This window comes from Zonotrichia leucophrys, chromosome 2 (genome assembly GCF_028769735.1).
Source record: "Zonotrichia leucophrys gambelii isolate GWCS_2022_RI chromosome 2, RI_Zleu_2.0, whole genome shotgun sequence".
NCBI lineage: Eukaryota > Metazoa > Chordata > Aves > Passeriformes > Passerellidae > Zonotrichia > Zonotrichia leucophrys.
The window spans coordinates 48,896,677-49,032,448 of record NC_088171.1 but is presented as its reverse complement, the minus strand read 5'-3'; the positions used below and the strand labels follow the sequence as shown (position 1 = coordinate 49,032,448).

The window sequence follows — 135,772 nt, the reverse complement described above, 5'->3', positions numbered from 1 at the left end:
CTGCTTACTTGCAGCATCACTTTTGCATTTCCTACCCAGGACAGAACTTGTTTCTTGCCCATGCCTTTGCAGCGTCAGCCACAACGGCATTCCTGATGGCCTTCTCCATCTCACCATAAAAAGCACACATGACATGGAGGGAATCCTGGGACACAGGGATTCAGCATTTTGAAACTTCTCCGCAAGGAGAATTCATGAGGAAATCCTACACAGGTGATAATCTCATGGACAGAGACCTCAGTGGGACTCCTAAGCAATCACATCAGGCAGGTCAAACCATCTGGAAAGACAGGACCAGACTGAAGAGAGCCAGATCTCTCTAAGGAAATATAAAGTCCTTGCAAAAGGGCCTTGTACTCAACAGAGAGGAGAATTTAGAGCATGTAGCTTACCTTCCCTCTTACTACACTAACACCCAAAAGACTGCCTTGCGGTCCCAGTTACTCAATCCATTATTGTCATAGCACAGTGATATTCAGAGGTGACAGTGTAAAGTCGCCCCTGGAATTAAATTAATGCATTGCAAGACACAGTTCTGACACTCTGATGAGCTGGGTCCAAATTTACACTTCAATAAATTGATGATTGTCACTTACAATAGGAAAAAAGTACAAGGTTAAGCCACATGGAATAAGAATGTTTCTAATGGATTACAGCACGCAAAAGAAGTTAACATATTTTTGTTTGTATGATTCATAGCCACTTTCACATCCACAGGAACCTGCTATTTAGTCCAGAAGAATAGGGAAACTAAGACCATTTGTCATCCAAGTCAGTAAGAAAGAAACAAGATAGAAAAGTATATTAAAGAACAGAATGTGTTGGGGATAAAAGCTTGTCACTTTGACAAGGCCAAGAGACAAGCCAAGCCTGTGCACGGTAAATGCATGGAGTGTTCACACATTTATGCTAATGACAATGTAAACACAAATGTGTTTATTAGGAATGTAATTTTCATGAGAAGTCACAGCTGAATGACAAATCATGAGTGTCTGAAAAGCATGCAATGAAGCAGAATCCTTGAAAACAAATTACTTCCCTAACCTCCTTGTCTCAATAAAGACCTTAACAACCTTGCATTAAAGTGAATGAATACTGCTCAGCTGTTCCCAGAGTATTTCAAGTGTTTTGAAGAGTTGTCTGTATTCCTGAAGTTTTTATCATTTTTCCTTAAAACTTTTGAGTTCTGTAACACCGTATTAGAAATGCAACGCATTAGCTGGGACCTTGAGATGCAGCCAGGGAATCCAGGGAAGAGATTCCCATTGGGCAGCAGGAGGCTGAGCTCTGTTCTCAGCACACACAACACTGATCTGCTCTGGAGCCTGGCACAAGGCACCTCATTTCATGGCGCCTGCCTTTCCTCTTCCTAATTAGCTGTGATATTTTGGAGGAAAAGGATAGAGGGAAACTGAGGGCAGGACTGTCTCCTACAGCATTGTAGATCCAAAAAATTGTGCCTTCTGGCTCCACTTTCAGCCAGGACATCTTGATATTACTGTGGTATAAATAAAAATATCACATTGCAAAGCACCCTCTAATATTTAGAGGAAGATTGTGTGTAAAAACAGTCACCAGCTGTTCCTTCTCTGCATGCTTAGGACAACTGGTGCCACTGGTGCCATGATTTTGGGAGCCCCAGTTAGAATTAGCTATTTGTTCTGACCTTTGATGAACGAGATATGAAATCAGCTGGAGAACCAAAACAGGAGAAGTTGTTCTGTTTACTTTTTATATTTCATTAATCTCACAATCTAACAACTTTTTTTTTTTTGAAGCCTCATCTGCAGTTATATGAGAATTTGCATTACCATAAAAAATTCTTGGCCCTCCTGATTGAGAAAGAGTATCTTGAAAATACCAGCATTACCAGTTAAAGAAGCAGCAGACAAATATGCAATACGGGCATTAACTGTTTCAGGCCTGAATTCCCAAGAAAGAAAGAATTTTGAGGCTGTGATTTTCTCTTCAGTTTCTCATTTGTCTCTTTCCCTCTCTTTGCCCAATAATTTTGACAGCACTGACTGATTTCTACCAAAATTGACAAGAGAGTAGACATTTGAAATATAACTGCCTTGTATACATTTTGTGAAAATTTTAAGCTGGCTAGCACACAGGGAGCCAATTCTTTTCCCTCACAAAAGCAAAGCAACCAGGATGTAGCTGCTCTTCACATATGCAACTGCTGACAACCAACTGGCAGTAGAACATGTGTAGCCATCCATGGGCAGCCTCACATTAGCCCTGGCCCTGATTTTCTGGGATACCACTGACAGCTCCTGCATCAACAGCACACAGAGGAGGGCTGACATTATTCAAATTTAGGGAAAGCATAAAGGAAGAGATAACAGAGTGGAGGCAAAGGACAATTCATAGGAAACCAGGATTGGTTACTCCCCCTAATCACAGAAAAAGTCACTTAAATCTCACTGGCTTTTGCACAGGGACCATAGGCACACTGTCAATCTTAGGACAGCACAGTAAAATGAACACACAGCATTAATTTTGACTCATCAGAAAAGCATCTTAAAAGCCTTGTCACCCTTTTTTGATAGCACTTTCTTTGCTTCCTAGGCCAATATGATGCAATACATTATTTATAAGCTTTTGAGATCTTTATGCAATAATTTCACCACTTTCCTGACTTAGCCTTCAAAACAAGAGTGCAAGAGATACGCATAACTGGACATGGTGAAAATTCATGAGAAAGTGTGTGGTTTTCCATTGGCTTTAATGAACCCCAGAGAAAGCAGACGTACTAAAATTGCTTCTAAGTAGCTTCCCGTAACTCATACCCAAGTAAAGGAGAAAGATGTAAAAGGCAAGAATAGGCAGTTAAAGGGGTTATTAGGATTTTTGATGGATATGGTGCTTTAGCACATTGCCACATGGCAGAAAGATAATTTTTTCTGGTTTTGTCCCTCTCCTTATGATGTGGTTAAAGTGGAGAAAAATTTGAGGGGCATCCCAAACCATGCTTACTCAGATAAGAGAACTCTGCCTAGTGTAGCCTTTCCTCTGCCACGCGTCCTTCAGACACATCATGAGCTCACTCATCAAATGGTGTGGGCACAGTCCTTCATTCCACCTCCCAGATCAGGCAGATCAGAGCTGCCCCTATCTTAGAGACATTTCTTGGAACAGAACTTGGCATAAGATGTTCTGTTAAAATCTTCTGTCCCTCCTTCCCTGCACAGATTTGTGGTTCCAGCCCATTCTCTACTGCTCTACCTAATACTATTTTTGATGTCCTGCTTTGACCGGAGATTCAAACTGAAACAGTTCATGTAGGTGCACCATTGCACAAATGACCTGTTACGGTGTTAAATTAGCCATTTTGCAAGAAATGAAAACCATCTTTCTACCAGACCTCCGCACAAATTTCATTCCTAAACAGCTATGCCAAGATTTTAAACTGCTTTGAACTCAAAGACCTGAGACTAGACAATTTTCCTCCTGCTAAAAGGGATGAAATTCTTCTGTACATGCAGAATAATGAGGAATAGGGCATTGACATGAATGCTTTTTCAGTCTTCTCAGGCAGCAGACATGGATGAAGCGCTAACTGTACAAAGATATTTATTGTTATGGTTACAGATGGTTACAACCTTTAATTTATACTTTTCTAATTTTCCAGTGTTCTTGACACTCTGTGTCTAAACCAAGGAAAAAGAGACTTGACATTTTAATGCTGAAAAGGTGAGAAAAGAAAAACAGGTTGCAATTTCCATCTGAGAAAATTCAGTCTCTCTAAAGCCATCTTAGATCCACTGCAGATCACTTCCCAAAAGCCCATGTGGCACCTCGCTTCAAGCAAAGGCACAGCAATGCAGTGAGCACCTGTTGTCTGCATCACTTCATCTAGTTAAACAGTAGTTTGTCTGAAACAACATGCAAAGTCCCCAAAATTTGAAGTTCTAAATTTTCCCTTCTAAATTTTCCCCTGCAAATATGTTTTCCTTCCTTTAAATGATCCATAAATCTCCCTCAAGCAAGGGAGCAGAAGTGAAGCAGTTCAAAGTAAGCAATCACTTTCTAATCCCTCTATGTTTATTAGAAAAAGGCCTGCAATACTGTACTTGCTCTCAGCCTGGGAGGCTGGGGACAATATTCTGCTACTCAGGCAACTTCTTCACATCACCAGTAAAGCCCTGTGGATAGTATGTGCCAGCTGATCTGAATGAGAAATCCTACATCTCACCAGCTATGTCTTTTATTTACTTAACAAGATACAAATACAGCATCTGTCTTACGGGTTTTGTAGAGAAAGGAGTGAAGTTTACAATGAAAACTTGATCAGAGTTGTTAGCCAGGCTTTATCCTCCCATGCCTGTGCTGAAGGACTGTGAAACACATTCCAAGGATGCATTTCCCTTACTGGTGCTGAAATGTGGCATGCATGAGACACTTGTGTGAAACTGCAGATGTAGATCAATATTCCATCTTCGTATCTGAGTAATTAGAATTATCTACTGAATTTTCCATCAAATATGAACAAAAGAGAGAGTCAGCCTTAACTAAAGATGTAAAAACTCCCAGTCTGTCTGCTTAAACCATGCAGAAGAGAATCTTTCATGGATCATTTTCCTCATTTGAGGGACAAATGCAGAACCTCTACTCTTTAAAGAGAAAATGGGTATTCCATGTATAAATTTCACCTACTTCTAGTAACTGGTTGAGAATATCTGGAGTTTCAGGTGTTTTTAAGTACAGATCTACACATATAGATCATACATGTGCCAATGTGTATATAGTGGTTATATCAATACTGTCCAATGTGTGACAAACTCCGGAGAAGTGAAGATGAGGAAATGAAATCAGTCTGTGCAGAACCATTTTTAATATTATGTTTTCAAAAGAGTGCAGAATGGCTGTTCTTCCCCTGCCCTTTCCACTGGAAGATTTAAGGAATCTACACCCATTATTTGTTTTCACTCAGTGCTTCATGTCCTGTGGTGAGTGTGAACTGCACTTGAAATTCAAGATTATAGCAAAAATTACCTCCCCTGTGAGCTGATAAGGGAAAGAGCAGCACAATGTCAACAAATTCTTGCTTTATATTTTAAATCTGGGGGGTTTTAATGCAGTTTTGTGAATTAATTTAATTTAGACAGAACAAAAATTAAGGTTTCAATCCCATATCTGTGTTACAGTTATGCAAGCAACTGTATTGCAAGGGCATAGAAAATTTCTGCAGGCAATTTTATCAGTTTATTAGTTTTGAATGTTCAGCAAGCACTCCAAAGGAGGACAATTTAGAGAGAATCATGCTGTGGTAAATACTCAAAGTTTTCAATAAGAATTCTTTCAGAATAGAGTCTGATGAGCCTAGGATGTTTTATGGCCACTTTTCCAAGAGAGAATTTAAAGGAAAGCTGAATCTCTGTTAAGAAGTCCATGAGTGGGTGCTGTTAATAACTCCAGTAGGTTGGGGATGATTGCACATGACTTGCAGCTTTGTTTATTCACTGAATATTAGATGACATGGCATAAATCCAGAGGGAAACAATTACTATTCATGTGCTGAGAAACAAAGCGGAGCTAGTTCTTTTACTTCTAAACTCTCAGAGGAGTGACCAAGGAGCAGATTTATGAAAGAGATGAAAGTCACAGAAATGAGGCTTCAGTTCACCAAACCAAATTCACACTCTTTGGCATCTCCTCCCACATCAGCCATGTCTAAGTTCTGTCAGCACCTTTGTTTTATCCAGAAGGTGTTTAGTGCAGAATTCATAACCACAGAGAGGCGATCAGGCTTTACCACCCCAGCATTAGACAACAAGATCTTGTTCCCTGGACCCCCTGACTTTCTCAACCAGGAAGTCTCTTAATGGCTGCTTACATGGAAGGACCAGGATTAAGAGGGAACCTTGCCTCCAGTTTGGCTTTGTTTTATGATCTCAGAGTGGCAGATAGTGATGGTCTGAGTATTCTGGGTGAGAAAAGGCTCTCTGTGCTACCATTTTGTGTACAAATGCTCCCACCATTTTGCTGTTGTCTTCAAGATGGACTTCTAGGAAGTGTCTCAGGGAGATAGATCCCATGTAGACAGCAGAGCACCTTCAGGCAGAGATTCATTTTCCTCTGCATTATTTCCACATGCCTAGCTTGAGGCAGGTGTACATTTTAGCTGATCTCATAAAATAAGTGTAATGGCTGCACTGGATTGCATCCTGAGGAGTTTTATTCTCTACTTGAATTGTATACATTTCTGAACAGAAGATTTTGGATTTCATTGTGGAGCCAAGCACCAGGCATTTGAGTGCCTAACACATTTACTGAACACATTTGCCTTAATGTGCTTTCACTAAAAAGAAAGGAAACATGTACATTTAAGATCTGCACATCATTTGAGGTCATCTATTAATTGTTCATTACTCAATTGATACCAAAAGAAAACCTAAAATTAAAAAAAAAAAAACCCTCACAAATGCAGCTATCATCAAATGCACAGAAATCCTACAAGAGCTCAAAGAGAAAGGTAACATATGGGTAAGGCTGGAAAAGCTAATTTTAACATGATTTAGTTCAGCGAAGAACACATCCTGATTTAAAATGTGGTTTTATTCTTATCTCACATTGGTTATACTTAGTTATTTTTCTGGAGATTGATTCTCACTTTTAGCCATTATTAAGGCATGCTATTTTGCAAGTAAGTGAGGCATTTTTACTAAATTTGATGCCTTTTCTTTGTTAACTAAAAGAAAGTATATTAGTGTTCTGATTTAGGGCAAATTAAGGGGGGAAATTTCTGAGGGGGTCCCTCTAGAAAGCGAATTCAAGCGGCCTCTCCCCCACCCGGTTTGGGAGACAAAAATCTCCTTTGAGAAAAGTGGGAAAAAACCTGTTTATTTAACAAGCAAAGTATTCTCAAGCATAAAAAAAAATTAAACAATAAAACCTCTTGCTGTTCTGAAGAGATGGCAAATTCAGGAAGTTCTTGCTGTGGGGTGTAGCTCGCTCACTCAGTCTCTTACCCACACTGGAAAATGCCACATCCTGGGCCCTCTGGGCCACAGGTGGGAGCTCCTGGTCGTTAAATGGGTTTTCAGTCTATAGCAGGGCTGATCAGTTCCAGGAAAAAGAAAAGCCACAGTCCAGGGAACTTCACTGCCTCAGCTAGCTAAAAAAACCTAACTAAAAAGCAAAGGAGAGCTCCATCCCGCTGTCCATGCTGCAGACAGCACAGTCCAGGAGCAGGATGTGGGGGAGCAAGTGCAGTTTCTGATAACAAACTCCACACTTCTTTCCCCCACTTTGCTCTCAGAACCTCTTTAAAACTGGTGCAGAAATTAATATCCAGTATAAACAGAACAGATGATTGGGGACTTGTGCATCATAAAGTCACCCGAGGGCAATGAGGTAACATAAGTGTTAGACTGTATTCTATTAGAAAAAGGCAGATAATTCTTTTTCTTTCTAAGGGGATTCCTTTCTATTCATGATTTGGGTAAAGCTAATTTGGATGGAAATATCAATCATATATAATATGCAAAAACTTGATTACTTTAAGCAAATAAATACAATTACATGGAATACTTTGAATAATGACAACACATTTATTGAATTATATTTTGAAGTTAAGACTCTTTGCATAAGGACTTCTTTGCAATCATATGTCCTTCAAGACATCTAGAATCAGAGGAGGTCAACTCCTCCCCTTCAAGGTTTGTCATTAGGTTGTAAATTCTCTTCAACCCAGGTTTCAATGCCCAATCAACTTGTCAAGTTCTTATGGTCCTTGTATTGTATTAAGCTTTTCAGGCAGAAAAAAGCATATAATTTATTCCTTCAGCAAATCCCAGGCACCAAATCATGGGAGGTGGTTTCACCTATTACACTGACTGGACTTCTGTGACTGACAGCAAATACAGACATTGTCCTCAGTGTGATTTACATGGATTTTGTAAATAACTCTAATCTGCAATATACATTTTCATGGCAATATTCAGAACATAAGCAATAAACACCTTTTAGTAGAAAATATTCCTGACAGTGGGCCCAGTTGCATGCCTTTTTATGAAGCCACTGTTGTTTTATTCTGTCTTTTTATACCAAGACAGAAAAAGAAACCAGCAAACATACATTTTAGTTTCTTGTTAACCTACTCATAACTTGGTCTGGAAATGGGTCAGTTAATGCTCTTTCATTCTGCTTAAGATATTTTTCTGATACATGAAGCAAAATAATTCTCTATCAGTGTTTATAAGGCTGGTTATGCTTAAGGCTCTTTATCTTGTCATATCAATCAGCCAAGGCTAATATGTGTGACAGAAAGTAGGACAGAGATCCCTAAAGAGGGATGAAGAAATGAAATGACAAATAAGCTGGAAAAGATGCAGGGTCATTTCCCTTTCAGCCTCAGTGAAATACCTTGCTTTATGAGTCAGCATTGAAGATATAAATAGTTTGCAATGATATAAATAGTTTGCAATAACAGTCAGATGATGAATATCAGACATTGGCAGAATGTATTTTGTTACCTCAGTTTAGCAAGGCAGGAACAAACAGGAGTGATTGATCTGAGATACCACAGTCGAAAACCATAAACCCAGGGGATGATCCATGTTTTGGTTACCTAATCAATCAGCAAGAACACCAGGCCATTGTGCAACACAGGCAGAATCACCTCACAAAGGCTGAAAAACAGTTTGAGAACATCAGCTTAGGAAACCCTCCTATTTACAGACACACCTTTCCCAGCCACTGCAATAAACACTTTTTAGAACCTGAGAAAGCAAACAAGAGGCTCATTGTCCTGCAGCCTTCTATTCAATAGTATTGATGGCCAGTCCAATTGGCAAGAGAACATCCCTGTTTTGATTTCTGACTAGATGAACAGGTCAGAGAGTCAGAGTAGTTCAGAAAGTACACTTCAGCTTGTACTTTGAGACCTGACTGTCCTTGCACCTGAAGAATCTCACTCTGATTTTGCGTGTTTTCTCTTTATGTCAATGAAAGTAATCTGATTTTTACCAGGTTTACTCCATTTTTCCCTAAGCATAAATAAGATTAAGATGTGTTTGGAAGCATTTATGCTGGGTACAAATAAAGTTCCTTCCAGTGCAGGGGCAGCAGAACCTACAGCTCTCTCTGAGCTCATGTTTAAACATTTCACCCAAATACATATATCTTCATGTAACCGCAGTTTTAACCTTGTTTTATAACAGCAACCCTTTTTTAAGGAAACGTGGAAAGCTAATTAATTTATATTGCAACAAATTATCAGAGATGATTTTTCTCTACCCCTCCCCCCTACTTAAAACAAATGTTGAGGGAGGAATAAGTAAAATTTTGCAGGTGGAAACAGTACAGATTCTCTCGCTTCGTGATTCTCTCCCTGCCATTTTCAGATGAGTACATTTGCTTTCCAGGAGAGTTTTAAAGTCATCAGTTCTAATGAAAATGACAGGTAAATTGAGCCTGATCATGGGAAGCAAATGGCAGTGTATTCCAGGGGGAGGCTGGGTCAGGCAGAATTGTTCATGCTAATCCAGGCAGCTAGTCAAAATCTGAACAACATACAGGGTGTGAGGTCCTGCACTGTAAGCCTGCTGAAGATGACAGTAGCATGAAGCCCAGCCCTACAAACCAATATCCTTTTGCACCTAAATCTTGTCAGCACTCTCCATTCCTGAATTTCTTCATCTCTAGATAGGAATGATCAATTCCTGTCCACTGGGGTATCACAAAGCTCAGCTGTCCAGTGTTTGTAAAGCATTTTGACAGTCCCAGATGGAAGCTGCTCCATGGAGAGTCGCCTCTACCGCCTTGATGCTGCTACAGTTTTAATCCAGCCTTTTATCAACTGGTATTTCATGCACTCTCCCTTGCAGACGAAGCAGTGAGCGAACAGAAATGACAAAGTGCGCTTCCAAACTTCCCTCCCACTCACCTCTCCTCCATCTGTTGGAGAGAGAGATTTTATTTGCTGCAGAACTGCTGTCTGGCTAAAAATGTGAGCACTTTTTACAGCATGATCCCACTCTCTCCTCCACACACACCCACTGCCCAAGTGCTTCATTTTGAAATATGACATTGCTTCTTAGCTAATCCCCTGTGTAAGAAGAGGCTTCTACAGCCCATTTTATTAAGGGATGACTAAAAAGCTGCTGTAGAATCCCACATGGTGTTCACTGCTGATCACCTCCACCCTACCTATTAGGAACAGAAAGAAACAGAGGATATCCGGCAATAAAGACTATTTTTCTTCCTCTTTTCCCTGTCACAAACAGTCAATTCAGTCTTATGCCTCATTATTTCCAAATTTTGAGATTTAATCCTGAGTCTTATGGTAAATTGGCATTTATCTTTAATACCTAGCTCCTGGAAGGAAGTGCTCACTTCAGGTTTTCTGTGTTTTTTAAAGAAAGTAACAAGTCAAGTATTCCTGGATAGGGAGGAAAACTAGGTTTGGCTGAAGACAGCCAAAAAGACTCAGGAAATAAAGGAATATAAGAAAACACCAAATTTCAATAAACACACAATGCAATCCTATGGCTTTAAGCCTACAACTGTGCAACAATTCTAAACTGTGGCAATATGAGGGGTGGGGGGGATGTTTGTGGTCATGGAATACAAAATTGTCCACCATGTAATTAAGCAGAATATCAAAATCTGTTTTCAGACAGTATTTTAGTCCAGATTCCAAGGTCTGGACTTGAGATGCTGCTGAAAGAGAAAACACAAAATAAATTAGACAAAAAAGAGAGACATTGTCTAATTTATCACTGAGGTGAAACCTCTAAACTTCAAAAACCTCCCAACTCCATTCTTACTCTGGATATTGTGGCTTTCATAAAGAGAAAAGTTTTGGACTTTTTCCAGTTTTCATGGTTAAAGGAACTATTTTTCCCCCAAGTACCTATAGTGGTCTATCTATCAATCAAACTAGGTAGACAAATAATTTTATTTCACATTTTCAGATATTTTTTTAGAAATATTTGCAGAATGAGTTATAAAATGGGGGTGGCTGTGATGTCCAGGCATTAGAAAGGCAAGTTACTTTTTGATGGGATTGCCTTCTTAAGATTTAGGATTTGAACATTTCAATGACCTCAGACTTAGGGAAGAATGATGCATTACTGTAACAGACAAAAAGAATTCAGAATTTACAGGCTACAAGGACATTTAGAAAAACTCCCACAATAATGAAAAAACTGTCAGGCCAACTCAATCAACTTTGCTGAAATCAGTTCTGAGTGGGAAAAGGTAATTCTGGCAGGGGGAGTTCATGACCACTGACTCAAGAAACCCACTGACTGAAGAGAAAAATTGAGCATGTGGACTAATCAGCATAAGAAGTGAGGGACTCAACCAATAGAAGACAGAATACTAATTAGAAAGAGAGCTGTGTAACTTGAAGCTAGTGAACATTAATGCCTTTGTTTGCTAAAATGTACATATAGTGAAAAGTTTTGATAGTCACTGTGATGGCTTTGTGGATTTGCCACCCAGCACCCGTTTTTGTGCAGAACTGTAAATGAACACCTCAGGTCTGCATGTGGAATGACGTCGTGTGTGCTGGGTTAAAGAACCATATTTTGGGACAACATTTGGAAGATAAGCATCAGAAAAGACATGGCATTTTCTCTTCTTTCTCACCCCAATTTGTTTAGAAGGAATATGGGGATGGAGGTCCATACTACAACTTTGAACCTGTAAAGATTGTGACCCTTTTTCCATAAGGACACAACTTCAGATTGTCCTCTAGCAATTTCAATCAATAGGCTTCAGTCAGACAAGCAGATGCACCACTGTTTCCAATTAGAGGCCCAGGCTAAATTACTAGGGGATGAGTTCCTATTAAAAACTCATAACACCTAGAAGAAAATGTTTTTCATTTGGGGAATGGTGACTAGTCCCAAGTGATGACCCCAGCCTTGGACAAGATTCAATCAATCGTGACAGCTGCTCAAGAGAGTTATAGCTCCTGCCAGACAAAGGGGATTGTCTAACATAGGTCCTCAAAAGGGGGAAGTTCAGCATGATTTTCTTGCCTATTCACAAGCCACAAGATCTTCAGAAAGATCCTCCAGCAAAAAACAGATGGAGTTAGCAATTTATGAACTAGGCAACACAAAGTGGGCAAGGTGAGGCCATAAAGAAGGGCTCGTGTCTTTAGGCACGTAATGGAAATAGAAAAAAAATCCCCACTCCATATCAATATCTACTGATCAGTAAGAAACAGTAACCTAATTTTAATTCACAATGCAAAACATACTCCACACAACAACCAAAACCTTTTCTTCGCCCCTGCAACCAGACTGCTGCACAGAGCTATAAATACCGCAGCTCACAGGTACAGTTCATTGTAATACAAGTTTATTCCTTTTTTAAACCTCAGACTCCTCCAGCAAAAGTAAAGAATGGTGACAAAACGTGAATGTAACATCAGGAAATTCCTTCCTATTAGCTGGTGTTTAATCTTGTCTGAGTAACACTGGCTTGAACAGCAGAGACATCCAAAGTGATAGGGTCAAGAAAAAGTGAGAGTTATCCAGGCATGTTATTTGCAGAGACAAGCAGAGCAACTTGGAAACTGGTTTTTCGCACACACTTATTTATTTCAGCTTGATCTTTCTGTTCTTTATACAGGTCTCTAGCCAAGAGTTCCTTGTTAACTGCGCAAAGTGCATCTTTCAGGGAAACGTGACCATGTTCTATCTAGCAACTATAGAAAACATGACTCTGCATTATTGGTTAAAACTAAGTATTTAAGTGCTTTATATCTGCCCAATAATCATGGTTCAAATACATTCAATAGCACTGCTAACTTACTCCAGTGAAAGGCTATCATACAAGATTGCAAAGCACCAGCTGCCCTAAGATCTCCCAATTCCAAAACTGATGGAGTTATGTGAGCAATGTCAGTATCTGCATTTAAGGGACATAAAGGATTTAAATTTAAGGGATGAGGAGTAGCCTCATCAGTATGGGAATGAGGCAGCATTCCTCACCTGGAAGGTAATGTCAGTTTGACCTTGACCTTACACAGCAGCAACTGACTGGGGGAAGGAAAGGAATCTTCAGAAGAAGATGTGTGGGACTAGCAAGTGGCCAGTATCAAACCCAAGATACTGGTCTGCACCACGCCTGGTTTGACCCTGTATCTCTACTATATGCCCAGAACTGCCATATTTTGACAAACACAGAAGCTCAGCACGTCACCTACCCTGCAAGTCCAACCAGGATCCAGAAAATAGGCAGCTCTTTCTCATCATCTTCATCTGTTCAGTAAAGCACTCCCTGAGGTTCTTCCACCATGGACATCTTCACAAAACAGTTACTGTCGACTAGCTTCTGAATCAGTGTTGTCCCAGGGAACAGGAGGTCCAGGCTTAACTCCACATCCACCCATCAGTTAACAGTGTTGAGCCTGGCTGGGGGGCTGCTGGTAATCCCACCTCTCCTACTGAAACTGTTTCACTGCACAATGAATTCTGGAGTTATTTATCAAAGAAAGGGTACTCAAACCTGCCCTACTCAAACCTGGAAATCAAGCACCACCAGCACTGCAGGTGCAGGTCCCTTTCCAAGATCTGGTGGATTTCTTTCATGTGTAGGACTGCTGTGTTGACACCTGAAACTCAAATGCATGTATTCCCTTCCTGAATGGGTTCCACTTCCACCCTCTCTCTGGCTCCAAAATATCCTGAATTAGGCACCTTCAGCAGCAGCTGCAGTGAATGTTTTCTAGGCAATTTGGCATCCGATGGCTCAGAGCACCCTCCTGGGAGGGCTGAGTTTGAAACCTGGCCGTCTCAGCAGCCTAGAGAAGTATTCCAGCCACTCAGCTGTTACATAAGTATCCATCATCACCTATTCCTCCAAGCAAAATTTTCTGTCTGTCTACTGATGAAAGTTAAGAACTCTGATCTATTCTTTTGACAGGGAGATGCCTGAAGGTTTCCACGCTCCACACTTCAGACATTGCTTCATCCAGACTTCCCCAGTGAAAGCTCCAGTGATACCGAGGCTCTGTAACTCACCTGTACTCAGCAGTTTCCTTTCTGCATGTCCTCTGGCATCTGAAACACCATTTTAGATCACAGCACCTTTCAGCTCAGTGTTCTTTCGCTCTGTAAACCATGAGGTAACCAACGTTCTCCATAGAAATTAGGCACCTGAATTATTCTGCTTCAGCATCTTGCCAAGCTACTCTGTGTTCAAGGTCTCTTCTAGATTTGCAGAGCCTGCCCATAACTACTATTAATGCAGTGCAAGACCAGCTAATCCTACAATTAATAGTACAGAGAGATATATAGCACTGAACTCTTGTAATGTAGCTACAGTGAAGATCTACTCACCCCTTCACAAGAGAGAATTGCAAGGATTTACTTCCACAAGACCTAATGAATACTACTTTAGGGTAATATAATAATCACTATTATTTATTTGAGAATTTTGACATTTGCAGAATGTTGAAGAGGCAAGCCAATTCTGTTAATTGTTTGCCAAAGTTTCAGTGCTGGTTTACACAGGGCAATTTAAAAACCAGTTGATCAGAAGACCATTGAAAGTAACTTCTAAATGTCTAGATATGACCATTATTTAAATCACTAGCAACTTTAACACCTTTAAACCATGAAACTCCGTGTGTGGCCTAAGTAGAAGACGGGCTGTAGGAACGTAAGAATCTCCCACCAATCTCTTTCCAAAGAAATTGCAACTGTTTCCATAGACCAAGCAGCACAGAATGACCATCGTCTTGCAGCAAGGCAGGATGAACACAGCAAAGAGCATGAACACACACTACCTGAGCACATGCACCCACCATGCTCAGATGACAGGCTGAAAACAGTTACAGAAGTCCATGTCAGAAAACTGAAATAAATGTTTTAATTCTCAGAATATTTATTTGTAATGGTTATTAACCCAACAATTCAACTACTTCGGTATTTAGGTACCTGGCTCTTTAAGTATTTCACACTGATGCTGAGGATGTGTACAGTCAGAAACCCTGGTGTACAAATGTAGTTATGAAAATTATAAAATAAAGTATGCAAACTCTTCCATTCCCCACCACACTAGCTCTTAGAGCTTTAGGAAAGATATTCAAAATTTCTGCCATCTGCCACATCAAGATAAAGAGCAGGGGTGTTGCCTGGTACTTTGCTAATACACTTCTGAGTTATAAGCTAACAGAAAGATATGCCATAAATCTAACACCAAGGTGTCTCTGGGTCTTGCTGTGGAAGTGTAGATGCAAAGGTTTTAATGAAAACTGAATTATAGAATAGTTTGGATTGGAAAGGACCTCAAAGATCATGTTGTTCCAACCCCCCTGCCATAGACAGGGACACCTTACACTAGACCAGCTTGCTCACAGTCCCATGCAACCTGGCCTTGAACACTGCCAGGGATGGGGCATCTACAGCTTCTCTGGGCAACCTGTTCCAGTGTCTTACCACCCTCACAGCAAGGAATTTCTTCTTAATTTCTAATCTAAACCTACTCTCTCTCAGTTAAAAGCTGAGAGTCTCCTTTGTCCTATACATGTCCCTGTAAAAAGTCCTTCTCCAGCTCTCTTGTAGGACACCTTTAGGTAGTAGAAGATACTCCAGGGGGTCTCTGGAGCCTTCTCTTCTCCTTGCTGAACAACCCAAATCTCTCAGGCTTGTTCTCACATGGGGGATGCTCCAGGCCTCCCACCATCTTCATGTCACTTCTCTGGACTCATTCTAGCAGGTCTAGATCCTTCCTGTGTTGATCAACAATAACCATTTCAGAGACAGTCAAAGTGATAGGGTCAGATACAGATACAGTAGTGTGTCTCTGTCCATCATATTTTTGTTACCACTTTTTTATTGCTGGTTCTAATTTTTTTAGCTCTTCTTTTCTGTATTTAACTTTCTAAATGCTCCAACAAAAAAGGTTGAAGCTCGGTAGCAACAGCTGTGGTTCCTTTCATGCAAGGAAGGGTGCTTCCTAATTGGTTTTCAGCAAATTCTGCCACAGGGGTTTCTGACAGGAAAACCTTTCAATTCATTTACAGAGATATGACATTTTCTTTCTTCCTATGTTTTCTGTAAGTACAGAGGAGAAGGCTTCCCTTTAGGAATGACAGCAAATGCTTAAAAAATGGCAAGTGTTTAAATTATTTGCTGAGTCAGAGTTTGTAACAGCTGACTTTTAGGCAAGTGTTTTGGAATAAAACTGTGGGCAGTGTAATGAAAAATGTTTTTAAGAGAAATAAAGGGAAAAGGTGAAAAGTACATATCATTTACCACACAGTTCTTTGTATTAATATGAGGTTCAAGGAAGCAAGAAATTTTTTCTCTCGAGGAGTCTAAAATGTGGAGACTTGTCATGTTTAGGACCACACACCCCATCTTCCAACTGCAGCAAATAGTTTTTTCTTCTTTTTCATTTAGGTGTAATTTTTGTATCACCAGGGAGAGAGATTTTAAGTCACCAGTTTCTGAGCTTTTGAAGCCTTTTCAAAATTCTTTTCAACATGGCTTAGACAGGCAGAAGTGGGTGGATTAGCTCGACAGCCTGCATCCACTGCTTAGTTCCAAGGTTTCAGTGCAATATGCATCTCACACATACCAAGGCACCTGTCGTGGGTCTTAAGCCCTTTGAGTCATAGGTGTTAGCTGGTGCCAGAACACTGGGGCTTCCACCAGAGGTGAGAAACATTTTTTAAAAAAATAAGGGAAAAAACAGAACAAAAAAATCACACAACCCAAGGGTATATTATATATGAGCAAACTCATTTTGCTAATGTAATATGTAAACAGCATTAATGCACTGAGATAGCTATTAGCTGAAGAGACTGCCATGGAAAAGGAAGATTCATATTTCTTTATGGAGACCAGCATAGGGGGAAAAGCCCTTTAAGCAGTGACACTGGCCTGGAGATCCAAGTAGATTTCCCATCTCTGCTTGAACTTTACTGAAATCTTGACCTAATCCATCCCTGAAACTGTAAGCCCTGAAATTTGAATTGCCATTATTTTTCTCTAGCAGTCAGCATTTCATATGTTATTGAAATAAGTTCCAGCTGGGAGTGCTGATTCAAAGTCAGAGAAAAACCACTGGGTTGCATGGAACCACATCAAGAATCACAGGTCCCTGAGATTAAGTTTTTGGTAACTTCTGTTATTATTTCTTTTTCTTTGTTTCCCCATTGCTTGGTATTTTACGATAATGTTTCAGCTGGTTTTTTTTTTCATAAAGAAAAAGAAAAGGTATAGTAATTCAATCTTTAAAATGTGGCCAGCAAGAATTTTGAAATTGTAACTGTCCTTAAAAAGTTTAGGTAGTGTTTACTGCCACAAATGTAAACAGTGAAGCTGGGAAACTAATCAGGAAAGTTTCTGCAAAATACCCAGCAATACAGAAAACAAAGCCAAATAATTTCCATTAATGATCGAGCTTTCCTAAATCTTGACTTCTATACAGTGCAAGTGACTTGCATTACACTTCATCAGTGTATGTTTCCAAACTATTTTCTAAATCCTTGCTTAATGAATAAGACTTCTTTAAGAAGAAATACCTGGAAAGAGACCTTTACAATGCAATGAAAATTATTACTGCTACCCACATAGTTCCATTATACAGCAGCATTTCATTTTTTACCCATTTAAAATGTCCCATTTCCACAACACTGAGCATAACAATAAGTGATTAAGTTGTTTTTTTTTTAAGGTAATTATTGAAGCAATTTGTTATGTATACAAAGACGAACCTTTTTAAGGGCAAAATATTTCAACAACTAAATAATACTCTAATTATGTTTAACACACAAGTGTTTTAATTGAAAAGGTTACTAAAGGAGACTACATTGTTGTGGTTTAACCCCAGCCAGCAACTAATTACCACACAGCTGCTCACTCACCCTCCAACCTTCCCTGTGGGACAGGGACGAGAATTAGAAGAAAAGGTAAAACCTGTGGGCTGAGATAAGAACAGTTTAATAACTGAAATTAAGTCAAATGCAGTAATAATGACAATAATAATAATAATAATGATAATAATTTCAATGAAAAAGGAGGTAAAAAAGAGAGGGTGGAATAAAACCCAAGAAAAACAGCAATGCACAACACAACTGCTCACTCCCCCGTCTGATGCTCAGCCCCTTCCCAGCAGTGATCAGCCTCTCCTGTCCACCTCCTCCCAGTTTGTGTGCTGGGAAGGTGTTTTAGGCTGTGGAATGTCCCTTTGGCCAGCTGGGGTCAGCTGTCCTGCCCATGCTCGCTCCCAGCTTCTTGTGCACCTGCTCTCTAGCAGAGCCTGGGAAACCAAAAAGTCCCTGACCTACGGTGAGCACGGCTCAGCAACAGCCAAAAAAACATCAGCGTGCTGTCAACATTATTCTCATCCCAAACTCAAATACACAGCACTGTACCACCTATTGAGAGGAAAATTAACTCTATCCCAGCCAAAACCAGGACACTACAGTATCCTGGACACACTGAGGTTCCATCAGAATCAAGAGACACTCTGGACCCAATTTACAGATCTCACTCATGCAGGCACATACGGCTTTCAGAAAGCATTCAAAAAATCACACAAGATCAAGTGATTTTAAAAATTTTACAAGCTTTATAAAAACATTTTACATTACAAAAATGTATCAAAACCCCTCATAATTAAAACTTACAAAGCACTTAAAATGAGTAACATTCTTTAAAATAAGGATTATCCATTTTTTCAATAGGTACAGGTAGAAGTTTATATCAAAACTTTATCAAATAAAAGACAACCTCTAGCTTTCATACCTATTTAATCAGAAGAATATACACTGTCAGAAATATGAATGAGAGATTTCTTGTCTATAAAAATAGAAAAGAGGGATACTGTGAATATCTCACCTGAAGACTCAAAAAGTTCAAAACATACCAAGACTCTTAAAATCAGAGAAATTATCGATCTATTTTTCTGAGGATTCCAGCTCAGAACAATGATGATGCAAGGAAGAAGAAAAAAACGACTGAGTGGAAAAACACCCCTGAGATAAATCAGAACATTAACTTTTTTTCTACTTGCTTGTTTCTTTGGCTTTTGTTACTTTTAAGCTATCACATAGGTTTGAAAGGAAATTGGTCCAGTCACAGGTTTTAACAATTACATTATCATAACACAGGTAATTATTCTGACACAATACAAGCAATAAAAAAAGCCCAAAATAAAACACAGCTTTTTTTTTTTTGCTAAGTTGCTCTTTTTCTTCAGACTCTTCTGATTTCTGATCCCACCCCTCTATTTTTAATTTTTTTTTCATTCTATACATAGATTATTGAGAGGATAAAATAGTCATCTGGAATAATTTTTCAAATTATAGTTTCCCACGTCTTCCTTTTTTCCTTGGGAGTTTTTTATGGGCAAGTTCTTCAAAAGCCATTATTTCATCTTCCACTTCATTTTCCAAGTCTTTATCATGCACCAAGCCTATATTAAAAACAATAAATTAATGCAGAATGGAAAACCCCAACACCTTTTTCTCTTAACAGTATGACAAGATATGTCACTGCTATTTTATATGTCAGCAATATACCTTCATATGTGCATAATCATGTTTGAGAAGCATTTAGCTTAATATGACAATGTGCTTAAGAGCTCTGCAATGAAGCAGAGACTACTAAGCCACTTGCTGCTCTAGTAATTAATTTTCACACTGAAAATCTGTTTCTATTGTTATTTCCTTTGAGTTTTCTAGGAAGTCTGTCTCAAGATTCAGTTTCAGCAGACACTATATTTCCTTGCTGACTTCCAAGACATACTATAAGGGTCTTTTTGAGACCACAAGAGCACACCTTCTCCTATTAACTGTATCTGCTGGAAATAGGGAGAGGCAACCCACGGCTTTATCACAACCAATTTTTTCTAAAATTGAGTTACTTTAATGCTTCACATACAGTCCATTTTGTAAGTCTAACCACTTCATTGCTGCCAACTGTTGCAATCCCACCACCCAAATATATGTTTAAACATGAACATTAAGGGAGGCACAATGAAGTCTTAAACTTGCCCTCAGAGATCTGTGATGCAACAGACTGCATCAATGTATGCTACTTTTTTGTATGAAACCAAAGTGAAATAAAAGAAACAAGTAGAGGCATCCTTTATCAGGCTGGGATCCACTGAATGCCAGGGAGAAGTCTTGCTCCACTCTGGCCACCCTGAATCCAGCTGCTCTGTTTTGAAGAGCCACTGAGGGAAAGCCTGGTTATCTCCTGTTTTCCAGAGTGCCCCCGTGGGAGTGCCTCTCAAAGGTCAGTGAATATCCACAATGCTGCTGAGTGGGAGACTTAGACAATCCACAATGCTTAGAGGCCACTACTGAGCAGCAGCGGGCACAGAAAGCTGTGCAAATTTAAAACATACCTTCTTCTGCCAACCTGTGAGAGTCCATTTGCTTCAGCCACTTATGAGCGTCGTCAAGGGTGTCAACCAATTTTTTGGCATGTCTGGTTATTACTTCTTCAGCTGAAATGGAGCACAGTTAGCATTCTGTGAGAACACTTAGCTGAGAAATGGACAGCAGCTAAAAGTCAAGCACGAAATGAGTTACACAGAGCCATGTGGGATGATGATGCTGCAAACCCAGAAGTCATGGTCACCAGGATAATTCACTAATGTGGATGACGATGATGTATGTATTACTCCCCATTCTAATCAACATTACTAGCACTATCAGAACAGAAGTTCTACACCCTTGTGCTGCCCCTTTTGAGTTACATCTGAATCCTGAAAACATCCTACTTTATTTTTGGGTTATAAAGTTCCTGACTCTCATTATCTCTCTGAAATTATACGAATCAAAGTCAAACATGGACCTAAAATGGTTTTTGTTTGCTGCACAACTAAGAACCTAAAAAATGCCTGTTATAAAGGGAGGGAAAAGTAGTCTCAGAAAAAAATATTTTCTTTCTATATGTTTTCACTGAGTAGAATAAAAAGGTAACATTCATCAAGCAATTGTCATCATGAAATCCACTATTACCTCATTAAGCCTACTATGTCCATCTTATTCATCACTACCATGGTTCACTGAGCAGGAGGTCAAGTAAACAATAAGCTAAACTTCATGGACTTCATCCATATGTGAAGCTTTCCACTAGGAGTAAAGATAAAGCTTACACGTGAAGAGCACAACCTAACATTTAGTTACAAATTTAACATATTTCACTGATCAGAGCTGATGAGCATATCAAGTGCTACAGTTTTCACTACTGTCAGACATCAAAGGCAAAATGACAGCTTGACAGGATTGGTGGATTTCTACGAATGAAGCCAGTAACAATGTTAAGATTTAAGCTGTCACTTTCCCAAAGCAAGTATACTAAACAATTTTGCTTCTAGGCCACTCATTCACCAATTCAATTTTGCTTGCAAAAATCAGCATAGAATAATGCTTTAAGCATATAAGGGAGTGGAGGGGAATCTAATATCAAAATGTGTATCTCAAGCACCATAAATTACTAAACTTTTTAATACCAATCTTGCCTTTGAGTGACAGACCACAGATTTGTGGTTAAGTACCTACTTTTGCTCAGCCCTAGCAAAATTATCAGTTCAAGGGCAGAATAATCAGAGATATCCTTAGTCAAAAACTCCAATTACTCCTGCCAGGCTACCCCTGCATATCCAAATTACTATGGCTAGAAGTAAATAGGAAACAGTAGAAACAATAAAAGTAGTATAGTAATAAAAGAAACAATAGTAAAGATGACCTGACAGTAAAACTGCAAAGTTGCTGTAAAACTGTGCAAGTTCAGAGAACATAGTACATCATGACCATGTAGAATTCACTTTACCATCTATAAAATTTCACTACTATTCACTTTTCTTCTACAATGTAATTCATTAAGTTGGAAGAGTTTAGAATGTATTTTGAATATTTCCAGCTCTCTCAGTTCCTCTTTTCATCAGCTACCTGAAATACCAGGAAAAACCTTTCTCTTGACCACATTAAGATTTTCAAATGGAGCTTTGCCAGGTCTAGCAGTTTGGTCAGAAAATGACATAATAAACTGTATAAAGAAAACTGGAAAGGTCCTACCTCTAGCCCAGGCTTTTTTCTCGTAGATTTCCTCTACTGCATCTGAAATTTTTTTAATATTCTCTTTGATTTTCCTCTGGCGTAAGTTGGAACCTTCTTTATATGCTAAATATTCTCGGGTGTAATCCCTTCCTCTAATGGCCTCCACTACTTGCAGTCCATCATGTATTATTGGATCTATGTTTGTTCTGAAAAACTCAGCATAGTGTCTGTAGGCAGCATGTTTATTTATGTGTTCTTCTGTGTTTCTGTGCTCCATACAGGCCTCACTGGCCACAGAAAGTGCATTTCCTTCTGCGTGCAACTTTTCTTCCCCACTGCTCTCAGTTGGTGTCAGAGGCTCAGAAGTGTCTGACTCCATGCTCTCTGACCGGCCGAAATAGTTCTCAGAGCTTTGCATGAATCTGATCCCACAGAGGTCACACTGGGTTTGGTCAATATCTGCCCTTTTGAATATCGCTGATAGAAATTCCTCTTCCTTCGTCGCAACAGGATGAACTCTGGAGCGGGCCTTCCTTTTCCACTTCACACACAGGGAAATTAAATGGAACACACGGTACAGCTGGCGTCGAGCTGATGCTTTCTGCTCTTGCTTCTGTTGCTTGCTGAGTGCAATGACTTCCAGGGGATCCTTTTGGTCCTCTAAGCAGTGAACCTCTTCAAATTCCTCTTCCAGCTCATCAGCATATTCCATTTCATACAAAGATGTTACAAACCTGTCAAGGTTTACGCGTTCATACTGGATGCCCCGTATGGGTGGATGCCCCTGAGTGTAGGGGGAAGTGTCCCACTTCCAGCGGCAGTCAACCAAGTGCTCTTCATCTCGCTCTGTCAGCAGCTCTTGCAGGCTTGCAGCAACTTCTCTCACCTGTGTAGCATCACCCACTTGCTCCACGACCCTCACGAGTCTTTCAGGTACTTCAGAGGGAGTGTCTTTTCTCATCGATTCCAGCATGGCCTTGATTTCAGGGAGGAGGTTCCCTAAGAGGGATCTGTCTTTAGAGCTCTGCACCTGGTCAGCATTCAGTAACATCACCAAGCACAGCACTACTGTCCGCTCAGCCTCCCCTGAAGTTATGCAGTTGGGATTCCTGAAGGCATTCAGGAGGACACTGAACCTCCCATGAACACCACACAAGACTTCTGCTAGATAACAGAGATGAGATCTGAAATAGTACACAGCTGCATTTGTGTCCTGTGGTCTGTACTCCTGTATAATAGAAAATGTGTCTTTAAGTTCTTTGTAATGGTCCTTGTGTCTGAACAAAAACTCCCAGTAATGAAGGAGAGAGATGTAACTCTTTGGAAGGCAGAGAGTAATGCTCTTGGCGAGGCGCATCAGGACAGCACAACACAGAATATACTGGAATTCCAGCAACATCACTGTGTTTCCTATGCTTGGAATCAGGTATCTCGTGCATTTCTTGATCAGGACATTCATGAAACGGAAAAAAAATCTTTTACAGTTTTCCGGGTTCTTATGAACATAGAATTGCTCAAATGAATTTTCAAGAAGCCGAATGAAGCACAAGTGTGTTCTTCCTGCATTTTCGGCATTCTTGTCAGGCAGCAACATACCATGTCTGCCCTCTATTCCTCTGGTCTTTTCTTCCTGGCCTTTATTCCTTGGGGAACTTTTTGCCTTTCCCAAAGCAAACATTAGCTCTTTGTTATAATTATCCTCTTCTCTAAAAAGAAGTTTCTCAAATTCTTCAGGATATCCTGAAGATAAGATAAGGACCTTCATGACACTTAGCCACAAGTCAGTTGATTCTCTTCTGGCTGCAATCTTTTCATTATTAAACTTCGATGTGATATATTTCCTCAACATCTCTCTACAAGGTTTGGAAATAACACTACTGAATTGCAGTATTTCTTTGCATGCTCTTGGGTTCTCAGACAGTATTCTCAAATGAAAATGATTAGGAAAAAACATTCCTAGGAGGGCTTTACATGATGCATTTTCATCAGGAGTCAAAATGTCCTCAAAGCTTTTGCACTGATTCAGTAACTCTTTAGGGAAAGTGCACGTGGCTTCCAACAACAGTCCATTTATTGCCACCAGATGCATTTTACACTGAAATATTGTCCTTGCTTCATGACGCAACAAGGGTCTGTGGTAACCCTCACAGGTTTCATCTTCACAGTTCAATCCTGCACTGAACTTCATACAAATATCAGGGTACTTCTTGCTCAGTATCTCATTGGTGATAAAGCACAACCTGCTTAACAAGTGCTGCTTCAAAGCTGATTTTATTTTCTCTGTGCTTACTGAGAGATCACCTTTTCCCTTCCTCTCTTTTAGACTTTGCTTGTCTAACAAAAACTTGATAATGGGTTCAGCTTCATTTTGGGACACCTGGCAACTGTCACCTGCTGGGACAATCCCAAAATAGGCAAAGCATAACTTCACCATATCTTTCTCTGCATTGGTGGCTGCTTTCTTCAGACCACTAACAAGACTCAGAAGAGCCATTAAGCCACGTGTTGCCATGAAGAGGATTTCCAGGATGTCCTGGCTACAAGTGCTGCAGCGACATAACGCAAAGAGAGCTTCGACTGCACCAGCAGAATGATTCAGAGACAGGAACCGACGGTACGCGTCCCTCAGCTTCGAGAAGTCTCCTTTCAGAGCTCCCTGCAAAAACACAGCCTCAGCAATGCCAGACTTCTGCCCAGTTTGCTCACAAAGCTCAAGGGCTTCTCTGAGGATGCTCTCCACGCTGCCCAGGTGCGGTTCTGAACCGCGGCTCAGCCTGGCGCGAGCCTCAGCAAGCAAGCACGACGCGCGGAACTCTTTTACAGCCGTGAGGTTGGCTGCTTCCAGGGCAAAGCCATGCTGCTTCATCAGCTTCGCAGCCTCCTCCTGGCGATCCTTCCTTTTCAGTAAGTCTGCTGTTTGGTGCAAACACCCACGAGACTTCAGAAACTCAAGCTGATCCTCTATATCCAGTTTTGAGAGGACTTGCATCATTTCCTCAGTCCTGTTCATACTCAGGTACTTTGCAGCTGCTTCCAAATACAGCTGATTTGCTGTACAGGAGAGTTTGGAAGACATTTGTCCTTTTGCATTCAACATATCTTCATATCTGAAATAACAGATACATCAATTTACTGCCACATATTAGAAATCCAGACAAAAAAAGCACTGCAATTAAAAAAAAAAACCCAATAAAACCATTAAACAAAGAGCTTACCCTACAAACCCTTCCTACAAAAAGGTATACTGTTTCATGTGATATGCCTGCCAGGTGAAAGAGGATCACATCATCTTAAAAGATCTACAGAAAGAAATTAACTACAACATGAGGCTGTCACAATCAAGAGTATTAAAGCTTTTGGTACAAACAGCATCACAAGGTTTACAGCATTAGTGAAGCATTCTCCACACTGTCAAATCAATGTACAAATAATTTTAACACGTTATAAGCATTAATCTTCTATTTATAAAAAAATATTAATTTCAGTGAATCCGCCAAGGGTCAATATATACAACATTCTGTAAAATTTACATAAACTTGTCAGTTTGGAGATAATTTTCAAGCCTGCTGCATGTATCTGTATATACTTTGTAGCTTATTGAGTGTCTGAGCAAAACACCCGGTTGCATCTTTCATAACATACACTTAAGAATATTTAATGGCTGTTGTAAAATTATTGATGTATCCCCTAAGCCAGTTTTATGAAATATTCTCTCCTGAATGCTGAGAATGAGTAACTTTTTCCTGCTGGATGAGTAAATTATCATCAGGTATTTGTTACCATCTTTTTCATGATAAATGTGGTAGTGCAGACTTTTTTGTCTATGCTGATAAATTTCCATTAATGTTTTGGGGGGGATGATTTAAAAACTTTTTTGTTGGTGAAGTGACTTTAATTCTTGAATGTTTTGATTGAACAGTTAAAGAAGCTTTAATCATTAAAAAAAGCAGTTACCATTACTACAGGTAATGTAAACAAAGTCAGTAGACAAAACCCTTCTGAAAATTTTTCAGTGAACCATCTGTATTATATGGAATTTGGAAATGCAAAAGAGAGTTATATTCCAATATCATCTTGCAAGACATACCTTTCAACTGCCTTTGCTGCTTCTTCATAGAGTTCTTCCTGACAATACATTTTAATGGCCAGATCAAACTCCTCAATTAGTTCATAACATTCAGATGCTTCTCTGTAGCACTGGCTTTTCTGATAATAAACTGCAGCATCTTTCACCTGCAATGCAGAAGTCAGTAATGAAACTGAAGTGCTGCAAACAGTCAAAACTATATGCATGGAATAAATCTTGTAATTCCACCATGTGTGTCATAAAGAAGTACACTTTAATAAAATGTAATTAAAGTATCTGAATAAAATCAAATTGATATTAAAGTAACCATCACTAAAACTGAAGAGATTGTGTAAAAAAACTTCAAAATATTTGTGTCTGAAAAACTAGAGTATAAAATGAAAGGTATTATATAATGTTTTCAAAATAATTTATCCACCCAGCTCTGCCTCTTGTTAGAAAACACTACACATGCTTCTGCTGATTTACAGATTTTTCATAATGAATAGTATTAAATTAAAACAGTTATGGATGCAGAAAGAGAACACTAACATTATATCACAAATTTCAAATATTTGGGAACAACCACTTTATATTCTTTCAGTGGAAATACACTGAAAATAAAAAGATTATGTATTGTTAGCACACTTACTTTAACCCTTCCAAGTTTTAATGGCTGTTAGCATCATCAGACTACTGAATGAAGCAGCAGCTTAAGTTTTATTATATCAGTCATTCACTAATTTTTGACTGCAAATGACTGATAATGACATTTGAGAAAAGCCAAAGAAATAAAGCCAGCCTGCATAATTGCATCATGCTCCACTTCATTTCTCTTCTGCCTGTTCTCTGACAAATTACCCCGTTTGAACAGCCCAGCTTAAAGAGCTTGTTAAGTTTTGCTATTACCATGACACAAAAATATACTATTACTTTATGAGTAATATGAGAGGAAAAAATTCTGTAGGAAAAGGAAAGTGATATGGTGAGGATTTAATACCTTTCCTAATTTTTTACACAATTCTGCACAAAGACGGAACTCCTTTGATTGAATCAGACATTTTAGTGATAGCTTTGGTTCTCCACATTCCAAGTAAGTTTTAGCCAAAGTCATATATTCCATCTGTTTTTCCCTGTAGGAAGTAAGAGAAAATTACCACTAACATCCAAATTAAGTTTAGGGTCATGTAAGCTGTCACTGAATCCAACCAACACTGACATGACACAATATTCTTAATACATTACCTGATGAGTTATGATCTTACAATTAATTATATTTTGTGCTGACACTGCTCTGTCCAGAAGTCTGTTCCAAAATATGATAGCTCTGACAGTCAAAAGATTGAGGTTTTTTTTAACTAATATATTACTATACTGTAATATACTGTACTGTATTATTGTGATTCTGTACTTCTTCTCTTTCCTTAACTTGCCGTCTCCTTTCTGCTCTTTAGCACCAATGTCATTGGAGACACAAGCAAATGTGTTCTCAGCCTTTGTTCTGTCTGACCAAACAATCCCAGCCTTCCAGGTATCACTGCATATAATCTAGATTGAATACAAAATTCTCAAGCCTGGAGAATCAAAACTATACAGACCATTTCATAAAGAACACATGAAAATCTTACTTAAGCTTTTTACACCAGCATTAATACCTCTATTAAAAAAAAAGAATACAACTTTGGCAGCCTCATTGTTACATATGTTCTGTCAACATATTCTAATACACCAAATTCCTTCTCAAATTTTATGCCAGTTTTTGACAAGCACAGTGAACTGAGAAAAAGTTTTTTCAGTCCCATCAACAATTTCTCTATAATCATGAAATTTTGTGAGCATCCTTATGCTTCTAACCAGGGCCACTAATATAAAGCAGGTAATTAACAAATATTAAATCTCAACTAACTTCAGTAATAGCTTTTCTTCAGACCTTCTCTCTTCTCCCTTGTGTGCCAGCTTCCTCTGATCTAGTTCACTCCTTTCCCCTGCTGCTATCATTGCTAGTTTCTGGTCTCCCAGAACATGAACAGGAACTGATTCACTTAGGTTTAGATCTTTCTCCATTAAGTTTTTTCCTGTCTTATTTGAGATGAGTCCCAAAGAGTTTCCAAGCCTCTTTGGGAAACTGCAAACTCTCTCCCCTGTCAAACTCTTGAGCTATTTTATGCAGCCGAAATCATGAACTATATGATTCATCTCAAAATCTGTTCCTTCAAAACTGTCCTCCTCTGGTTCAGATCTGGTCCTGCTTGTTTAGTTTAAGATGACTGTAACAATTATTTTACTCCAAAACTCACTTTTTCCTAGCAGCTTTTTTTCCCCAATGCACACCACCACTCCCTCTCCTTTGCTGAGTGAACACGCAATGGGGATTACTCAACAAAGTGAGTTGCCATCAGCAGTGCTGATGGCATATGTTCTCCTATCTACATCTATGGTTGTAAAGCCTCTTGATGTAATGCAAATCCTGCTGCTTTTCTCTCACAGAACCAGTAAGCCCTTGCAAGGGCCTATTTCATTTGGGCAGCCCTTCCACGGCTCCCTAGAGGGAGCAGTGCCCTGGATCTTGTAGTGCTAGACCTTCCAACTCCTTAAATCTCTTTTGCCAACCAGAAGCACATAAAGTTTGCACTGTTCTCCTCCTACACTGTTCTCCAGCGTCTCTGGTCAGGTCCCACAGCTGTGGTGTGAATCTCACCCTCTGCCCCACAAAGTGACACTCACTCAGCTGCACTGATATCCTACCTTGGGCTGCTTTTCTTTGCATGCACTTTGAGAACAGCGTCATGTGTCAGGGCCAGCTTTGACTTCTCAGCTGCTCCTCCCTTTTGGTAACATTTGGCAGCCACCTGGGGTGAAATCACACACAGCATTCACAGATGTGCATCCAGCCCATGGCTTATCACATAAAAGCAATACTTAATTTTACAGTCACTGGAATGGAAAGCAGAAAGATTGGCAGGGTGCCTGGAAAAAGGAAAAGGTATTATACTGTAGTATAATTTTAGGACAAAAGAAAAGCTTTATGTGCAACTACCAAAATTAGAATAATAATTACAATATTACATGGAAAGCAGAATTCCTGGTAAGCTGATAGAACAAATAGCATATGCAATCTGAATGACAGCCTTAACCATTAACTGGTAAGTCACCAGGCATCTACAACATATTACAAAAAGTGAGGAAGACCAATGCGTGCAAAGTGAAATCGAAAAGCAAGGAACATTTACTCAATGCTTTTATCATACCAGGCTCTTTCTGTGAAAACTAAACAGAAACACTGAGAGTTACCATGCTCCTAGCAAGGTTTTCTTCATTATCACCCTGCTTATTCTGCAACACCATGATTTCTTTACTCTAGCCATTAATTTAGTGTTGCTTCTGTTTGGAATTGGCACACTGCAAGCCACCCTTGCAACTGCCAAAGTCACCAGATAATGCCATCTTAAAGCAGCATAGATTAGCAAAGATCAGTGTTATAAAGAAAACAGATTTGCAGATAATATAGCTAGTACATTTCAGATTTCAAGATTTATTTTTAGCTGTATGGGGTTTTTTTCTCAACGCTTTTCTGTCTATTTAGAAAACTGCCTTTTATTTTCAAGGGGAGATAAAGACTATCTGTATAGTGGAAACTGATTACTTTGGGTTTTTGCCTTGTTATAAATACTAATTTTCTCTTCAAAGAATTTTATGTTGTTACCTGCAAAACACAGAAGCTTTCCCTCTGCTGTGATCTCAAAAAAGTATCTGAAGTTTTATTTCACAGAATCACAGAACATCTCAAATTGAAAGGGACTTATAAGAATAATAGAGGCAAACTTACTGCTCCCTGCAGGACTACCTAAAACAACCCCACACGACTGAGAATGTCATGCAGATGCTTCTTGAACTCTGAACTCATGGCTTGATGCCATGGCTACTTTCCTGGGATGCCCGTGGCAGACCACTTTCTCAGTCAAGAGCCTTTTCTAAGTCTAATCTGATCTTCTTCTGATCCAACTTCATTCCATTTCCCCATGTCCTATCACTGGTAACCAGGGAGAGGAGATCAGGACCTCCCTTTGAGGAAGTTGTAGACTGTGATGAGGTTTCCCCTCAGCCATCTCTTCTCCAAGCTGAACAAGACAAGAGACTTCAGCTGCTCTTCTTAAGACACATCCTCTAGAGCTGCCCATGGCAATGTCAGGAGGGTTGGGACTGGATGAGCCTTGAGATCTCTTCATAACTATTTTGAAGAGACCATTCTATGAGTCTATGACTTTTCATCATCTTGGTCACCTTCCTCTGGACACACTCTAATAGTCTGTTGCCCTTCTTATATTTTGGTGCTCAAAACTGCACAGAGGTGAGTAGTACAAAACTACTCCAGGTGAGTCTGCACCAGCACAGAGCAGAGCAGGACAATCACCTCCTTTGACTGGCTCACAATGCTGTATTTGATGCACCCAGGACACCATCTGCCTTTTTGGTTGTCGAGGCACACTGCTGGCTCATCTTCAACTTGCCATCCACCCAAACTCCCACATCTCCTTTCATGGGGCTGCTCTCCAACCTCTCATTCCCTAATTTAAATGTATAACCAGGAGTACTCCAACCTAGGTGCAGAATCTGCCATGTGTCCTTGTTAAATTTCATATAGCTGGTGACAGCCCACTCGGTTATCAAGGTCTCTCTGCAGGACCTCTCGACCCTTGAGGGAATCAACAGCTCCTCCCAATTTAGTGTCCTCCAGGTTTCTATTGCTGCAAACATGTTTAATGTATGCTCCTTTCCAGTGTCCAAATTATATATAAAAACACTGAAGAGCACTTGCCCGTAAATTGAGCACTGGGGAATCCAATTAGGCTGGCCCCAATGGGCCATCAGCCTGATATAACCCCATTTACTGTAACTCTTTGAAACCTGGCTTGACAACCAGTTTCTCACCTAATGTATTACGGACTTGTCTAGCTGTGTCCTGCATTCTATCCTGAATAAAGAGACTGTGAGAGAAACTATTAAAATCTTTGCTAAAACCCAAATACACCACATCTACTGGCTTCTCTTGGTCAACTAGATGAGTGACCTTGTCATAAAAGGAAATTAAGTTGGTTAAATAGGACTTTCCCATAGTGAACCTATGCTGCCTATGACTAATGACTGCATTGTCACTCAAATGTTATTTTCAGTAACTCCCAGAATAACCTTCCCCATAATTTTACCAGGCACCAAAGAGAGACTGAAAGGCCTATAATTACCAGGGTCTTCTTTTCTACCCTTCTTGAAAACTGGGACATTTGCCAGCTTCCAATTGACTGGGACCTCTCCAGACTCCCAACACCTCTGAAAAGTAATGGAAAGGGACCCCACAATAAAATGGGCCAGCTCATTCGGTACCTGGAATGAATCCCATCAAGCCCAATAGATTTATGTGCATCCAGCTGCAGCAGCAGTGCAGAGTCAGCTGGGAGTTTATCATTCTCCAAGTCTTCCAGCCCATCATCAGTGTTAAAGACAGAGGTGAAGAAGACATTAAATGTCTCTGCTTTGCCTATGTCCCTATATTTGTAAGGTAAATGACCTTATCAAGTAATGGACTGATGTTATGTCCAATCCTTCTTTTGCTGTTAATGCGTTTTAAAATGACCTTTTTTTTATCCTTCACAGTGCTGGATAGCTTGAACTCTACTCGAGCTTTGGCCACAAGAATTTCCTCCCTGCAGTGACAAACAGCATCTCTGCTGTCCTCCTGTGTCACCTCCCGTTATTCCAATGACCACACACTTTCCCTTTTCCCCTAAGTTCAAGAAGAAGATGCCTGTTCAGCCAAGCCAGACTCTGCCCCACTTGCTTGACTTCTGACCCTTTGGAATTTCCTGCTTCTGCATGCTTCAGAGATAGCCCTTAAAAAGTGCCTGTCATTCATGAATTCCCAAGGGAGCTTATTAATTAGCTGCTCTCCCCATATCCAGGGTCAAATGTATGCAGGACTTTTTCTTCTACAGTCAACAACTTGAAACTCCATTACTTTGTGGTCCCTGTGACCAAGACATGAATCCCCACTTCACTCACAAATGCCTCTCTGTTTATTAGGAGGTCATCTTTCCCTAGTCAGCTCCCCTAGTACCTGCACCCAGATGCTATCTTCAACATGCTCCAGAAATTTCCTGGATCTGTTTGTGTCCACTCTATGATTTTCTCAGTTAATATCTGGGAAATTAAAATCACCCAGAAGGACAAAAGCATTTGATCTAGATACATCCCTTATTTCCCAGTAGAACATTTCACTGATGTTGTCATCCTGGCTGAGTTTTGCTTTGATGCCATTAACTGTCATCCCATATCTGGACTGCATTAACTAGGAAGCTAGGAAACAAAAGACTGTAAAATCTCTGTTTTTTAAACACCAAGGGAATGAAACGTTTTCCTACCCAAATTAATACACTTCCAAGAAATGCTTTCATTTTTCTACAGTATGTGTAATGATACTGTCAAGAACATGGTTTAGATTCACGCACATCAGTCAATTCTGATGGATGCTAATAATTGTTTTTCCAACTGTCTCTCATTTGTGTGCGTTAAAATGCATTTCCCTCATGAGACTGCAAATTTCTGGGCAGTGAATTGAAGATTACAAAAAAAGGCTTGCTCTCCCTGCTCACTTCTTGTAAGTCATTTACAAGCAGACACATAGCTACAAACCACAAACTAAGGCAGACTGCTACACAGCAACTGAAGGTTTACAGATGGTTTTATGGATACAGAGAAAAGGTTTCAGAATAAGCAAGAATCCTTATTTCAGATAAACATATGTTCCTACCTCCCAGAACTGGTGTTTGGCATAGTAGTCTCCCTGTGCAATCCATTCTTCTGGAGTTGAAGTTTTAGCAAACATGCTGTCATCTAAGTCTACAAGGGCAGGGGTGACCATTTTATGTTAGAATGGATAAACCACAGAAACCACTTATCATGTACCAAAACTAAGCATTATCTCACAATGTTCCAAGCTCTATGTTTGTGCTTACACCAGTAATGGTAACAATGAGTCAAGTGTGGTAATACTGTTGTGTGAAGCTACCAGTGAGAATACAAAATCCCCCAGAGCTTGGCTGGAGACTGGCCTGCTAAGTGGCTGAAAATGCATTAACACAGCAGAAAATCTGACTACAAATTGACCACTTTAAGCTATAAATATCTGCAGCCAGCAGGGTCCATTGAGCTCTCTCCACAGTAACTGGCTTAGCAGTGACCTGATCTCTCTTTATGTAGGAACACCTCTTGAGGTCACCCCTCAAGGCTGAGGGATCCCTTACCCAACACCAGACATCAATGGGCTGGTAAGTGACATTTTTGTATGTGTGTAATACTTAAGGTAAGTATAGAAAGCTTATGTAAAAAGTATTGACCACCAATCCGTCCATACTTACTGAATATTTTACATATCTGAATGTACTGGTTAGAACTCAATAAATTAATTACAAGATCATATCTGTCTAAGGGATCACTGACTCTCCTGTGACAGCAAGAAAACCTAAAACTAGTGAATTAGCAATAAAGTTATACTTTAGCATATTCAACTGATCTTTGGAGACAAAAGAATTAAGACCCACTGAAATAAGTGGAAATTTGCAAGAGCAGTTATCAATGCATATTATTAAAAGGACCAAGGCATTTACGCTTCTTTATTACACAGCCTAAAAGCAGAAAACAGGAGTTTTGAACTGTTTGACAATCTTTTAAGAAAGTTGCATGACAACTTTACCTTTTTTTTCATCTGTTTTGACAACCTTAACAAATTTTCTTTTGATGAAATACTTAAAAGCTGGAGCCCGTTTATCACAATCTTCATCAAAGATCCAAAGATTGACTCTGGCTCTTGTAATTGCAGTATACAATTGCTTGAGCTCTCCATTCAGCATCTGAAGCAGAACAAAAAAATTGAATTAAATAAACGAAATGCCAGATGAGCTAAATTGTTAGAAAGAAACATACTTTGCAGTTATAAGAAAATAGAAAATTTATACAGAATGAATAACAAGTAAGAAAGTGCTTTTAAGCAAGCAAGTCTAAATATTGAATATGGGACTCCAATTACACAAGCCATTATCCATCTAACTTATAAGCAACTAGTACTACAAATCAGCTGCAGGAATGACAGGCTATTTTCCTTCTAATCACTTGCACATATAACTATTAATTTACCATACAATCCTGAAAATATCTGACTCACCAGATTCTAAGCAACTTCCTTAATTTCAAGGTAGTGACACCAAGCAGAAACCAGACTATAGGAAAAATGAATATTTTCAAGCTGAATTGCTATTTGCTTTAACCACAGTTGTTCTGTAAATATACCCAGAAGCCTATGACACAAGTTTTGTTCTCCAATCAAATTACATTTGCAAACAATCTCTTATCTTTTAAAATCAGTATTATATGTATTATATTACATTATATCTTTATTATGTTATACAAATGTGAACAAGTATAGAAGGTAAAGCAACCTTGATAAACATGGAACTAACAGGATGAAAGGATTTAAGAAATTTCCCTACTTTAAAGACTTAAAAATTTAATTTGTCCTTCCTATTCCTAATGTTACAAAAAACTCACCTTGTACATTTCTACATTAAATGGAGTCCTTTCCTGCATACCAGTGGCATCCTCTAATGGCACCTCAATTAGCAAGTTGCTTCCCACTTGCACATCCGGATCAGGACTATAAGAAGAAATTATCTTCCATTCTTTGCTAGCCTGAAATATCAAGAGAATAAGGTTTATTTGTATGTACTAACTACTACTGCCTACATACGCACAAGATAACGTTGTATGGTGTGACCTATTCATCCCAACAAGGGAAAAAGGCTCAGAGGAGAAGACTGGGGGAGAAAATTATCTCAGGGAAGAATGTAAAGAATAATCAGCAATTTTCAATGAGAAAGTTGAACTTCATCTCAACACAGCCTTTGCTTGAGATACTTGTCTGTACCAGATGGTCATCAAGGCATATAAACAACCTTCCCTAAAACAGCTAGTACAGAGTTACACCTTCCTGAGCTGCCCAGGCAAAAGCAAAAGCAAACATGTGCCTCAGCCCAACAGACTGCAGAAAATCTGTGGAGCAAAAAAAATAAACCTTCAGAGTGCAACTGGCTTGAGCTGTTTACAAGCTTCATATTACTTTTCAGGGACTGGGGATGGCCACCATCATAATGGAGAAGCCAATGGGAATACATACATACAAATATACATATATACATATATGCATATATACATATATACATATATATTTATATATGCATATATACTTATATACATATATACATATATACATATATATATGTACATAAGTATATATGCATATATATGTGTGTGTATATATATATATATGTATATATGTATGTGTATACACAGCAAGCACTAATGGGAGTCACATCTGTATTGCGATTCCAAAGTATATTGCCACTGTTATATTATGCTTGCCTTGGAATTTCAGGACACCGCTATATCACTCTTCTGGATCCAAATCATATGCAATGCTCAATATATCAAATAATTACTTTGATATTAAACATGAAAACCTCCTTGGGTGGACTATACATTTTCAGCTAAACACCCTTTCAATGATCCCTCTGTGGAGGAAGTCAGGTTACCTTCACCTTGAAGGAGGGTCAAGTTTTAGTCATAGGGACAAGGATCCTCCCACAAACCCCCAATACCACAACAGGCAAACTCACTGAGGAGGAGGTGTGCTGATTGCTGGGGCAGGCAGCTCCCTGCCAGCTTGGGGCAGAATAAAAGGTAAATGGTGGTGGGATAACACTCACAAGCTGCTATTTGTCATACTAAAATCTACTGTCTAAAACACATTGGAGAGATCTTGGCCTGCAGGTTAGGAAGGGCAGCCACTCAGTCTCCTTGACTCTACAAAACTGACAAGCTCAGTGAGCTGGACCCACACATATCCCATGCTGGCAAATATTCTCATCCTCAGGGTTCCCAGAAAAGATCTGGCTGGTCATTCATGTGATGAATGTATTAAGCCTCGTGTTGAACACCAGTAACTGCTAGTGCTGGTCTCAGCCAGGGGGTGGAATGGCACCTGCCAACACCTCCTCTTGTAAGAACACTCAGAGGTGAGCAAAAAAAGCCCACTCATGGGGAAAGTCTAAAAAAGCGTGGTCAGAAAATATTGGACTCCAACACAGAGACATGTGAAAGTTGTCTATAAATATGCACAGGCACTCCTAACTATAAATTAAGTGTGGCAGCAGATCAGTGCTGTGCACTCTCATGCCATGCAGGAAACGCCAGCTCCTGATCACACCGCTCTGCAGGCTCCTGATCCCCTGCAAAACTAATAACCTTAAAATCATGACTATATTCTAAGTGATGTTCATTTTTCCCTTTTGGTATTGAAAATTCCATTTAATTGAAATGTGATTAAATACTGCCAAGTTTCTGGCACAACATGAAAAATACTCATAATAAGGCTCAAATAACATTTTTACCGTTTATATATTTCTGAGCTTTCAGCAACACAAAACAAGTTAACTGTCCTCTCATGGGGAAAAAAAGCAGGAAAACTTTCCTGCAAAATGTATTTTGAAGTTAAGATTTTAAAAAATCATCAATTAAGATATTCTTAAGCCTGTCATAGATTGTAACATGATAATCAGCTAAAGGTATCAGTTTGGTCAAGAGCTTGCTGTGTTTTGGGGACCTGGCTTTTTTGCCTTCTAGATTTTTCATTCACATCTGCTTCCTGAAACAAGACTCTTCTTAAATCTCATTTTCAAGACAAATAAAAAGAAAACTCAACAATTTACGAAGTGCACACAGCCACACTGCTGTGTTTACAACGGTTCAGAGATTCAGCTTTTCTAAATTAGAAAACCTCAGGGTGAGCTGCTTTCTTGCCTGCTTGTTTAGCTGCTCAAATCAACTCAATTACTCATGACTCACAGAAACACGGAAGAATTGTATGAAAACAGTTCTCCAGGCCTGACACACATTAGTCTGAGCTAAAATGCTCTACACAACTCAACTCTGCTAAACTGCTTCTCTAAATCCTGATAAACGGCTTGCTGTTTTCCTGATTACAACTTGCATCACCAGAAACAAATCAACTTTGAGAAATCTACCATGACAGCCAGTATTTACCTCAAGCTCCTTCTTTCTGCCCTCATCACATAACATTCACTAACCTCTGTGAAGGGCCACCAGTAAGCTGCCCTCAGTTTTCCTGTGGTTTTCATCTGCTGAAAACCACATGAGACATTGTTTTGAGGGGCAGAGGCAGAGATATCTGCAACAGGGCTCACAGGTTCACACTGAATGTTTAATCACAGAGTAACTCAGTCATGGGTACATGGAGTGTCCTCAGGCATGGTCAGTAAGGAATACTTGGAATACTTGCCTGGCTGGGGTCAGAGGAGTGGTCTTGGTGTGCAGCAGAAGAGTGTGCGTGTGTGTGTGTGTGTGTGTGTGTGTGGGCAACGTGGTGGGTACACCAAGGTTCTCCCTTAAATTTTAACAGTAAACCCAAAGGAAAATGCAGCACTTAAGGAAACACGTTCTCAATTAATAAACCGATGACCTCTCTGTTTTCTACTGTGATGAAACCACTCATCTTCAAAGAGGGAATCCTTTTCCAGCTGAACCACCAATTAGACCACAAGTAAGATGGACTTCAGAAAAAATGCAGAAAAAGGATAAGAATTAAATACCTCTGAATCTGTGAAAAAGTTGTAAAGGAGGACATCATCAAATTCCAAGCCCTTTGCTTCATAAATTGTCAGTACAAGTGCCAAACTAAGTTCCTCAGGTATTTTATCCTTTGCAGTTTCATTTGCCACTAATACCACCTGCCATAAAATACATTTAAAAAAACACATTAGAAAGCAAAAAAAGGGGAAAAAAAAAAAAAACACTTGCATAGAGAAAGACAAACATGATGATAATGCAAAAGCCTTTTAAAAACTAGACCACATTTCACAAAGACATTTCAGCACACTCCACAAAAAAGGTCACAAAGCTGCCACTAGAAGACTGACAAATGCGTGGTATGTGCAGACAGTTTTAGATCTGGTGTAAGAAAATTTGGAGTTAGAAAGGAACAGGTCAGACAATACCTCACACAATACCTCACACCAAAAAAAGAACAGAAAGAACCACACATATTAAGAAGAAACAGAAACCAACACAATAAAGGTTTCTAAGCTTGAAATGCCTAATTTATCAGTGAGACAAGGGCTTAAAAAAGAAAGTTGTGGGCAGCTCATACAAGACTATTATTTAGCAACAGAGCTGGCAGAATCTGCAGAAAGCCTAAGAAAAGCAAACCTGATGTGCTCCAAATTCTATGGGTTGTGTTTTCCTTTTGTTGCCCCTCAGCAGAATTGCCAGGTCACTAACACTGCAGGACTCCAAGACAATAGGTTTTGGCCCATCAAAGAGACCACGGTCCTGAGGAAGGCGATCAAAAGATTCCGGAAAATAATGCTGGAGCAAATCAACCACTCCAGATGCTAAACGGAGAATACCTGCACAAAGCAGAATACAGGTTTTAAATTTCATCCTGAAGTCCTTGCAAACACACTTTTAAAAGTTTCCCCTAGAAATCTGGAATCAAGAAATATGACAAAAACACTGATCAGGGAAGGCTGAAGCTGTAAGCTTCAATTTATGTTTCTGCCAATTTGAGTGGATGTCATTCTTGGGCCTTTAAAGATCAGAAAACATGCTACAGTGGCTTGGCAGCATTCTCATAAAATAAAGATCACAAATGGGAAACAAGTAAGAAAAGCAGAAGCAGTACACCAATGCTGCAAAATCTAGTGCTTTGGGGAACAGGACAACAGAAATGGGAAAGATAATTTCTTAATTTTTTCATCAAACACAGCCAAAGCATCCAGTAAGCATGAGAATTCAAAAAACTGCGATTTTGAAAACATTCATTTTTGGTTTTCCAGTTGAGCTGTCAAAAACCAGAACTGACATATCAGAAAAAGCTGTCCATTTGATCTCTTTGAAAAACAGGCCACATAGAGACTGTTTTTCAACTGGCCAGCAGAAAACTTCAATTATTAGTGCCATCTGAAGAGCCCAGGCTCCGATCATAAATAAATTTGTTACTCTACCTGAATGGGACCTGTAGTTCTGGTACAACTGATAAATCCTTTTCGGTTTCCTAACACGCTGCTTCTTGTTCACAGAGCTCTTGCTTGCGTAATGAAACAGTGACCTGAGGTCACTAAAACGAAAAGCCACTCCTTTCATGATGCTCTGGGCAGTGTCACCGGTCAGAAACATGGCATTGGGGTCATTGATGCATTTCATCAACAGGGCCAGCTCGGCTTGCGTGAAATCCTGTATCTCATCGCCATAGAACTCATGGATGGACCACGGCAGCTCCCTGAGCTTCCCAAGTCTTTGAGATAAATTATACAGCAAATCTTCCTCATCAAAGTAACCCCTCTGTGATCGTATCTGCTGATAAAGACAGAAGAGGGAATAGATCTCGCTTCTGTCTTCTGTGAAGTTTGGCGATCTCTTTCGGCCTAGCTTCTTGTACTGCTCCTCAGTAAGCTTGCCCCCAAAGCAATTCAGTGCCTCAAAAGAGCCTTTCAGAAATGATTTGATTTCCTTCCAAACCAGTGCTGGATTGTACAAGTTTTTACCTTTTATCATTTTTGGCCATATTTCATTTGCAAATACGTTGTAAGTCACAAAAGTCCAAGGATCATTTTCCTTAGAGCACGCATCTGCAGCTCCTCCATCATCACCATGTTCTGCTTCAAGATTACCTTCTTCATCCTCATCCTGCCAATTTGGTACAACCAAGTCTTCCTGAGGACTCCACCCAACAATTGCTCTTTTAAGACTTCCATCTTCATTTCTTGGAAAAAATGGGTCGGGCATGGATGCATCTAGTAACAGCAACAACTGCTTGGAGGTGACAAACAGTGGAAAATTTTCATCTTTAATGTCTTGTAGCCTGTGAATGTTTGGGTCCAGAGGTTTGAAGTGACTGGTCACTTTGGAAGACTTGCTAAGTTCAATGAAATTCTTCTGAACTTCTCGGCACAGGACAGGATTCTTTGTTACGAAGATCTGGTGCAGGTGCTCCAGCCTGTTTGATGCTTCTGCACTACACGTTTGGTCTTCTTCGTGGTCACCACATGAATTCATTTCTGCCCCAGCTGTGCCCACAGGAACCTTTTCATCCTCGCTGTCCTGGTTGTGCTCATCACTCACATGCTCCTCACTTGAATTATCGCTCTCGTGTTTTGGTTCACTCTCTTCCTTCCCTGAACTAGCTTTTTCAACCTCACTGCAATGCCTCTGCTGCCATGTCTGCCTCTCCAACAGAGGTCCACCTGCCAAGCTGGATTTTTCCCAGTATGAATAGAATTTCTTCCAAAGCCTATACAAGCAGCAAGTTGTCTTCCCTGTCCCACTTCGCCCAATTAAAATGATTGGCTCCATAGGCTTTGGATTGAGATCAATTACTGCATACTCCAACTCCCCAACACGGAAAGGGTAATCAACAGAAGACTGCACATCATTTATAATGTTAAGTGCCATGTTAGTACTGAAGCTGTGAAATTTCATTATATTGTATTCCAATTCTGCTGCACTAGCTGGAGGGAAATACTCAGGCATGGTATGTTCTTTTGATTTTTCTGCTTCCATGTCTTCAATGTAACAACGTGGAACACGCTTCTGTGTTGTGACATTGTGGTTCTGATGCCCTTCATTTATACCCTTGAGCTTTTTCCTCAAAATGCAGGATAAGCCACGGTTGTAGGAAATGCATATATTTTCTAAGGCACGGTTCAGCTTGCAGTGGTCAAGAACAATGGCCCAAATTCTAATTATTTCTGTATAAACTCTACCTGATTTTTCTAGACGACTTTTTGTCTGTTCTGTCTCCATGATCTTTTCTGGACTCTCACTGCAACGAGGAGAAAAGTCAATGGCAAGTTCCCATAGCATTCTTGCACCTTTGCCCAGTTTGGCCTCATACAGCTGGATATCAGCTTTCAAGTGTTTCAGTGGCTTCTGGAGGCCCCTAGACCATTCCCCATTACCAAGGCGCTTAATTGTCATGATGGTTTTAGCTTTTAGATAATGTGGCACAGCTTTACTGCTCAAAGTCTTTAGCATTTCAGGAGTGCACTCTATTTCCCAAGTCATGTTATCAAACTCCTGCACATATGCCTCAATATCCATACTCTTCCCCTTTTCTTCCTCTAGTTCTTCCTTGTCTCCATTAGGCAGGGCCATACTTAATTCCCCTGCTCCCTTCTTTTTCTCCCAGTCATCCCCTTTTCTTTCAGGATGAGCTATGCTTCCACAAGGTTGCAAGAAACTCCTTCCCTCTTCCGAGTTAGTCTGGGCTGAAGATGGCTTTTGCACCAGAGGATGATCCTTTTTCAGGGCGTCGCTCACTTTCAGTTGCTGAATTAAAGCTGTGATTGCCTGCACTAGACTTTCCTGCAGTGTTAAGGGGCTGTTTATTCCTTCTGTTTCCTGCTTTGCCAACTGACCCTTTTTTGTTTTCATGGAACATGGGGTTTTTAAATCATTATGCACTGCATTGCCAGATGGTGCTTTTAATGAGAACCCAGATGAAGAACGCCCCATGCTCTTTGACTGTGAAATCTCAAAGGCTGGAATGGGTTTAGATGCTTTAGCCAACTGCCCTGCTCTGTCTTGGCGGTGCCTCTTCTTCTCCTGCGTGGCAATATTCCAGGCTTCTAGCAGTGGATCTCTCTTCTTAATTCTGTGCATCACATCTCTTCCTGATTTGTTTTTTACGTTGAAGTTAATGTCAAATTTTGCCAGTAACTCCACTATTCTCTTAGTCTGCTTTGAAAATCCTCTCTGGAAAACAATATGCATCACTGTATTTCCATTGTCATCTTGTGTGTTTGGATTAAGATACGGAAAGTCAGATGGTCTTGAAGCAAAGAGGTCAAGCAGATAATTTAGGATGTTTAAACCAATGACATCTGGAAGTAAAAGAACAAACAGAAAATAAACTAACTCACTTTACAAGTCTGCATTGTATGCCAACAATTTCAATACTTTTTTTTCCTGCTGCTAGAAAATGAAAATCAGTTGCTTTTAAAACAAAATCTACATTTCATGTTTATAAAACATGCTCACCTGAAACAGCTCAAACTGAGCTTTCCCAAGTTTCAGGAAAAACAATACAAAGGCAGCAAAGCTTTAGAAATTCCTAGTGCTGCAATTATTCCCATAGCATCAGTCAATTTCATTCCTTTTTTAACCTCTGGGTACAGACAGACTTGTTCATTTTCCAACATCAGCCCTGACGGCTTCCCAAGGGACACTGGTGCCCTGTCATCATGACAAGCAGCAGCTCGGGATAGTGCTCTGGGGTCATTTGGTTCACTTTAATAAGGCACCCAAAAGTAATCTGCTGCTGATAACTTTGCTTTACTAAAATAACCTGCAGGAAATCCCAATTATTTCCTGATATTTGAGGTCCCTGGAGCAACTTCCTACAACATAAGATTAGTTACCTCCCCAGGGGGGAAAAAAATACATATATATTCAACAGCTTTCTAGGTTTCATCCAGATAATAGATGTGATTTAAATGAGACAATATATGTGAAATATTTATATTCTAGCTGTAAAGTAGTGGCATGCCAAAATCACTGTAATGAAATTGCACATCAAAAACCTTGCACAAAATACTTCAGAGAACATATTGTCATGGGACTTCTTAATCTTTTGATTTTAAAATGACAACAGGCATTATCTATGCTTGTAATCTCTCTAAAGCCATTCAATGAAATGTTTATGCTTTAAAAATTAATAAACTCAATATTTTAAATAATTTTAATCCTTCAACTCAAAAATGCTTTTTTTTCCTAACTTAAACCTGATTTAGGGGATCAATTTCACAGTTTATCCTAACTTTTTACATAAGCCCTACAGTTCTTTTACTTACTTCTCCCCCGAACAAAACTTTCCTTGATTTATGACTGAACGAAAACTGATAAACAGATTTTCAGATGTCACTGCGGGATTTCTTTCAAACTCTGCTGCCATTGCTCTAACTTTACCTTTGTTTCTTCCAACCCACCCAGCACTTATTTTATCCCTTTGGGGGCTGAGTGAGACGTGGTCAGATATCCTGATCCACTGTCCCTGCAACAGCAGAACGGGCAGGTAAGGAATGGGGAATGTTTCCAACAGCAGAAACCTTACCTTTTTTATTTAAACAGATGAAAACTGCAGCATGCAGAGGAGTATCTCCTTGTGTAACAGAGAGGTTTCGAGGGTCCGCACCTTTGGTCAGCAGCAAATATGCCAGTTCAAAATAATTCTTTCTGAGGCATATTTTCAGTGGTATTTCAGAGTTGGTTCCAATACCATCAGGCAGAGCTGGTGTGAAGGACAGGAAAATATCAGGCTTTAAAACTCATACACACTTTCTGCTAACTGCAGAAAGCTGAACAGATGCAGTCAGATGCTGATTGTCAGGAAGGTGAGAGGGGTATTTTTTTGCCAGCTTTTTATGTGTATCTGTTAAAACACTTCTTGACTAAGAAGATCTTCATCATTTCCCCTTGTCTCCCATTAAACTGAACAACCAGTCCTTCTGCTGCGATAGGAAGACATAAAGGCCAGAACATATCTTCTCCAAGTCAGTCAGTCATTGACTGAAACAAGAGGCCTCCTTGCTCCTGTGGCCTTCAAAAGGCTTCAACAGGACCATGTGTCCGTAACTTATAGCTAACATCAAGCTATAAGATTAAATGAAATATGCCAGAGGGATCCTAGGAACAAGCTCATGCAAAACACAAAGCATGATGATGTCTACAATAGTTAAAAAAAGAAAGACGTCTGGTCATGCCTTTGAAATCAATGAAGTCCCCTATTTGTAGCACAACAGCAGACTGAACTCAAAGATTGTGGCTTACGCTTTCTACCAGGACCATATTGTGGCTGAAGACAGAGAAATTGAGGCCCAAAACAAACTACAGGTCAGGAGCAATGATAGTCCTTGGCCTTTTACTAACCCTAGCAGACAAATTTCATTTGATAAACATCTTCCACCCATGCAGCCTCACTAGCAACACCATGTCCCACACAGCAGATGCAGCCAATGCATTGCAATCCAACAAGCTGCTGCATTTATACAGAGCCACAAAAACCCCATGTGTTGGTATTTCTGAGACTATCTTGCTCCCAACATGTCAAATAACATACTGCATCTCTTATAGCACATTAATATCACAGTTTTTCACCTCCTCGTTCAAGCAAACATCTTATGAGGTGCACTTGCGCGTCCAGTTTTTCACACTGTTGGATAATGTTGCCAATGTCAACATCTGAAAGACTGCAGGTTTTGAAGAGTCCTCCACCTGATGGATTTTGCCCATCAGCTTGCCCTGTTAGGAGCAGCAAAACTTTTTGCCACATTTGCTTCCCCAGCAACTGTTTTATGAAGCTGTTAGCACAGGCACTGGAGATGTTGCATGAGATTTCTTCAGGGATTTCTGCAAGACAGTCAAGACAACATAACTCACTCAAAGACTCATAATGAAATCCACCTCATTGTAAACTAATTTCAGAACAATTTACTTGTTAAATTGAAAGTAAGGAACAGCAAAATATATCTTTCCATCCTTATATGCTGTCAGCCAAGTCAGTTTGAACATTTTGATACATCATGAATTTCTGTGCATATTCCATTGGTTCTAAGTGCAAAACACAACATTAAATATAATTAAAAGCACATTGTTCCAGTCATAAAAGTTACAGAAACACGTAACAGAAGGAAAGGTAAAAGGGCAGTAAGTTTATGTTAGCACCAAACACATTTTTCACAGCAATTAATTTTTGTGAAAGGGAGAACTGGGAACTCACTGCACCTTTCACAGAAGACAGCCATTTCAGAAATCGCTTAACTGCATCTTCCTTCAATACATTTTTATTATGTGCTCCATTTTCACACCTGTAGAACTGGACAAACTGTTCCAGAACATCCTGGAGAGAATCTGTATCAGCTGTGGCACTTTCATTCTCTCCTGCAAAACATTACAGAAATTAAAAATCCACTTCCTTGCCAGCATGTTTTCAGGGCAAGACTGTAATGCATTACATCCCAGGGCTCTAAAAAATGTGTAGTGACAGATTAAAAACAGATGGCTGAAACTCTTACTGCCAATGCCAGTTCTGTGATGGATTTCTGACCCCAAAGGAAATTTGATACTTTCATCAAATACACTTTTGTTCTGGTTTTGCCTGGGATAGAGTTATTTTTCTTCTTGGTAAATGGTACAGTGCCATGCTCTGGATGTAGGACAAGGATTCTGCTGATAGCACAGTGATGTTTTGGTTGTTGCTGAGGAGTGCTCACCCTGAGACAAGCACTTCTCCATGTCCCATGCTCTGCCAGCACGCAGGTGCACAATAAGCTGGGAGGAAGCATGGCCAGGACAGCTAATCTGAACTGGCCAAAGGATATTCCACACCAAAGAATGTCATGTGCATTATATAAACTATGGGGAATTGGCCATGAAGGCACCATTGCTGCTGGGGGACAGGTTGAGCATCAGTTAGTAGGGTGTGAGCAATTGTATTGTGCACCATATGTGTTTCTTGAGGTTTATTCCTCTCTCTTTCTCCTTTTCATAACTATAAAAATAATAACAGGAGTGGTAGTAATTTACTTTACTTCAATTTTTAGACTGTTCTTATCTCAACCCACCATGTGAGGGAAGGGGAAGTGAGTGAGCTGGTGCTTGGTACTTAGCTGGCAGCTGAGGTCAAACCATGACTCCATTTACCATAATTCACTAGGCTGAAACTGTAATAGCTTCTGTATGCAGGCAGGAAAATGCTGCAATTATATAATTGTTTGGAATTTTTAGAGTAGATGACTAAACCCAGTAATGTTTGCAGCGTGCACTTTTAATGAGCTTGTCTTATTCCCCAGTGCCATTTTAAAAATACAGCCATAAAAGAATTTCTCCTCTTAAAATTAAAAAAACAAAGCCAAAAATAAAGACCACACCACAATGTTACCTACAAAATAAATACCACACAAAAATGTTGTCTACAAGTTTTAAGAGATATTCATGTAATGGGAAATAGCAGATTTTAAACAATGTTGTAAAAATTGCCCTTAAACACCAAAAAACTTGGCTTGGACTTCCTAAATGCTTCAAGGAAGTCAGATACATGAAAGACCAAACAAAACAGCAGCTTTATCTCTTAGGTCAAAGAGAGAGACAACATTGTTCATCTTTTTAGAAAGAAGGACTAACCTCAGATTGTTAGCTTTACCTATAAAGCTGAGGCTCATTCTCCAGCCTCCCATTACACTAAGCTTAGAAAACTTGCAGGCTGTGCATCCCCAAAAAAACCTCAAAACCAAAAATACTTAGCCACAAAAGACAGTGAAACCTGAAATGCCAACCAAAGCCATAATTACCACAGAGGTATTGGTTTTAACTCCTAATGGAGAACCACTGTGCTAAAACCTTCTCCAGAGCAGAGATCTCCACAGTAAAGAAAGAAAAACTCCTTTGCCAGGAGCTGTAAGGTGCAACCACAATGAAACCCAGTGTTTTCCAATAAACTTATAAGCAACACACACATGAAAACTGAGATGTAGCCTAAACACTTTCCTTGATGCCAAGCTTGATTTGAACATCACTTGGCCAGCAGTTGCTTTCAAGCAAGGACAAAATGTTCACTACTGACTAGCAGGAGACCACAGTGACAACTCACAGGGAAAGTTACATAAAACACACCCACAATAACCTATTTGAAATAAAATTATTTTGTACCTAAAGGTTATAATTTTAAAACAGGAAAAGCACACACTGCTGTAGTACCTGTCTGTTTCACAGAGGAAGTGATTTTCTCAATCTGCTTGCTGACTTCTTTTACAGCATCAAAGTTTTTGTTCTTTTTCAAGATATCTATGACATATCTTGACCGTGCGTCTGGAACAGTGGGATCAACCCCAAAATTTAGGAGCATGATCACATCTTCTGTTTGTCCTAAAGAAATACATGAAAAAAAAAAAAAAAGAAAAAGAGGAAGAATAATTCAAATTTTTCAGGATTTTTTGTTATGTTGTCTTTTTTATTTTTAATTACTTGACACAATTTCTAGCATAATTTTAACTTTAAAAAAAAAAATCTAAATTCTTCCTAGTGTCATAAGTTGGCAGGGTGGAAGTCAAAGGCTGGACTTGAGATCTCAGAGGCCTTTTCCAAACTTAATGATTCTGTGATTTTATGGTTTATAATATTTATTATATATAGCTATAAAGAAATAAACTTTGATACATATAAAAATACATATTTTCTAATAAAATATATAATACATATAAAAATATATAATACATATAAAGACATAAACATTAGTAAATAAATACAGATTCAAAATATGTGCTCTGTATGTAATAAATACCATGTGAATACTACCAAATAAACTTTAAGCATCCAAAAGTCTGGAGTTAACTTGGTTGTGATGTTTGCTTCCTGTTGCCACCTCGTGGGCAGAGTAAGGAATACAAGGAAAAAAGCCAGGGTAACATAAAATGAAATCCCACAGAAACTGAAGGAAAGCATTTACTTTTCCTCCTCTGACAAGGCACTCTGCTATCTAGGCCTTCACTTTTCAGCTATTTAAAAGAACAGGAGAGGCCTGACAGCAAATTATAACTTAGCAAGGAATTTTTTAATCCTTTCAAAATTTTATAACAAACTATGTTTACTTAGCTAAGGAATGTTTGACTGTGTTACTTTAGCTGGTTTTAATTCAGACCTGTGTTGGCTGAGTGTCAGTAGAAGACCCTGAGAAATTGCCTCACCAACCTGCAAAAAGGAACTCAATGGACCCACACCCTTAGAGAACTTAATCAATAGCTGAAGAACAGAATTCAATAAAGGATTGTTTAATGCTGTCATATAACTAGAGATTGATTAAATACCATAGAACAAGAAAGATACCTTGAGAGAGTTAAGGAGTCAAAGGCCTATGCACCCCAGAAAACTTGATTAATACATTGCAGGTGCAGTAAAGAAGCCACTTCATAGGCTTATACAGCCCAGACAACTTAATCAGTAGTAACTGTCTAACCAGGACAGCAAATGTAATAAAGAACTATTTAGCTGGATAAAACTTAGGTTATTCATTTAAAAAAAATGAGATGTTCTGGTGGCAATTAAGAAGAACAAAACACCTATACCATAATGCAATAAATTGGGCGGGAAGTATCTATAATAAAAAGTTGGATGCCATAGTGTGTATAAATGATTGAAAATTCTTATGTTTTTGAACATGTCTATGGCAAATGAATTTCCAATATGTTCCCAATTTTGACTTAAAATTGTTACTACGAATGTTCATCTCACAGGTTTTTGCTGTTAGATTTTAAACTCCTTGTTTCAGGCCTCCAGGTGGTCTAATGTGATTTTAAGGGCACATCAAAATTTTAAAATTTTAACTTCTAGGATTCTAAAAACTGCAGCATACTTGTGAGAAAACCCTAACCAAACAAACCAAAGGGCAAAGAAAACGGTCACACATCAGGCATACAAATTTTAAAAGGAATTCTTGGAATGTTTAAACATCAGTTGCCACTACAAGTCCGCAGATACTTTCTCATTTTCTTCCTTAGCATGAAATATTTAACACCAGGGTCTGAAACTTTCTTCCATTATAGATTTTTCCATATGAAAACAAAACAATACACACACACATAAAAAAGTACTTACTGCGTTTCTGTGAATATTCACTGGAAGAGGCCACAATATGCAGCAGGGTCTGTCCATCTCTGTCCTTCTGGTTGATCCTATCCTTCAGCTCTGGCCTCCGAGTCAGCAACCACCAAAAGAGATGGTTCTTTGCTGAAATGATAAAAAAAACCCCCACTTAAACAAACAGATCCTGGAGGTTTTTCCCCCTTTGGAGTGGCAAGACGCAAATCTAAGTTCGACTCCTGACTCCACTATACACAAAGAAACGGCTGCTCCACACTGAGATGGGAGAAAGAAACACTGTACCTTTTTTAAAGCTGACATATTCAGATTACAAAAGACCCATATCAATCACACTTTTGTTTCAAAACACAGAAAAGAACAATTATATTAGGTTTCCACCACTATCAGGCATGGGTGATCAAGGAGAGTGTTTACAACATTTCTAAGAGTGCTTTATTGGCATGTGCAAGGTTATACCTAGATGACCTGACCTGAGCTGCGGGGTTTTAATTTTTTTTAATTTAAAAAAGGTCCAGCTGTCAGTCCTCTGATAAAAGCCAGCATTGTTTTATTTTAGCTGCAGATGTCACTCACTTGCTTTGATACACAGTCTGATAACAGCATGCAGCGGATACAGCCCGATGGACTCAGCCTTGGCCCCAATGGAAATCAGCCACTTGACTAACTCTGCTACTTCCTGCAGCTTCTCACCACGACCATACAACTCAGAAGTCTGGCAGCAAAGAGAACAATTGCAACACATTATTTTTACACACACAAAAAGCATTTCTTTTTCAGTATTTTCTATATTTTCATGACAAGAATCAGTAGCACAACAACAACCAAGCCATAGCCACTGTAAAATGGAACTATTTATTTCATAGACTTACACAGAATGGCTTGGGTTGGAAGGGACCTTAAATACCATCTAGTTTGAACCCCCTGGTGCAGGCAGGGATGTCTTTCACTTCACCAGGCTGCTCAGAACTCCATTCAACCTCAAACACTTCCAGGGATGGGGCATTCACAACTTCTCTGGGCAGCCTGTTCCAGTGCTTCAGCACCCTCTGAGTAAAGAATTTCTTCTTGATATCTAATCTAAACCTACTGTCTTTCAGTCTGAATCCATTCCCCCTCTTCCTGTCACCATGTGCTCTTGTAAAAAGTCTCTCCCCATCCTTCTTGTGGGCTCCCTTCAGGTACTGTAAAGCCACAATTAGGTCACCACAAAGCCTTTTCTTTACCAGGCTGAACAATTGCAATTCTCTCAGCCTTTCCTCACAGGAGAGGTGCTCCATTCCCATAATCATCTTGGTGGCCTCCCCTGGTGGCCTTAGTCCCAATAAACTGATGTCAAGAATAGTGTGGCCTTCAGGACAAGGGTGGCAATGGTCCCTCCGCACTTGGCACTGGTGAGGGCACTCCACAAGTCCTGTGCTCTGTTCTGAGCCACTCACTACAGGAAAAACATTGCAGTGCTGGAGTGTGTCCAGAAAAAGGCAATGGAGCTGGCTTTGGTGAAAGGTTCTCGAGCACAAGTCTGATCAGGAGAGGCTGAAGGAAATGGGATTGTTTAGGAGTAAAGTAGGCTAAGGAGAGACCTCACTGTTCTCTACAGCTTCCAGAAAGGAGACTGCAGCCAGCTGGGGGTTGGTCTTTTTCACCACCTTCCAGGTGAAAGACAGAGGAGAAATGGCCTTAAGCTGGGTTAGCAGAGGTTCAGATCTGATACTGGGAAAAAAATTTGACTGAAAGAGTGGTTAGGTACTGAAATAAGTTGCCCAGAGAGGTGGTGGAGTTACCAACTAGGGAGTGTTCAAGAGGCATTCTGGATGTGGCAACTGGAGTTTAGGGATGATTATAGTGCTGCGTAGTTGATTGTGAAGGTCTCTTCCAACCTCGAAACTACACAGCCTGAGCAGAAGCCAGCTGAACTTAAAAAGTATGTTCTAGCAAGCACTTAATGAACATGAAACACAGTCTACAAGGGGTATAGCAATACAGGATACTCTGGAGGTGTGCAGCAGAAGCTAAGATGGGAATTGAGAGAATATGTCAGAAGGATCAGGACATGAGGAGGTGGTCGGAAACAGCGTTCAGACAAAACTTCTCCATTTGTGCCAGTCATCTTTTTAAATAGCAGCCTTCACACATGCTTCCAACATTTACAAATAAATCTTTTTTTCTAATACTTCATGCCAAATTTTGACTGGCAAGAAATACTCTTTGAGCAGAGTTATCAAACCAAAATACAACAGATTATAGGGAGAATGTAGGAGCAGCAGGGGAAGTTCGAGTTGTCAGAAAGCCATATTTTCTAATTTTTGCAAAGGAGGATTGGTACTTTGGGATTTTTCATCTTGATTCTTTCAGCCTTCCATGTGCACAACAAACCCACTAAAACAGGTAAGACTGGTTGGGCCAATTCAACAAAAAAAGGGCTCCACTATTTGCAAAGCCTACCCATTTTTCCTGACTCAATGAGGCATTTTGCTTTGCTCGAAGACACTTTGCTAACACACTCTGCATGGGTCCTCTGCTGTGTTTCCAGGCTTCACTGCCAGCGTGGAGTTACTGTGCTAGCACTGGCACAGCACAGTGCCTAATGATACCCAACCAAGACATGCTTGCATATATCCGTTCACTAATTCTTCCACTATCTCTAAAAACAAGCCTGTGAGGAGATGTGAATTTATTTCCCTTGTATTACCCTCAGAAATACTCCTGCTCACTCTGTCAGGCACCTAACTGAAACACAATTAAGGTAAAAGCACCAATTTTAAATTATTATGACCAAAGTACCACAAGGACTGTAACAGACAAATGGCAAATTCTAGTATATTCCACCAATACAACTCAAACCTGTGGCAGCAGCTCTCTGGCCACTGAGAGCAACACACAACTTTCCCAGGCATTGTCCTGGGGCAGGCTGTGAGAAGATCAGAGAAAAGAATGAGAAACAATTCTTATCTTCACTTGCTGCAGCTGTTGAACACGTGGAATGTGTTATGGAGATTTGTTTACCAAAGGGTGGTTTCTTAATTGGCCAGTGGTGATGGTGTTTGGATGGAAGGACCAGTTGGGTCCACCTGTATCCTGAGTGTCTGCAAGGCCAATGGGTTTCTTAATAAGTATAAAATAATAAAATGATTCTTCAGCCTTCTGAGAATCATGGAGTCAATCCCAATTATTACCTGGCTGGGGGCCTGCAGTGACATATACCTTTGTGATCAACAGCAAAGCCTGATACTGAGAAAATTCCTGGGAATCATGAGAGGAAGTACACACTGAGAACAGGAAAGGCGTCCTGTTTCTTCGAAGCCTGCAAACCTTGAGGAAACTAACAAACTGTCAGGCTGACAGATTTATTGCAGGCCTGCAGCCGGGTTGCATGCAAAGGACTGAACAAAGATTCTCACACTAAGTGTATAAGCACTGTCTTAACTATGCAATAGACAGATTCATTTTGCTCTCAGCTTGTGAGTCTCGCATTCATACATCACCAAACCTTGCAACAGTTAATAGCTAGCAGAGATACTACAGTTACTAAAGCTAATGTCTTCTAAAGTTCCTGTCAGGAAAGAAACAGTAAGAAAAATAGAAATTCTTTACTGTGAGGGTGATATGGCACTGGAATAGGTTGCCCAGAGAAGCTGTGGGTGCCCATTCCTGGCAGTGTTCAAAGCCAGGGTGGATGGGGCATGGAGCAACCTGGTCTAGTGGAAGGTGTCCCTGCCCATGACAGGGGGGTGGAACTAGACAATCTTTAACATCCCTTCCAACCCAAGTCATTCTAGGAGTTCGTGGTAAAGCCCAGTGGAACTTCTCAATTTCTCACAAACACTGTGGATGCCTTTAGAAAGCTGGTATGTCACTGCTATGGAAACTGGCTGCTCCTGAGCTGCAGACCTGCTGAACTCCCAGCAGCTCTTGGCTCACAGACAGCCTCCAGCTACACCTTTGTAATACTGATATACCTTAGAAATACTAAATTTCATTTAGAAACATTACATTACATGAAATTAAATTTTCAAACAAATAGATGATAAAGTATAATCATATAACATCCATGTATTATTCTTGATTTTATTTTTCTTAGTTCAAGACAGAAAATCTCTCACTAAAGTTATTAGGAAAAAAAGAAATAGATACAAGGAAAAAATAAAAAACATGAACTCACCTCAAAGAGATTCTTCAGAGATATCTGGTTAACTCTGAGATCACGGGGCAATTCTTGCTTCTCGGACAACAACAACAGACAAGACTGGAAAACAAACCTCCAATCATTAACACTCTTATGAGCACAGTTAAAACATTGTTTTTTACTGCCTCAACAGATCTTGTCAGAAAGATAAGCAGGAGAGACAAGCAGGATTTCAAGTCCATCATATCCCTTTCAGAAATGAGTTTCAGAAATTATTTATCACCAAGACAGGCTAACAGTATTTCAGATATTTTTGTAATATCACAACTGAATCTCAGTTTCTAATTTTCAACTGAATTAATGTAATACACAGTGGAGAGCAGGAAGTTACAAGTGATGAAAGTTTCTTCAGAAATAAAAGCATGTTAAAAAAGGTAGGCTGTAAAAGATTCTCCAATACTTGAAATATGTCCAGTGCTTGGAAGTAACCCTTTGCTTTAGGAATGGACCTTTACACTGGGGACAAGACTGTCCAGCTAACACCAACACCCCAAGCAGAAAGCAATAAATGAATACTGTATCTTCTTCTGCTTTCTTCCATCTTCTCAGTTTCTCTAAAAAACTTTGCCTTGCTCCTTGAAAACCCACCTAGCTTCACCAGAAGACAGGGGAAGGACTGTGGATGCCATCTACCTGGACTTCTGTAAGGCCTTCACTACAGTGCCCTACAAGTCTTAGCTCTAAACTGTGGTGATGTCAGTTTAATGAATGGACTGCTGGATGGATAAGGATTTGGCAGAATGGCTGCATCCAAAGAGCTGTAGTCAATGGATTAGTGTCCAAGTGGAAACCAGTAGTGAGTGGTGTCCCTCCAGTGGCTGTAGTGGGACCAGTACATTCACTGTCTTCATTAATGACATTGCCAGTGGGACTGTGAGGTGCCTTCAGTCACTCAGAGAGTTTAAAGCTTGGTGCAGATGGCACCAAGCTGAGTGATGCAGTTGATATTGCTCAGGGGAAGGACTGACATCCAGAGGGACCCTGCCAGGCTTGAGGAGCAGGCCCATGGGAACTCAGAAGTTCAACAAGGCCAAGCACAAGGTCCTCCACCTGGGTCAGGGCAATCCCCAGTATCAATACAGACTGAGGAAGAAGGACCTGGGGGATAATGATGGATGAAAAGTAGGATAAAAGCCAGCAATATGCACTCACAGCCCAGAAAACAAACGGGATCCTGAGCTGCATGAAAAGTAGCATGGTCAGCAGGTCAAGGGAGGTGACTCTACCTCTCTGCTCTGCTGAGACCAACATGAATGTTACATCCAGCTCTGGAGTCCCCAGCACAGAAAAGACATGGACCTGTTACATGGGGATGGAGCAACTCTCCTGTGATGAAAGGCTGAGAAAGCTGGGGTTATTCAGCCTGGAGAAGGTTTCAGGGAAAACTCACTTCAATAACGTCAATATCAAAAAGGGGACTTTAAAAAAAAACTTTTTATCAAGGCCTTTGTGACAGGGCAAGAGGCAACAGTTTTAACCTCAAAGAGAGTTTGTTCTCATTGGACATAAGGAAAAAATTTTTCATGATACAGGTGGTGAGGCACTGGAACAGGCTGACCAGAGAAGCTCTGAATGCACCATCCTTAAGAGCACTGAAGGTCAGGTTTGGCCAGCCTTTCAGCAATCTGATCTAATGAGAGATGTGCCTGCCCAGAGTAGGGGCTTGGATGGGGCATGTGGGGCACCAGTGAGTCCATAGCTCCAGTGTGAGTCCCCCATAGGCTGTGGTTCCTGTCAGAAGCCTGTTCCTTCATGGTCTCTCCACAAGTTACTCTGCCTAAGCAGAGTGATGGTAAAACATCTTGAACTTTACCTTATTTGTAAAAGTTATCATTGTTGGATAGAGAAGGGAAGGTCACACTGCTTATGGTCTTGAAGAATGCTGAGACCAGCCTGACTCATCAATCCCAGAGTTATATGTTCTAAGGATATGAAAAACAGTGTTTCCTGACAGAAACTGGTACTGGTGACGACACAGCAAAGTTCCTGATAAAGGAACCAACAGGTGATGCTACTGATAACTGATCTAAAGCTGCTAAGCTGACACAGCCAGCCTAGAAATACATGACTGACAGTCCCTTTATATGACAAAAGCACAGGCACACTTTTTAAAAGCAGCATCTTCTAACACATCCCTTCCTGTATGTGTGCAGAGATTCCTCCCCTGAGTGGAAATTCCCCTCAAGGCTACTCCTGGAGGCTGAGCAAAAAAGGTTTGCTCATGGCCACTGGCATGGGAGAGTAACATCAATCTCTACTTAATAACAATTTTGCTATCTTTAATACCCATGTTTTACTATTGCTTCAATAAATAGTACATTATTATATAGTGTATATATTATTACATAATATTTACTAACTGTTATAACTATCTGTACCATGTAGTAAATAATTCTGATTAAAGTATTTTAGTCTGATCATTATCATAAATTTTAATAAGTTTTTCATTTTATTCATATGTATATATTTGGTTTGCCAACCTTAATCCTGTGGGACAAAGTCATATAAAGGCTCAATGACACATATATTTTCCTTTAAACATAAACCATTCACCAAGTCTGGGAGTAGGACTGGATCCAACAGGATCTAGGCACCCCTCTGAGGAGTTTAGAAAGCAAGTGGGTCCTGTCTGAACCTTATGACTCAACAGGAGGGTTTCCCTGATAAACCTCAACTGAAGCTTCCATTTTGCCTGTGACAGGCCACAAAGGAGCCCCTGGCTCTGGCCTGGAGCACCTCTTCCTTCTCTACCCCCGGGACTCACAGGGCTGTTTCTCTCACTCTTAACCCCCTCACTCTCCCAGGCAGAGCTTGGCCCTTTCTAAAGCACACTTTCTCTGAGGCACCAGCACCTTGCCTGAGCCATGATCTAAAACAGGGCTGTCAGAGCCAGCTCCAGCTACTCCTCACAGGTGCCCTGCTGGCCCTACTGCCAGCACTCACCAATAACATCCCATACAGGTGTAACTGTGACGATCATCAATTTTTTCCACAGTTGAGAGACGACTAAAACAATTTCAGATGATCCACCTTCTGATTTTTCTAAATTATCTGGTTTTGCTCAACAACCATGTATACTTCCACTGAGATGCTCCTTTACTGTGGGTCTTTCACAGTTTCAAAAATCCAGCTTGTCATACAGAAGGAAAAGTAAAAGGGACCACAAATAAATTTGTATTTTTACCCCTCTAATTCGAATATTATTGAATTGAATAGTGACTCTAGGTGGTACTACAAGAGAGACAACAGACAGCAGCAAGAGACAAACAGGATTTCAAGTCCATCATATCCCTTTCAGAAATGACTTTCAGAAATTATTTATCACTAAAAGCATTTTTCCAAGTCTTAGAAATCAAGACATTTGAACCAGGCAGCAATACACATTCACAGTTTTGGCTTTTAAAGGTAACACAAACTTATGCTGAAGTGGTAAGACATGAGTGCCCAACGCGCAGTGGGAGGTGACACAGTGACACGGTGACACACTTACCCGCCACTTCCCTTTCTGGGCCAGCCTTTCTATCACTGCTTGCCAAATCAGTGCATTGAAATGTGCACTGAAGATATAATCATATGCAGGGTAGAAAGCTGGTGGCAAGATTTGTTGATCTGCAGGAATAAGCAATAGAGAAGAATATTTGTTATACGCAGCACTCCAAAGGTTGGAGTGTCCAACTTCATTGCACAGAGATCATTCTAGCACTGGGTAATACCCAGGGGATTGCCCAGTGAGGGCTTAAGAAACACTGGTCACCCAACTGATTCAGCACCCTGGCCAGACTTCATTAAACAAGGGGGAAAAAATTAATCCCTGCTCTCAAGAACCATCTCAAAGCTCCAAGGCACTGTGAACATCATGGCAATTCTTCCACTTATAGGTCAATCAGCTACTGACTCTGCAGCCAGGAATCAAGGACTTTAATGTGGGGCTACAGGCTCAGGAAAAGGCAGCAGAGGCACAACCTGAAATCTCCTGACATGCCTGTAGGCCCATCAGACAAAGCCCAAAAAGCAAGTAGAGGAGGAGAGACTGAGGAGAGAGGGTAGTGAGACAGACAATGGGCATTGCTGAAAAACACCTATACAATGCCACAGTAAGGCCACATTTCCTCTTTTCATTGCTGTCCATTAGTAGCTGCAGAAAAGTCTCCACACTGAAATTGTAACAAAGTTTAAACTGCCTATCTTCTGATTATTTTCAAATCTACATGGCTAAAAAAAAAGCTGGGGGGTCTGGACAAAACCCACTTAAAGCCTCTGGGATCTGGAGCTCCAAATCTCCAACCTTGTCTTCCTGACTGTAAATTCTGACCTTTTCTAACCATTCAATAATTGACGTGTTCCCATCCCTGCACTGTTTTGAGATTGTTGGTGTCTGCTATATGCAAACTGAACCAAATTCACCACATCCTCAGTATATTCCTAATCCTCAAACAGGCCTGACACACTGAAGGATCAAAGGAATGATCTCAAAAAGGACATGCTACTAAGTGTCATCACTACTGAAAGGCACTTAGAAAAATTAAGGACTTAATTTGAGCTTACCATTGACACTTATGAAGATTCCTGCTATAAACTCAGCAATTTGAGTTTGATCTGAAGAATTCAATAGAGACAGACCTCTGTGGAACATAGAAACTGCCTCATTATACTTCGATAACATGATGAATGAGTGGCCAGCTCTATAATAAGCCTGAAAAAAAAAGGAGAAAAAAAGATGTTGGGAAAATATTCTGAGATATTTACTACCAAAAAAAAAAAAAGTTGTTGCTTTTTTTTTTAATTCTCACATTATGTTATAAAAATGGCATGTAGTACTATTTCCACAGCTTCTTATACATAGATCCAAACAAAAAAAAAAAAGTGAAATAAACTATTTTATTCTAATTCCTTGAAATTCACAATATGTTACTGATATTATCACAGATACTAAAAGTGCAATCCTGAAATTCAAAGCTTGGAAAATAACTACAGGATGAAAGACCTGCTTTCAGCAGCTGTATGTTAACCTCCTCTGGACAATACTGAGGGTTTTTTGTGTCACAAGGTTCAGAATAAATATTTATGTTTCTGCATCACTGCATTTTGCAGTATTTCTCTCCCACAATCAATATATTCTTCAGCCAACAGCACCTGAATGTGTTTATATTCACCCTGAATTAGATTGCACCAGTTCAGAGTCCTAGTGGAGTTAATTTGTTCAAATCAGATAACTGGCATGTTGCAACACAGCGCAAGTTAAATGGGTATTTGGGTGCAATTTTACCATATCTAAATATAAAACATTCTACTAAAGGCTCCAGGAGTCTTTAGTGGTTAGACCAGAAGACTGTTTATGGCACATAAAAGGCAATCAAAGAGTAGACTCTGTATCATAAATACTGTACAGCTCCTACTTATTCCTAGCTACCTGAGTCAAGGTGTACTTAATCAATGTGTATTTAATCACAAGCCAAGTGTAATGTATTGTACTGTCCATGGGAAATACAATATGACCTCGGTCACCAGGTACCACTCCCAGGAACTGGGGACTCATTAACTTGTAACCCTTGTTTGGGACATTGGTAGTTACAGTTCTTGAAAGCACTGGTACAGAGAGAACCAGCATCTCCTGGTGCAAAAGGGAGCTGCATCATTTCATTAAAAATACTACTGCAGCTGTGAATCTGATGCTTATGTGGAGAATCAAACACCGATTCTGGAATTTTATGCTATATTTAATCATCACGCCCCAAAGCAAAAACACAATAAAAAGAAGATAATGACACCATTATTAAATAAAAAATAAAATAAAATAAAAAGGCAAGGAAGGCATGCAAAAATTGCCAGCTTAAGCATCTGAATACCTTAACATACTCCCGATCCCACTGTAAGCTTTGGTGGGCTAGAACCATTGAATCCTTCCATTTGCCCAGGCAGTACAAGGCAGTTGATTTGTTGCACAACAGCACAGCTATGTCCCGGGAACACCTAAAGACATGGTTTTGGAATTACTCTTTATTCACTTGAAAAAGGATCATACTTTACAGTTAGTGATAAAAATAAATTTAAAAACTGACAGGTATCACCCACCTGACAAAATCAGAGATAAAAAATGTAGTTGTAGATAATAAAGATCATTTGAATATAAAATATAAAATGGCTATAAAATGTCTTAGAGACATCTTAATGCTACCTTAGTGATACCCATAGTGATAACCTGGTGTCTTCTGAAGCAGAAAGCCAAGCCACTGGAATAATGAAGTATGAGGATTTAGCAAGAGCGCAGACCACCTCAATACACCCACTGAAAGCCAGCAGCCAGGAATGGGGAAAAACAGACCCATGAATGGAAGCTGTGGGATGGAAAGGGTACTAAACACATTTTGGTCACCAAAAAAAACAACCTCAATGCATTTTAGTGTATCATCATTTGGTGAAGCCAAGAGAAAAATCCACATTTAAAATAAATGAGTGGCCGGTGTTAAATTAGGTTAACAGCAGTGTTAATATACAGGACTAATGAATATTTAATACTTCACATAATACTCAACTATTTAATCATTAATAACATTACCAACTTATGTTAATTGATGAAAAGCACTTAAAAGTGCATCTGGAAAAAAATACCCAAAGGAATTTTCTGCTGAAAAACTATTTTTAACAAGTCACAGAACACTGAGAATGACCCAGTAACAAGAACAAAGTAGCCTGCATGAGTCATTTTACAGATAATCAGATGATTCATGCAGCAACAGGCCAGGACATGGCAAAATTGCAGCATTTGAGCCTTAGTTTAAAATTGATATTTATGTAAAAATATTCAGATTTAAGTCCCTAATTAATCTCTCACATAAATGTAAGGAAGAGAATAACTATAAAATTGGTACACTAAAGAGTGTGAATAAAGATACAAGAAAATCAAGTGTTAGGTCAAAATACAGTTTTGAATTAACTGTGCAACTGTACACATTTACATATTTCAGGTTTGTCTTATGGTTTGCATCTCATAATTCAAGAATACTTACGGGACCCATTGCATTAAATAACCAAGTGTTTGTAGAGCTTCATCATAGTTTTTGATGGCCAAAGAGTAATTTCCATTTTTAAAATCCTGGTTCCCAGCTTGCCTCTTCAACTGTGCATATGTCATGGGATCCATGCTAAGGAAAGCAAAAAAAAGAAAGAATAAAAATTAATCAAACAAAAGCACTGACTTATGAGACATTTCTTTCCCTAAAATTGACTTAAATTTTCACTTTAGTTTTTGCATATTTGAAAAGAAGGACAAAAGAGCACATCTTCTTTGTTTCCTGCAGTTGGTCTAGTAAAATAGAGCTCTTGTGACAGCCTCATTTTTGCTGTTGATGCCTTCTCAACTTTTCATCTACTTTTAAATAAACTTCAGCCTTCAGGTAGATCAACAGATCTACCACTGCTATGCATTTTCGTTTCAATTTTCATCCTCGGGTCTTAAACTGTATCTTTTAAATTAGGATTCCAAATTATTTCAATGTGTGAGTATATACTCAATGCAGGAGGAAACATCTGAGAAAACACAGCATTTATATGCTTAAGAAATACATGAAGCTATATATTTCAATTAATTAAACACAAAACTCATTTACTTGCTTTTTATTTATGAGTTTTTAATCTAGGTCCTCTGTTTAGATACTCAACAATCCAATTCACACAGAACTGATAGAAACTTAATTACTGCAAGAAAATATTGCAACACAGCATGGTAATAGTGCTCGAGGACCTTGAATCAGAGTTAAGACAGTTATTAAAATTAATACAGGAAGTGGCCAGAGAAAACAAAGGTTGAAACTAGCATCAACTGTAACTTACTGAAAAACTATTTCATCATTAAAATTCTAAAATTAGTGTTATTAAAGAAAGCTAATCACATGGTCAAGCAGCTAGACGAAAGAAACAAATGCAAGAGGAAAAGCAGCTACACATATGAGAAACAGCACACAAGAAACAGACAAGAGAAATATCCAGTGCTAAACTGCTGTGTAGAATCCTTCTTCACAGATTGATTTTATTATTAAAAGCTGTTTCCATTACCTGTAAAAACCTGTACGAATCTCACAAATCTCAGTGCAATTAAGTAAGATTAATTCACCAAATAGGAATGCAGAGATTTACTTATTATTAACAGGCTTGTAACAAAACCCATAAAATCTGCAACCTTTGCTACCTGCTAACATGATGTCAAGGTTTAGTCTGGCAGGCAGCTAAACACCACACAAACCTCAGCTCACTCCCCCACTCCCTGAGTGGATGGGGGAGAGAATTAGGGAAAAAAAGTAAAATTTTTGTGTTGACATAAAGACAGCTTAACATCATAGAAAATGAAGGGAAAATACTAATACTTGATACTACTAATAATATATGTAGAATATACAAAACAACCAGTGCACAGTGCAATTGCTCACCACCCCCTACCAACGTCCAGCCAGTTCCTGAGGAGCAGCCCCTGGCCAGTTTTCCCCCCTAATTTTTACACATGACATTCTATGGCAGAGAACATCCATTTGGCCAGCTCAGGTCAGCTGTCCTGGCTATGTCCTCCGTTTCCTGTGCTCCCCTGCAGTGACAGGGAAGCATCACAAGCTGAGAAGCCCTTGACTTAGGGCAAACACAGCTCAGCAACTACTAAAACATCAGGGGGTTACCAACATCATCCTCACACTAAATCCAACACTCAGCACTGTACCAGCTACTGACTAGAAAATTATCCCAGCTGAAAGCAGGACTGAAATACGTGCAAGATCTCTTGGCTACAGAGCAAACTAGATATTTTTTTAAGCATATGAATTTACAGACAAAGCAAGAAACATTACTGATGTATTTTCTCTGTAGTGCTCCTCAGGATGAGGCTGAAACACCAGGAATCAGTGCTGTCTTGTGAGCACAGAGGTAGGGTGCAGCACACTACAGATGGCACTGTGCCTTTGCATTTATCCAAGCACAAAAAACTCTTGTCAGCCTCACAAGTGCACCAAGCAGATGGGAGAGCAGCAGCCCACATCTCTGAGAGGGCAACAGCAGAAAAATCAGGTGAAACCATAAAGCTCAGATCTGCTCTGCTTCAGGCTGACTGGGAAATGACCAGCCAGAAGTTACACCTTAACTAAACAAATAAATACTCCGTGGTGGTGTCTGTAACTGAGCCATCAGCTTGGTAATTCCAGGGAAGCACCAACCAAGTACAGATGAAATCCTGGATAAAAAAACTAAACTCAAGAGAAAGAGGTCCCAGCTACTTGGGGGAGGCACGACAACCAGTCATGCTAGAGGGGTAATTTTTACAGTTATCTCAAGCAAATTAAATCATCACTTTATTGAGCAATGTACATACAGTATAAACTTTAAAAATACTACTTCTCCAGACAGCATATCATGAGATATTCAGAACTTATTTTACACTGCATGGTATGAGCATTATTAAGGTGAAAAAAGGAAAATAATAGAGCAACAGAACAAAGGAAAAAAAACAAATACTAAAATATGGTTCTACCTCATCTTTTGTGTAATTCTTTCAGATTTCAATTCTTTATCATCAGGAAGTTTAACAAATTATTTTTTCAAGAATAATACCAAAATAGGTAAGCTACACAGAAGTTTTTTCAAGCAGGAATACACATGAACTAGTGGTTTTCCAAATTCAGTTTAATTTCAGGCTTTTTCTTTTTTAAAGGAAGCTATGCTTCTATTCAGTGTAATGTTTTTCCCCAAAATTATATTTTTGTCTTACTTTCCTTTGGAACATACTAAAAGTACAAGTACAAATAAAAGGTATTCGCAAGCTATTTAAAAGATTGTTTTTCCACAGTACAGCAGAAGCAGCAATGAGCATTTTCAAAGGACTTTCCAATGTGTCTTGCGCTGATAAATTTTGGAACTGAATTCCCTGTTTCAGATGAGAAGGCAGCATGCCCTCCCCTTTCCAGGCAGCAGGAATTTTCACCAGAACACAAGTTCTCATCCTTTTCCAGAACTGGAGTTTCCCAGCCAAAACATCAAACTGTAGATCATATAAATAACTGGGCTGGTCTGCTGCAGGCTTTAGCAACTATACCCAGAGAGTTTGCAGACCAGAGAGATACACTGGGCATGCAGACCTGACATCATCTAAGTTAATGATCCAAAAGAACTGCTGCGCAGGCTAGCACAGCACGTCTTGCTATTGCCCAACATCTTCCTGCAGCAAAAACAATTTTAACTCAAAACCAACGGACTAACTGAGGGCCTATTATGTAAAGTCTATCAAGCGTAGGGATCATTAAACAAAACTGTTGTCTATGACTCTGCCTGAGCTGGCACAGGTAGAAGACAAAGCTGTTTCTGGATACTACTATAAAAAGATTTTTGGGGATGAGTGCTGTGGGTTAAGCCCAGTGGGCATCTAAGCACTGGCATGCTCCCACCCCCAGTGGGATGGGGAAAGAGAAAAGGAAGAAGTAAAACAAAAAAAAAGTTGTAGATCAAGATAAAAATTGCTCAGTAACCAAGAGAGACCTGGAAGAGGAGAGAAAGATAACAGAAGTGATGCAAAGGCAATCATTAATCACCCCCCTGACATGGAGCAATGCCCATGTTCCCAAGACAGGGAAGGCTAATCCCCCTAAGTTCCCTTCTCCCCATTACCACTGCTGAGGATGATGCCACATGGCATGGACTATCCACTCAGTCACTTTGTGTCATCTGCCCAGCTGTGTCCCCCTCCCAACCTCTTGTGCATCCCAAACCTATCCACTGGGATGCCAAGTGAGGAACAGAGAAGGCCTCAACACTGTGCAAACACTGCTCAGCAATAGCTAAAATATAACTGTGCTATCAGCACTGTTTTGCTCAGAAAGCACCATACCAGCTACTACGAAGAAAATTAACTCCATCACAGCCAGACACATGTTGCCCTCATGAAGCAGGGATTTCTCCTAAGCTATGAAGTCTAAGAAACACATAAAGGTGTGGGGACACCCTAAGGCCTGGGAGACCCTTCCCAGCGCATTGTTGAGACCTTATCATTCACAGAAATAAAACAGAAACAAAAAAAACAAACAAAAAAAAAATCAAACATACATGATCCACTATGTTTACTTTTTTTATGACTCCTGAGACCAGCATGAATGCAAGAACCAGCTTCACCAGCATGAAATGTGACAACAAAATGAAGCACATTAATTTTTACTCACATAATTAAAGCAAAACATTGTATCGTTAAGTCAGAAACAATCTTCTCCAAACCCTACTGCTGCCAGTGGTCAAAATTCCCATTTACTTTAGGTGTCATCAACTCTTGTGTCACCGTGCTGGTCAGTGTCCCACTGCACTGCTACAGTCAGACTGCTGTCAGAAGCAGGGAGCTTTAGAGTAGTTACAATGCTAAGTTTTGATTTCTCTTGCTTCAGAAGATAATTTTGAAAACACAAATAGAGACTAGCCAGAAAAGCTATTTGTCACTATTGAAAAATGTTGTGCTCCTTATGCCAGCTATGGGTCCCAAGAGGCCAGCTTGTGCTTTCTGAACATCTGAAGCTGGCAGTGCTAAAAACTTTAGAAATCTGAGAGCGAACCCAACCCTTTGGTTTTTCTGTCTGCATCTGCTTTACACATTTTGAAAAGAGAAACTGCATGATACTGTTTAATTCACAGGAAAAAAAAAATAGAAGGCCTTCACAGCCATGCTTTTAATTATTTTTGATTCTGAAAGTTAAGCCTTAAGGATCCATCCCTATGGCATTACTCAGTGGTAGGATAATCTTTTTATTCTCCAAGCACAGTAGATTTCCATAATGCAAGGAACAAATGAAATACAGCAATCTTAGAAGCTCTGCATCTGAATTAAAAGAATGATGACAAATAGGAATCCTCCTATTTCCAAGAAATCTGACTTCTAAAGACTGTACTTTTCTCAGTCCTATTAAGCAAATCATTCCTTCTTCATTGTTAACCCAAGAGGCAGACATTACAAACTTGGTTGGAAAAGAAAAAGCCAACAATTCATCTACACTGTGGCTGTTACAACTAAATACATTTAATCAGCATTCAAATAATTCATGTTTTCTCAACAGGAAACCTCAGGGCTCCATTAGCTCTCCTTCAACAAAAGCATCCTGGCTCCAAGAGCATGATGCCAAGAAAGGACTGTCAATGTCCCTTCTGCTACACCAGCAACAGGACACTGCATTCAGGTCTTCCAAATGACACTTTCCTGTGACCTCACATATAGACATTTGTGAATGTCAGGGCAGACCCAGTAAAAGAAGGAAAAACACAGGCCAAGAAGGCTGTAAGTGGCTGTAACTATGGCAGTGCTCTGCCTGCTAGCCAGTTTTACCTGTTTTCATGACAACAGCAGCCACCAAAGACATATTTACAGAACACAGCCTCCTTTCAATGTGTATAAGCCTAACCTTGACAGTGAAAAGCAGGGAAAAATTTACTCCTCTCAGTTTTCCACTGTATGTTGAAAAGTCAAATGAAAAATCTGGAAATCATCTCTACTTTCAGAGGATGCCCTGAAGAAACAGCAGAGACAAAAATGAAGAGCTTATAACTGACCAAGCTACAAGCAGACACATTTGGAAATCTCATGATGAAGAGAGGAAAGAAGCTGAGAGTTAGGCACGGACATCCTCATGGATCTGTTTAGTCTGAAAAAGGCCATAGTGGCGTTTGTCTGAACAATATTTTAATTGAATGTTCAGACAGTATCTCATGAAGAGAGATATCGAAGAAGATGACAATGAACAAGAAGATCGCATATTAACCCTTGTAAAATGTCAGCTCATGTTGGAGAAACTGGCCAACTCAAATAAAGAGCCTGTAATTTACACAGTCATCAGACATCCCTATCATTAGGGACATATTCAGATAGATAGATAGAGATAGCCTTATCTATAGATAGATTCTCACTCAGTCCTTCAAAACAAGAAAAAAAAAATAAAATTCTGTAAGAAGTCACCTTGCTAGATTTGTACCAGACCTTGGAAGTTCCAAAGACCCTTAGCTCCCAGTAAAAGACAGCACCACTTGGAAAATAATGAATGAGATTCTAGAGCAGATTTCGATTAGATTAGGGCAAGCAGAGCAGCATAGTGATAGCTTCTTATCAGAAGGTTGTCCTGAACTCAGCACAAATGGGATGAAATGAAGTTTCTTTGCTGCTTCTGGGCTCTACAGCCAGTCAGCATCCTATACATCACAGAACTCCAAAGATAAAGGCAGCATGCATCTCTGGAGCTGTGTGCCTCTAAAAAGACAAAACCATTTCCCAGGTATGTGAATAGAGAGAACATTTTATCAGGTTCTTTCAGTCACAACTGGACACCTGTACACAACCTCCATCACTGGACACAAGCAACCCTCAACACCACCTGCAGAATTTTGGTTCTCTAGACACTCTTCCCTCCTAAGTGCTCAGGCAGAAGCACTACTAGGGGAATTCACGCTACTGTTCTGTAGCTTCACCTATGCAGTATCACACTGATTCAGCACACCTTGACAGCACAAAGGATCTCTCACTATTGAGAAGGAATTCTCACCTGACCTGGGTCTAGCAGGCAAGTTTTTATTTTGGAAGTCAGCTGTGAGACTTCTAAGGTCTGGCTGTGCTTTCAAAAGATGTTAAATGGCTGGGGTGAGAGAGCACAGACTGAGAACATCTCTACAGCTCTTCATTTTATACCAAGCTTTCCCTTGGAAATGTGCTCTGACTGATGACCGCAGGACACAGACATTGTCAGAAACAAGACAAACATCCTTATCAACACTTGGCAAATACACCCCAGATGCAACTAGCACAGATGTCTCAAAGGCCTGTGAATGCCTCAAACACCACATATAAAGCAGACAGGGAAGATTTGTGCAAGGTCTGAATGACACAAGGGGTATAAGCAGAATACACACAACAAGACTCTGGGCTAGGGCCCTGCTGTGGGCAGAGCTGGCCTGAATGACCTCCCAAGGGTCCTCTTTTTTCAGATTACCACTGTATGTTGCTTTTTCTTTGTGGAAGCTGTCAGAAAGGAATTATTAACAACAAAGCCAGCCACCTGATGTCTCCAACCAAACCCACAGCTGAAACAGCTTGGCAGCTCAGTCCTTCTTCACATGCATGACCACCAAACAGGACTACAGAAACAGGACCTAAACCCAGCCAGAAGTTGGGCCAGCCCTGCTGACAAGCAGAAATCCATGCAAAACCTCAAGAAGTGGACACTAAAATGTTACTAATCTTTAGAGCAGAGATTTGTGGTTCACTTTCACACAGGAAATGTACTAGGCAAGTGACAAGTACTAAGGAAGTGACATAGCAAGGAAATGACCATCAGAAGCACGGCACCAGGAACAAGACAACACTTTTCACAAAAAGAGATGGGTGCACACACCAGCTCTGTACCTACTTTAGACCCTGGGAAACACGAGTTTCCCACCCATGGACAAGGCAACAGAAACCTGAGAGAGCGATGTGACATTCCATGGTATGGAATATCCCTTTGGACAGTTCAGGTTAGCTGTCCCAACTGCATCCCCTCCCAGCCTTCTGTGCCCTCACTCAGCTTCCCCACCGGTGGGACAAGCTGGAAAACACTTGACTTAGAATAAGCACTGCTTAGCAACAGCAAAAACATCACTGTTTTGTCAACATTATTCTCATCCTAAATCCAAAGCAAAGCACAGCTACTAGGAAAAAGATTAACTCTATCCCAGCCAAAACCAGATGACACCTCAGAACATCCTTCCTCCTTTACTTGCAAGATGAACTCAGGCCAAGCACATTTGACTAGCTTTCCCTGAAGACTGTTTCACAGCTTGCAGCAGCAACAGGTCTGGCCTTGCTCCACAGCACATCCTGTTTTGTTAACAGAAACAATACAGCCTTCTTTGCCTTCAGCTTCAAATGATTCTTCCCTCTTTGAAACCTACCACTAACAAGTCATACCTAGGAAATGTAAGGTTGAGCCATGTCTGGAGTTGCTTTTTCAAGAACACACCTGTTTATACATACAAATGCCTATGATTTCCAGTAAATTAAGAAAAGACTTGCATTTCCCATTTTATATACAAAAAAAATGATGCAAAAGCATGTTCAATATTCTGTTTGCACAGTGTCATTACTGTGTCAACACAAAAACCACCAAAACCTCACAACAGCAGGAAAAGCTAAGTTTCTGTTTCTCTCTGAAACAACAGCAGTCTTGAAATCCCTAATCTAGCTCAGCCATACAAGACCTAACTCAGTCCAAGAGGGACTTGTTTACACTGCTGCAGTTGTTTGCTCAGCCTGGCAATGTTCCTGTCATCATTGCCCTGCTCTTCTTTGCACTGGTGTGGCCTCACCTTGAATACTACGTGCACTTTGGGGCACCACAAAACAAAAAATACATTAAACTGTTAGAGAGCATCCAAAGGAGACCACAAGGACGGTGAAGAGGAACCTCTGTGGGGAGCAGCTGAGGTCACTTGGTTCATTCAGCCTGAAGGAGACCGAGGGGAGATCTCTTTGCTCTCTTCGACTTCCCCATGAGGGAAAGAGGAGGGGCAGGCACTGATCTCTCCACTCTCGTGATCAGCAACAGGACTCGATGAAAATTACTGAAGCTGAGTCAGGCAAGGTTTACACTGGATATCAGGAAGAGCCTCCCCAGGGCAGTGGACACAGCACCAAGTCTGAGCTAAGAAGCATTTGGACAACGCTCTCAGGCACATAGTGTGATTATTAGGGGGGGGGTGTGCTGTGTGAGGCCAGGACTTGGACTCAATGATCCTGGTAACTTTCTTCCAACTCAGCATTTCCTATGATTCTACGATCGGGTAAGAGAAACAAACAGCCTGCATATTTCCTTTGTATACATTCACTCCAGAGGGTATTCACTCTGGAATGAGGAAAAAACAAACGAAAACCACCCCAAGACCAAAACACCAAGATTGCCCTAACATCAAGGTTTTCAAGCCTGTGCAGTTCACAGCCAATGCCTGACAAACTTAATTGCATGTTGGTAAAAAAACACTGATAGGAAATACTTCTTCTAGCATGTTTTCATGGGAAAGCAAAGCCTCTTCCCATTTGCAATAAATCTGAAGTTAATTCCCTGTAAATCGCTTAAAAAAAACCCCAAAAGCTGGTGAGAGATCCTTCTGCATTTATTCTTCTGCAGTGCACACTGTGCTCAAACTCCTTTCCAGTTGAAAAAGTCTGTTTTGTTAAGTGACCACTCCACGACCTTGTAGAAGAGTTTTGCTTTTCAGGGAAAGGATCCAAAACCACCGAACACAATGCTTCGCTCCGGGCTATGCTAAAGGAGTTCTCCGTCTTCTTTTCAAGCACGGACACGGCATCCCATCTCCCCCAGCTCCTCCGCGCAAACCACACCAGGCCAACACACACTCCCAGATGCCCGGCCGGAGCAAGAACGCACTCTCCTCCTTTTCCTTCAACCACCCCACACATTCCCTGGCACGCTTCCCAACCAGCACAGCCACCCGCGCTGCCCACACGCCAAATCCCGCACCCCCGCTCCTGGCCCGGGGCAGCGCGTCCCCTCTCCGGAACTGCTCCAAACACGCAGGAAGCTCCCACCGAGATGGGAATGGGAAGCCACCCCCAGGAGGCCGCGGCTGCCCCCGCGCCACACCAAGCATCCATGGAGCGGCGCGGGGGGCGCGGGCAGCTCAGCCCGCCGCTCCCCGCATCCCGCACCGAGCTGCCCTCACCGGGGAGGGTGAGGGGGATACAAGGGGCGGCCGAGGCACCGCATCAATCAATCTATCCACCTACCTGCCTGCCCGTCCCCCGCCGCCACCGCCACCGGGGCGCTCCGCTTGTCGCCCTTAAACTCTCCGCCCCGCGTCCCGCCCCCGCCGCCCGCGTCACCGCGCGAGTGGGAGTGGGGGAATCGAAACAGATCCACGGTGCTCCGGGAATCGAAACGGGACCGCCCCGCCCGTGGGGCATGGGCCCCCACTGTGGGGGATGTGTTCGTCCCGTCCCGTCCCGCCGCGGGGAGTGTGGCGGCGGTGGGAGGTAGCGGGCGCACATCTCCCCGCCGGAAGGTTCGGGAAGGGGCTCTGGGATGGAGTTAATTTCATTAACTGGGCTCCCACCGCAGCGGGAAACGTATAGAGTGACATTTCTTAAAATGACCTAGCGGTGCCTTGAGGATGGTTGGAAAACCGGCGTTGTTGCGCGCCAGGGCATCCCCGCATCCCGAGGCGCCGCGCTGTCCCGCTGGATTCTCACGGCAGCCCCGCTCCCGCGAAGCTGTGGCTCCTTGGGACTTCACTGTGCGATGATCACCTTGGGAGTGAAGCCTTCTCCTCCTGCCGTGCAGCTGTTCGCTGATTTATCGTTTGCCGTGGTCTTTTCACACCATAAAAAGTGGATCAATGAGCCAAAGATGATCTCTCACAGGAGATCATTCAATAATTCACCCCTCTGTTAATCGCGTTTCTAATCAAGTTTTTTTCTCTCACACTGAGTGTTACCACTTGCACGTCTTCTTCTGTTTCCGGGCTGGCTGGGATGGAGTTAATTTCACTGCCAGCAGCCCCCACCGTGCTGGGCTTTGCTTTAGGAACTAAAACCAAATTACATTGCTCCTTCACCAGTGGGCAAGATCTTGGGAGAGGACACAGCCAGGACAGCTGGCCAAAAGGATATTCCAGAACATGTGATGCCTCTTCAAATATAAAAGCTAATAGAAAGGAGTAGGAAGGTGAGGCATTCATTATTTACATTTGCCTTCCAGAGCGGCCGCTGCGCATGCTGAAGCCCTGCTGCTTCCCAGGTCATGGCCAGATATTATGTTGGCCCATGAGAGTTTTTTCCATCTTTTTTCCTTCCCTCTCCATCCTGCTGAGGAGGGGAGTGACAGAGCAGCTTGATGGCCTCTTGATTTCCAGACAAGGTGAACCCACCACAGTCCTTTTGATGCCCAGCATGGGGCACGAGATAACAAGAGTTTTGTTTGAAGTGTTCTATGGCTGCAGTGGCTACTCAGCGTCAAGCTCCTATGCAGGTCACAGAGATTGCTGACTGCACTGCTTATCTCTTTATTTAGTTGAGCTTTAGAACGTGTTAATAAAAGCAATGGTTCTGTCCTTTGCCCTGGCATTTCTGTCCTTGCTCTTCTGGAGGAAGTATCTTATGGTGAGCACGGGGAAATATATATCCTGCTCCATACCTGGGAATAATGCAGATGGTTTTATTATGCAGGCCTCAGAGATGCTTGCTCATCCTTACATGAACTGTTTAACACTACTTATTAACACTGTTAGCATATTATGGGGTTTGTGGAACCCCCTGTGATCCTGATTGAGGAGAAGACAATTTTTGGATGAGGTGATACTGAAATGTGCCCTGGGACAGCTGGTCCTGGGGTGGCAGGGTGTGTGGAAGGATTTGGGCAGATTCCTGGGGCAGTTATCATCTACCAAATCCTGGAAATTCACACCTGAAGAGGCAGGTTATGCCACAAACTGATAGAAAGGTGCCTTGCCTATCCCAAGGAAAACCAGCAGCTTCTAGCACTATACTGGCCTGTGCCTATGGAGCCACAGTTCAGTACTGTCAGAGGAACGTGGCTGAGACAGGAACCCAAACAACAGCTACAATAATTCTCCCAGTACTGAGAAAAAAACAGTGGATGAAGAAAACAATAGATCTATATTGTCAATTAGTAAAAGAGGAGGAAGAAGATGAGAAAAGGTCTGAGCAAGAAGCCGATTCCTTGACAAATAATAAAAAAATGGTTGCTAATGTCTTCACAAATGGAAGATGGGGTTTGGGCTCTCTAATGGTAGGAGACATGGGTTTTGATGTCTTCAGTAAGGCCTAGGTCTGAAAAAAGCAATCAGGTCTTAGAAGAACAGCTGTGGGGGTCTTTAGGAGAAGCAGGTGTTAGTGTCTTTGAAATGGGTCTAACATCTCTACGAACATCAAGCCCTGTGAATTTATTACAGAACCCAGACAGTTTTACCCAGACTGAACTTCTGAACTTTATGATAATTGGAGAAATGGGTCTGTAACAAGCCTATTGCAGATCCCAGACAGTTTGAGCTTCTGATGGGTCTGCAGAACCCAAGCAACCTGAGCCTCCAAACTTTCGGGGAAAATGACCATACAAGTTCAAGGGCAGGGGGGAATATGTAGTAGGTGGTTCAGGAAGGCTGTACTTCAGCCAGTGGTAAAAGAAGAGGGCAGCATATAATTGGGAGTTTAGGATTAGAGGAGGCTGCACCTTCAATACCTCAAGAGAGAACCCAGAGAGTATGGCCTGGTGGGCACTTTCCCTTTATTCAAATAAAATTGCAAGACTCCTCTGTTTCCTTTGTGGACACTGGCTTTTCACAGTGTGCCTTTTCTGCACACAAATTGGAAAAATGAGTCAGAGAATTCATACAGGAAGCAGAAACTACCCAGTCCCTGACTTCATCAGAATTTCAAGATACATTGGGAAGATCATAGCCACCAGATAAGTGCGTGGATTTCTGCCTGGCTGCTCCAGAGCTGGGAGAACAGGGCAGCAGTCAGCAGCTGGAGGGTAGGGAAATCCAACAGCTGGGATCCTTCGCAAGAAACCAGAGAGCTGAGAGAGTGAAGTAGCAATTTACGGTCTTTGGAGATGGTTCCTCTCAAGGGTGAGAGCAGGGTACCCATTCAAGGAGGATCTTGTGAACTTGCTAGAGGAATGTGTACCTCCCACAGACAAAGGAGCGAATCAGTGGTGATGAAAGTCATCTACACTGATCTAAGCAATTATGAGGTCTTCAAAGATCCAAAGGATGTCCTGTGCACACAGGCCATGTGCATGAAGTGCTCCAGCTTCATATTCTAACAGGTTGGCAGTAATGTATTGCCCAGATATCAACACCTCCATTTTTGGAGTCAAGTCTTTTCCAAAACTTTGAAGACCATCTCTGTACATCTTCATCCTTATGGGTCAGTGCCTTGGCAGTTGGACATGCTGCAATAAATTAGTCTTCTCCTGCCCTGGTCAGAGGGAAAGGGAGCCCCAGTCATGTGCTGCATGGCACACTTCATTTTTTCCTGTGACCAGGAGGAGAAAAGGGATGGCCAGGCTTACTGGACCACATAGATTTAGTTGCCTAGTAATCAGACCCACAGAAGTAAAAGTCTATGGTGTACAGTGTACTCTGGGGCCATCAGGCTGCAGGGGCACAGGACACATTTAGATCTTTTCAGTGACAGAGGGGTGCCAAGAATTCTCTGTATTGGAGGCAGAGCTACCACTATGCATGTTAAAACCCTACTTCCCAACAACTATCTGGGTATGGCCTACTTGAATATAGAATATTCAAGCATATAGAATATAGAATATTCAAGCATATAGAGTATAGAATATTCAAGAATATAGGATATAGAAAACAAATATTTTGTTTTCCTTTGCTTCTGCACTCAGCCTTTGTTTTTGCTTTATTAAACTGCCTTTGTCTTGACCCATGAGGGTTTTTCCCCACTTTATCCCTCCCCTCCATTCCTGCTGAGGACTGGTACAGTGGCTTGATGGGCACCTGATATCAACCCATCTCATTCTCAAAAAAAATGGACTTCCCCTAATCATCCCTCTTCTGTGTTGAGTTTTCACATAAATTATCCTGCTACCCATTTAGGAACTAGAGAAACAAAGTAATACTAACCTTGGCACGTATGGTTGTATATCACTTGGCTCCTAGGGGACTGCATCAAAATAATAGACAAAACTGCTTTTAAAGAAAGCAGTCAAAATACAGGCACAATTGTTTTGGATGCATCCACACGAGGTGGGGAAATACAGTGTAATCTTGTTTCCTGAGTCACTTGAAGATATCAAAGTACATGGGTGGGATTTTGGAGTTCTTGTTGAGGCAAAAGTGCCTGGATGAATCAACATGATATAAAGGTTGAGAGGAATGAGTGGCTGATGCATTCTAATATATCTGGAAATTCATGTGACCTCCTGTAAGGCCCCCAAAAAACTTGGGCTTGACAAGACTTTTAGAAGGGCTCACGGTTCTTCGTGTACTCTTGAGTTAGGGGAATGAGAGAAATAATGACAAGGTATGCTCAAAAGGTCAAAACAACAAAAAAATATTTTATCAGCATCTTGAGAACATCAGAGAACTTTAGCAAAGTGTTTGGAGCAACATTCAATCGACATGAAACACTTCCCAAAACATTAACTTGGTCCATTCAACTTAGCAAACTCTACATCCATTCAGTTTTAAGTTACTCAAAAATTCCAAGAAGAGGAAATTAGAAGAATGAAAAAGAGAGAAGGACAAAAAAGACACATACAGCTACCCACTGCTGGGTTCCAGTGATAGCAAAGGGATAAAGTATTTCTAAAATCATGGGATATTCAGGGGAGTTGGAAAGAAAGGTTGAACCTGGTAGGTCCTGGGAAAATGTTAGGCTTTACTGGATCATGCAAACTGCACCTGTATAATCATTTAATGACTATGATAAATGATATGATTGCTATATGATAAATGATATGATTCTTAAATGTGATGATTGTTTGGTAATGGGATATGATTATTGTTTAATCTTAACAGGGATCATGAGAAACGATGTTTGGGGGGTATGATGGAGATTACAAGAATCCATGCTTGGATAAGATCAAAGTATACAATAGAACAAAATGATTTTAATAATTAATAGGTAGTTATATAACAATAAGGGTACAAAAACATGTTCATCCCGAACCCATGTCGGAGTCAGATTTGGGTCTGTGCCCCTGACACCCAGCTCTCTTCAATAAAAGCACCTGCATATAATCATTTAGTGATTATGTGTTCCTGAACGTTAACACCAGCAGTGTTCAGGTAAAAGTTCCAAGAGGAGATAGGGTCAAGCCATGTTCTTGCCTCATGTTCAGCCTTTAATACACCTTGGCCTTCCTGGTCCATTCCCCCAGGGAGGACTTTTGGTCATTTAGCCACTCAGGAGCTGGGCTGGGGTCTCCGGAGGTGGGTGTGGAGCGTTGTCCCGGGTGTGCCAGGGATTGGCAGCCATGGCCAGGCTGGGATAAAGGCCCTGAGTCAGGGAGAGTGTACAGGGCACCACCTGTACCAGGGGTACACCTCGCCAGGACAAGGCCTGACCTGCCCCTTCCCCCATACACCTGCACCCCAAAATGTCTCAAGACATCAATCTTTGCAGTCTCTGACACGTCCAAACTCCCCATCATTGTTATTTAGGGATGTTTCAGTGCAGCACAGAGAAACCAAGGACCAGCCCACTTTAATACCGATGCAGAAAGTGGAACTCACTGCTCTTTGACTCAGAAGGGACTCTGACCCGTCACTGGCACAACAGTCTTTGCTGCATCTGTTGGCATGCTATGGGTGTGCTTGTCAAAACAATCATGAGACAGAAAACAAAACTAGTTTGGTTTTTTTTTTTAATAACTCAGCTGTGAAAATGAAACTTGGCAGCTTGCAAGCCTCTCTCGGGTGTGCAGCAGGGCGTTTCCTTCTCACTGCAGCATGTCACATGAATTGCCAGTGAATTACTGAGTCTGCAAATTATTGCATTTCCTGATCTCTGTGAGTGGAGAAGCAGCAGAAACTGGAAAGGGTGGGCCCACTCGGGGAGGCAGTACTGTTTGTAAGCAGTAAGGAGTTATGTGTGCTGGTTGATAAGGGGTGCTCATAAAGGACAAAGAGCACTGGGAGGAGGTGCTCATAAAGCCCAGTAAGGCAGCAGAAAAGTATGTAAAAAGCCATTTATGCACACTTTAGCTCCTAAATCCCTTCTGTTGTGACTATAGAGTAGAGATGTCTGTGTGGGTATATTTCCAAGGGAAAACATTTCTTTTGCATGGTAGATGGAGTGATAGATCCCTCACATTCCTTGTCACTCAACACATGTACTGTTCATCAGAGCTCATGATGCAGGTAGATGGAAGGATGGGTCTTGGCATAGTGCTAGCAATCCTTCTTTTTATCTCTACTTCTGTTTCAAGGATGGGAAAACTTCACTTTGAAGGGAAGAAGAGCCTTCATAATGCATCCAGGAAAGAGAATTGCAGTGCATGTCACAGGCCTTGGGTTATGTTGAGCTTGAGAGAGCTACTCCACCAACAGCTCTCTCTCTCCTGTGCAGTCAGCATCTCCTGGCTCCTGAGAGTACAGTGTGTGTCAGATATTGCTGCATCTTATCCCAGACCTGCACCTGCTGTGAGGCAGACTCAGCCCTGAAGGCTGTGCATCTATTGCAGTGGCAACATGCACAACTGGAAATGGGGAACAAACATCACTCCCTCTCCCCTGAGGACAAACCGCACCATACATCAGGGCCTGGGGATACCCACCATCCTCAAGAGCCCTGACCAACCTCACCTGGGGCACCCTTCAGCCCCTGTGCTTCCCTAAAGGTTAATTCAATTTCTGTTGAAACTGTGAGCTGAAAGACACTGTGACTGTGAACTTTTAGCAAAGAAGACACTGTGTCTGCAGGCCTTTAGCAGAGAAGCAAGGCATGCAGAAATTATCCCCCATGCAAGGACATTAGATGATAAAGAGGGGACATCTGGCTGAGGAATACAGCCACAGCCAAAACAAGGACTACATTTGGGAACCTGGAGAACATGGGGAGGGTTTTATGGTAATAGGTAATAGGTTATCTTGTATGAAAAACATATGGTGATGTGTTTTTTTATGGTAATAGGGTTTTTTAATGTAAAACCCACTATGCATGTAGTGACTTTATATCAGCAACTCGCTTGTAACAATCAGGGTGATGTTAGGATGAGTGATCCCCCATGCCTTCCAGGCACTTAAATAAATGATGCTCTCTTTAACACAGGAAAATTGGTGTTTAGGAGTCTTATTCTTGTTTTCAGAGATTAGGTAACACATGGGCCTGGCAATCACAGGGCTGAATCTGACCCTAGTTCCTCTCACCAAGCCTATTTCTGATCCATGCCTGCAAGCACACATCCCAGCCTGGCCTCAGCCATTCCCATCTCCATGGGGCAGAATGGACCCTGGCTAGGGAAGCCTCTGCTTGGCCTGTCTCCCAGGGATTTCCACATGTCCCCAGCCCTTGGGAGGGAACTGGCCTCTGCTGCTCCCTGATACCATACACAGAAAAACATGTATTTCCTGGTATAACTGCCCCACACAAGACAGCTAGGCAACAAAAATATGCTGGCCATAAACAATAACTTCAGCTATTACAGCTATGAGGGCAAAAGTTTGTGGTGTAGGTGTGGTTTTGTGGAAAGCTGCAGCTTCTATCAGCATGATTATTTCAGGATGTTTAATTGACTTTAAAACCCTATCTCGAACTGATGTAGTGATACTGGTGACAGACTTCTGTTTGCCCTGCTTTATTTCTGAGTCAAGAAACAGGTTTCAGAGAAACCAGGTGCTTCAGAATAGTACCAGCTTTAAAAGAACTTTTAATTAAGCACAAAATAATTAAAAGACAGTGTAACCAAAGGTAAATACATGCCTAATTTGTTATTCTGCTGCTGGTTGCCCTAATGCTGAAAAATCCCTTTACATCTCTCCTGTCTAATGCTTCTTGCAAATTATCCTTTTCTGTTGCTCCTTTTCTTTAAAACCTGACTGCTTAACCATGTCTGTCCCATCATCGTGTAGGCCAGTACACCTCATAAACCACCTGAAGGACTCCTTGTCCACCATGAAGAAGTCTGTATGATTTTACATTTGTCAGTGATGCACACACAATCTCTGGTGCTCTTTCCAAGACAAAGCTTTTTGCTCCTCTTGTGTCTGCTACCAACACAGCTGTTCTCCAGTGTGATTCTTTACACACTTAAAACAGTTGTCGCACAGTATGTCCTGAGTGGGGACTGGAGTCTGTGACAGCAAGCACTGTGTATCCTGTTATGAAAGCAATATAATCTGTTGTGCATGGCAAGACTGCTCTAGCAATGTCTCTTAGCTAGGCTTTAACCCAGCTATTGACGGTAGCATTAAAACTGCACAAGCATAAAAGTCACTTAGTATCACAAAAATAGTTACCTTTCTTTGCTATTTTTATTTGTGGCTGCTAAACAACTTTCATTAACCCAGCCAGTTCAAGACTGCTTATAGAAAGTGTAGTCACTCCTGTGGGAGCAGTTAGAGTAATCTCACAGAGCCAAGCAAGGGATGAAGAATGGGCAAGGAGAGCTGTAAGTGTGACCAGGGCAAAGATATGTGCTCCTTCTGTACCTGTCCCCTCAGCCTATTTGTTTTGAAGGCAAAAGAGCTGAGCCAGGAGGAGTGGAGGCAAAAGAAGAAAGAGAAAGTGGAGACAAGAGGGGATGGTGAAAGTTTAAGGAAAGGCACTTCTTTGTTGAGGGCTTGAACTGGCAAGTCACCCTAGTAGTGGTGCCTGAAGGAATCTGGAGAACGGGCAACCAACAGCTGGCAGCAGCAGAACAAACAAACACATGAGGCTTGTGGTCACAGATGAGTCATCCTGGAAGAAACTGGAAACAATAATAAAACAAAGGTATGTGGGTTTGCACTCTTTAATTTTGAATTAGATACATAATTTTCCCCCAGTTCTTGTTCAGGTAATTTTGGGTCAGTAACTTCAGACTCACGTCCTTGTTGCTTCCATCCCTGTATGTTCTAATGGGGTGCAGACACCTATGTGTGGTTGTTACAACCTACTGCAGAAGGCAAGGGTAACCCAAGTTCTTATTAATAGATCCCCTGGAGTAGGTTGGAGTGAAAACACTAAATAGTTGGTCTTTGTAAATATACATATGTAGGGTTCATTATTGTACAATTTGGTTGCATAGAAAAACAGGTATGTAGTGATTTTGGTTGTTATTATTATCTATACTTATATAACAACATGGAAACATTGCAAAATGAATGTGCAACAACATCACCTATGGCCATGTACAAGGGAAAAGAAAGAAATAAAGAGAGAGAAAGGATGAGAGGGTAAAGATCTCAGCACCTGTAGGCCCAGGGACAAGACTTGGCTGCTGCACAGTCTTGTTTGAATTGATGGTTGCAGACCAGAGCCATTGGGCGGGGGCGGAAGTCCCAAAGTAATGGTGAAGAAAAATTTCCAGGAAAATCTAAGCAGGCAAAGGAGCCCTACAACTCAGTGGTTTGTAGGAGGACAATATAGCATGACAACAGGCATCATCCAATTTCCAAGGATGTCTCCTATCCCACGCACAGCCCATCATTCACCCTCTGTCTTATCAGATCAGAGATCAGCCATTATACACCCAAAAGCTCACCTCTTCCATTTCAGCAAAGCACTCTGGCTTCTCCACGAATGGGGGAATGATTTGAGTCATTATCCCTTAACAGTTCAGTCTCTCACAATGGTGTAATATGTGAATGCCACCTCCCTGAGATCACTAAGACTGTCTGAAGCCAATTGTGAACATAACAGTAGCAGAGGGTTATCAGATGTTTTGGAGCATGACGACCAAGTTTTAACCAGCAAAGAACATGCAATCTACAACACCAAGGAGGGGACAGGATTTTAGCAAGAGAGAGTAGCATTGAGCTTTACTTCATGAGAAACAGAGGTAACAGTGTTGGTGACACAAAGGAAGATGATTGCCCCTAGGAAGAGATGCCCAAAGGTCAGGAGATGTTTATTTATCAGGAAACAAGTCAAGGATCTGTGCAAGTTTACTAGGACAGCTAATTCAAATATATTCTAATCCAGATCTCAGCACTAGCATACTTCTGGCAGCACACCAGGAAATATTGGCAGGATTTTCTGTGTTTGTTTTTGTAATGAGTTTGTGCCAAGTTTTAAGCAGGAGGTATTTGTTTTTAGTGACTACAGTGGGCACTGCCATGGGTTCAGAAGTGCAAACAGGTTTTACAAATTTCACTTGTCCCCTTTTGTGATCTTTAAACCAAACCATGACAGAGACTACTAAAAAGGACACCACCTGTCACTCATCCTCCAGGACCTTCCAATGGAGCCAATGTGATCCCCTCCGCCCCAGGGGTACAGTACAGCTGACATGGCCATTCCTGTACAAATGAGCATCTGTGCAGGATGTTTCCTCCAGCTGTAGGACTGCCTGTTTGGTCTGTATCTAGACTTTTGTCTTGTTCTGGAGATGCTGACAGGATTTACTCTTCCTTAGAGTAAGTAAATTCCTTACATACTTTTTACATACCAAGCACTACACCCAAGCCTCTCACTCAAATAGGAAGTGCTGAAAAAATTGGTTATGTGTCCATTCCAGTTTATCAGATAAAGATCCTTGTCTGAAAAAAGGCACATCTGTTTTACACAGTTACCGTCATACCACTAGAGGAAGACAATATAGCTGTGATATACTCTGATTACCTTCAAAAATAGCAGGGATCTCTTTAACTTAGCATCTGATTGCTACTTATTCAGAGGTCTCAGAAAAATTTCCACAGCTCTTTTAACTCCTACAGGCTTACAAAATGGTTGTGTGATATGTTATGGAATAATTTTTGCCTGTGTAAAATATACATGAAAGAAGTTGTGCTTCTACGAAAAATTCTTAAAGATATAAAACCACAAGCTGCAGTCAGGGAAAGAGATTGCTTCACAAATTGTGAAATCACAGACCGCAGCAAAGAGAAAAAACCTAATTAGCAAACGAAAGACATGGCTTGGTGTGGAGATGGACCCTTTCCCAGGACAGTCCAGAGACACCCAAGGGATGGATATCCGAAAAGTATCTATGATCAAAATAGTCAGAGTCGTCAAAGGTGTGCATCCCAATACCAGGTTCCCATAACTGGACAATCAGCATTCACCACTTCCCAGAAACGGTTCTGTTCAGCCCAGCACAGAGAAAAGGAAACTCCATGAATATGTGAAGGATAAGAAGAATAGGAGAAACTCTGCCCCAGGCAAAAAAAAAGGTATAAAACCAACCTGGCAGAGACAACATTGGTGAACAGAGGGGATCCGAAGCAGTGGAGTTTGGATCTGTGTTCACCCAGCGCCGATCCCAGGCTCGATGCTGCCCCTTTGATTGTGGCTATCGGAGACTGAATCTTGGTCGTGAAATAAAAACCTTTCTTGTATTGATTATTGATTTGGCTTTATCATTTATTATTTATAACAGTTTCATTATATTTTTCATTAGAGCACAAGCAGGCAACCTATTCTGAACTACATGCTGCAGATAGTATTATCTAAAATCCCCAGAAGCTTCTGTAGAATATGACACAAATTTTATGTGACTCTGGAGGTCATGGTGTTCTTACAGTTATGGAACATAGCCCATATTGCAGTAAGGGATTTCTCTGTTTGGATTTGTAGCTGTTTGCTTAGGCTTTCTTGTTATTGGAGTATGGTGTCTCCATACAAGAGAAACACAAAAGTGAAAATAAGGCAGAGCTGACTGAAGTTCATGATGCTTTTGCTACTCTTGATGTCCATTGAAAAGACATTAAATACCCTGAGAAGAGTCATGGTAAATTTTTTCCAGACCTTGCTCAGTATCTGAATCACCTATGTCCTAAAATGTGACATTTACATTTTAGAGCATGCAGATCACTGACTGGCTGTGAAAAAGTCTGGCTTATCCCCCACTGCACTTCTTTCTGGAAATAAAGCTTTTTTTTTTTTTTTTCATTTATTTTACCTCAGAAGTTCAGTAAAATTCAAGTCTTTAGAGATTTCTTAGCCCAAGACTCAGATGTCCCTGAAGAACTAGTTCACCTATTTTGGGAAAGGCCAAGGTATTGAAACTTTGGCACATGTATTTTGTCCATTCATGTAATGTATTGAAGATAAAGAGCAAAATCAAAATGGGACTTAAATCACAATAAAAATTAGGTTAAAACACTGCTGGTGTTTACTGGCAATGAAAATATTAGAAAACTTTTTTTTTTCCTGCAGTCCAATCATGCAATAAATACAGAACATAGAAGAGCTCAGGTTGGAATGGGCCTCCAAAGTTCACCTGCTCCAATTTTTGGTGGGAAAGGGAGCTTTGATGACATTATCTAGCACTGTGTCCAGCTGCACCTTGGACCAGTGATGGAGGGGTCCTCTGCAAGCTTGAGGAGGTTTTTCCACTGATTTATTGTTCTTACTGTAAAAAATTTCTTTCTTATGTCTCAAGATGAAGACACCTGTATATAACTTAAATTTTTTTCTCTATTTTTTTTCCAGTAAGATATAATTCTATATAGTTAGTATAATACTTTTAAGTCCATATTAAGCTTCCTCTATCACCATGCCAAAAAACCTGATCTTTCAGAATATACAAAATCCCTGAGAAAAAAAAACAGTAGCAGAATTCATACAAGGTAATGCAGAAGTATTACACCATCAGGACCTCACAAAATACTTGGTAAAAGTAACTCTTGCATGCTGAAGGATACACAGTCACACAGGAAGTAAGTTACAAAAACAAAGGAATAAAGCAGTCCTTTTGTTTCATACTTCCTGATTGGTCCAGAAGATGTTTTGTTTCAAAGGAAAATATACGTAGGTTATAAAAAAAAAAAACTACCATCATCATGAACAGTAGCTCAGAAAAATTTAAATACCATGGAACGATGCTGTTACTGTAATGGGTGGAAAAGAAAAGTTGGTGTAAATTTGGTGTCAGAAATTCCATCTTTATACCTTTTTAGGACCATGGAAAATGCTGCCTTCATAGTGACCTGATTAATTTGCATAAGCATTCTGCTTGTGACAGTTTTTAATGCCAGACAAAGAGATAACAAGTAATGTTCTGGTAGAGTTGCAAAGACAGATATGAGCTGCCTTACCTACAGCAATGTCCTCTCTAAGAATCACCTGCAGTCAAGTAATGACCATTTCTGCTACTATAAATAAAAACCTGAAGGATTTGCATCAGCTTGACAGGGTGGGGTCTGGGTTATGTTAGCCCAAGCTGATTCTGGTTGATTTTAGCAGTGATGGGAACCACCCAGTGGTCAGGCTGTGTTTAGGCTCCCTTTAGGTGATTGTGACAACAGGAAGTTATTTTCTGTTCACCGTGTTATCTATTATCCTAGAACAAAATTGAAGGTAAAAGAACCAAAAATGGGATGGTACCAGTGGTCCCAGGCTGTGAGGACAAACCAAGTGGTCATTACAGGAAGAGAATCTTGTTAAACCAGTTCAGATACAAAAGAAAGAATAGAAATTTGAACAGTTGAGAACCAATGGAGAACAAGTTCCCATACACACAGTGCATTAAGGAACTCCATGTATTTAGTGCTCACCATTTTTTCCAGTAAGATTTGGAGGGTAACAAAACTTCAGCTTGTACAGCACAGTATTTCTTTTTCCCTAGGTGCTGCCTTAAACAGCTGGAGCAGAGGCTAGACAGAGTTAAGGGGAATAAAAGGATATTTATTGAAGGGCCTTCAAAGGCCACACCCTGGCAGTACCAGAACCACGGCTTTGGTTCTGCCCAGATGGCTCCAAGATGGAAGCAAAAGGAGGCTTGGTCACAAGATCTTACATTTTTACAAGTTTTGGTCCATTAGCATATTGGAGCTCATTGTCCAATTACAGCCCCAGCCCATGAAGTTCCATCCTTGGTTTTTTCTCTCTTCTGTCCATGTTGTTTATACTCTTGGGCCTGAGATCTGGATTGGCTGTCCTTGGGTCCATGGCTAGAGAAGGAATTGTTGTGTCTACCTACTCTGTGAAGAGAGCTTACTATCCCTGTATATGAAAATTCACACCTTACTATCCCCTTATATGGAACCCAAACCCACAGAATAACAAAAAAGAAAAAAACAGAAAGCTAAAACCCAAGGTATCATAGAAAATGCAACTATGGGTGTTTTAATGTCCATAGAAATAAATGCCCATATTCTAGGTAGAGAAGTGATATTATGGTTAACATACTGACAAAAAAGAATTATTCCAAATTCTATCAGGCATGTCCTATAGGATCTTGCACAAATCATGCTGCTCATCTGAGGACTCCAGGGCCATCTCAAGTGGACTAAATAATATCTCCTTACCTGACAGGACTGCATACATAGGGTGTGATGAGAGGATGCAAATACTTCCAAGTTATTTTCTCATCATGAGCTTCCAGAACATGTTTTCCTTCAGAACTCATAAAAATGCACTACAAACTAGGGTGAAAAAAATTTTATTGGGGCAATATTGTTCAGCAGAAATTCCTCTTGCCTCATGCAAATGCCTGAGGCTTTGTATAATGGTATTTGACACGTAGTCTGGAGCAGCTGTTCCACTCATAGAAGCATGTTTTCACCAAACCCTGGACCATGAGTGACCAACTCAGAATAAAACTACTGTGGCTAAACAAGTGATCCTGTGTCAAGTACTGCCCTGAATTATATATGGGATAATCTGATTTCAGTGGAACATGAATCTGAGACCTTTTCTTCTGTCATGAGATGGGGGGGTTGTGTGTGGGGGGGGAGTAGGTAGGCACTGCATCCACTCAAAGCAGCTCCTTCTCTGTAGATAGGTTTAGTAACACATCAGTACTGCCAGTGCTATTTCTTCTGCTGTTGATATACAGCCAACCTTGGTCACACAAATTTTGTGTTAATGTTTTATTCTACATCCTAAAGATGCAAGAAATTCACTGCAAGAAGCATGGGTCTGTATTCTGCAATGATAAGGGTTAAAAGAGCTGCCTGGATACTCTGGGTGCCTGTCAAGACAAGCTGAAAAGAAGCAGAGGTCTGTGAATCAAGGTTATTTGTTTGCATTCTTTCAGTTATCTCTTCCTTGGCAACTGGAGACATTTTTGAGAAACTGTCATAAACTATGCTGCAGTTTGGCATTAAAAACTGTAAGAAGGGTGAAAGATGCCATTTTCCAGTAATGTGCACATCATGGGAACTTATTCAAGGGCAAATGAGAAGACATTTCCAGATACAGGCATATCACCTAAAAAAACCCAGCTGTTTTTTACAAGGAATTCTATTAAAGTGGTAGTGTACTGGAATGCTGCTCAACTTGCTTCTCTTTAAAAACAAACAGAAAATCAGGCTCTTTTTTTTTTTCAAGGAATTCTCATCTTTTAACCTCCCATTCTGCTTAAGCTGCAGTCTAAAACCCAAATAATCCTAAGGTTTCAAATAGATTTCTTCAATCCTTTCTTCAGTGTAGCAGATCTCTGCTTTTTTTCAGGCACATCTCATGTTTCAGAATGTAGTCCTGGGTTCTATTTTCACACAGAAGACAGTGTTGTGCCTGATGCTTAACCAGCCAGGCTTTATTTGCTTCCCCTCTGCTACAATCCCGTGCTCCCATTCTTTCTTAAACCTTATTTACTATTTCTTAATACTCTCTTTTAACCACTCAAGGCAAATAAAGCAATGTTGACTTTGAAGGGGTCAGTAACTATTTACAAATAAGTTTCAAAGATGTTTTCTGGGGTTCCTAATATATTTGAGTTGGAATAGTAAGTACATGCTGCAGGTAATGAGTGGCTAGGACTTCAAAATGATATAAAAAAAATCAGAACAGTTTGGATTGGAAAGGACCTTTAAAAATCATTTAGCCCAACCCTCCTGCAATGAGCAGATATCTTCAACTAGACCAGGTTCCTCAGAGCCCCATCCAACCTGATCTTGAATGTTTACAGGGATCAGGCTGCCACTACCTCCCTGCACAACCTGTTCCATTGTTTTACCACCCTCATTTTAAAAAACTTCTTTCTTATGTCTAAAAGAATGTATTAGATTAATATTATCAGACCCCAAACTAGATAGATCTTTGCATTTAAGAAAATAGATTTTCTAGTAAAAAACAAAGCATTTAAAATCCAATTGTTTACTGACACTTAAGGCCACCTCTTCCCAGCACAAGTAAGATTTTTGGAAGATTGCAGCTCTTCTATTGCTTTTTTTTTTTTTATGATCCTTTATGTCTTAAGGGAAAAAACTCACTACACTTGTCTGATGACTGTGGAACTGTTTCAGTTTCATGTCTTTCTAGGAAACTAATTCTTGCCTTCTGAAATTTCATAACATTGATTGCTAAATATATCAACTTTCCTCTCTGGGATCTTAAAAAGCATTAAGATTCCAACAGGTTCTTTCTATTAATTCTTCACCACTTCTTTGGCTCTAAAACCACTTCTGTGCTCTGGCACCAAAATACACTGGTTATATCTTCCTAAATTATTTAAAATGAAGTCTAGATATTTTGGGGTTTATTTGCTTGAATAAGAACAAATTTATTTTTCAACACACTGTCACAGAAAACCATCCAAACTGGAATGGGTGAGAGCAAAGCTTGCCAGATATGAGCAAGCAGGGCTGACCTCCAGTTGGAGCAGTTGCGATGTAAATATGAAGAAATATTTGATGACTGCTTGCAGCTAGAGAAAGAGACTTTTTCACACCTGCTTCCACACAGAAACTAGGGTTTTGGCACAGACAATACAAAAGTTTTAAAGCTTCATGCAAGTGACATTCTGAGCTGCATCTCTGTGATACAAACTTTAACACAGGTAAAAGGAACATAAGTGAAGATTTTCCTACAGGCTGGTCCAGGGCAGATACTGACAGCAACAGCATGGACAAGGGAGACTTGGAGCAAATGTCTTCTCTCCCAGATCAAATGCTGAGATCCAGCAAATTCCTACTCCCATTTCCAGCTGCTCTGGGTGATGCTTGTGACTGTCCAAGGCCACTGAAAACAGATTCCTCCTCTAAGTTCAGATCCTGGAGTAGAGTCAGATCCATCAGATCCGAAGTTCAGTGCTCCCCATACTCCTGGTGCTTCCCAGGTCAGTACACATTCAAGGTGAGTGTACAGTGGGATGCCCTCTCTTTGTCCCTATTAACCCTTTGCCCCCTGCCCCACTCACCCTAACAGCTCCTGAATCTTTTCCTGCAAGTCAAAACAAAAGTGCACCATGGCCAAGATAGTTGTTATTGCAGTCTGGAGGTTCAGGAAGCCACAGGCAGGGAGGTGGTGGGGCAGGACTGCTGTCTTCCACCCAGATATTTCTGCCAAGTTCAAAAACTGGGGAACCTGAAGTCAGCCTCAAAAGGGGCTTTTGTGGAGATCTGTCATGCTTGGGGGCACTGCAGGTACCTGCACATATGGACAGGAATTAGACAGAGTGAAATGTGGTAGTAACCATCCCAGGCAGTGCCGAGGACAAAATGTCCTTGGAAGGCAAAGCATCTTGTAGCAGGGTACCACCAGTCCAGGTTTCACATGCTTAGTCCTTAACACTCACAGAAGTGAGTTCTGCCTCTTGCTCTACATGTTCCTCAGAGGGAATGGATCTTCTTCATGACCTTGGCCAGGATCATCCTGTTTAAAGTGACAGCTGTGAAGGGATATTTCTCAGGATAGGTTTTTTTCTTTTTCCTTTCTGCAAAGTGAAAACTGCTTTGTTTATCGCTGTCAGAATTTTACAATTAATGTACAATTTCAAAGATGAAGACAGGTGGATATGAAGAGGATGAGAAGAAGCTGAAGTTATATTACACTAGATTAAGAGATGCCAGTTGTAGAGCATATTCAAGTGGAATGATGTCCATTTCTTGGTGCTGCAGCTACCAAGACATAGCAAGACATAAAAAACATGAATACACTCAGGTGTTTTACACAGCAATACACTTGCTACATCACCCTGACAAGGCATTGCAGTGACACTGCCATCCTGGAGAAGCTTTTGCTTCTCTGAAGCCCCATTTACAGCTTGCCTGAAAGCAGCAGTGGTTACTGTGCTTAGGGAAATGCAGTGAAGAGCTGTTTTGCTTTTTTGTCCAGAAGATGCTGGACTGCTACCATCCCAGTACCATCTCTTATTCAAGATGGAAAAGTAAAAGAGGAGACAATAGTACAGATAATCTTACATCCCTTTTGATACTCCCTTAAGGGAGCCTTAAGTGGTGAAGCCTTGAATGGGCTTAGAGTGCAAGTGTACTGCACCATGCAGACCCTGTCTGCAGAAAGGGTTACTTATTTTGGCTGTTCGAGCTGTTGTAGGATTTTCTTGCATGAAAGAAAATCCATTCATCATTTCTGCTGTCAAACAGAAAGGATGTTCACATGAGAACTCCTTGCTGCATTTGTAGATAAGGGAAAGGCCTCACAGGTGGTGTAATTGCTGGTGTGGAGGGGGAGCTGCCAGCAGCTTTCTCCTTCACAATGAGGCTGAGGCTCTTCTAGGGGGAAGGAGTTTGTGCAGCACAACACAGGCCCAAAGCCATGCTGGGTGTGCAGCAGTTTAATTCATGTGTGTTCCACTGACTCCTTTGTTTGTAACCCTGCTGGTCAGGACCACTGCGAGACCAACAGGTTTCATTGCATTGTGGCTGTGGTCTCTTCCTCTGCTGGAAGGGAACAGCTTCCAGTCTGCCATATACTGGTCATGCTCCAACCATGAGTCCCAGAACCATGCATGAGATTGAACAGAATCACAGAATCACAGAATCATTCATGGCTGAAAAGACCTTTGAGATCATCTAGTTCAGCCTTTGACTGATCACCACCTTGTCAACTAGACCATGGCACCAAGTACCACAACCAGTAGATTCTTTAATACCACCAGGAATGTTGACTCCACCACCTCCCTGGCAGTCCATTTCCATACTTAACCCCCCTTTTTATTTGCACTGGCAGAGGAAGCAAGAGCTCTGCTCAACAAATGTCTCCAAACCTCAAGAGACCCCAAAGCCTGGAAGTTGCTGCCAAGTTTTAGCTGTTGCACAAGTAAGGATCTGCTTTATATTTTTGAGTAATTACTGAGTAACAACATGTACTGCGATTGCAGAGACATATATCACAATGGATACAGAAATGCCCTGGAAAGCATGCTGTGATTGGAGACATGTAGTGGCAGTCACACAGCAGTGCAGTCCTGCTGTCATGGGCACGGAGCTCAGCCTTGAGGGATGCCACAGTGCTCACAGCAGTTCACAGAATCACAGAGTAGGTCAGGTTGGAAGGGACCCCACTGGGTCATTGGATCCAGCCTCCCTGCTCAGGCATGGACACCCTGGAGCACAGGGCACAGGATTGCATCCAGGTGGTTCCTGGATATCCCTAGTGAGGGAGACTTCCACAATATCCTTTGTGAAAAATGCATATTTTATGATTAGCTTTTCACAAATATTAAAATGAATATTATATGTGTTGTGTTAGAAAGTAATGCTGTATTAATTCTCTTAAGTAGTGTGTTAAATGTAGTTTTAAGTTATAAAAAATGTTAAAATAGAAACTATGCTATGTAGGATACTTTTTTAAAGAAAGCACTTGTGGCGAGATAGCAGCCACAGGACACCTAAATCTTTCAGAGAAAAATAATTTATTGCTCTCTTATCAGAAGAAACGAACTTCTTCCTGCCTTGAAGGCGCTGTTAGGATTCAGAGGAAGAAGTTGACGATGACCAGACAGAATCCTGTATTTGAATAAAATTCATGCATCATGTATGAAGTGTATGAATATGCAACAAGCTATTGCTTTTAAGAATTAATCCTTTGTTAACGAGTGTCCTTTTTCAGGTTTGTGCTGCCCAGAAAAAGGTACCCAGATGTCTGTAATTCTTTGTCTCTATTGTCTCATATTGTCCTAATTCAAATTGTCCAAATTATTATTACTCTAATTGTGTTAATATTTTTATAACCATTTTATTACTATTAAACTTTTAAAATTTTAAAAACAAGTGATTAGCGTTTTTCACACCTCTGTGGGCAATCTGTTCCAGTGCTCGGTCACCCACACAATAAAGAAGTTCTTCCACATATTCACTTGTGCATCACTTCCTTTGCATTAGTTTCTGCCCATTGCCTTTCTCATCCCATTGCTTGGCTCCACCAAGAAGGACCTGGCTCCATCTCCTTGGCACCCATCCTTTGGGTATTGATACACATTAATACAGTCCAATCTCAGCCATTTTATCTCAAGGCTGAACAGGCTCAGCTTCTTCAGCCTGTCCTCGTAAGAGAGATGCTCAGACAACCTTGCTGCCCTCTGCTTGACCTGCTCCAGGAGCTCCATGTGTCCTTGTACTGAGGAGCCCAGAATTGGACACAGCACTCTCGACGTGGCCTCACCAGGGCTGAGTAGAGGGGCAGGGTCACCTCCTTCGACCTGCTGGCAATGTACCCCAGGGTATCACCGGGGTACATTGCTGGTGTGTAACCCCCTCTGGTTTCTAGGCCTCAGGGGCCCTGCTGGCTCAAACACAGCCCGCTGTGCCCCGGAACACCCGGGTCGGACACACCCTGGGCCCCTTGCGGGCCGCGGCCCCGGCGGCTCCGGCCCGGCCCGGCCTCCCCTCCCTCAGCGCGGCCTCCCTCCGCCAGGGGGCGCGCCCCTCCGCGGCGGCGAGCCCCGCCTCCCGCCCCGCTTCCCGCCCGGCCTCGGCGGCGGCGTGAGCGCGGCTCCGGCCCGGCGGCGCCCATGGCCGGCGTCATCCGGCGGCTGGATGAGGCCGTGGTGAACCGCATCGCCGCCGGCGAGGTCATCCAGAGGCCGGCCAACGCCATCAAGGAGATGATCGAGAACTGGTAACGCGGGGACCGCCCCTCCCGCAGCCCGGCCGCGCTGCGTGGGGCGGGGGGGCTCTGCCGGGGCTGGCCCCGCGTCCCGGCCCCGCGTCCCGGTGTGCAGCCAGGGCCGAGCGGGAGCCCTGGTGCCGAGGAGGGGCAGTGCCTGCGTGTGCTCCTACGGGAGGCAGCTCCGCTTGGAAAGCCGCGTTTCTGTGTGCTTTTGTGTTCCGGCTTGTTTTGTTGTTGTTTGAGAAACTTGTGAGTTGTCTGCTTTCGGTGCTAGATTAAGGATTCATAGATTCATTTAGGTTGGAAAAGACCTCCAAGATCGCCAAGTCCAACCATTAACCCACCACTCCAAATCTACTGCTAAGCCATGTCCCTAAGCACCACATCTCCAGGTATTTTAAATACCTCCAGGATCAGCGACTCAAACACTTCCTTGGGCAGCCTTTTCTATGCTTGACCACCCTTTCTGTGACCACCCTAATATCCAATCAGAACCTCTCCTGGCACAAGTCGAGGCTATTTCCTCTTTACCCATCACTTGTTCCTTGGGAGCAGAGGCCAACCCCCACCTTGGTACAACCTCCTCTCAGGGAGGTGAGAGAAATGAGTAATTCCTTCTCAATAAGATCCCCCCTGAGCCTCCTTTTCTCCAGGCTAAATGCCCCCAGCTCCCTCAGCTTTTTATCAGCCTTGTGCTCCAGACCCTTCCCCAGCTCTGTCACCCTTCTCTGGACATTCTCCAACCCCTCAATGTCTCTCTTGTAGGGAGAGGCCCAAAACTGAGCACCGGGTTTGAGGTGTGCCCTCACCAGTGCTGAGTGCAGGGGACAGGCTCTGCCCTGGTGCTGCTGGCCACACTACTGCTGACACAGGCCAGGATGCCATTGGCCTTTTTGACCACTGGCTCATGTTCAGCCAGCTGGTAGAGCAGCACCCCCAGGTCCTTTTCCACATGGCAGCTTTCCAGCCACTCTTCCCTCAGCCTGGAGCACTGCATGGGGTTGTTGTCACCCAGGGGCAGGACCTGGCACTTTATTTTGTTGACCCTCAAACCATTGGCCTCAGCCCATCGATCTGGCTGGTCCAGATCCCTCTGCAGAGCCTTCCTACCCTCCAGCAGATCAGTGCTACTGCCCAACTTGGTGTCATCCACAAACTGAATAAAGCTACACTCAATCCCCTCATCCAGGTCATGGATAAAGATATTAAACAGAACTCTGGGACTGAAATTGCTTTCTTTGTTTCTGCAGTTTGGATGCTAAATCTACGAGTATCCAGGTAGTAGTTAAAGAAGGTGGTCTGAAGTTCATCCAGGTTCAAGATAACGGCTGTGGTATCAGAGTAAGTAAATAAAGTTGACAGGTGTATGCTGCTGTTTGATACTACCTTTTAAAAATAATTTCAATTTCTAAGTGTTTCTGATGTTGCAAAAATTCAGAAAGTGACTGTTGATTGTCCCTTTCACATAGAAAGAAGATCTCGACATCGTATGTGAGAGATTTACTACAAGTAAACTGCAAAAATTTGAAGACTTGGCTAGTATTTCTACATACGGTTTTAGGGGCGAGGTAAGCTCTTCATCAAGGTTTTGAAACTGTTCATTGCTGTTATTCTGCTGTAGTGGGTTCTGCATAGTATCCCATTCCCAGTACTCTTTACAGAAGCTTCTGTTTGCTGAGAGAGTCTGCCAAGTGAATATAGTTCAAAATACATTTCAAGATTAGGTGAATGCCTATAGGGAGGTATATATTCTTTTTGCATTCTGGAATAAGATTTTTTTAATTGAAACAAAGCCTCTCTTCTTAAATGATGATTCAAGAACCTACAGGTAAAAGACAATGGAGGATTTGAGTGGGAGGTGAATCTTCGATGTCAGACATTTGTCTAAATACCACATTTAAAACTAAATGTGCAAAATGTACAGTGGTCTTCCTTTGTGCTTGCTGTTAGACAAGGTTTGTGTCTCTGACCCTTCAGATATACTGGTTCTTCATACTCTCATAGACTGTATCGAAACTCTGGAAGAGTCAGGGATGAGTTCAGCTTTTCCCTCTGGATGAACAAGATATATGAGTGTCTGTCCTGTGCTCAGATACATAGATGCTTACATGCTCCAGAGAGCAGACTGCTTGGGTCCTCTCCTCACACACTTTCAACATAATCATCTCCACAGCCAGTGGAATCTGATCCTGAGGTTGGTTTCATCTGTGTAGACATATCCATTGAGTTTTCCAGGAAAGCCATTGTCACCTAACATTGTAATATTACTTACAGTCAAGAGAAGAACTTGGGCAGGAGTGAGAGAGTAGCAGCTAAAATCTTCCAGCTGCTTTCTAGTTAACATGAAAAAGAAAAAGGCACAACCGTAATAGTTTTGCAAATTTCTTTTAGTATGGTTAACCACTTGCATCATCAGAGATAACAAAATACTAGGGAAGTCAGAACACTCTCCTGGATAAACTGACTGGAAGTTTAGTATTATAGATACTAAAATCTGTTTAAGCTTTACTGATATGCAATTTTGTTGTAAGGATTTTTATTTATCACTCCCTAGTGGTATATTGAAATTTAGTGATGGTGTTTCAAGTGTGGACATGCCTCAGCATTGTGCAGAACAAGGTTTACAAAGATGTTTTCTCTTTTCCTAGGCTTTGGCTAGCATCAGTCATGTTGCCCATGTTACAGTAACAACTAAAACAGCTGATGCAAAGTGTGCATTCAGGTATGCTGCCTATTACCCTGGTGACTTCTGCTGCATGCAATAACAAACAGATGTATCAATTTCAGAGCTCCTGTTATGTAGGAGGGTTTGGTAAGGACAAGTATCAAAAAGACTTGGAATGTGAGAAAATGTATTTTTTTCAAATTGTAAAGGTAGGCTTTAGCTTAATAATGTATTTTGAAATTGGTAGAGGTGGCATGGGGAGGTAGGAAATCTTGAAAGAACTTCTATTTCAGTAGCTAATGTAGGTTAAACATTTGTTTTTCTACATTTCAGAATAATAAATTGCATGTATATTATGGGCATCATGTCTAGAAAATTTCACAAGTCTCAGCACAGGAGCTTGCACTTAGTTTGTTATCATACCTTTATGACATGATATGTGATTTATCCTATCCAAAAAGAGTTTTGGATATTCTTTTGAAAACTTAATCTAAATTATAAGCTTTTCCATTAATTTCCTAACTACCTTTAAGAAAATGGAGTGGAAAAAAGAGATGTTCTGGATCTTGGTTTTTCAAAAGATTGTGTGACTGCGGCCTTTGTTGCATTAAACATTCAGGGTATATTAGAGGGAAAGAAAAAGTCTATTCTTTGAATTTATGGATCTCTGTAACTTTGTTAGCTGAAAGACCTCCGTGGGTCACAAATCCCTTATGCTCAAAATCCTGTTAGTGTCAAAGAAAACACATCTTTGACTAAAGTGAAGAATTTCTTGTTAGCATAATTGAAGTGTAAAATCTTGTGGAATAATTGTTATTAGGCTGTGTCTAGCTATTAAAGAAAGAAAAAAATGCAGTAATCCTGCCTTTGGAGGGAAAGTCTCAGTAACAGAATTTCAAAATGCATATGCCATGACCTGCCTCCTTTCCTCTGCTATTTTTCCCTTTCCCCTTCTTTCCCTCTGGCTCTTACAATCAATGAAGACAGTTTTACTCTAGCAGAGAGGTGGAGGAAGCTAATTCTCAGTGTCCCAAATTCTTTGCTAGGAGGAGTGTGGCAATGATGGGATTTCTTTTGTTTTCATCTGTCCATGTCTGCCCTCCTGTAAATCTGGATGACTGACAACTTTTTATTTTCATCCTAGAGCTACTTACAGTGATGGAAAAATCAAAGCCCCTCCAAAGCCCTGTGCTGGAAACCAAGGAACTCAGATCACAGTAGGTTTTTGTGCCTGTTCTCTCTTCTTCCTTTTCTGTTCCCCTTGCACCAATTATGTTGTGAGGTACATAACAGTATATCCTCTCTGAAGTTGCAGTTTGTTAGGTGAACCTAGGGAGTTAAGGAATACACTGAAAGTTGATTTTTCATAAACCAAAATATTCTCAGAAAATTTATATATAAAATAAAAATTAACAGGATGATTTTCAATTAATTCTGTAGTAAGAGAGAATTTTAAAAATTGTTTTTAATTGTGAACTTTTTCTCTGTAGGTTGAAGATCTTTTTTACAATGTAAATACAAGAAGGAAGGCTTTAAAAAATCCAAATGAGGAATATGCAAAAATACTAGAAGTTGTTAGCAGGTAAACTAAAATAGGAGACTCTCAGTTTTATATGCTGCCATGGGGAGTACTGGGGTTCTTCAGAGGGACTGGCAACTGTGTGGTTGTTGGTGGTGGTGATTTTATGGTTTTTTTTAACTATTTGTTAGTATGCAGTGTCAGATAACAGTCAGTCCAATTTGATGTGAAAAATCCAGATAGGAAGTAGTGTATTCTGTCTATTAATTATTTGTAAGAATTCCAGCAAATAAATGGTGATGGACTTGAATGAGTGAACTTTAAATGTACCTGGGCTGAATAGAATTAATGTAAAAGTGCTCAGGAGCATTGAGATTTGGCTGAATACAGAAAAGCTGAATGGCAACTTCACATCCCCAAACAGGAGTAATATCATTTTAGCTATTGGATGTTCCCTTCCTAGACCCCTTGGTTGCTCTTTTGCTACTACTGCAGTCTTCCATAGAGTGCAGAGGTCTTGCAAGCAGGATCTGCACAATTTCAGCAAAAGAACTGCTTTATGCTTTCAGAAGACACAAAAGGTAGCAGAGAGAAGCAAGACTGTATACCAAGGTTTAGCCCATTCCCTAAATGAACTATTCAGAAGTCTCTACTGGCTCAGGCAGACTTCAGCCAGGAGGTGGAGGGTCAGATCCTGCTGCTCTGCCAAACAGGATGATGTGAAGTCTTGCTGGGTTACAGCCCGCCAGCTCATTGGTTGTTCTTTTCCATTAGGATTTTTCTATTACTTAATTTTGAGGGGTTTTTTTCCTCTTGAATTTTTGAGTTCACATTTTCACATTTCTCATCTTGCAAGGTTCTTTGGTGTGTTTTTTCTCACAGTGCAGTAATTTCCCTAGAAATTTGAGCCAAGATTACACAGCTGTAGTGTATCAGATCTCAGCTGTGGGATCACAGATAGCTAAACTGTCTGGGTAGGAGAAGTTAGAAGGGTGGGCCAGCCATTTTTCAGATGCTTTTCCATAGTAGTTGAAACTTGATTCTATTATACTGAGGATGTTTTGATGGGATTTTTAGTTGAACCTGTACAGAAAATGAAACACAGGTCTGTAGAAGCTGATCCTTCAATTTCCTATAGTTACAGTTGAGTTCTAAATAGGACACACTTTTTTATTTTTTTTTAAGCTGTTCAGTCTGCAAAAGCTCAGCTTGGCTCAAATTGCATTACTGTCTAACAGGAAGTGAAATTGCTTGCTCCCATTACTAGCTGCTTTTCACCAGTCAAGGGAAACAATTACCTTTTGTTCCACATACCTGCAGACTTACCTTTATCTGTTTTTCAGGTATGCCATCCATAACTCAGGCATCAGCTTTTCAGTTAAAAAGGTGTGTAGGTAAAGTTTTTGTAACTTTGCTGTGTGTCTGTATGTGCCTGTGTATAATATATACATAATGTGTATATCTGAAAATGCCAGAAAATTTGCACTATGTCTTTTGCAACAGGATCAGACAGAGAGCCTTCCCTTATAATGAAATGTTGAAGGGTGTTGGTGCAGTTTGGATAGAAAGCACATCAGTTAGAAGTAAACAAGACAAAAATATATTTGTCAGGAGTTTGGAGGATTCTGTGGTCAGTGGTGTATTTGGTTTAGCTTTATGGGTTGTTTCAGCTTCTCTGGAGAGCCTGGTTACTAAGTGCTGTATGGAAGAGGCTGGGGGAGATTATCTTTGTTCTGTGCCATTCTTGATAATTGTTTACTGAACTGAGTTCAGTAAATAAAGTGTTCCTCACTTTCCAGGGGGGAGTTACTAGCCTCAGTGGGTCTGATGTGCTCTAGCTGATCTTGTAAACATGTGCCATTTACCATCCATTGCTTTTCTGAACATGAATAAGTAAATAATACAAAACAACATAATGATGTTCTGCTATTCCCTGTAGTTTATTTTTAGAAATGTTATTACTTAATTTAAAGTATTTCTAAAACTTCCTCCAGGAAGGTGAATTGATTGATACTCATTCCTGCTCTCTTTAGCAAGGTGACACCGTGTCAGATGTTAGAACCTTATCCAATGCCTCAACAGTGGACAACATCAGGGCCATCTTTGGAAATGCTGTTAGCAGGTACACTGATGTCAAATTTCCTTTTGATATGAGGCTTTCCAGTGAATCACCCTCCCTTTTCTCTTTAAAGACCATGGGCTTATGATAACCTTTATTGCTTCCTTCATGGTTAATTTCAGAGAAGAGGGAGTGCTGCAATTAGAGAGCTCTTCCTTCTTTTCAGAATGTGTACCTTTTTTTTGTGCACCAAAGGGAAGAGGAAAGTTATAAAGCTCTTCCTTTAATGCACTGAAAAGGAACCATCTGCTTGTAACTTTCTGTGCTCATGTAAAAACAGCAAGCTGAACCTGTGTTCTCTACAAGTTCCTGGCCTCTTCCTGTACCATGAAAATCTTACCTGTTCTTACTATATGCTACCTGATAAAAGCTACTCATATTGTCTTTTTCTGAAATATTATGGTTTCTTATTTTGACAAAAGCTATATTAGTTGAAGCTGTGTAAATCAGATAGAAAAAAACAAAAAAACAAACCCAAAGGATCATCTTTTGAAGATGTATCTGCCATTTTAGGAAAAATTCTCTTTATGAGACTTTCAGCTGTGAAGAATCCATTGTATATATTTGTCCCATGAACAGCTGGGTGTCACTTTGATTCTGTTCTGTCACTGACTGAAGTCAAGCTTCACATTTAATGGATGTAACTTCTAATTCATGAAAGCTGTTTAGGAAGCACAGCAAAATAGAGAGGCTGCGAAGTAATGAGGTTTGCAGTGTTACATGTATTTCTTTGCTGTGCATTAGTTTTTTTCTACTATGGATAGTAGCTCATTTGATAATGATTTCAAAGTAAATGTTTTGATAATTTCTTTTCAAACAGCAATCTACCCAGTTCAAGATGGTGTTAAGAACTGAACACAAATAAAAATGGCACTTGATATATATATTGAGGTTAAATTGGAAATAAGTAGCCCTTAAGTCTGTTCGGTGTTAACTCTAGAAGTTGGCATAATGCCTTTCTAGAGAGCTGTGCTCACAAAGTGCTGAAGTGGATTTTCCTTGACTAATGTATTATTAAAATTATTAAAACTGTTGTGAAAATAGTTAACATTAGGATCTATGTGCATGAGCAAGAGAGTTTTTACATTTTAATGACTTCTTAACAGACCACCAAGACATATTAGACTGATAATAGTGGACAAAGTAGCCCAAAAAAAAAGTGTTTGTTCTTCCTTGGCTGCAGACAATTTTGAAGGGTTCTTGTCAATCGCAGTCAATGACTTAAACAATGAAATGTATACTGGAATTATCAATAGATTATAATGCTTTGGACATTGTGATATGTGACAGTATTAAAAAGATAATGGAGGTAATTTTGCAGATTCCAACCACACAACATTACCAGTTTATACTTAAGAAGAGGAAATTATGCAGTTTAGGTTAAATAATTACCATGTCCCTCAAATAATTCTAATGTTTTCATTAACTGTGATAGAAGATGTATCAGTATATGAAGGAGTGAGACTTGAGTAATAGGCCCTAAGCCAAAGTTGACCTTTAGATGAACCTTCCAACCATATGTTATATGATATTTGTATCTGCTCATTACCAAAATATACGTGATCATTAGCAAAATATGTAGTGTGATAAGAACATATTTTTCTCTCCATATTTAGAGGATGGACAAGGCCATAAAATCAGACATCTGACATTGTTTGGAGGTATATGGACAAAGCCAACTCCCTTGGTTCCTCCTTGAGCCCTGGCCAGGCTTTGGGTGGAACCCAAGAGGAGAATGAAACCAGATGTTTCTGCATTAGAATTATGTGAGCATTTTATTCAACAATATAAAAGCTGGACCCTTTCCCAGCAAAGGTGGAGTCTTCACCTGTGTGTGGTGAAGACACCCTGTGATGACACACTGTGTAGGATTTCCCAGTTACCAGGAGTGGTTCTCCAGTCCTTTGCTGTGACCAGGGCTCCTCAGCTGATGTGTGTATCTGGATGATGGTAAAGTGTTAGAGTAACTGGCGATATATCTTCTTAATCTTCTATAGTAATGATTAGGTGCATTACTTATATTATTTTTCTGTAATTCTTTGCCGTTTTGAACTGTAGTTAATTACACTCTTCCCTTAAAGTTGGTGCCTGTGTCTTTTGTGCTGACCCTGCCAACTGGCAAAACAGAATATCAATGCTTGTGAGTACTGTTCAAAATTTATATCAACAGAAGAATTAATTTTTTGTTCGTGTTTCTGTCAAACTTAATAGGGAACTCATAGAAGTGGGCTGTGAAGATGCAGATCTGGCCTTTAAAATGAAAGGTTACATCACGAATGCAAACTACTCTGTGAAGAAATGTATATTTTTGCTCTTCATAAACCGTAAGTTTAAAAAAAAGGCAGCATTTTGTACAGTCATATGTTGCTTACATAATCAGAAGAACAAAACTTTCTGAAGACCTACAAAGTGCATAAGCATTCTTAAAAACATTTTAAATAATAAATATTACAGTTATTTGTAAATCTTAAAGTGTTTTTCAGTTTGTAATGTGCATCACACTTGGTGCTGTATTCAGTGGAAAACAGCTAAGACTGGACCTAATGAAGCTTTGGTGTATCGAGGTTATGGCTGTGTCCTGCCAGCTTACACAGATTGGTCTCTCTTCTATAGCAACACTGACATGGGTTGACTGTATGAAATAATGGAAGGTAGCCTGGTTATTTCAGTATTTGTGGGAAAAAATACCTCTAAGTGTAAAACATGCTGAGAAAAATACTGTCTATTCCTGGGTTTATATGAAGAATAAATAGGCCCTGGGGGAAAATGGGTATAACAGACTCCCTTTGAAGGCACAAAGAGTGGAGATGCTTATCAGAAGGAGGAGCTGGGCACTGTGCAGGGTGTGGTGGCTCTTTGGAAACAGCGCTGTGTTCTGTGTTTCAGATCGGTTGGTAGAGTCAGCCGCTATGCGCAAAGCCATAGAAACTGTGTACGCTGCTTATTTGCCAAAAAGCACGCACCCATTCCTATACCTAAGGTAAAGTAATAGGTAGAAGTAGCCTTTTAATACTGTCCTGTAGGATAGAACTAGGGTGAGTAGGTTTAGAAGGACATTTCTGTTCCTCATGATAGCGTTAAGCATTGCACTGAGGTAATTAATCTCCAGGCAGGAGATAATTAAATAACATTAAGGAAATCCTAAGAAGACAGGCCTTATTTTTAGCAGTAGTGAGTATCTGTAATTTCAGCTGAAGTCTTTTCCTATTAATTAATGAGACACTGCAAGTAAAAGATATTTCTAAAAGTGGGTTTTTGTAGTTGTACAATGCAGAGGTTGATTTAAGCTTACCTATGTAAGCTCATTTTGGTGAGTGATTTTGGATTATGTTTTAATTATCTAAACAAGTCTGACTGTAATATAACTTCAGCAGGTTTCATGATCATTTTGACTTCTTTGTGTGGAATAACATTCCCAAGCCTGACAAATGTAAACCAATTTTTGATTTCTCTGCCATCCATGGGATATTTTAGATTAACTTCTTTAAAACATTTTGCAGCCTGGAAATAGCCCCTCAGAATGTAGATGTGAATGTGCATCCTACAAAACACGAGGTCCATTTTCTTCATGAAGACAGTATTCTGGAGCGTGTGCAACAACATGTAGAGAGCAAGTTATTGGGCTCTAATTCCTCAAGGATGTACTTCACTCAGGTGAGGACATCTATGGAGTGATGGCAGTTCTGCATTATTGTAATGATCAGGGATAATTTGCTCTGTTCAATAGTAAAATCTTTGCAGATATGGCACTTATCAGTGTTGTAGTGGTACCATTAGATCTTTGCTCTGTTTCAAGTTACTTTAATATACCAGTGTTCACAATATGGCAAAAGAGAGGAAAAAAATATGAGAACATTTTAAGTACATTTCTGTCAAGTACCTGATTAGTTGTCTTAATTTTATATTAGCCTTCACATGTGATAAATATTTTTTTTTTCTGTCCTGGTTTATGTGAAGAAGATGTGATTGAGGAAACTGTTCTATGTATTTGATAACATTTTGAATTTAATCTTACCAGAAAAACACGTCAGGGAGATTCTCTACTCTCTATGTAAAGCATAGCAGAAGAATTGCTATAATTTTTATACAAACTAATTTTCTTATGATTGTTTTTACCTTAAAGATTTTTTCTTTTGAGACAAAGGAATGGTAACTATTTATTTGAACTGCCAAGATGATGACATTCACTCCATGTGGATAGCAAGTGCAAAGCTGGTGGCCTTTTAAGCAGTTGACACTGTGTTGCTGGGGGTTTCAAATTTGCCTCTGGGCATTAAGATACTGTGAGAGGTGTGACTAATCTTTCTAATTCTTCTTTTCTTGTTGTTCAATCTCTTCTCTTTGCTTCCTCATGTCTGAATGAAGACATTGCTTCCAGGGGCTGACTGCTCTTCCAATGAGGTTGTAAAATCAGCAGTAAACTCTTCAGTGGTCACCAAGGGAAGCAGTGATAAAGTTTATGCGCATCAGATGGTCCGCACTGATTCCCGAGAGCAGAAACTGGATGCTTTTCTTCAGCCAGTGAACAACCCCCTGAGTGCAGGCACCACTGAAGTGGCAGCAGAGGTTGATGCAGGACCTCCAAAGGGTGCAGAGAGGCCCCAGGATGCTGAAATGGAAGAAGTCAGTGACCTGGTTGAAATGGTTGATGTTCAGGAGGATGCAGTGCAGCCAGAGAGTGGACACTTGTCCCCTGAGACTGTGCCTTCTCGGTAGGTCCCACCTTTCCTGAACTGGGGCAGGGCTACCTATTTATTTCATGGCATAGCCCTGAGACTATAGATTTCTCTGATCTCTTTGGGGTTCTGCTTTTCCAGGAGGGAAAAATTATCAAGAATAACTTCATGATGTTTTATTGAGAAATTATACCTAATCTGTGAACTGTAAATCATGTAACTTGTGATAAATTTTGTGACTGGAATAGTGTTTCTATGCATTCTGAACGGCAGGAAGCAGTGTAAATAATGGCATTAGTTTAGGGAGATCATGCTGGTCTGTCTCTTTCTGGAACCCTTCCTTTTGTGAGGCATAGAAACTATATCACTGAATTTGACGTGCATTTCTCTAGTAAAAGCTAAAGTGCTATAAATTTTTTATAGCTCCTGCAGAAGGTGTTACAAGAGGCCAGCATCTTCTAAAGGAATCTGATTCCCTCTCTCCAGTATTACAGAAAAATGGGTATGGAAAAAATTGTTAGAAATAGGAACATTTTTGATGTGTCCTTTAGAGACAAATTTGCTTGGTGCTTAAGCGACAGCTGCCTAACGTGATTGGTATTAGTGTCACAAATTCTCTTAAAATTCTGAACTACCCTTTCCTAACAAATTATTCCTCAGAAGCAAAATAAAACTGTCTTTCTGGGAAACTGTCTGCATTTCCTGTGTTAACATACAGCATGTGAATTGTGCATCTCATCTGTTGCTGTGTTTGGCTTAAGTGATAGGAGAATTTAACATAACTCCTTTTGTTTTGGTATTGTAGGAAGAGACCACGGGAAGACATGGATGTAGAATTGGAGAAAGATGACACCAGACAGGACATGACTGCTGCCTGCACCCCTAGAAGAAGAATTATCAACTTGACCAGTGTGTTGACTCTCCAGGAGGAAATTAGTAACCAGGCACATGCAAGTAAGCATGACTTGTTTCTCAAAATTACTGTTATTCCACTGCTAAATATGACTGATCAAAGTGGGAAAAGGTATTTAAAAGGAGACCTAGTGAGCTTACTGTGCTGCTAAGCAAGATTTTAACAAAAACTTTTGCTTCTCATTTTTATTTGTGTCTGTCCCACTTAAATGGTGAGACTTATGAAATACTCTCTTTTTTTGTTAAGAGTTGTTTTAGACAAAGGTAAAAGGTTTGTGAATCTTTCTAGGGTGTTTCCCTCTTAACTCAGTTGCCTCTGAAGACAAGTTACACTGACTCATACCCTTATTATTCATATCTCTAAATGCTAGGAATCTTACATTCCAGGGCTTTTGTTGGATTTATTTTGATTTTTCTGGTTGTAAGAATTGGGGATGCTCCACACAGACATCTGTAATAAGTAACTTTTTTGTAAATTGATAAGAATCTTCAAGTTTAGAAAGCATGAACTTTTACTTTATTTGTGCTTCAGTAAACATTTTGCAGAAGACTGCTAATTCTGACCCAATAATTCCATACCTGACTGTCACTGTTTAAATATTGACATCAAAGAGTTGTCCCAGAACCTTAAAATACCCAAAAATGTCTCAAAATTCATGATAAAACTTGTGAAACTGCCTGAGGTTCTGTCTCATCTTCACATCTGTAGGAAGTACCTAAAAGAGACTTTGGAAAGAGAGAAATCTTTTCTCAGTCTGTTACACTCCTTTAGAAAACACAGCAGTGGAATTAGTGAAATTAGCATAGTGCTTTGTACATGCTGTGACTGCAGTGCCAAACATCTGTAATAAAGCTTCTCCCAAGGATGGCAACTAGTGATTTTTTTTTGTGGAATGTCTAAAATGAACTCTTTTATGAAATCTGACTTCTTATACTTTTCCCAGTCTTCTCAGTCATACATTTATTTTTTAAAAAGTTATTTTGTAAGAGAAATAAAAAGAAATTATGAAAAAAATTATGGACCTATTCTGCCACACCTCTAGAATTTAGTTTGATTATACCTAGATTGTGTTGCAAAGCTGGTTTACACCTGCGGTTTTTTCACCAATCTCCTGTGGCTGGAAATTTAATTTTGGAAGGCTATTCAAACAAAGGAACTTTAATTTTTTTTTCTAATTTGCATTTGTAGTTTAAATGTTAAATAACTCTTCTCCCTTAACATAACTGTAAAAGTATGAGTTTGCATAAAAATTATTAATATTTCAAAACTTGTGAATAATTGGTCATGCAAGGATATAAGAAGCAGCAGGGGTGTAAGAGTGACTGAACAGTAATCTGAGACTTTCATGCTAAAAAGACACAAACCACTCAACTAAATAACTGAGGGCAGGGTTGCAACTCTGACATTACATTCTTTTGTTTCTTCCCCACCTCTCTGTTGTTTCAGAACTCCAGGAGATGCTACGTGAGCACTCATTTGTTGGTTGTGTCAGTCCCCAGTGGGCTCTGGCCCAGTACCAGACAAAACTGTACCTTCTCAACACAACAAAGCTCAGGTAAAAGAGTTGTTACACCTGTTGGCAGCTGAAATAAGCAACAATTGTGAAGCTAATTAGAAGAAGGAAGGCAATGACAGGGAAAAGAACATTGTTCTCTTGTTTGCCTGTATGAAAAATCACGAGAGTAAAGATTAAGCAGTCCATTGAGAAGAGTTTGAACAAGTCTGGCACACTTGGAAAAAGCTGCAGGGAATCAGTGTCATTAAAATGCCAACTACTGTATTGTGTGCTCACAGACAGTGGGAAGGGAAAGGCTTTTTCTTGTTTCATGATGATCTAGATAACCTATGATCATCCTCATGATTCGCTGCAGGATCATCTACAGCACATTGTATAAAGCAGAGGCTTCAGAAAATTGCTGGAAAACATTGTATCCAGTTGGGTTAAGAGTATCTGCAGGACATGATTGTAACCTGAAATTTGTAATTTTGCCTGTGCCAGCCTTACAGGCTCAGCTGCATAAATTTTTGTAACAAGTCAGAGAATAGACTTGAGATAGACATGTTCATTAATTTCCCAGTTCCTTTGCATTTCTTACAGTGCTGTAAAGGAGTAAAGAAGTTGAAATATAAATTATCAGGGAATAAATTGATAGGGATTGGATACTTGAGTATGTTACCTTTCTGCACCAGTGTGGTTGATGATGTCAGAAACCAAGAAATAGATTTAATTGTAAATATCTAGATAATGCAGGTGAACCCCTAAACTCTTCAGTTAAAGTAAGACCATTATAAATAAGACTAGATATGGATATCTGATGTTTCTAGGATGATCCTTACTTTCCCCTCTTAATTATGGTAGCTTGGAGATATGCAATCCTGTCCATATAATTACTTTTTCTGCTTCAATTTAGCCAAGAACTCTTCTACCAGATACTTATTTATGACTTTGCAAACTTTGGAGTCTTAAGGTTGTCAGTAAGTATACTTTTACATTATATCCTATAGAATTTTTATAAATGTATTTACAATATGTCTGTCCTTTCAGACAAATTCATAGTTTTGGTTGCAGAGTCAGGTTGGCTTTTTGTCCATTACAGGAATGTTGTTTTGTTTCTCAATAAGAACAGAATGTAGAAAACTTAAGGAATTTTGTAGCCGCTACTGTTAAATTGTCATCCTGCCTGCTTGTTATTAGTGTCAGTTGTAGTTATTCAACAAGTTTTGCTGTTGCTCATTACATTGGGACAAATAATTAGTTTGAATATACAGTCAGCAGAAATACAGTGTTGATTGCCAGTGTTTATCCTGTAAAATATCTCAGTACTCAGTGGGATTGTGGATGGCAGAAAAAGAAGAAAGAAATTCATACCTTTTTAGCCTGTTTATGATAAACAGAACTGTTAGTTCTGCAGGCCAGAAATGTATTACAATTAATTAGTATGTGAAGGAAGAAGTTACAGCTTTCCGATAGAGTGTGCTGATCATTAAACAAAGTTTTGCCTTCTTCATTTTCAGGAGCCAGCTCCTTTATATGAGCTTTCAATGCTTGCTTTAGAGGATCCTGAAAGTGGCTGGACAGAAGAAGATGGCCCAAAAGAAGGGCTTGCTGAGTACATTGTGGAGTTTTTGAAAAAGAAGACTGAAATGTTGAAAGATTATTTCTCTCTTGAAATTGATGAGGTGACTGCACGTATTACTTCTGATAGTAAATGAATGGTGGACTTGAAGTGTTAGGTTTATGATTCGATTAGATCTTAAAGGTCTAAATGATTCCATAATTTTACATTTTGGTGACAGATAACTCTAGTAGTTTGCTTGCAGTGCTTACCATCACTAAGAACTAGTTCCAGTAAGATTTTAGGTGGCATAACCCTTTAATTTAAAATGCTCAGGACTTATGGTGCCCTAAGGAGGGTGCTACACAAGGTTTCTATTTAATTAGTTACCAAGTCACAGAATGGGTTGGGTCTGCAGGGACCACAGTGGGTCCTTGCTCAGGCAGGGTCATCCTGGAGCACATGGCATAGGATTGTGTCCAGATGGTTCTTGAATATCTCCACTGAGGAAGACTCCACAGCCTCTCTGGGCAACCCATAATTCAGTCATTGCTTCTATAACTAGAATGCAGATCTCTTAACTAACAAGGTGGGCATCTTATCCAGCTCTCAAGTCAGACAGGGCTGCAGCACCACTGTGCTCTCAATGTGTCTTTTTTTGTGTGGCTTAAGGCATCCCTTACTTTATACAAAAGTGAACAGCTTCATCAAGCCCAGGCACTTCATTTGGATATTTGCCTGGGAAGTGGCATCTGTGTAACCTGGAGCTAGAGCAGAAGGTTGAATTCAGCCACTCCCTGAGCTGAGTGGCTTAATTCATGCCTTGTGAAATTAAACACCACCAATAACTCTCTTCAGGCAGTGTCTGCCTGGCTGACAGGGCTTTAAAAACTTGTAAGGCTCACGGAGTTTGGTAAGAATCACTCTTAAAATACATAAGAGTTTTGGTGCATTTACTGCAAAAAAGAACTTTTTTTCTTTTTTTTTAACTGACCCAGCAGTATTGCCTTGCAGGAAGGAAATCTTACTGGGTTGCCACTTCTGATAGACAACTATGTCCCACCACTGGAAGGACTGCCTATGTTTATCCTGCGCTTGGCCACAGAGGTACATTCCCTCAAGGATTTTATTAATGCACAATTGCTTCTTTTACTTAGGCAACTCCAGCCTGCCTTTTCAGTTTCTGGTGCAGCTTAAATGTATTGTTACATGTTCCAGATGCTGTTCTGTGGTTACTGATTAGTTATGCTTTGCCTTTGTATTCATAACTACTGACTGACTAAGCCTCTATTTTGATTTAAAAGCCTGCATTCCTAGCCTCTTTTTTTCATTCTATACCTTTACTTTACTAGGAGATAAATGGCTAACACATTAATGTAAACTTTCCATATTAAGAATCTCTATATAATTTTCCATATTAAGTCTCTGACTGCTACCCAGATTCTATAAAATTACTTTTTTTTTTAATTGTAACAGGTAAACTGGGATGAAGAAAAGGAGTGTTTTGAAAGCCTGAGTAAAGAACTAGCCATGTTCTACTCCATCAGAAAGCAGTATATAATAGAGGAAACCAACCTAACAAACTCTCAGGTACTAGAATACTGTAACTACTTCTGTGAGCAGATAACTAACAACATCCAGGAAACTTCTGCTCTTTCAGATGTAGACTTCTAATACCAGCTCTTTCAGGGAACTGAATCAAGTAGCAGTGTGGCAAGATTCTGAAAGAATATGGCTTAAATTTTCTGAAGTATTATAGATCTTGAGGGAACCTTTTAGCTTTGAGCATTGCAGTGTACTTAATATTATTACAAGCCTCCTTGGCCTCTGAGTTGAGAATGTATTTTTTATGCTGTATTTCTATAGAAGAATAAGGATGCATATAAATTACAAGTACAACCTGATTGTGTCTAAGTATTTGCCTAATGGATTAGTTAAGCTCACCCATTCTGCAAGTGACTTTACAGAGCTTAGAAATGACTGTATAGAATGAACTTTTGTAATACCAGCAGAATTTTACAATTGCTGTAGTCTTACATAGTAAAGTTTTTAAGGCAGGCCCTCCTCTAGTTAAACAGAACCTCATTTTGTTTGTCCTTGTTTTCCTGTATTTCAGAGTGAAGAATCAGAGTCTGGTTCAACAACATGGAAATGGACTGTGGAACATGTGCTTTACAAAGCTTTTAGGACTCATCTTTTACCTCCTAAACACTTTGCAGAAGATGGCAACATTTTGCAGCTTGCTAACCTGCCTGACCTGTATAAAGTTTTTGAAAGATGTTGAGCAAGCAGTTATTAAAGACTGTTTTTATAGATAGACAGCATTCAGTTTTACTTGGTAGAAGCTAAAGCTGGAATCTTGATAAGGGAAAGAAAGAGGGGATTTAGTACCCTACTAAACTGCTAACATGTCAGTAAATAATCTATTTTCCTTCTGTTGATCAAAGTATAAAAAAAAATTTTGCTGTGTCTAACCCCAATGAAAATCCCTAAAATAAAATCTCCACTTAAACTCCGAGTTTCCCTATTAACCAGTCTGCTAACATAATACACTTCTGCTGAAGAAAATATACTGGGTTAAGTGATTGTGGAAGAAAAGGGAGCTTAATTTAGTCGAAATATGAATACTTTAACTTTGCTTGCCTCTGGAAATCAAACTAGGTTATGTGCATTCCTTTGTTTGAAGCATGAGGGTTGTCTGACAGTACCTGCAACAGGAATGTACATGCAAAGCACTTAAAATCATCTGTTACTGCACAAGTTAGCCTCGCAATATTTCAGGGCCCTTGCAGAAATAAGGGAAATCCCTTCCCTTTTAATCAAAGAGTCAGAAATAAGAAATGGTAATGTCCTGGCAGATAGTAAATGAGCATGCACATTCATGGTCTCGAATTTAACAAATAGGGCTTGGGAGATCTACTTCCTTTGCATAAAAAATGCAGGAAATCTTTCTTGCAAAGTATATATTGAAGTATATATTGCAATAAACCATCAATCAAAACATTCTTGTCACAGATACATGACAGGCAGGTAATGGCATTACTTTGATTAACAGCTTGCTTGGTTTATTTTTCCTTTTAAATCCTTGATTCAAACCTGCTTCTTGAAACAAAACTTCTTAAATCTCATTTTGAAGCCCAACAAAAAGAAAACCCAAGACATTACGAAGAGCACAAAGCTGTCACAGTCATGCCAAGCAATTCAATCCATTACCACGGGCCTTGACATGAACAATCACCTCACCTGTATATGAATCAAAATCAAACAGCTTTTTTAAGGAAAGACTAGTGGAAAGTTCTGGAGATGTAGCTAAGGCTACCCAAGGAGAGCAGAAATAGTTTGAATAATAGTTTTTGTATCAACTTCGCAGGTTTTACAGTAGGTTTGAGAGGAGTGGGCAAAATTATTCCAGATTGAGTGTTTTAACTCCTTTCTATACTATAGCATGCATTTTAGATTTACAGGAGATGCAGCTTCTCATGGCAGCAACCAGAATTGTTTGGGGATGCACCAAAGGGTGCATCCTTGGCAAATGACCCATGTATGAAAACATGGCATCTCAATTAACTCACTATGCAGAGCATCCAAGCCATACACTCAGGAGGAAAGGTGCTTATTTAGGAGAGGCTTGCAAAATCTTTACCTGACATCTGCCAATCACTCAATCACTATTCACGTCTGGTGTAACAAAATACCACTCCCCCCCGCCAAGGATTTTCTGTCACCAGTGCATATAGTTTTTCTGCTTTGCAATTTCTGTATTAATCCCCTTTTTTCCAAGAACTGAACTGCAAGAGGAAGCAGGCTCTGAGAATAGGTTGAATTTCTTAGATATGCAGAGGAATTTCATATTGCAGAATGAAGATGATGTTCAAATAATGGGTTGTGCATCTAGATGAAATTCATAGGTTTAATGGAACCTTTGCCCTCCTATCCCAGATGTGTTTTTCTCACTGAATTTAATCACAGAATCCTTAGGGTTGGATTGGACATCTGGAGATCATCTGGTCCAACCCTCCTGCCAAGGCAGGGTAACCTGAAGCAGGTAACACAGGCACACATCCAGGTGGGGTTGGAATGTCTCCAGAGAGGGAGATTCCATGAACTCCCTGGGCAGCTGTTCAGTGCTCTGCCACCCTCAACAGAAAGAAGTTCTTCCTCCTGTTGAGGTGACACTTGTGGTGTTTTAGGTTACAGTCATTGCTCCATGTCCTGTCGCTGGGCACCACCAAAAAGAGTCCGGCACCATCCTCTTGGCATCTGCCCGAGGACATTTATCTGCATTAATGAGATAAATTAAATCTCGGTCTTCCCTAGACTCAACAGGCCCAGCTCCTGCAGTCTCTCCTCATAACAGATACTCCAGATCCTTGGTTAGGAACATTCCAACATTCTTAAATTACACAGTTTGAACTTCTCTTTCTTCTAACAGTTTATTCTTACCTGCATCCTCTGAAACAGACCTTTGCTATTCTGAAACAATGTAAGGGATAAACTTTGGTCCTGGCTTCTATTTTCATTCAGCAATTACAGAAGAAAACTTCAGGAAGAGCACACTGAAGCCAATGCAGCAAAGAAGTTATGTGCCACTACACCAATATGGCCTCCCTACAGGCCACGTAGGGAGTCCCAAACAGTACTATAATGCATTTTGCACAAAATCTATGCAAACTTGAGTCCTATTGCCCAGTTACATTTTTTTTACCAGGAATGGTAAATGTAAATTTTTCCAATGACAAAGTAATGAAATATCATGATGCATTACTCATGTTTTAACATTTTTATTTTAGAAAGTGAACATATCCATTAAAAAAAAAGAAAATGCATGGAGTTAAAAAAAGTAAACATAAACTAATGACAAACAGCAATAACATAAAATAATTTTATCTAGTGAGACCCAATAATTATTAAATATACTTCCACCACAGAGAAGTTTTACTTCATTATATTACCAGTCTCTTGATTAGGTACACAAGACAACACTTTCCAGTAATTACCTAGTCATTAGAAGATCAACTTCAGGAATCACTGAATAATAAAATACATTGTGGACAAATACTTTCATACCACCTGGGAGGCAACCTAATATACATATGTCAACAAGGTACAACTTCATGAGGTATTACAGTACATGGGAACCGTTCCCTTTACTTTCTAACGAGTAAACTCTCCTGTCAGCAGCTCTGCCAGCAAGTCAGCCACAGACTCTGTTGCCAGTTTCCAAACCCCCAACAACTTCCTGCAGAGATTTTCTTTCTGCAACAGATCACACAAGTCAGGATGAATGAAGATGGGAGTAAACAAACAGACACTGTAAACAGGTAGGCTGAAAAGAAAAGGGCAGCCACTCTTCCAGGTGAGCACTAGAAGGCTTCAAATCAGAAGTTCCAGCTTCTCAAGAACATTTAATACCTCCCCCAGCCTGAGCTTTGCTGTGAGTGGTGAAGTGAAAGCATGAGGCACAATAATTCCAGAAGTAAATCAAGTCATTTCCAAAATAAGGAAGTAATTTCATATTTAAACAAAGTACACTACAAAAATGTTAAGATGAGGCTGCTCCAGTGTAATCCATTTGTAATATTAAACAAAAGGGGAAATAGTAAATCAGATTTGCCCATGAAATCTTTAGGCATATTTGTCCTAGATTTAAACCAAAGAAAATCCCTTCCTAGCATTCTTGTGCTTTCATCTCCAAAGAAGTATATCTCTTTGCTGCCAAAAAAGGAGCTTTTACACATCTGGTCCACTACTGTCCTTTCCAGGAGAACCAAAAAATAAATGCAAAGGAGCCCGACTTTGTGCTCTCAAGAGCTTCACAGGATTTCCTTCTTGAAAGCTGCTATGAGAGACAGACTGAGTTCAAAAATTATGAACTCTGAAGAGTTAACATACCAGTTAATTTGTTTGGAAAGGAACTAAGAAGAAAAAGCATATCTTTAGGAATATTCTGGTTCTATGCAAAAGGACTTACCTGCTTTTTCTTATTTGCTATACAATTGGTTTTTCACTGTCTTGTTTTTCTTCAGAGTCTTCATCAGAACCTGAAAAGGAAGACAAGAATGCTGTAGATCAGTTGAGAGAAGCTAAAAGACACAAAAATGTTTAAGTTTTTGGGGTTTTTTTTTTGACAAATTAGTCTGAATGTCTTTCATTTCTTGGAATAGCATATCAGCTGTGTTTTGAAGCTCAAATTGTACAGAAACTGAATAAATTTACTCCTTCCAGGCTGATTTTCCACCTGCAACCTCCAGAATAGACTTGGTTACCAAGTAACCAATGTCGATGATGAAGGGTCACCCCATATAAAGAAGTGGCTCCAGGGCATGTCCCTGGACAGGTGCAGCTTCAAGAAAGACAAAAAGAGACAAATATGCTGACAATTCCAACAGAGCTCAGTTTATACGTCACCTCCTAAAAGCAAAGATTTATTTTAAAATATGTTGCCATATCAGCAGAGAGGTTTATTCCCCACTGCACAATCACAGGGGATAGCTTATCTCTGCATATTTGTCAAATCAATATGTATGGCAATGTGACCAAAAACTGCTCTCTTGGAACAATCCATAGTTTGTCTTCTTAGAAAGAAATGCAGATTTTTGAAGAAAAATTTTAATCATGAGCTATTTTTACTCTACATTATCCAGCAGTTTCACTCTGTGACTACCAGTGTGTGTTAGTTCAAATATATTAATCTGACTGTTTCTTTTGTGTCTCATACCCATAAAGGGTGCTTAAAATGTACTTGGCAGTCAGGGCAGACCTGGAGAAAGCACCTGAGCTGTTACTGAATCTCACTAGACAAGCTGAAAGTAAAGGCACACCTACAGTCAATACATGCATGCTGAAACACATCTCACTGCACAAGCAACACTGACCCAGCCACAATGTCTAGAAAAACATGTTGGCTTCACTTGCACTTCCTCTCACACTGTGTATTCTGTTGCTAAAAAAAAACACCACAAAACCCAGCTGAACAGCTGAGTCCGGTACAATACTTCCATTATTCCTCAAAGCAGACCCACAGTTGTAGCTAAAATCCATTTTCACTCTGAATCACTGGTTATACTCGACACTAATGCTCAGTGACCCCTAGATGGAGCTCGGAGTCATCTTCACTAAGGCAAGATGCTCAGCACAGAGAAAGCAGACAGACATTAAAATGAAAAATATCACCAACATGTATAACTCCATACTGCAAGAGAGGCAAACTTACCTGTAGCAACTGCCAGATATTATTTTAATATATAGCATTATACAGCACAGATATTATTTTAATTATATTGCATTATACATAACCTTTGCAGAGGAGGTTTACATTTTAGGGGAAAAAAGACTGATAGAGGAGTTGGGGATCACCACTGCATTCTCAGGTAACTCGAATTGATTCCATCTATTAAGAAATTACTTATTTCTTGAAATGCTTGAGACACATTCTTGGATCTTGCAGGATTTACATTTATTTTTTATTTAATCAGTTCATATCTCAATTAGACAAGGCAAATTATATGCAGAGGTATATCTGATTTACCCAGACAGCTGAACCCTTTTATAGAGAGAAGGCTTTTTTCTTTTTGGTATGAGAAAAGAAAAGAAGTTCTGACTGAAGTTTCAGTTTGCCTTACAGCAGTTTCAGATTCATTGTCTATCCTAAGACAGTATAAAGCTCCAAATTTAGGCTGGATTAAATTGTGCATTGCTGCATAAATGCTATTGCTGGCAGATAAGAGACCACAGAGTCACAGAACATCTCAGGCTGGAAGGAGCCCACAAAGATCACTGATGGCAGAAACAAAACCATAACTGCCTCCTTTTGGTTGTGGTGCCATTTTATTTCAGACTCACCTTGCTTTTAGTCAGAACATGACTTAACTATGACTTACACACTAATCATATGTCTTGTAACTCATCTGGTAGACAGTAATTAAACTGAATTACTGAACAAAAAAGAATCTTGCATTTTAGGATGATAAATACAGTTTTCATTTAAAAACAAAAATATATTTTTCCCCTTCCCTTCTTGAAGGGCATGAAATATGCAGGAGTGTAAAGTGAATATGAAACATCTGTCACTAAGCCAATGCAAGTACCTGCTACAGACTCAGGGGGAGAATAGAACTGCCCATCAGAGAGGACTCCTGGGTGAAGAAGAGCTGCTCGTTCTGAAGCATCCTGTGCTATCAAAAATCCTAAAAGAAAAAAAAATAGCAGAAAATAATTCCTCAATGCTAACACATAAAATCTTAAAGATAAATACTGATGAAGAATCTTGAAGACTGATGTATTATATTAGCACTTCTAACTAGTTACTTCTTTAAATAAATATATTTTTGAAAAGCATCAACAATTAATTTAACACTTATGTTTATTATTTAAATGCTGGCAGCTAAGGTGACATATACTAGCAAAACAGATATTGCACACATGAATTAAGGAATTTTTCCTTCTACTATGTGTGATTACTTGATTATGTTGCCATATGTAAATTCATCAATATTCCCTGGCTAATGAAAACTTCTGAGATGTATTTTTAATGATCAATGAGGTGCCATGCAAAACCAAATAAATTATTTTCTCTCTTTGCCGCTATGACTCTACACTATGGCTTGCTTTCACCTATCTGTCTCAACATATTCAGTTTCTGCAGCCTTCATGAACTATTTGCATGTGTATGTATGGAATATTTTGTCTGTGAATATTCAATATGAAAAAATGCAAAAGTCTCCAAACTGGTTAGATTTCTTATCTTATTTAGATAACACTGTGATGCAGCTGCATTTCCTCATCCCCTTACAAGATAAAAAAAAGTTACTTTAAGTTTCTTTTTCTCCAGGTAAACCCCACTGTTCTCATTCAACCACCTTCCTTCTCAGACCAGTGAAAAAGAAGAGGAAAGGGATCCAAACAGAAAGACTACACTCAGAGCACATAAAAATGGAGGCATCCATGCTTACATACAGGTTTTTTGATTTACCTAACAGATAAACATGCCCTTCCAACAGAGTTTCAGACTGTATTTCAGGTAATGATGCATAAATAACAGGTTGGCTGTATAATTACTCTTCTGCTATTGAAACTCACAAGCATCTGCAAGCTTTCCTCCCCTCACCCCTCAAGCAGTATTCTCTTTCAACTGAAACAGTGGATTTCCTCCATTTAGTTGAATATATTGAGTGTCAGATGACCTAATGCCTCATCTCAAAGGTTGAAATTCACACTTGTTCTGGTCTCATTCTGCCTGTATATGAAACAGACTCTCCACAACACTTCTTTGCTTTCCCCTTTCCACCTCAAAAGAAGAGTTAGTGACATTGAATTAGTTACTGTGTCTACTCTTCCTAAAAGAGGAGCCAGACACTTTATGCATTATCCAGAAAATAAAGTTTTACAAGCCCAACTTAGTTAAATTAATGTGGTGGTTTGACAAGGAAGAAGTGGGAATTCTGGAATACCTCAAGCATACAAAATTAAACACATTCCCAAGTGCTTGACAAAACTGCTCATCTGGCCCTTCTGACTTTTAACTTTGCCTCCCTAAATTAATTAACACCTCACTTCTTTGAAGGCATATGTTCCTCTTTCCAAGAGGAAAAAATCATGACATTTGATTTCATTTTTTCTACAGCCTTTCAAATTTTGAGAAGCTGAAAGAAGCATTCTTCTGCCAGTTAACATGGGATCAAGTGTTCCCAAAGGCAGTGACTGAAGGGAAATAACACAAGCTTACTATTTTCTTCTTCAGCTTCTTGTGGTAACACTTTAAAGTCCAGGAACCAAGTTTCAATCCAGGCAAGTATGAATGATATGATGGGCAGCACATAGCCAAAAGCACCCTGTGAGAACAGCTAGAAAGAAAGAAAACATTACAAAAATTACTCTAAAGAATCTTGCTTTTAAGAAAACAAAGTAAAACAAACATTTGATTAGAATATATACCTGTGAAATAATTACTTTTGCTAATAAAAAGGCACTGGTCACTGCTGTTGTAAACTGAAAGAGACAGAAGAGATAAACTAATGAATGGATTTAGCTTCTTATTTCTGCCATTATGTATTACTTGCAGCTCTAAATATTTACTGATATGCAAGATGACATAGATTAATAAAATATAACAAGCATGATACAATTAACTTAAAGTGTTATCAAAATAACCTTATAAAAGGTAACTTCTAATACAAACACCTCCAAAGATTGATTTCCACATAGCATTTTGTGGAATCTAAACTGCCTGAGTATGTAAATTGTGATCTCACTGCATAATGAAGATAATGTAGATTATTCATCAAGTCCCTTAAAAAAAACCCAACTATTTATGTATTTGGGAAAAAAGAAAACAGCAGCTGTTCCAAATGTTTTTCCACTACCATCCAAATCAAAATATCCACTTAAAACAACAAAACATCTTTGTGGGAATAAATTGGAATAAATATTTTAATTCGTTAAGTGGTATTTCAATTTTTTTGAAGACTTAATACTCCCTGATACATTTTAAAAAATCAGCATGCTGGATAAAATATCTTCAAAACTCCCAAAATCTGAAAACGCAGTGAACAAATACTGTTCACATAAGCAAGGCCTCTATATGTTCTAGTGCATTTGGGTCCAGCAATTCTTTAAAAACCAGCAGAACCAACTTCTGTTTATCACAGGTAGGACGTTAAGATTCAAGGCTTTGGCAAAACCTCCAGTGAAGCTTTATGTATCTAAAATTATGAGAGTGGGTTCACTCTCACCACCTCACAAACACAAGCATCAAGTTGGAGGATTAAGAAATACCCTAAAGCTACCCAACTAAGAGCAAGGACTTTTTAAGAGGCATGCATTTAAATATAAGTACAATCAGAGCAGCAGCTGCCACGATATATGTGACTGTGCCATGCTAGCTACACAATCTATAAAAATCATGGCATGTAGTCTCAGAGTACTAAGCAAACTGCATGCTACTCACTTGAAGAAAGTTACACACGAACATGCTCTACATGCACCTACCACAGTGTAAGGGGAAAAAAAAGTCTGATTTACAAAGCACTAAGCCAGCAATACACCTATTGTATTACAACCTATAGTACTGACTGGTGGAAGCATGAATTTTTCACCAAATTTTGCATTTTTTGTCATCCACACCATACAGCTGCATTAAAGATACTGGCTCCAATCCACTGTGGTTGCCTACAGCTCTTGAGAACTTCCTTTTTAAGAAGGGATGCATATTCAACCTTTTGTATTGGAGCATGAAGCAATACAGGTGCTAGTTTCAATGGGTGGCACCTGCAACTTCTTAAAGAATGCAGGACTTAATGGACACCTGGATCTCTGGCACAATAATGCCAATTCTTGTTTTCAAAGGAGGTTCACTATTACAAATGCAAATATATTTCCAACATTGATTAACAAGTCTCAGAGGTAACAAGCAGTTATTCATACTGGACTAAAAATAAACCTTCCATTTGTATTAACATGATACCTCATAAGAATCACACCCACTGTTCTATTAAATCCTTGCCTTTAGGCTGAGAATCTTCCAGAAAACAAGTTTTTAATTTGCTACCGTGCAACAAATATAACATCAAGATGATTCTTAACACACAAGGGTTAAGAGGCATCTAAAATTTTGTCTGCTTGATCCATTCTAGGAAAAACTCCATGATGCTTGGCCACTACTCACAGCTATTGCCCACCAATGGCGCAGTCTGCACATTGCATATGCAAGTATTAACACCTTAAACCGAAAGACTGCCAGTAGCTACAGAGAGAGGAAAAAATATTGGTTGGTTAATTCAGAACACAGAAGAACCACAACATTCTCAGCTCACCGAAAATACTAACTACTTACAAAGAAACTTAGGACAGTCTAAATTCTGTTACCAAGAAACAAATTCAAATGTGTACTTATAAAACAGAAATAGAAGGTGATTTCCCATTTGTAAAGCAAATGGCAACATCCACCTGCCCAGACAGGCTCTAATGTGCAAGCATGTGCCATTCCACGAATAAATTAGAAACACAAGAAAGCTATACAAAGTGTCTTCATGACGACTTTACCTGACTGGAATCTAAACAGTTATGTTAGCTCAGACTAACAGCTGGCTGCAGTTAATCCAGCAGATACCTTGAGCATCACTGTGCATCTCACTGATCTTAGCAGTGTGCTACTATACTTCTAGTATTTTGTGAAATATTAACATTGTAATAATCAATTATTTTTTATGTGGCTGCCCACAATAGCAAGTCTTTATATTTGGCAGTAGAGAAAGGAAAGTTATGGTATTTGTAGGCCAGAAAATTAAATCAATAGCAGACAGACAAGATCTCTGAACCAGGGACCCTGAGCTTCAATTTCCCTATTTATTTTTTGACAGTAGATTTTCGATTCTGAACACATCTTTTAAAGCAAGTTGGAGACAAAGTGTGAAACAAATACTTAAAAATGAAGAGAAATCAAAGACAGCCAGAGGTATGATAAACCCATTTAATCTTACGCAAATGTGTAGTAGAAACAGAGGAAATCCTGTAAAAACCCACAAACAATTTTGCAGTTCTAGTCCCTTTCCAGGGAATAAAAGTTTATTATTTTGCATTACATATTCTTAACCCTTGGTTCATCTACAGGATAAAGGAATTTCAATGGTTACAGATAACATTTTTTGCCTTCTGCAGCATGGTGTATCATGGAGTCCTGCCAGCCAAACAATGGAAAAGGGAGAAGGAGCATAGTTTGCTAGCTTATAAAATTTTTCAGTCTAGTATGTAAATTCATTTGGTACAGCAAATGCCCAATGCAGAAGTAAGGATGGGGTTTTACACCAGTTTCAAAGAGAGATTCTGAATATGGTCATCAGTAAAAATGACTGATACCAAACCAAGTCACCTCTGCAAGGCAAAGAAGATCTGGTAGAATTAACAATCTTGCCCTTTAGAAGAACTGTAAAGAAAAAACTTTTACTTGAGTTGTGCAGCTACAGACTTGCTTAAAGAAAGAAATTTCCTAATGCAATAGATTTCCTCTTATGTGTCTAAGGTACTTATAGATAGTAAGAGAGCATCATCGTGTCATCTCTTCTTGCTGTTTGAGTTAAAACACAGAACTCTGAAAAACCTGCCCTGTGCAGGCCACCCTGGGCACAAATCTCTCCTCCCTGCAGCCACCTTATGCCCAATGAGGGACAAAAATGTCAGTTTAAGCAAAATGATTTTGGAGTGCAGGGCTGTGGGTCTTGTCCTCTTAATAAACTACCTTATGTCACATCAAAGTCACATTCTTGACCGGGTTTTCCTTCTGCTTTTCCGCACACCCCAAAGCTAAAGATGCACATAGACTGGCCCTAAGCATTTCTATCTACAGGCTCCATGAGCCTGCTGCCAGAGCAGGATTGGGCAACCCCTAGATGGGTGAAACTTGGCCCTTCTGGTTTAAATTATCAAGAAAAGATCAACCCTTGCACAAGACTCAAACTAGGAAACATCTGTGGAAGGAGGAATGGGAAAACTATACTTTTACTGCTCCTTTTTCTTTTTTTAGGAACACTTACAAATATATCAAAATATGAAGAAGAGTAGTCATAATGTAGAACTTCTTTCTCTAAGGTAGTCTCAATGCCTCCTTTTACCTACAAAGGAACAACAACACACACAGCTTCAGAAAACAAAATACAGAGAAATATGAAGAGTAAAACTAATAATTCCCTGCTGATATACAAAAAGATCATTAAACTAAATACAGAAGAGCTGTCTGCCAAGAATGATAAGGTCAAGACTATTGTTGCTTTTTGTTTTTCAAGATTACATAGGCTTTTTGAAGTGAAAACATTTAGGATTATGATCTGGCCTAGGCAAGCAACATTTCAGGCTGACCCAAAATAAAAGCAAACAAGCTATTGAGGGAGGAATAAATTATTAAATGTTAAGGACTGTTACACAAACTCACAAAGTGTTTTACCTCTTATAAGGAGCATCAAAACAGCTGATCAAAAAGCCAACCATAACCTAGTTTCTAGTCAGTCACATGTTTCACATAGGAAACAGAACAGAAACTGAATTTATACTTCAGATCTCTTCCTTATCAGCCCTCACACAATTTTTTAAGAGAGCTGAGCCAAAAGATCCACAGTAAAAAAAGCAGAAGCTGTAACTATTAGAATAGTCTCACACAAATAACTAAGATTCAAGTTTAATTCTTCCATTTGCTGATGAGATTCAAAATTACATCTTCCTTAGCCACCATTTTTCTTTCCAGTAGAAGGATTCTACTGTTCAAACTGGCCTTGTAAGAAAGTAATTTAAGGTGTATTGGCTCAGAGAATGAGAGGGAGTATCTATCTTAGTTGAAAATTAAAAGCCTTAGTGTCCATCTCCAACTGTTTTTAATATGAAATTCCGTAATTAAGCACTGCATGAAATAGTTATGCAAAACACCAACAGAAGGCTTTAAAACTGAGTTCGACTACTGTCATATTTTTAAGGAAAGGAGCTACCAAAGCCCACCAACAACATATGCTCGCTATCTCAAAGCAATGAAGTCTACACACTTCCACACTTTTCCAACTACACTGCAGGACAGTGTTTTCCTGAGACTAGTCACACCAACTCTGAATTTCTTCTATTTCTTCTCCTCTTCCTCCCCTCTATGGCTACCTAACAAATAGCCACTTTCGAACTAGTTTTCCCTTGGTTGCTCTGCTGTATCACGTGTGATTATCTGTTTCCAGCAGAAACAAGGAAGATGAACTTCCCTCACTCCAAGCTGTTCATCACTATGTGGCTGTGTGAGGACCATATTAAAATAAGGATAAACAGAAGACCATGGAAGCCTTGATTTTTGCTCAAAATGCCATGGAGCTACTCCCCGAAGCATTTAACAATAAGCTACACTACACCCAAGGAAACTGGATAACGGCAACAAAGTGAAAACAATGATTACAGGAAGTCTCATAGCAATTCTGCACCAATAACACAGGGTCCTAACACAATGCTATTTGACTTCTCACAAACAAAGCAATTCAAAGAAAAACAGAACAAAAAACCTAAGCACGTGCCAGATCCCAGATATCAGATTTTAGCTTCTAATCTCATTGACTTCGAATGACAAAACCTGTTTTTTATTCTTGCTGACATGTGGCAGTATAGGACACTGGTTCATAATATGTTGTCCTGAAAATACAGCTTTTTACAAAGAAAACTGCTGTGATCTTGAGGTCCCTTGATACTGTGGCATTCAAAATGAAACACCATGATATCATGAGTTGGTAGCATTTTCTATTCAGAATCTTCAATATTCTGAGAGCACTCATGTGCAAATCTGTACTCTAAAACCTCAACAAGAGATATAAACCCACTCTATTCCTTTTAGTCGTACAAGCTGTTGAGAAACTGGCCTAAAAAAAGAACTGCATCAGAACACTATGCTACAACCACTTTTCCACCTAGAGAGAAACAGAAAGTCTAGTCTCAAAATTACATCATTTGGGCAAGCAAAATTTTCTTTCTCAAATTAAATCAGAACGAATATTTTTCACTGTATCAATGAGCTATTGAACAGTCAGCTCCTGAAGCTTCATAATGTAAAACAATAACCAAGGTTATTCATCTAGTAAAGAAATGCTGATAAAAAATATTTACTCCAGATTTTTCTTTCTATAAATGGGATTCCTCCCTACTGTGTTCTTTCTTATATGCAAAATAGATTACACGTGAAAACCCAGCTCAAGAACTAGGATGCTACTTATGAAGTAACAACAAATGAGCTATCATGTTGCTTACTGGAAATTTTAGACCAGATTACAAATGCTGGAGTTAAAAGGTGGCAACTGTGGGAGTTTATGTTATTTAAATGCACCCTGCCATCCATACTGTGTAACACACCAAGTTTACATCAAACAAAATACAACAAAAGAAAGGTTTTGGCCATTAGAAGTCCTTTCAGGGACTAACACCTCAGTGAAATATCACTGACTTAAAGTTACTCAGAAGGCAGAGTCTTGAATCCTGTTAAAATTCACACTGCTTGCTAAATTCAAAGACATACAGTAACATTTTTGGTTTTAATGGTGGAAGACTACACTGGATTTCTAATGTTTTTTTTAGCATGGTTCACAGACTACAGGAACATCTAAAGGTTTCATAATAAGGAGATAAACACATATGTAAATGAATAAAAGTAGATGCAGTTGAGTAGGTTACTGTGCTCATGGAAGCTTAAATAAGTTGCTTAAACTTAAACAGATACAAATAACATAATTTTGGCTAGAAAGGAGCAACTTATCAACCATCTCTGAAGTGAATAAAACCTTAATATATCGTCTAAGGGTAGGTACTGAAAAGACAACTCACATTCAATTCTATTATCCACAGTAAGGTTATGAATAAGAGATCAAATGTAACAAACAAACAGAAAGTCCTTCTGACATCTGAGATGCCTTTCTTCTCCCTGCCTTCATACGACTCAATCCTTGCCATCAGCTGTGTGGGATTGATGGAGTGGACATCCCGCAAGGAAGGACAAGATTCCACACTGCTACTGTGAGCATTTTCTGCATCAGCTGGGACCCGAATCATCCTGGGTTTGCTTAGAGTGGTCTTCTCCCAGTTTCACCATCACTAGAAGGCTGATCCATACAGGAAGGATTTCTAAACAAACAAACAAAACCAAACCACATTAGTCAATAAAACCCCATAATTCCAAGAGCTATTTGCATCTTACAATGTCAGTTCTCTTTTTGCTAAACGGATGACTAAGAGAATTAGGCAAGTAGGCCCTTGAAATTGTTTCTAACACAGTATCAAGCTGCTCTTCATCTCTCAGAGGATTTGTGAAGCAAGAGAATTAATGTTCAATTAGGTCGTATGAAGTAAGGGAGCACTGTCTAGATTTAAAGGGTCATTTCTCCATGCTGCCAGAGTGAGATCATTGAGTAGAATGAATAAAAGCATGATGCTGTGCATCCTTTAAGATTTTCAATACTGACTTAAATGCCCTCAATAAATAGGAAGACAACTTAAAGGAATTTCCACATACAATTCCTTAAAAATAGCAGTGTTAGTTAATAGCACATCCAGAGCTGACACAAAGAAAAGATGAAAAGTCCATTAAAATCCCTGAATAGTGTAATAATCATTCTATAAAGCATATACACTGCTATTTGCTCTGTAAATTCAGCTGCTATAGCAACTTACATTGCCAGACAATTCCTCCATGAAAAAAGTATGTGTAACTAGTGGTTAAAGGTAATGCAATTACCCTAAGTCTCTTCTGACTATAAGGCTTTTGAAAGAATTTTCAGGCTGAATTTCCTATAAAACTGAGGCAGTTTTGATGCATGATTCACTTAAATCCTCCACAAGAACATTTGTCCAATTAAGGCTTCTAGAAATGGCGGACTCAGAAGTCACAAAAGTTTCATGGAAGCACACAGAAAATTTAATTTTATGTAAAATGCTCAGATAATTAAGCTATACATCCTGCAGCACAAACCACATCAGACAAGTTTTTGTAACACTGGGGGAACAGCTTTTTGAAATTCAAGAACAAAACTTTGCCTCCTCCTGGGTGGATTATCTCTAAGTTAATGGCAAGAGATAGAGAATTTCTTCCCACTCCTGTCTTTCAACAGTGTTTCAACTCCAAAGCTGCAAGAACACAGTCAGCCAGAGCTCAACAGGGCGTCTGTAACACACCACTAGGCAAACACAAGGGAGGATACAAGGACACAGGGGAACAGTGAAGGTGCTGTGGGGAGCTGCCAGAGCACACACATCACAGCTGAGGAAGACAAAGCCAGCCAGGGAGGGTCAATGTCTAGGTCAAGTCACACAGAACAACCTTTAGGGAATTCAAAGCACCAGGCAAGGGTGGACAAGCACAATGCACCTTTTTATCTTCCTCCTTTATTTCTAGAGCAGCTGCCTGAAACATGGCTGGCAAAGGGCTGTAGGGGAGGGAGACATAAGTGGCATGTGCTTGGTCAGGTGCCTTGAGCACTGCACTGAACTTTGGGCACCTGAACCCGAGGGTGTGAGCAGGATCACAGCACTCCAGTGCTGTAAACAGCACTTGCTTTGTACTGAAAACCCTCACACTAAAGTGCCCTGCTATGTAACAGCAGCCCATAGGAAAATGTTTGGGATGAGATCTAAACCTCACATCAGGCCATCAATGGCTATATTTAAAAACAAAAAGATAAGTAACACCTGAACCTCCAAAAAATCCCATCTATATTGGCTAAAATATTTATTTTATTTTGATGTGGAACTCAGTGCCAAATATATAGGAAGTTGTTACTTCCAGGCTGTATTATTGCTAGATAAAGCACAGGATGGCAATGCAATTAGTACAGCCAGAGTGAATTGCTTCAGAATGTGCTAGTTCAGCACCCATTTGCCTTGTGGGGCCGTTTGCAAAGAGAAAAGCGTGGTTTTAAAATGTGTTTGCTACCAGTTTGTTTTGAAGCATGACTCAAAACATCAGATTCAGCTTATAAATCCCATGTACTCTTAAATCCTTACTACTGATAGACTTTTTTCCCTCAAAGCCCTATAGATACGGGGATACTCACAGCAAGAGAATTTGTCCCTGGTCTTGCTCTGCCTGCTGATCCATCAGATCCATGTCTGGACATATGGCAGGGCCTCTCTTGTCACACTAAGCTGGCATCAAAATGTTGTGATTCTTTAACTGAACAGACATAGCTTGGCAGCTTTTTGCACTCATTGCAACAGCTCTGCAAACTGATTAATCACCAAGTATGTGCTAAAGATTGTTTCCCATAGTTTCTCTCATTAATTAAAATAAAAAATTCCTTTGTACCTGAATGACATAATCAGTCATTTCATCACACCAACATTCTAAGACAGCTTCAGATGTGTGCAGGAAAAAAAAATTCTTAAATTCTTCTTGGCAGCTGTCTTACAGGCACGTGAGGGCTATTAAAAAGCAGCACTTCCCTTTTAGTGTTGGATGGTGACTTGGCCTGACACTTTCCTTCCCATCTCAGCACTAACAGCAACAACAGCTCTCCTCCCTTGCACTTCCAAAGCACCAATCATGCCCCATCTCTCTCACCCATCGCAAGTTTGCAGTGGGAGCGAGTCCTGCTCTTCCCTTGGCTCCATTTCTCCAGGGGTTCTTGCTTGTGCAAAACAGCCTGTGCTTGGAAGGGTTCCAGGCTTGCAGCCCCATGAGGAGCTGCCTCTTTTCAGCACTCCTTGTGGGCAACACAAGCACCAGACAGGCACAGGAGTGCTTTTCATGCATCCCTGGCCAAGAAACTCAGTGGTGGAACAAGTTTAGGAAGGCAAAAAAGGTGTGTTTGTCATTGAGATGTGTCACACGTTTGAAAAAACCACACAATTCTTTTGCATGTGACTATTACTGATCCTTATTCTTGTTATTCAGGAAGCAGGCAGTGCTTGGCCTGAATTCATGCTGCCACATTACTTGAGTATTTGCATCCAAAGTGATACATGACATTGTTGTTGTTCTATTGTCATGGTTATTGTGCTTTTTAAAAACCAAAATAATTTTAAAACAGAGAAAAAAATTATAAACTGGGTGAGGATGTCTGGGGTTTGGTTTTTTAAAAGCCAAAATGCAAATTCAGCCAGAAAAAAAATTTATTATTAAATAAAGAGTGAAAATCACATTCTTAAAACTTCTGAGTTGATTTTTCTTAGAAAGAGCCTTCTTTGTGTGTCAGTCAGTTATCTACTTTCCTGTGTCTGGTAAAGGTTAATATTTTAGATAATTTTTAGGGTGTTTTTACAATATCAGTAACATATTTTCAAGACAGCTTGACATCTGGGTGTCTGGGTCTCTGATTTGAAGGAAACTGGGTTCACCTGGCACCACTTCTTTTGGCTCCAGGCAGTTCCATTGCTTGGGTAAGTCTATATGGTAGGGTTAAGGAAGGATGTGTGGTCAAAACTAACACATCCTATGAAGAAGTGAGGTTTAGAGACCAGCACATTAATTTTCTGCAGAGCCTAGGTGAAAGACACTCACCAGGAAGATAAACAGCCCATAATTTAGAATATTCCAAGAAACTCTATGGGCAAACTTGCCTGGAGAGGTGGAGATCATAGCAACTGTGTTGGACACAAACTGTGCCATTAACTCCTTGCCATAAGAGACAAGAGAGTGAGACAGAAATCTCTTCTCCCCACACAGTCCCACCATCAAATGGCTCTCCACAAGATGGAGGGGATTTGCAATGTTCTGTAGCTTTCCTTTGCCAGACTTCAAGTGATGGTTTTCAAGCTAAACTGAAGATTGCATGAACCTGCTTCTGGCTACACCTGCACATTGTGATAATGCTTGTGAACATCTGTTCTGAAAGAGTCAGAAAAATAAAATCCTGTTTCCAGTATATCTCTTATGTTACATGTTTTTAAAAGTGTTTTCAAAGCTAAAAACATCCTTGGCATTTCAGGCAAATAACAGTCTGGTTGTTATTTGGCTCATCATGAGGGCAGAACAGAATAGAGTATTCAGCTGAAAGGGACAGAAAACCTTATCCAACTGCCAGACCACTTCAGGGCTGACCAAAAGTTTAAGTATGGCATTAGGGACAATGCCCAAATGCCTCTTGAACAGGCTTGGGGCATCAACCCCTTCTCAAAGAAAACTCTTCCATGGTTCAATCACACTTGGTAAAGAAACATTTCCTCCTGTCAGTCTGAACCTGCCATGATGGATGCAGCTTTCAGCCATTCCCACATGCCTTGGTACTGGGCACTACTGAGAAGAGATCAGCAACTTTCCTCTGCACTTCACCACCTCAGAAAGCAGCAAAGAACAGTGTGGCCACCCCTCAGCCTCCTTCTCTCCAAACTAGGTTAACCCTGTGACTTCAGATGCTTTTCACAGGGCATTACTTCTAGCTCTTCAACCAGCTTCAGTGTCCTCCTTTTGCACACATTTAAGGACCTTCACATCCCTTTTAAATTTTGGGGCCCAGAAATGCATAAAGTACTAAAAATGAAGTTGCAGCAGTGCTAAATAGAGTGGGATGATCACTCCTTTTGACCAGCTGGTTGTGGTGCATTTGATGGTTTGCCACTGCTGACTTTGAGCCTGCTGTCTGTCAGCCAGCATCCCCAGACCCATTTCTGTGGTGCTGCTCCCCAGCCACTCTTGAAATTTGTACTTGTGGAAGGTATGCTCTATCCCAGGTGCAGAGTCTGGCATTTGTTCTTGTTCAGTTTCATGCTACTGATGATTGTTCAGCACTCCAATCCATCCACCCACATCCCTCTGCAGGGCCTCTTGTCCCTTGAGAGTGTCAACAGCACCTCCCACTTGAGCACCATCAGCAAACCTGCTGACAGTGCATTTGACTCCTGCCTCCAGATCACTGATAAGAACTGTGAACAGAACAGGGAGAGAGCCCAGAGGAGCCCCACTCTCTACAACCCTTTGAGCCCTGCCCTTCAGCCAGCTCTTCCAGCAACCATCTACCTGCTCACTTCACAGACTTGTCCAGAAGGATGTTGGGAGGTACAGTATCAAACACCTTAACAAAACCCAGGAAAACTATATTCACCACCTTTCCTTCATCTACTAGGCAAGTGAAATGACAATCTACAAGCTTACTGAAGTGTAAAACCATTTAAGAGGGAAATAAAACTTCTGAAATAAGAACCCACATTAGTATATTTGTGATATGCTTTCTTCAAAAAATGTAAAATTTATTGAGGCTTTTTTGTTTTCTTCATAACTACATATATTCACTCAACTGCTAGTAAAATATTTAGATAAGTAAGTTTTCTATGCTGACCTATTCAAAGTCATAGACAACAACAGCATATTTTTCCTGGAAAGAAAGCCTCCAAAGTTTGTATCTATTTAAATTAAAGGTGTGTTTTGCCTTTTTTTTTTAAACACTTAATCATTATGCCCATAACGTAAGCTTCCAAACAGAGAATTAAATTCTCAAACTTTCTAGTGAAATACAGATTTTACACTTATTTATAGTTTTAACTAGATTTTACACTTATTTATAGTTTTAACTAGCATAATAAGTATAAAGTAAAGGAATCAAAATGATCGAGCTTAGGACTGCAGTCCTTCCCTGCTCTCAAAGTCTACTAAAGACTTCAGCAATACATGGCAAGAGCTTGCCCATGATTTCAAACTACATTTACAATTAACATCATTATTTTCATTCATACTGACAGAAGCAGATGGCACACACTGCATGTGTCAATTTTACACATATCTTAGAGAGGGTACATCAGAATGCTGCTTCTCTTTTCTATCATTATTCTACCCCTATTCTTCCAGTTTATTGTCCTTGGTTTAAATTATTTTTGTTTACTATATTACTGTAGCATACATGAGTAACAGCACTATGTATGATTTGTTTTTCCTTCCAAGAAGAAAACCACACAGTAGAATTTAACTGGGAAGAGATAAAAGAAGTGATTAAAAATGAAAAAATAAAAAGGATTAGTCAAAGGCTATCAGCAGCTCAGCAAAATCAAAACTGAAAGTGCCACATGGAGGCAGTTTGGAAAAGGCAATGCTAACTTACTTTAAAATATCAGAGAAGTCACCTTTGCATAAAGTAACAAGGCACACAATGTAACATTGTGTCATAACTGCTGTTGAAACATACTGAACACCTGGAATACTTAGTATATGTGTCCAGACGACACTAAATATGGACCAAACATTGCTACCATAAACAGCTTTTCTGTGAATGTTAAAAAAACAATCAGAAAGTATTTCTTTTTTCCAATGAGTAAAATAGAATGACATGGCCAATATAGTGGGCAAGATGCTCAAGTACTGTGAAAACTACAGGGTAGTTTTTTACTGAAAAGCTGACACCAAAAGAGCAGCAATTTTCACTTGTAAGAAAAAAAAGAACCAAAAACCCAACAAACAACCCAAAACCAAACAAAAAATCCCACCAAAAACAAACAAAAAAAAGCAATTCCTTGCTAAAAACTTTCCTAATAAGGAGACAAATAAAACATGCCAGTTCTTTATCAAAGGACTGATATATTTTCTGATCAAAGGGCTGACATTGATGCTTACACTACCTGTTACACAACATGGATAAAACCCAAAATTTCTCACAAGAACAGAGCTTAATACAGTAATTGGTATTGTAACACTAGCATTCTAATATTTAAGTTATACTTAAAGACAGTTTCAGACAATTTTAACATACCTAAAGCAAAATGGTCTCAAACCATTGTTTTCTCTGGCACCATCATGAAGCTCAACTTCATTCTTTATCTAGGCGTAGACACAAATTGCTCTAGCCAACACCATGGACAGAATATACAATTATCTGTAAAGACTCTATACTGGAAGTCAAATAAACAGAGTTTCTGGTATGAAGCTGTATTAACCTGCAGGAGTACGAGCAGAAGGCTCTCAGTGTTACTTCTGACAGTCTCAGCACACACCCTGATTAAGAGCCAAGACAGATAAAACCAATACCTATGAAGTAACGCCGACTATAAATCAGGGGAAGGAAAAAACCCCAAGAGCTGGAGACTGTCTCCAAAGCTTACCTGTCTTGGAAGTTTGCCATTTACTGCAGCCCTGAGACACATGAAAAGTCTCTGTTTCGGCCCGCGCGTTCGAAGAATGAGTCAGAGTTCTTCAGTTCTCGGTCTCAGGGTTGTTCATTGCATCTTATCTATAAAAATTTTTCTCCTGTCCAGCCGAGGTCTGCTCAGCAGGACAGCCAGCGGCACTCTGCCTGCCCCCGGGGCAGTGTTATCTCTTTATACTACAAACTACGTATAACATGTTTACAATTACTTTCCAATACCTATCACCTATGTTAGACAGCGAGCTTCTACTCTAAACCAATCCCAAAGTGCCAGCATCACAGCAGAAGATGGAGGTAGAGAAGAAGAAGAAGAAAGGCTGGACACGCCCAAGTCCCTCCATCTTGTCCCCAAGATCCCAATTCTAAAAATCCCAAAATCTATTTTTTCACTTAGTGATAATTTTATTACTACACTACTTAAACTTCTGTGCTTTCAGGTCTTCATACAAAGCTGGCAATTTGTCCACGGGTCATAATCAAACCCACAGGTGTTCTGGGCTTGTGCCAGGGTCTCTGAGCCCCCTGGCAGCTCTGGACACCCAGAGGGATGTACTGAGTTCTGACACACCTGGACACATTTTTTATGGTTTTCCACTACAAATGAATGAAACCCACTCTGCTGACATACACTGTCCCTTTTGTTTACATAACTGCAAGAACTAATTTTCCTGAAATCCACTTGCAGCAGATACATTACTAGTGACCTCCTGATAGCCACTGCTCCTGTTCCTGAACAGTACTTAAATCCCTTCCAAGCTGCACTCATTCTGTCCCTAACTGTAACACATCATTGCCTCAGAAATATTTTAATGCTTCAATGCCTTTAAAAACACCGTTTGAAGCACCGTTCTGTCCAAAACAAATATTCCTTAGTGAACATGAAGGGATATTTAAAAGAAAACAAACAAAACACCAACACCAACAACAAAAAAACCCCAAACCTGGGGCCAGACACTTTAATCAAAGTCAGACTGAAAAATTCAAACTGATGCACACCCACAAAATTCCCCCAACATAAGCAGAAGATACTGTAGAGTGCTTTGGCAATACTCTAGCTTTTCAATTAGGCAACACAGCAGGAATTACAAGTTACAAATATGTAACACATTTAAAGACTGGGAAGGTTTCCCACTGGAGGAGCAGGGCAAGATTTACCAGCGAACAGGAGAGAGCTCCTTACAAAGAGTTTGGCTTTATCTGAGTGTTCAGAACTAGAGTAGCTCTGATTTATCCTGAAATAGCAGCTCTTACCATAAGTGACTTGTCCCTGTAAAAACGAAACCAAAACAACAAACCACCAGTTTCCTTGAGAAAAATGTTTCCCCAATTTCCTATGCCCCCATGGTGACCTAGCAAAAGTAACAGGGCAATTGCACACATTTGTACTGAGCAGTATTTTTATCAGACCATTGAAAAAAGGTGAAAAAGAGAAAGGAAAAAAAAAGGAAATACATTTTCAGGTTAGTAGAGCATCTGAAGAAACAGCAGTGTCACCTTTTCCATCCCAAGAGTGAAACTCCTAGATTCAGAAAGTCAAATCAAAGTGCTCCAACCTTGGACTAGTTTTCCCTGCAGCAAAAGAATCCCTGTGACTGAGCCATGTCCTGCAAAACACTATTGTCCTTTTCCAAACACTTCATTTTTTATTCTACAAGAACTGAGAAAAATGGCAGAGTAAACAGCTTGTAAACTTGGCATCAGCATTGTCTTTCCTCCTTTTCATCTCCATAGTCTCTTCCTCTCTGGACTCCTTCTTAAGAGCATATCCCAGACTTTTACTTTTAAAATGAGCTCAAACCAGAATGAATGGCCCATACAGGGCTCAAACCTGCACCATGCCATTATGAGAACTGTGCTAGTATGCAACTATATCCTATGTTAAGAAAATACTAAAACTGAACAAAAAGGATGCACCATAACATGTTCCAAAGGTCTGCCTCAGATCTCAGCTGCACTGAAGATGCTTTAGCATTGCAAACTACAAAACATGAATCCTGTGCATGTTATCACTGTTAGGTCCTTAAAACACAGAGAGAGAAAGTATCCCAGGTATAGAACTGGCAACATATCATTCCATTTAAAACCTATACATTCCAACTGACAGTATTCACTTCATCGAATCAGAGGATGCTATGGATTGGAATGGACCTTGAAAATGATCCAGCTCCAACTCTTACTTAATTAATTACCAAATCAAAACTAGAGTTTTTTAAAAAATAACATAATCCTTTCTTTTGGTTTAAATCTTGTGGACTAATCTTGCCAAAGACCTGAAACTACATCGGGATTTTACAGTTTTATACAGTAAGCTCCCCTCAGTTGTTTTAACCCATGTATACAGTATTTTTGTATGCCGTATGTATGCATACACATTCCAGTCGCAAGAAATAGCAAGAAATGAAAAAGGAAAAAGGAAAAAGGAAAAATGGAAAAAGGAAATGGAAAAATGGAAAAATGGAAAAATGGAAAAATGGAAAAATGGAAAAATGGAAAAAGGAAATGGAAAAAGGAAATGGAAAAAGGAAATGGAAAAAGGAAATGGAAAAAGGAAATGGAAAAAGGAAATGGAAAAAGGAAATGGAAAAAGAAAAAGGAAAAAGGAAAAAGGAAAGGAAAAAGAAAAAAGGAAAAAGGAAAAGGAAAAAGGAAATGGAAAAAGGAAATGGAAAAAGGAAATGGAAAAAGGAAATGGAAAAAGGAAATGGAAAAAGGAAATGGAAAAAGGAAATGGAAAAAGGAAATGGAAAAAGGAAATGAAAAAGGAAATGAAAAAGGAAATGGAAAAAGGAAATGGAAAAAGGAAATGGAAAAAGGAAATGGAAAAAGGAAATGGAAAAAGGAAATGGAAAAAGGAAATGGAAAAAGGAAATGGAAAAAGGAAATGGAAAAAGGAAATGGAAAAAGGAAAAGGAAAAAGGAAAAGGAAAAGGAAAAAGGAAAAGGAAAAAGGAAAAGGAAAAAGGAAAAGGAAAAGGAAAAAGGAAAAGGAAAAAGGAAAAGGAAAAAGGAAAAGGAAAAGGAAAAAGGAAAAGGAAAAGGAAAAAGGAAAGAAAAGAAGCTAATTATTTCTTGCAAGAGCAGGGAGGGAGAGGTGGGCATAAAAGAGAACTGGTACAAAAATAAGGGAAAGACAGTTAAAAAACCTCCAACGAATCTGGTACTAACTCTCCTTCACATCTGTTATTGTGCTCTTTGGAGCTGATATTGCAGCCTACCCAACACCAGCTCACAGAAATGAAGATTTCATGGCAAACTTTCTCCATTAAACACTAAATAAGCAATTTGGCCTAATATCCATTCAGTTTCTTAGAGTTCTTTGTGGGCCAAAGAAACCATTTAGACAGCAAAACCACATCTATTTTATCACGTCTGCATTCCTCTAAGTACAAAACACAATTTTTCAAAGATGCCAAACACCTCACTGAGTGCCTCAAACATTAAGCACGACACTGGTTTATAACACTGACTACTCCTACTTGTTTGTTTGGTTTTTTCCCAAATCAACAACAAAAATATGCCCCAAGGCTGCTAGCCAGATACTACTTGGACAAGAAAAGCTATTCTTTTGCTAGCACAGAACTGTGGTACTCCTCCTGAAACAGCTCAGGCATTTTATGTATTAGTGAGAAACACTCAGGATTCTGTCACTCCCTCAAGAACTATTCCACAAAATGGTGCAAAAGTTTATTCCAGGCAAACAACCCCTGAAAATTCCTGAGTCTTAAAGAAAACAGCATTTCAAGAAACTGACATACATTTCAGAATGGGATAAACTTATGTAAGATTTTTTTTCACTCTTAATTCCTCTTTTACAGCTCTTGAAGGTGCTTCAAAACAAAAGGAGGTTTCAGGTTTTACATTTTAGCTCTACTTTTCTTCTTAAAGGACATTATAAAGAAACAATTAGCTACTCCAAGCAGTAGTTCCAACTTCTAGCAAAGACCTACATCTGAACCGCAAGGAGAAAATACTTATTTTTAACACACCTCTCTATAATTTATCTAATTTTTCTGTCAGTGCAAGATGGAAATTAACTCCTGATATCTGAAGTGATGCTATTTTAGGCTGATAACTGAGTAGCTGAACTTAATATGGAGAGCATAACGTCATTAGACGATATTCAGTTGTGGTTTTTTGGTTCTAAGACTACTTTTTTCAAATTTTCATTTCTAATTCTACTCTCAGCTGAATTTAAGACAGCAAGGCAGAGAGGTAATGTACAAGTTGTCTTTTAACACAGTTGCTAACGATTCCAAATTAAGAACAGATGTTTAGCACATACAGTTAAATTAGAGAATGTTTAACAAGCAACAAATCTGTGATCCTTCAAAATGACTCATCTGAGTTGCTGGATGAGAAATCACAGTCCCTGCTGTGATTTTGATCACAAGTGTGATTGACCATTATCATGTCATCAATACCTTCTGCAAAATCACTGGTAATATTGTTCATGCTGACTTAATTCACTGAGTGAAATCCTTTAGTTGTGCTTATTAGAAACTAGATAACTGTAAAACATTTCAACAAATATATTTTAATAACTGTATGTTTAGCTAGGATGCTCTGACGAAGTTTAAAATGGTAAAGTCTAAACACATTCCTTCTCCTGAATGAAGGCCTAGAACAATTGTGCTAAACTGATTTTGAAAAAATCATGGCTTGAGAATTTATGAAAATTAGACCACATTACATCAAGACAACCACATTTAAGCCCAAATGCACCAAAAACAAATGCCTAATCCATCTGAGTTTAATATTTCATCAATTCCAGCATTGTTAAAAGGCCACATATATCTTTCTCAACATGCCAGCTCTATAGAAAGCAACATTCACCCTGAAAAGGTCTAACACAAGAATAACAAAAAAATACTTAAAATTATGGATTTGTGCCACAACAGGAGGATCATGGGTGCGTTTTATGCAAAGTAACTGGCGCTGAACACCATCAACAAACAAACAAACAAAACCCAAATCACTCTGCATCTGGCCTACTTAAAACTGCAAAGCTGATGAAAAACATCTACTAAAAATAGTAGCACCACTACAGACTTATAAATAGAAATTAGTCTTCTCACAATGCTGAATTCACTAACAATACCCCAAAACACAGTGATTTCCAGCACAAAATGACAATTTTCATAGCAATTAATATTCAACACAATATATACAATACGCAGATATTATATAAACCCAGATGACAAATCTGCACAGTAAAAAGTATTGACAACGTCGTGCAAAACCACAGTGATGGTCCTTTAAGCGGACTAAGACAATTTAAAAACAAACAACCTCTTCAAGCAAGTTTAGTATTTGTGGCGAATATTTCCCAGGTTAAAGCTGACCACTGTGTCTGCTGCCACCTGAGCACAGTGAATTGGGAGCTGCCGAGTGTCAGCGCTCCATCAATGAGTAACTTGAGCTGGAGCCCCAAGGCTGAGGCTTTAACCCGCTCTCTCTGCAGACGCACCAGCGTCACCCTCGACACGGATTACAAACGCGGCACTTCAGCACTGTATGACCCACTTTAAATTCGGATGCTGAAAGCAGGCAGTGCCTCTCCGAACCTGCCTAAATTAACCAGAATTAACCCTCAGCACGACATTTTCCCGCGATGCAAGCCGGGGGGTCGCAGGGCCCGGCTCGCTCGCAGCGTTACCAGCAGGACAAACAGGTCGCCGTACCTCCCTGAGGATGGAATTGCTGGGCTGGAATCGCAAGGAGAGAGGGAAAGCAAACCTGCTGCGGGTCCGCCGGCAGGAGAGGCACTGGGCATGCGGGAGAGGCGGCCGTGCCCGCAGAGCATCCCCGAGCGCCGCACGCACCCCCTTCCCGGACAGGGATCCCCTTCCCGGACAGGGATCCCCTTCCCAGAAGCGGTCCCCCGCCCCGCTCAGCCCGCCTCCCGCACGTGATCGCCTTCCTCCTCCTTCCTCCTCTTCCTCTTCCTCTCCCTGCCCCCCCTCGCCCCAGCAGGGCAGCGGGCTGCGAACCGAGGGGGACAAACCTGCGCCCTCCCCGGAGAAAGCGGCGGCTCCGGCACCGGAGGGACTGGGGAAAAGGGAGGGAAGGGAAAGGAAGGAAGGGAGGGCCGAGACGACCCGGGCCGCACTGGCGGCCCCGCCGCCCCTCTGGCAGCAGCACGCCTCGCATTCCTCCCAGCCCGTTCCCCGCCGCGTTCCCCTCTGTCCCCGCTCCGGGCGAGGGTCAGCGAGCTCACCCAGCGCGCCGCTCCGGCCCGCAGAGACGGCCCCGCCGCACCGGGCAGCGCCGCAGGCCGCGGGGACGGGCGGGGCGGGGCCCGGCGGCAGGGGCGGGCCCGGCCCGGCCTCCCGCTCCCTCACGGAGCGCAGGATGCGGCGGGACCGGCGGCAGGGGCGGGCCCGGCCCGGCTCGGCTCGGCTCGGCCCGGCCCGGCCCGGCCTCGCCTCCCCCTCTCTCACGGAGCGCGGGATGCGGCGGCACCACCACCCGGCCCGCCCTCGGTGCGAGGGCTCGGGGAGCCGGCGGCAAGGGGGGCAGAGCGCTGGCGGAGGCAGCGGGAGCGGCCCGTAGATAAGGCTCTTATCTTTGACCGTCAGCACCCCCAAGTTGTAGTGCAGCCGTCGGGACGAGCAGAGGGACCGATTAGCCGTCGTTCGCCCGGATTTCGCTTGTGTCTTTTGCAGGGATTCGCACCTGAAAATCACAGAATTGCAGAGTTGGAAGGGACCCTCAAGGACCATCGAGTCCCAATTCCCAGCCCCAGTTCCCTGCACAGGACCGCCCCTGTCCAAGAGTCGCACAATGTGGTCAAGAGCATTGTCCAAATGTTTCTTGAGCCCTGTCAGGCTTGGTACTGT

At 40.3% G+C, this 135,772-nt stretch overlaps 3 protein-coding genes across 11 annotated transcripts; 1 reads left to right on the top strand and 2 right to left on the bottom strand.

Moving 5' to 3' along the window:
• Positions 1-18,595: 18,595 nt before the first annotated feature.
• On the bottom strand, positions 18,596-69,847 carry TRANK1 (tetratricopeptide repeat and ankyrin repeat containing 1). 3 transcript variants are annotated; one of them, XM_064704917.1, is made up of 24 exons: positions 69,784-69,847; positions 60,021-60,155; positions 58,860-58,983; positions 57,559-57,706; positions 56,504-56,622; positions 52,990-53,073; positions 49,404-49,542; positions 48,825-48,956; positions 46,932-47,099; positions 44,961-45,116; positions 44,334-44,585; positions 43,291-43,467; positions 39,185-42,061; positions 38,388-38,587; positions 37,772-37,909; positions 34,656-34,796; positions 33,805-33,961; positions 32,863-32,951; positions 28,806-28,909; positions 27,061-27,193; positions 26,082-26,227; positions 22,013-25,101; positions 20,335-20,436; positions 18,596-19,398 (listed from the first exon to the last, which is right to left on the bottom strand). In XM_064704917.1, exons 2-24 carry the CDS (start codon positions 60,152-60,154, stop codon positions 19,286-19,288), a joined length of 8,922 nt encoding a protein of 2,973 aa, XP_064560987.1. In that variant the 5' UTR covers position 60,155; positions 69,784-69,847; the 3' UTR covers positions 18,596-19,285. The 3 variants fall into 3 exon arrangements, with proteins under 3 accessions (XP_064560987.1, XP_064560986.1, XP_064560988.1); XM_064704916.1 differs by having other exon boundaries at positions 69,788-69,831; XM_064704918.1 differs by lacking the exons at positions 18,596-19,398; positions 20,335-20,436 and adding an exon at positions 20,865-21,067 and having other exon boundaries at positions 69,788-69,831.
• Positions 69,848-90,275: 20,428 nt separating this feature from the next.
• On the top strand, positions 90,276-107,893 carry MLH1 (mutL homolog 1). The gene is made up of 19 exons (XM_064704915.1): positions 90,276-90,436; positions 91,678-91,768; positions 91,897-91,995; positions 93,076-93,149; positions 94,237-94,309; positions 94,583-94,674; positions 95,955-95,997; positions 96,645-96,733; positions 98,942-99,054; positions 99,617-99,710; positions 100,231-100,384; positions 101,096-101,442; positions 102,212-102,360; positions 103,766-103,874; positions 104,731-104,794; positions 105,335-105,499; positions 106,390-106,482; positions 106,852-106,965; positions 107,492-107,893. The coding sequence occupies exons 1-19, from the start codon at positions 90,330-90,332 to the stop codon at positions 107,657-107,659; spliced, it is 2,238 nt and encodes a 745-aa protein (XP_064560985.1). The 5' UTR covers positions 90,276-90,329; the 3' UTR covers positions 107,660-107,893.
• A 3,453-nt stretch (positions 107,894-111,346) lies between these two features.
• Positions 111,347-135,254, bottom strand: STARD3NL (STARD3 N-terminal like). 7 transcript variants are annotated; one of them, XM_064704906.1, is made up of 8 exons: positions 135,151-135,254; positions 121,699-121,995; positions 118,902-118,979; positions 117,038-117,115; positions 115,309-115,362; positions 115,100-115,217; positions 113,463-113,561; positions 111,347-111,416 (listed from the first exon to the last, which is right to left on the bottom strand). In XM_064704906.1, exons 2-8 carry the CDS (start codon positions 121,921-121,923, stop codon positions 111,364-111,366), a joined length of 705 nt encoding a protein of 234 aa, XP_064560976.1. In that variant the 5' UTR covers positions 121,924-121,995; positions 135,151-135,254; the 3' UTR covers positions 111,347-111,363. The 7 variants fall into 7 exon arrangements, with proteins under 7 accessions (XP_064560976.1, XP_064560982.1, XP_064560978.1 ...); XM_064704912.1 differs by lacking the exon at positions 135,151-135,254 and adding an exon at positions 134,938-135,074; XM_064704908.1 differs by lacking the exon at positions 135,151-135,254 and adding an exon at positions 134,670-134,847.
• Positions 135,255-135,772: the final 518 nt, after the last annotated feature.

Coding starts and splice junctions, on each gene's coding strand:
- TRANK1 (XM_064704917.1), bottom strand. CDS start 60,154: ATGGATCCCATGACATATGCACAGTTGAAGAGGCAAGCTGGGAACCAG. Junction 43,468..44,333: donor ATGTTTGCTTGAACGAGGAG/GTGAAAAACTGT, acceptor CCTTCACACCAG/CTCTGCCTGATGGTATTGGA. Junction 33,962..34,655: donor TTAATGTAGAAATGTACAAG/GTGAGTTTTTTG, acceptor GTTCTGCTTCAG/ATGCTGAATGGAGAGCTCAA.
- MLH1 (XM_064704915.1), top strand. CDS start 90,330: ATGGCCGGCGTCATCCGGCGGCTGGATGAGGCCGTGGTGAACCGCATC. Junction 99,711..100,230: donor CACCCATTCCTATACCTAAG/GTAAAGTAATAG, acceptor AACATTTTGCAG/CCTGGAAATAGCCCCTCAGA. Junction 100,385..101,095: donor CAAGGATGTACTTCACTCAG/GTGAGGACATCT, acceptor GTCTGAATGAAG/ACATTGCTTCCAGGGGCTGA.
- STARD3NL (XM_064704906.1), bottom strand. CDS start 121,923: ATGATTCGGGTCCCAGCTGATGCAGAAAATGCTCACAGTAGCAGTGTG. Junction 118,980..121,698: donor TGTGGATAATAGAATTGAAT/GTGAGTTGTCTT, acceptor GTTCCTTTGTAG/GTAAAAGGAGGCATTGAGAC. Junction 115,218..115,308: donor CAAAAGTAATTATTTCACAG/GTATATATTCTA, acceptor CTTTCTTTCTAG/CTGTTCTCACAGGGTGCTTT.